This window comes from Ipomoea nil, unplaced genomic scaffold, assembly GCF_001879475.1.
Source record: "Ipomoea nil cultivar Tokyo-kokei standard unplaced genomic scaffold, Asagao_1.1 scaffold2283, whole genome shotgun sequence".
Lineage (NCBI taxonomy): Eukaryota > Viridiplantae > Streptophyta > Magnoliopsida > Solanales > Convolvulaceae > Ipomoea > Ipomoea nil.
In genome coordinates, this window is record NW_017618711.1 from 3,320,895 (window position 1) to 3,465,073 (window position 144,179).

General features: G+C 34.9%; 1 protein-coding gene and 1 long non-coding RNA gene across 3 annotated transcripts in view; both read right to left on the minus strand.

The window, feature by feature from the left end:
- Positions 1 to 33,708: 33,708 nt before the first annotated feature.
- On the minus strand, positions 33,709 to 102,061 carry LOC109151115. Its single transcript, XR_002049259.1, has 3 exons — positions 101,993 to 102,061; positions 65,819 to 65,939; positions 33,709 to 33,919 (listed from the first exon to the last, which is right to left on the minus strand). It is a non-coding gene; the product is annotated as an uncharacterized LOC109151115 (long non-coding RNA).
- Positions 102,062 to 143,223: 41,162 nt separating this feature from the next.
- LOC109151073 (low affinity sulfate transporter 3-like) overlaps positions 143,224 to 144,179 on the minus strand; it is a 4,245-nt gene continuing 3,289 nt past the window's right edge. Inside the window, exons 10-12 of one of the 2 annotated variants that reach the window (XM_019298983.1) lie at positions 143,751 to 143,827; positions 143,546 to 143,622; positions 143,224 to 143,465 (exon numbers count right to left, since the gene is read on the minus strand). In XM_019298983.1, coding sequence (XP_019154528.1) covers positions 143,316 to 143,465; positions 143,546 to 143,622; positions 143,751 to 143,827 — 304 coding nt within the window. In that variant the 3' untranslated portion in view covers positions 143,224 to 143,315. The remainder of the gene's footprint in view (positions 143,466 to 143,545; positions 143,623 to 143,750; positions 143,828 to 144,179) is intronic. The other variant, XM_019298984.1, reaches the window with a different exon arrangement.

Below are 144,179 nucleotides of genomic sequence, written 5' to 3' on the forward strand. Positions count from 1 at the left end.
CACAAAACAACACTCACCGTATATATGGATCTATATAGAAATTATTCATTATTAATATATTAATACTAATAAAATTAATATTAATACTATTAATATTAATCCTGTGGTCTTTGGTATCGTGAATTATTCTCTGGAAATACTAATAATAGTTTAATAGTGTAACTTAGTTTTTTTTTTTTGTTTTTGTTTTTTTTTTTTTGTTTTGTTTTGTTTTGTTTTGTTTTTTTTTTTTTATCAAATGCTTAGTAGGATAATAATAATAATAAAAATTAAAAATTAAAAAATACACATGACATCCTAATAATAAAAAACTTGTTGGTAACCTGCTAAAATATTAATTGCACCTTTTTTGCACGTTCGTGGATCAATTTAGAGCTTATTCGAGTTCGGTGCTATCCCTAAATAGTAATGGCTTATTTGTACCTTTTATCAACAAAAAGAAGAAAAAAATAAATTGAAGTTGAAACAAAACAAAGTATAAGAAGAAAAATTTAGAATGTAATAGGTGCATGTAGCGACATACACCTGGTTTGTCCCTATAAGGACCTTATTCATACCATAACATAAATATTCAACAAAGTTTTAGAAAAAACAAACGAAATAGTACAAATCCAAACTAAATATGTTTCCTGACAAAGTAAATCGAGATATAAATTTGATTCAACAGGAAATTTTATTCTGCAATATCATGCTTCCTCATTGCTATCCTTTCCAAAAATACCCAAAATATTTCATGTTTGATGATCAATAATTATCCCTGATTCCGATTATTAGCTTGGCCTGCATTTTCATAATGATTTGATATCATGATATAAATAAAATCAAGTAAATTATATGTAAAAATATGTGAAAATTAAAAAATATATATACAAATAAAATTATTACCATTTAAGAAACTTGGATTTAACACCAAGGCTCTGAGGTAAGGATCGATAGGCAAGCCAAAATCCCTGTATCTGGGATCATATGGACCATTCATAACGGGCCTACACAAGGTAATTTTACAATTGTGAAATATAATTTACCAAATACCCCCTAATAAAAGACAAATTAAGCAAAAAAAAAAAAGAAAGAAAAAGGAAGTTATACTCCCTAATATAAGAAAATGATGATAAGAAATAGAATATATAAATAGATGTTGAACGTACAATGATTGACGAGGACGCCATGCAGGTGAAGCTGTGTTTGGAGTGTTGGGAGCTTCAATCTGGGACGACTGCATATTTCCTACTGCCCTATCCTCATTAGCAATAGTTTCAGCCTGTTTTTTTTTTTTTTTTTTGAAAAATATAATAAAATATTATAAGCTATTCGTATGGACAGTGCATGCTTGGTGCAAAAATAGTGCTAAAAAAAAAACAGTTACTTATCATGTGTATTTGCTTAAATTTATTCATGCATTTTGAAGCCATTCAGTTAAGGAGTTTACAAATAGGCAATATGCAAAAAGCTAGAGTTGTAATAATGTATCACAAGTTATATTATTTGAGAAGACAAAACTCTGTTACATATAATGCCATGTAAGAAAATTCCAAATCTTACCAAATTGATAAAAATGTCTCTTGATAACAAAATTTAATAATATTGGAAGAGTTAATTTAGAGGACATACCCCAGAGCGTGAGGATGAGCCAGCGAGTAATTGAGAGGATCTTCTCCCACGATTTCCACGACTGCGGCCCTGCAATTTTTTTTTGAAACACTCATAATTCTTTCTAAGATTGTATCTCTATGACAACTCATTTGAAAAGGTAACAAATGTGCCATCACATACATAGTAGTTGGCAATTATATACATAATTTATTTACAAACAATAGAGTAGAACACAACTACCCAAATCTAGAAATTTATATATATATCTTGATGAGTAAAGTTACCCTTATAGTGCGGTTTGCCCTTCTCCCTCCTCGAGATCCACGCCCTAATCCTCGAGATGTATGCAGATCATTAACTAGTCCAAAATCAAGCTCCTTCATAAAACAAAAAAAACAAACATGATTTAAACATTAGACTAAAATATATATCATCCAAAATTTATAACTTCAGATGTTTTTATTGACATTAATTGAAAAATATGTTTCATATATATTACATAAATATTTATAGGAAGTGTGAAATGAGTGTTATTTAACAGAATATACAATAGGAGACAAGCCTGGTGGAAAAATATACATACCCTCAGTGGAGGTCTTGGGTTTGTAGTAATATACTGTGATGGAGTTATTGGGTTTGGATTAATAGCATACTCTGAATCTTCATTCAAAATGAACAACGAAGCCCTAGAATTCAAAACAAAATCCAATATTTCCTGTTACCAACAATTTTATTAATAAAAGTTTGAGTTAACACCACTTGGGGTCCTTTGAGTATAGTGGCTGATTTTGTCGCGTTTAGTCCAAAATTTTTAAATTGATTACCCGTGATCCTTTGACTCTCAAATTGTTACTATTCGTGGTCCAAAATAACTATCAATGGTCCTTCAACTATTAAATTTTAACCAGCTATGGTCCTTTTAAGAGGAGTAGGGCTGGTTAAATTTTGAAAGTTGAAGAACCATAAGTGGTTACTTGGTCCACGGATAGTAACAATTTGAAATTCAAAGCATTACGGATGATCAATTTGAAAGTTTTGGACTAAACGTGACAAAACCATTATAACAACAACAAAAACAACAACAACAACAACAATAATAACAACAACAACAACAACAACAACAACAATAATAATAATAATAATAATAATAATAATAATAATAATAATAATAATAATAATAAGATAGAGTACCTTTGAGGGGGAACATATCCAGTCGTTGTAGAGTTAGGACCAAGGTACTCGAACATAAACGGTTGCATTGGGGTTGTGTTAATTTGCTGCCCCTACATATATTTCAGATGTGGAGTTTAAATATTTTTTTTAAAAAGAAATAAATTAAATCAGTAAATAAAATATATATCATCCAAAATTGATGACTTCAGATGTTTTTATTGACAATAATCGAAAAATCTATATCATATATTTTACATAAATATTTATTGGAAGTGTCAAATGAGTGTTATTTAACAGTCATATATACATACAATAGGAGACAAGCCTGGTTCACTATCTATTGGTGACATTGTTGAATGCTTAAAATATCAAAAATAAAAATAAAAACGGTTAAAAAATAATTTTATAAAACTAAGAACAAATAATAATATGAAGTAGGAAAAATATATACCGTCAGTGGAGGCGTTGCGTTTCTAGTAACGTTACTTGATTCTTCACTCAAAGAGCTCAACGAAGTCCTGGAATTCAAAACAAAATTCAATATTTCCTGTTACCTACAATTTTACTAAAAATTTGTACATAATAATAATAATAATAATAATAATAATAATAATAATAATAATAATAATAATAATAATATTAATAATAATAATAATAATAATAATAATAATAATAATAATAATAATAATAATAATAATAATAAGATAGAGTACCTTGCAGGAGGAACAGATCCAGTCATTATAGAGTAGCGATCAAGATACTGGAACATAAATGGTCGCATTGGGGTTGTGTTAATTTGCTGCCCCTACATATAATTCAGATGCAGAGTTTAAAAAATTTAATTTAAAAGGAATAAATCAATAAATAAATTTATTTAAGAAAAGCAAACAACCTGGGAAGTTATAGGCAACTGCAAAGGATTAGGGCTTCCAAATGCAGAGTTAGGCACAACCCTGACAACAAAAGACGAATGTTTCAAAATAATTTCTTTTAAAATAGTGATATACAGTATTAATTTCTATACATACATACATACCTTTACTTTTTGATATTTTAGTAATCTTAAAACTCATATAAAATTTTAGTTTTAAGAATTTTATAGTGTATTAAGTTAATATAAAATTTTCAAACTATAACTTCTTGAGAGGGTCATCATCATAATTATTAATTTTACATATATATAATATTATGAATATATGAAATTTCTCAAATGCATCTTGAGAGGGTCTAAATTGCATAAGTGTTTTATTTCAACTTGTATCTAATTAGACAAGAGGTTTAATAATAGATTTTTTTAAAAGAAAAATGGTTTAATAGATGTTGTTCACTATCCGAGACATTATAGTGAGGGAGTAAAATTTAAGAGTAAATTAGTAAAACTCAAAATGGTTTTGCCCATTTCTTGTCTTGAGTAATAATGGCACAGAGCAAGAGTTAAACCAACAACCTATTGGCCAAGGAATACTGTACACCCGTGTTTTTCTCCATCTCTCCATTTAGATATATCTAAATTTCCTTTCTCCAAAAATATACATGAAGTAGAAAAAATGGAGGAGTAAGCATTTAGAAGAAGAAATTTAGTAAACAACCTCTCCCATTTTTATTTTTTCTACTTCTCAATTTCTCCATTTTTCTGAAAAATCCTCCATTTTTCTAAGTTGGTAAACGACCCCTTAATTTCTACAAGGCCCTTAATTTGTCCTTCCATTTTCTTTGTCCATTTTTTTGGGTAGATAGTATGAGAACGTAATTATGTGTATTACTGATAATAGGAACATAAAAGATATAAAATACAAGAGGAGTCCTATACAAAATAGATAGAAATTACTAATTTATTATATATTGTCAAAACATATTATCTCAGTAGATAGAAAAGTATGTAGGTAGAAATCATATTTCAATTCACAAACACTCAATTTCTTTCTAATGATAACATAATTATATATGAAGGTTACCCATTTAGTTTTAAACCAAAATTCAAGTAATTATATCTAATTGAGTGAAATCTTTCAATTGATAAATTTTGCAACCATATCACAACTCATGTCCAATTTAATCATTTTTTAGTGATAGCACACCCCATGTTGAATCATGATAGCATTAAGCACAAAAAGATATATGAAAGATTTTGTGATTGAACAAAATGAGCATAAAATATCATATAAAAGAATGACCACAGATTAACTTCTTAGATGTGTTTTAAAAAAAATCATATAAAAAAAATGACCACAGATTAACCTCCTTAGATGCAGGTGTTAAAAAAAAAAAAAGAAAAACAAGAATACAAGTAGATCCAATTTTTTTTTTTTTTTTTTTTTAACATCAATCTTATCAATTATATAGTGTAAACCCTAACCACCTAATAACCCAAGTTACACAAAAGAAAATTATAGAAATTAATTTTACTTAGATATAACATAAATATTCTGAGCATAAACATATATTACAATTGAAATTAAACCACATCATCAAAAGATCAAGGATAAAAAATATTTATGTAAATAGAAAAAAAAAACATATATACCTTGATGATTCCGATTCGGATGTTGGATGTAAGTTGACAGCATTCAACTGATCAGACATTGGTAAAACTTGTTGAAATTGACGAGGCTCAAAGGAATGTGAATGCCAAACGCTCTACACAAATTTATCATTATCTTTTTTAAAAAGTATTAAGTAAACATAAAGCATCATAAATTCAAACAGCGAAAAAGTGAACAATTAATAAAAAAGTGAATAAAGATTAAAACAACATACTTGGAAAGATGAGGGCGGAGTTAATTGATGTCTATTTCCATTATCTTCATTATTAGACCCCAAACGTCCCCTGGCAACGAGTGATGATGGTAGAACAAGTAATTTTTTTTTTTCATTTAACAGAAAGAAATATATTCTATATGAATCAAAAATTTCATAGCGCACTTGGAGAAATCATACAAATTATTATTATTTTTTTATATATTTGTATAAAAACAAAAGGTATAACTTGACAAAGTAAAAAATTAAGCGCTATAAATATCGAAAAAAAATTTATGAAATTTTTGGACAAATGATTTTTATTCAAAAAACTAAGTCTATAAAAATCAGGTAAAGAGAAAAATATCAGATACCGTGAAGGTGTAGAAGATGACGCCATTAGAATGTCTAGTGATTTGAACAGAAAACGCGGAGCTTATTCTCGTACTTGTTTGATTGTAATGAAGTTGACATGGCCCCATTTATAGAATATCGCTTTGGAAAAAAATTAATTAGAAAGAATATTAGAATGTTATTATTTTAATGGGATAAATTTTCACACATTTTACATTTATGTCGTTACGTCAGAAAAGGAAATTTAGACAATTATGAATGAAATAATTTATAATATATATATTTTTTTGCATATTGCATTTAAGAAAGAATAATAACTCGATAAATCAATTTATGTAAAAAATGTAAAAAATATAAATAATAACGGGATTCAATTTTTTAGAAAATATCTCCGCAGGTCAATGGTACAAAATGTTGTGCGTTGGCTGTGTTGGTCGAGTTCAGCCCCTACTTGATTCGATACGTGACGCTGTGGCTTACCATTGAGGGATGTGTTAAATGGTTAATGCCCACCTATTTATCATCAATTGGTTTTAATTAAGTAGGATATGACAACCAGATAGCCAAAGAACTTTGTGGTTATGCGTGCTTGATTTACAGCAGTCACATGATGGGTGACCACTTGAGAAGTAAGTATAGTGCATTGCTGAGATCCATCAATTGGCACCAAAGCCGAGGTCATCGATGGTGAGGCGAAAACCGAGTCCAGTCCCATATGGGATGTGGGCGTAGGTCGGTCCAAGTCTAGTCTTAGCAAAAGGAATAGTGGGCGCGAAGGCTAAGGACCGAGTTAGGCATGCTGCACAACTAGGGTTGGTGTTTAAAGTTTGCGGCAGCTGCTGGGGGAAGAATTGTTGGGCGTCGGCCGAGCTCATCCCCTGCTCGATTCGATACGTGGCGTTGTGGCTTACCATTGAGGGATGTGGTTAAATGGTTAATGTCCACCTACTTATCACCAATTGGTTTTAAGCATGATATGAAAACCAGATAGCTAAAGAACTATGTGGTTAGGCCTGCTTGACTTATAGCAGTCACAAAACAAGGGAAATTCAAGTCGTATGTGTGTGTAACACACTTCTTTAAAATCGATTCATTACCTCCCGGGGGTGTTAGAAGCGTTGCAGCGTCAGTCTCCCAAGATAAAAGGGATCACAACACTATTTTTGAGGACTAAAAAATAATGCTCTGAACGAACAAGAACAATAGGTGAACACTTCGTAAATTTATACCAAAGTGTTGACAAAAAAATTTCAAGGAAGAGAGAAGGATTTTCTTGAGAGAGGAAAATCAAAGTTTTCACATTCTAAAATTAACACTCAAAAGAGTTTGCCAAAATCAAGGTATTTATAGGAGATGTTCAAATAATTAGCATTAAACCGTGGAATTAACATCTTATTCAAAATTAGATTTGTAACCTCTGTAACAAAAAAATATTTAATCGGGAAATTAACACATTAGTTAAAAATGTTAATTCTTAAATTTAAAATTGAAATTAATTCAAAATTAATTTCTATGGATCATAATTAACGTGTTCTAGAATGGTACGCCAAATGGTGAAACTTGAAGGTTACATAACGAGAAGTTCATAGAGGGAAGTCTGCACCGTTCAATCATGCACCAAGACGTTCTCACCGAAAAGTAAGGAACCGAAAAGGTGATTACCTTTCGATAAAGCACACCGTAATGCTTAAGAAAGTGCCACTGTTTGGTGCTTAACATAGCACCATTCGGTGCTTAACATACATAGCATCTTTTGGTGTTCAATTACATACCACCTTTTGGTCCTCAATTACATATCACCGTTCAGTACTTATTTATAAAGCGTCGTTTAGTGCTTAATTAAATCACTTGCTTACAATGCACCGCAAGGTACATTCGACTTATCAAATGATTCTACTTTGTGAATCAGTTTCTGATTCACTCATTATCTATTTTATTTATATCAACTTTTTCGTCTCACTTAGGAGAACTTGGATCCATTTTTACTCGACTCAAATCAAAAGTAGTCCCCACATATATTTGTATTACAAAATTGACACTTACAATGTCATTTTTGCTCAAAATTACCAAGAATCTCCCACAAGAATGGAAACTGAATTTTCGGGATTGAAAAACATTATGATTGTGTTCAATAGTTCATCCCTACATAGGATAGGTATGTGTCATCCTTTGAACTTTCCCTTGTAAAGATACATTTACTCTACTAGGTGCCCGCCTAGGCGCTCTAGGCACCCTAGGCGGTCCCCAAGCGCTTAGAGGGCGCTTAGCGATTTTTTCAACATTGCTACTAGCTGATCGGTAGAACACGATATTTTTGAACTGTACTACTGTTTGTGTAGACAATGATTTATTCACAGAGGAACATTCCAACTTTTGTCATGTTCTCATGGGTGTGTCCATTTTAGCCATGGAACATCATTCCTGGTTTTGCAAGAGTTTTTAAAGAATTGACTCCAATCAATTCTCCTCTGAAGCATTCCACTTCTCTCTCACATAGGTGATTCTTTTATGAGTATCCCGCATTCTCTCTCATGCCAACGGACACTTTAAATAATTAAAGCATTAAGTATGCTAGTCTCCTGCAGGAGTCATTGTTCAACAAGGAGTGGTTGGGAGTCCAAGACCCCTATGATGAAGCCTTTCGTCTCATTAAACCTAGGTACCAAATCAGTTGGGTATCAACTATAGAACTTTTATTCCAAGGGTTTTAGTCGTATTTCTCGTGTCAACTTCTCTCTAACATCTTTGCTTAACCCTTCGGTTAGCGGATCCACTAAATTATCATTTGACCTCACGTAGTCAACAGAGATAACACACGTTGTTAAAAGTCGTTTAATGGTATTATGTTTATAACGTATATGTTTAGACTAACCATTATACATGGTACTCTGTACCCTTCCAATTGCAGTTTGACTATTGCAATGCACACAAATTGGAGGTTTTGGTTTTTCTTAACTAGGAATATCCTTAAGAAAACGATGTATCCATTCAACCTCTTCGCAACACTTGTCCAAGATTATTGGACCATATTCCATTGTGGATTTAGCTATCAAATTTTTTTCGAGGATTTCTATGATATGGTTGCATTGGCTAACGTGAACACGTTACCACTCGTGAACTTGGAGTCCTTGATATATAATATACAATTAGTGTCGCTATACCCTTCTTGTACAATAGGATATGTTGTATAGTACCATGGTTACTCATATATCTACTGAGCTAGTTAATCGCAAAGGAAATATCTTGTCTAGTACAACTCATTAGATACATACATCAAATTTCTAACAATCCTAGCATTCTACTTGAGAAATACACTCCTCATCATTTTTGGATAGATGTACGTTAGTATCTAACAGTATCCAAGCCAATTGATTATCATCCTTGTTTGAATTTTGCAAGTATTTTAACAATATAATGATATTGGCTTAACAAGAGACCATATGGTCTTCTAATGATTTTAATCCCAATGATTAAATCTGCCAAACCCATATCCTTCATGTCAAATCTCAAATTTAACATATTTTTTTGTAAATTTGATCATTTGATCGTTACTACCAACGATGAGTATATCATCCACATATAAACAAAGAATGACATAACTATCTATCGTATTCTTTACGTAGACACATTTGTCACTTTTGTTTATACTAAACTCATTGGTCATCATTTCATGGTAAAAAATTTCGTGTCATTTCTTAGGCAGTTGTTTCAAACCATACAACGATTTCACCAATTTACATACTTTCTTCTCTTGGTTCGAAGCCACAAAACCCTCAGGTTGTTCCATATAGATTTTCTGATATAACTCTCTATTCAAGAAAGTTTTTTTCACATCCATTTGATCAACTTCCAAGTTACGCAACGCGGCTATGTCAAGTATCATTCTAATGGAGTTTATTCTCATCACAGGAGAATAAGTATTGAAGTAATCATAACCCTCACATTGCCTGTGTCAACCTTTAATTACGAGTTTGGCCTTATACATTTCAATCCAACCATCCGGTTTCATCTTTCATATAAAGACCCATTTGGATCGTAATGGTTTACTACCTAGAAGAAGATCAACCAATTCCCATGTATGATTTTGTAAGATAGAATCTACTCTACTTTTTATATCGTGTTTCAACATTGGTCCTTCCGTAGAAGTCACGAGTTCTAAATACGTGAGAGACTCATTTTCTAACAAACAAGTTAGAAAATCTTGTTCATTTTATAATAAACATGTTAGAATATTAGAATCGTATTCTAAAAAGTTATAAAATCTAGACCAAAAGGATTTTTCGATTCTAACTTGTTTGCTACGTCTAGGCTTAAGCTCGAGTTCCTTTTCAGACACTCCATTCGTATTATCCATAGTTTCGTCAAATGTTCGCTTTGGCGTATTAGATTTCTCATTGGAATTACACAGAAATACACATTCAATGAATGATGCATTTCTCGATTCAGTTATCGTTTTCTTATGTGCATCTAGAACGTGGGACTCATGTACTAAAAACCGATAAGCAATAATATTTTGTGCATAGTCAATAAAAATATTGTTTACCATCTTAAACCCTATTTTTATTTTCATAGGTATAGGCACCAACACTTTAGCAAGACACCCCCACAATTTCCTACCTTTCCACAACTTGTAAGGAGTCTTATAAAATTTCTTGCGAGGAACCCTATTTAAAAGGTAATTGCTTTTCAAGACTGTCTCACGGTACATATTTTGAAGTAAGTCTGAATCTATCAACATCGCATTCATCATATCTTTTAATGTGCAATTTTTACGTTCGACAACATCGTTCGATTGAGGTGAATACGCTATCATTCGCTTGTGCAGTTGATAAGGATTATTTCACAAGTATACCTCCCTATACGTTCTTGGCATCTGCTCGGTATTCGGGTCAGGGTCGAGTGTCCCATTGGGAAATATTTTATTTCTGAAGGCTTAGGGCCTTCACCTATATAAAGTCCCTAACCCTTCAACACAAAGGCAGCCATTCAAGACTCCACAACAGTTAGTGCAATAAAAAGACATTTTTCTCTCATCTTCTCTGGATTATTTAAAGATGATCATTTCATCTAATTTAATATTCAGAAGCTTTCAAGAACATTCAATTCGTACATACTTCGGATCTATATGTTCTATCAACAGTAATCACCAATAGTTGTTCAACATCGATCGCTTTTAACCACCTTAATTCTACGATTAAGTTGATTTTCCACTTCATTCTTGTATAGAATGAGTTTATCAATGGTTTCGTCTTTACTCTTAAGCAAATACACATAGCTGTGTAGTGTGTTATCATTGATGAAGGTGGAATAATATTTATTACTACCGCGTATTTTTATTGATCTAAAATCACATAAAATAGTATGGATTAATTTAAGTGGTTCCGTCTTTCTTTCAATCAATTTAAAAGGAATTTTTGTTAGTTTTGCCTCAACACAAATTTCATATTTGTGATTATTGTTAATTTAAAATGCAAGAATATGGTCCAAGTTAATTAATCTACATATATAATTAAAATTAACATTACATAGTCTACCATGCCACAAACATGAAGACTCAATCAAATAAGCAGAATTAATAACACTTTTAATAATTAAGGTTTTTACATCAATCTTAAAAAGTCCATCTAGTACATACCCTTGCCTAGATACATTATAGATTATAGATTATAGATTTAGATACATTATAGATTTAGACAAAAGAACCTTGTTTGACTAAAAAACCACCTGGAGCAGTTCTTGTTTATCAACGAACTAGAAACCAAGTTATTTCACAGCTCCGACACGTACAAAATGTTGTTCAATCCCAACTATATTTTCTAAAGGTGATCTTGATAGCCACCTTGCCCATGTCTTCCACAGCAAATTGAGTAGAATTCCTCATCAATGCATTCTCATCATTAGTCGTCTCGAAGGAAGTAGTAAATGGTTCACAGTTAAAACAAAGGTATCGGGTCGCACCCGTGTGAATGACCATTCTATTTGGTTCGAACCGACCAAGTTTACGTTGTTCAACATAGTTGAGAGGATGGGTTCAGATTCTGTTTGGTTGGCTTGAACCACATTAAATTAAGAATTATTATTATTCTTCTTCTTAGGTGCTTTGCAATCAGCCGACTTGTGACCTATCTTACCACAATTAAAGCATTTTCCATTAAATTGCTTAGGACCAATTAAGTTTTTATTGTCCTTTTTGGAGTTCTTGGAGCGTTTACCATGTTCCACAATATTGGCTATGACTCCACTAGTGACAAGAACATTCCCATCACTTTTCCTATTGTCCTCATCAATCCTGAGTCGGAGGATCAATTTCTCCATATTCATTTCCTTCCACTTATGCTTTAGGTAATTCTTGAAGTCCTTCCAGTCTGGAGGTAACAAGTAGATAACCGATGCCACTTGAAAGGCTTCACTCATGATCATTTCTTTGTCGAGCATATCATTGAAGATCATTTGGATCTCTTCTAACTGACTCAGGATGGTTTTGGGATCCACCATCTTGTAATCAATGAATCGGCTAATGACAAATTTCATTGCCCCAACATCTTCACTCTTATACTTTCGGTTTAAAGATTCTCATAGCTCTTTAGTTGTTTTCAATTTGCAGTACACATTGTATAGCGAGTCACACTAAACATTCAAAACGTAGTTTCAACATAGGAAATAAGAATGTTTTCAAGCCCCCATTGCGCTAACATTTTGCACGTTAGACTCATGATCCTTTTCACTAGGAACCATTTCTGTCAAGAACCGTGCCAAGGCGAGAGTCACTAGGTAGAACAACATTTTCTATTGCCACCTTTTGAAATTCCAATCCATTGAGTTTCCCAGGCCTTTCACCCGAACTAGATGGTATTGTTACATGCACCTATACATATACCATATATAGGTTTAACCCCTTGCGTGATGACAACTAGTGTACTGTCATTTGAATGTGCACCACTATCAGCATTCACATTTTCACTTTCAACATTAGTGGAAGCCATCGACTTATTCAGATTGATTGGTTTTAAGATTGTAGGAAAGAATAAGTCGATAAATCAATTAATATAAACAATATAAATAATAGTGGGATTCAATATTTTAGAAAACAATCCCTAAAGGTCACCTATACTAAACAAGGGAAATCCAAGTTGTGTGTAACACACCTTTTTCTTAAAATTGATTCGCTACCTCTCGAGTGTGCTAGAAGCGTTGTAGCGTCAGTTACACAGGATAAAATGAATCACAACATTATTTTTGGACACTCAAAAATAATGCTTTCGACGAATTAGAACAATATGTGAACACTTCGAAAATTTATATTGAAGTGTTGTCCAAAAATTTTCAAGGAAGAAAGTAGGATTTTCATAAGAAGCATGAAGTGGTGCAACATTATTTTCGACACCCTTGTCCAAGGTACACTTCATACTTGAGGAGAATAACAATACTATTGAGTAACAATAAAGGTGTCAAATAAGCGGGTTTGGGCTGGTGCAGTGTAGCCCATCAATGGCCTGCTTAGTCTTTAGACCTAACTGGCCTAACACAATTAAATTTTGTTAGCAAATTATTGTGTGGACCAGGTCCACACAATGTTGTGTGGACCATAACAAAAAGTACATTTTTAATATACTAAATGTACATTATTTTTGTACTAAATGTACATTATACAATATAATGTACACTCAGTACACAAATAATGTACATCCCCTGAATACAATGTACATTTTTAATATACTAAAAGTATATTATTGTCGTACCAAATGTACATTATTTTATAATATACAAAATATGATCCACACCGCTTGTGTGGACCATGGTCCACACAATAATGATTGAATTTTGTAACAATAGTTTGATTTGAACCAAAAAAAAAAAAGAAAAAAAAAGAGAGTCTAATCCAGTACATAACCCGAAACAAAAATAGAAGCATATTTTAAAAAATATATTTCAATATATAAATTATTATTTACGTAATTACATAATTTTTTTATTATAATTAACAATTTAAAATTATTCTTTTAAAAATTTATAGTTTACAAGTACATTTATAAAATAGTAGACAATCTTTTTTTTTTTTATTATTATTAATTTATGTTTATTTTTACTTTTATTTTTATTGTTATAACTTATACATATAATTTAGAAATTATTTATTGACATATTTTTGTTATAGTTTATTAACTATATAAATAAAATCCTCAATATAAAAAGTTCAAAAAATCTTTTAAAAAAGTTCGGAAGTATTAATGGGTCATTAATGAAGATTAAAAATCTCTATATATATTAAAGCAAAATGATATCCATCAAATTTCCCTCCAAAGTGTGAATGCATTTTGATAGAAACAAGAATAGCAAGTATGAATGCATTAATTGTGTGGTTAGATGTATTTATACATATTTTTTTAAAGTTATTATGTGTATTTATATTTTATAAATTATATTTTATTATATCTTTATCTCTATCTCTATCTCTATCTCTCTCTCTCTCTCTCTCTCTCTCTATATATATATATATATATATATATATATATATATATATATATATATATATATATATATTAAAGCAAAATGAAGTAGGGAAAAAGTTTATTCTGTTCAAATTTATTGGTAAAGTTTTATATTTAATATAATTCGTGTATATATTCATTTAAACTTCAATTATAATTAATTTGATTCAACATATATAAAAATGAGAAATTGGATATAAAATAAATATAGTTCTTACATAAATAATCTTTTTCAAATGAATAAATAATCTTTTTTGTGGAGATTTTCAACAAATATTGTCTTTTATTTTATTTACAAATTTTATTTAAATAGGTTAGTTATATCATTAAAGTAGTTATTTCAAATTCAAATAATAATACAAGTTAGAATAAACTTTAAAATCAACATAATAATAACATAATTAAACTTAAATATTAAATATTACATTATATAGTTATACTTGCATGTTTAATAAAACTAATTCTGAGCTGAAGAAACTCAAGTACGTTTTTTTGTTTCCACGATAACCAATTTAAGATGGTAAAAAAAAAATCAATATTTACGATTACATATTTACTCTGAAATTCCAAAAATTAAATAAGATAGAAATCTAATTTTAAGTATGTAGTTTCGGAAAATTTTAAATGAGTAAATTGAATAAAAAATATTTACACTATAGAATAAATAATTATGGTAATTGATATTATAGAAGAATATGGCAGAATATAAACTAATTAATTATGAAAATATTATTATAGTAATATTACATGGAATTGTTTGAACTATTTCATAAATGAGTCAATTGAATAAAAAAATGTTTTAAATATGGCAGATTATAGACTAATTAATTATGGAAATATTATTATGGTAATATTACACGGAATTGGTTGAACCAAATCATAAATGAGTCAATTGAATAAAAAATATTTTCAATATGTCAAAATATAGACTAATTAATTATGGCAGAATATAGACTAATTAATTATAAAAATATTATTATGGTAATATTACACAGAATTGGCTGAACTAAATCATAAATGAGTCAATTTAATAAAAAATATTTTAAATATGCCAAAATACAGACTAATTAATTATGAAAATATTATTATGGTAATATTACACGGAATTGTTTGAACCAATTCATAAATGAGTCAGTTAAATAAAAAATATTTTAAATTTGGTAAAATATAGAATAATTAATTATGAAAATATTATTATGGTAATCTTACACGGAATGAATGAATTAAGTATTAGCATGTACATTTTTTGACTAATTAATTAATATTACACGGAATATTATGAATATAGACTAATTAATGAATTAGGTATTATTGTGTACCTTTTTTGAATTAACGTGTATTCCTTATATGGTATTATGTAATATATATATATATATATATATATATATATATATATATATATATATATATGTATGTATGTAGACTAATTAATACACGGAATATTATGGATATAGACTAATATGAAAATATTCTTTATCAAATAAAAAAGATTAATCTTAATCTGTCCCCAAAATGTTTGTGTTGTTTTAGTTTTTAGCAGTTTGGAGCAAATTTGATAAAGAATATGTTTACTCAATTGCTGCAAATGGAAAATGACTTTCTCTAGGAAAAAAAAAAGAGGGGGGTGGGGGGGGGGGGGGGGGGGAAACACAGGAAATAATTTAGAGTTAATACCCAAAATCGTCCTCGACTATAGTGGTTTTTCTCAATTTCGTCCTAAACGACTTTGGTGACCTAATATCGTCCCAGACTTTTGTGTTTCGCTCAATTTAGTCCTCCATTTGTTATTCCGTCAAATTGGTGTTAATAAAGGGACAATTCAGTAACGTCAATATTGATCTCTCTTTACTTTCAACTTGTGAAGTGCGAAATTCCTCTTTCTTGTACGAATTACGCCCAGAATTACTCCCGGACCTGCAAATCAAATTTTATATTCGCAGTTTTAGGAGTAATTCTGGGAGTACTTCGTAAAAAAAAAGGGATTTCGCAGTTCACATGTCTATGAGTAAAGAGATGCCAATATTAAAATTACTGAATTGTCTATTTATTTAACACTAAATGGACATAATAACAAATGAGGGACTAAATTGAGCAAAAACACAAAAGTCTGGGACTAAATTGAGCGAAACACAAAAGTCTGGGACGATATTAGGTCACCAAAGTCGTTTAGGACGAAATTGAGAAAAACCACTATAGTCGAGGACGATTTTAGGTATTAACTCAAATAATTTATGATACCATTAGTATAATTGACTAATAGGTTATTATGATAACTAAGCTAAAAACCTATCTATACTTATTAGAGCAAATATCAATTTTGGTCCCACAAGTATTAGCAAAATGACAGTTTTAGTCCACATGTTCAATTTATATCAATTTTCATCCACGACTATTGTTTTAGTGCCAAAATTCATCACATAGGGTCACACATTTGTTTAAGACATGTCGAAATATGAAATTATTAAGGGTATTTTCGTCTTTTTAAATTAAGATCTCAATTTGAGCATGAATAAAAAGATTTAAGCCCCAAGATCTATCTCAATTCGCAATTTTTCGCCTCAAATTAAAGTAGGATGAGGAGGAGAACTGTGAATTGGGATTGATCTTAGGGCTTACATGCATCCCTTTATTCATGCTCAAATTAGGGTCTTAAGTTGAAAAGGACGAAAATGTCCTTAAAATTTTTAGATTTCGGCATGTCTTAAATGGAGGGGTGACTGGCGTGATGAATTTTGGTACTAAAAATAATAGTCGTGGATGAAAATTAGTACTAAAACAATAGTCGTGAATGAAAATTGGTAGAAATTAAACATGTGGACTAAAACCGTCATTTTGTTAATACTCGTGGGACCAAAATTGGTATTTTGCTCATACTTATTATTAAAAAAAAAAATCTTTCTTTCTCTCTTGCCCAAACACTTCTTCCCAAACAATAGAAAAGGAAAAATGAAAAAGGAAACCGAATTAACTTAATAATAATAATAAATAATAATTAAGACGCAGGGGAAAGAAGGTATTGTGGCTCTAAAGGTGGACATGAGTAAAGCATACCATGGGGTTGAATGGCGCTTCCTTGAAGCTATGTTGGTAAAGATGGGTTTTGGTCGACGATGGGTGGACACTCTCATGGAAACAGTCTCATCGGTTAAGTACCACATCTTGCATGATCAGAACCAATTGGGCTCGATTATACCTCAGCGTGGTCTACGACAAAGTGATGATCCTTTATCGCCTTATTTATTCCTGATTATAGCCGAGGGCCTTAGTGCTTTAATTGATAAGCAGATGTGAGCTGGCTTGTTGCATGGTGTGCGGGTCTCTAGGGGTGCACCTTCCATTTCTCATCTGTTGTTTGCAGATGACTGTTTTCTTTTCCTCAGAGCTAATGCGCAGGAATGTAGTTGCATGAAGTCAGTTCTGGATCAATATTCTATGGCCTCTGGGCAGAAAATTAACTATGAGAAATCAGCTATCTGCTTTAGTTCTAATGTTTTGCCGCAAGATAGAATTGATGTGGTGCAAATACTTCGTGTCATAGAAGGCAACACTGCGGGAAAGTACTTAGGCCTTCCATCAGTAGTTGGCAGACGAAAAAAAGAAATACTGGGTTTCTTGAAAGATCGCATTCATACAAAGGTTCGTAGCTGGAACGCTAAGTATCTCTCACGTGTGGGACGGGAAGTTTTTTTAAAAAATGTAATTCAGGCAATGCCCTCATACGCGATGATGGTCTTTTTGCTACCTGTTGGCCTTTGCAAAGAAATTGAAACTCGAATGATTATTGGTGGACAGGGTCTATTGGCAATGGGAAAGGAATAAAATGGCGATCTTGGAATGGTTTATGTATGCCCAAATCAAAAGGGGGTATGGGTTTTAGAAAATTACGTGAAATGAATATAGCCCTGCTGGGTAAACAAGCTTGGCGGCTAATTAAAAACCCATCTCCTCTTGTGGCCGGTGTGTATAAGGCTCGATACTTCCCGAACTGTACTTTCTTTGATGCGAAGGAGGGGGGCAAGGTTAAGACCTTATGGATCCTATTCTGGATGATAGGCCTTGGAATAAATTGTGGAAGATTCCAGTACGTGCCACCAAAGGTTAAGACCTTTTGTTGGCAGCTTATCTCATCTTATTTGCCCACCCGTGATGCTTTGTTATTGAAGCACATTAACTGTGATTTGATTTGCCATATGTGTAGGGCGGCAAATGAGAGTGCTCTTCACCTCTTTGCAACGTGTCCTGAAGTCCATAAAGCTTGGAGTATGTTGGGTCTAATAATTCCTTCTGCTAGGGGTAACATTACTGATTGGCTATTTGAATGCATTCTCAAATTGGATTGAGTTTTTATTCCCAAAAAATAATAATAATAATAATAATAATAATAATAAATAAATAATCTATATCTATACCTATACTATAATTATATATAAAAAAAAAATTCTATTTACTTGATTTCCAGTCTAAACAATAGTAAATAGTAAATTAAAAAATGAACGTAAATTTAAAAAGGAATATAAATATGTCACAATAATTTTCTACATCATCAATTAAAAATGGAACGAGAATTGTGTAAATTGAAAAAAGAAAAATGAATATTAATAATTGACTGAAAATTTAAAAATAGAAAAAGGAATGGAAATTAGGTTAATTGGGAAAAGAAATGAAAATATTAATAATTGACTGGAATTAAAAAAAAAAAAGATCTATAATTGACTAAAATGGAAAAAAAAATGGTCAAATTAATGCATTATAATTTGTCACAATAATATTACACACTATAATAAATCAAATCACAATTATAGGAGCGTTATGTTGTGCATCCGTATGCACCATGCATGGTGCATACGGATGCAAAAACGATGTCGTTTTGGCGTCTAACTTAAAAAAATAATAATTCAGAATTGCATAACTACACATTCATAATTTCACTACACATCCATAATTTCATAATTATACATCCAGAATTGCATAACTACACATCCAGAATTGCATAACTACACATCCAGAATTGCATAACTATAATTCCAGAATTGCATAACTACACATCCATAACTTCACTACACATCCAGAATTGCATAACTACACTTCCAGAATTGCATAACTACACTTCCACAATTTCATAACTAAAAAATCCAAAATGAATGAACTAAAAATGAATAACATAATGTTGTTGCTGGGAATCGAAACTGATTTTTTTTTTTTAAAGCAGGGCGCGTGTTTTATGCAAAACGACGTCGCTTTTGCATCCGTATGCACAGCATAATTTGCCACAATTATATCATAAATCTTTCACAATTTTAAAAAATGGAACGAACATATTTCAATAATAATATTCTACATCATCAAGTAAAGGAAAATTAAAAATGGAAAGAAAATATTTCAATAATAATATTCTACATCATCAATAGTAAAGATATATTTTTAAAAATAGTAAAGGTAAATAAAAATGGAACAAAAATTTAAAATGAAAAGAAAAGATTTCAATAATAATATTATACATCATAAAAAAAAATGGAACAAAAATATTTCAATAATAGTATCTACAATCTACATCATCAATAGTAACATAGTAAATGCATAAAAAAGGAATAATTGGCTGAAAATGAATTTGATATTACTAATTGACTAAAAATATAAAAGGATCACTGATTGAGTGATATTCTACCATTATATATTTTCACCCGAGTCGTCCGTCCTGATGGACTGAAGGTGTTAGCTCTAGATGAGGATGGACAAGATTGTGTTGCCACTACCAATGTCGTCTACAAAGAGTTTCAATAATGTGTAAATATAATCGGTGATATTATATTTTTTTAAAAAAAAATTAAATGGAAAAATTGCTATATATCTAGACAAAAAATATATCTCAATACAAATAAATTAGGATAACAATTCATTCTTATAATTATCTAAGTTGTTAGAGAACGAGCACATTTGCCTATTTATAAAAATACTAAACAATGAAAAATAATATCTTCAAAGTTATAGCAATGCATGCATACATCTAGACATTAGCTATTAATTTGAGCAATTATTTGAATAAAATCAAGCAATGATAACATCAAAATACATAAACGATCTAAACCATATCTTTAATTGCACTATATAATATTTGATGTTCTAATTTAAATAAGAGTGAATTCCATTTTTGGTCCTACTATTATAGGGGCTTTTCCAATTTTAATCCACCATAATTATTTTTGCCACATTGCGTCCACTATTATTAAAAGTGTTCTAATTTTAGTCCATTTTTAGATTTTTCGTGGACTAAAATTGGAACACTTTTAATTATAGTGGACGCAATATGGCAAGAATAATTATGGTTGACTAAAATTGGAACGATCTCTATAATAGTAGGACCAAAAATGGAATTCACTCTTTAAATAATTATATATCGATTCAAATATTCTTAATATATTACAACAAATGCATCCCGTGCATCGCACGGGTGAAAATACTAGTAATAAATATATTGTTTTATTTTTTAAAATTTCACAGCCAATTTGTTGAGGCAAATTATTGTGTGGATCAGGTTTACGATTTTGAACCGTCTTTATTTTAAAATTTTATTTTATTTTTAATTTTAAAATAGTCTAAATTCAACAATAAATGTATTTTTTTTTTCAGTTCGAAACATGGACCGACTGTTCCGGTTTGCGATTTTAATAAACTCTAAATATCGGGTTTCGATTCTAAATTTTAATTAGAATATTTCGTTTGGTTGCTATAGTGTCTGTTCGATTTGAACCAAATCGTGGTCATAATTTATTGGAGAAGAAAAATAAATGAAATATTTATTTTAAGGGTAGATATGTTCATTGGGGAAACAACCACTAGAATAATGTACTTTATGAGTTATAAAAATGTATGTTGGGTATGTTCTTAAGTGTTTATGAGTTGTCCATTATTTGTTTGAATAACGTACCTTTAGTAAGTTTTGCAATTGTCTATGGTTTATTATAAATTTATAATTTACTTTAGACTTTTTTTTTTTAATACTATAGACTCTGTTACAAGATAGAATCTATTCTATACTTTTTTTAATTAATGCAGTCCAAAGAGTCAATATTTCACCACTGGAGTTCGATCATGTGATCTTCCCTCAAGGGGAGCCACAGATGTGCCAGATGGCACAAGGTGCTTGACATGTACTTTAGACTTCAAAATAATGTACTTTATGAATGATAAAAATGTATCTTTAGTAAGTCCTCAAGTGTTGATGAATTGATTATCATGTGTTTAGATAATGGACATTATGAATTCGAATAATGTAGTTTGTTGGTTACAATAATGAACCTTATGAGTCAGAATAATATATTTTATGCTTTAGAATAATGTACTTTATGAATTATAAAAATGTATGTTGCAGCAATGGAGTTAAGGAAGAAGCAATGGAGAGCAAAATGCATGTTGCGTGAAAAAAATGATTAACTTGAGACAAATTACTGTCCACACAGCTGTGTTGACCACGGTTCAAAACGACGTCTTTGAATTTTATGAGTTAGAATAATGTACATCATGAGTTAGAATAATGTACATTATGTTTTAGAATAATGTAAATTATGAGTTATAAAAATGTATGTTACAATGAGTCGCGTAAAAAAATACACAGAATGTTATCATTTTTAAACCGTAATTCACACAATTATATGGACCGCGTTGACTTGATTTGTGGGCCAGAAATGATGGCTTGGCCTAATTTGTAATATAGTGGTAATTCAACTTGATGTTGGAACTTGGAATGAATGAATTATTCTAAAAGTCATGCTAAATGACCAATCAATGTCAAGTTGGCTCCACAATTCTATACCATCAATTGAAGTAACTCAAAGAATTATGTAAGGGCTGATTAAATAGCATTTATTAATTTTTTTTTTCCATTACACAAAAATTTAGGATGAAAAATATTACACAAAATGTTATCACCATATTTCAAAAATATGGAGTAATTTTTTTTTTTTTTAAATCTCTCTTTAATCTTTTCCTCGTAAATTTCATCATGATGTCGCTTATAATTATTATGTGCTCATAAATTAGCTTGCTCCATCAAATTATAATAAATGACTAAAATATTACATTAAATAGTGACATATCAGAAGAGAAAATTAAGAGAAATTCTTTTTAAACAGATGAGTAGTATTATTCTTTCCATCAAACGTGATGAGTAGCCATTTTAAAATCCAGGCAAGCATCGACGGCGTCGCCAATAATTAGAAAAAAACATCCTCGTCCAAGTTTATCTACAATTTTGACTTTCTTTAATTTTTCAATCATCTTTCACCTAGGCCCGGCAAAGCTAACCGCAATAATAAAAATTATTAATTTTTTTTTGAAGAAATAAAAATTATTAATTAGTTGCATTAATATGTAATAATATGTTATGTCCAACTGTCAATATGAGAGACTCACTTTGTTCTGTGAAGCCAATTTCTTATACAATTCTTTCAACACAACAATTCCGGATGTATCTGTATTTGTTACATCTGAACACATAAAGTTTACAATTATTAGCATATAATATTGTTAAACATTTGGAATTTTTAATAATAATAATAATAATAATAATAATAATAATAATAATAATAATAATAATAACAATTATAATTCATCGGAACCACAGGTCCGCTACGGAGGGGCTATATGTGCACCATTTTGATAATTGAGGGGCAACATTTACACCACTCATAATTCAGGGGTAACATTGATAATTGGCATATTATAGAGGGGCATTTTTTACAATTTCCCCTATAATCAATGTTGCCGAAGGCGCTAGGCGCTAGTCAGGCACCTAGGCGGCCTAGTAATCTGAGTATATATCGTCTCCATTTTTCCTACTCAGGGCTATGAGTTGTTAGACTGTTATATTCTCCAAACTAGTCAACTGCATATGTTAGATGGTTAGTTGATTACATGGCTAGAGAAATATATAAGAGGGGTAGCCGAGTAAGCCAAAAAACAAAACCACTCGGCTGAGTTAAGTGCCAACTCGCCAAGTCCAAGTTAGGCGCTCAACTCGTCCAAATCGGTGCCTAAGATGCCTAGTCGGCCGGTTAGTCAGTCAGAGTCGCCTAGGGTTAAAATCGCGGTATATAATGAAATAAAGTTGCGCATTCACTGTGAGGGCAAGCGTTTGGTTCTAATTAAGTGGTATTAGAGCTACGTATTACTTTTGGCGTAGTGCTAAGGACGTGCTTGATCCTAACCAATTAAGTTGAAAGGCAAGATTGGTGATTAATTACCGCGACTAGAAGGCCTATTTCGACAGAGCCAAACAGGACTCCAAGGAATGCGCCAATGCAGACTAGGAAATCTGCCTTGTCCACCTTCCAGATATGGTAAGCCCCTTGAAGATCAATCAATCCAGGAAGCGCGGATAAGATAATCGAGGCGAGGATAGCCATGGGAGTATAGTACAGAAGTTTGATTAGCAATTCCAGGGATATCAGCACTGTCACAGCCATGACTATGTTTGATACCACTGTTTCACACCCTGCACTAACATTCACAGCTGTTCTTGAAAATGAACCTGCAATGGTTTCCAAAATGGTCAGACTTGGAATAAGCTATGCCCATAGGATATACTGCATAGAATAAGCAATCCCCATGATTTACCATACTGCATAGAATAAGCTATCCCCACAGAATATACTGCATAGAATAAGCTATCCCCATGATTTACCATACGGCATAGAATAAGCTATCCCCAACACGTGGACTGCTGAACCGTAAACTATGAACCGAGCTCGGATTTAGGCCTCCTTTGAATTTCTTCACAATGTTAACGCCATATTTATCCGCTTGCGTTAGATAAACTATCAGAGTGGATAGGATTACTGATAAAAGAAGAGAAACAGCTGGGAGCCAGAATAGTTTCCTGTACCTTCTCCCCTACAGAAACCTTAATTAGGCCATACTGATAACAATTTTTTTTTTTTTATACAAGAACTTCATTCCACCACAAAAGAGGCGTAAAGCCTTACAAGAGACGCCATAGGTCCAAAAATGACCTATGGCTAGAGAAAAGAGGCAATTGCCTTAAACACAAGGGCAAAAAATGGCCTAAATGACAAAGGGCCAAATGGCCTTACAAAACACAAGGCTAAATCTACAAGGTACAAAGCCTAAGCTAACAAGGCCTAAGAAAGGCTAAACAAAACCACCACTAGGCCATTCGGCCTTTGATCTCATCAAAACACAAAGGTCCACCCATCAAGGTGAACCTTCCTTATTCCTCCATGGATTGCATCGCTTGCACAAACATCCTCCCTTATTCCACCAAAATCATGAGATCCACTTTGTAAATTTGCCATACACTAAAACTGCCAACTGCTGTCCAAATCTGCCTTTATTCACCATTCAAGGTCCACTTTGTAAATTTGTCTTACCAAAACCAGAGTCAAAGCCTCATGTTCAAGATGGATGCAACATCAACATTCCAGATTGCAGTTCAGCTGGACCTTCAAACCCTTATATTGCCATCCATAAACAAAATGGAGCATCAAAATGGCCTAGCTAAGCCTCTCTGCTACCACAAATTAAGCCAAACAAGCACCCAGAATTCCCAACTCGCATATCAGAACCTGCAGAGTTACTTTCCAAGCCAATCTGCTTTTACTTCCTGCAGATTTTAACTCAACAAACACACATGGTGCATCCTTTCTCATGGTGAGATCAGCACCATGGCAGCCATACCCTCCATTTCATGAAGCCTTGGGCATGGTTGCAACCACACAAAGGAACCTAGTTTTTGCTTCTGCTCAGAATCTGCAATTCCACCAGAATGGAGCTGCAATATCTCCATATCAGATTATAGCAAATCAAACCTGCACATATCTCACATCACTTCACTCCCTCATTCGTTTTTGATAAATCTGTTAGCTTTTCCAAGTATAAAGCCTTTGTTCTTTCCACTATTTCTCCTTTTCTTTTTTCAAACTCTTGCAGCCCCATTTCCTCTATTTTTGACAGGTGTCCCATTATCTCCTGCTTAGCTTCTTCCCATGCTTCCTTATTGACTACAAAAGATCTATGCTCAGCCACAAGCTTATCATTCAAATTAGGTTCCCCTATCCCAAACCCTGTTATAGATAGGGTGTTCTTAGTTGAACCATCAGTACTTTCACCTGAGTAGGAGTCAAATTTCCCCATCTTCTGTATTTCTGCCAAAGGAGGCCTCCGTATAAGCTTTACTGTTCTGTTGGCACTCAAGCCTCCAATGAGACCACACAAGTCCTTTATAGACATGTTAGTGAGATTCATCCCCTTCTTCTCAGCATTTGTGGCCTTAGACTCACTACCTGCTAAGCCAGAGCCTCTCTGCAGAGACGAAGGTTTCAACAGCACAACCCTATCACCTTTGGTATTTACTGTCTCAGCTCCCATCTCATCATTTTGTTGAACACCTTCCTTGCATCCAGCCTCCACTTCCACTACCGGAGTCTCCGGTTGCTTCCTCAATCCAGATTTCCCCAATTTCCAGCACTTGCTTATCAAATGCCCAAATTGATTACAGTTCACACAGAATCTAGGGACCTACTCATAGACAATATTCTGCCAGAATCCATCTAAATCACCCCTTCCAAAAGCAATCCAAATTTTGTCTATCAAAGGCCTACTCAGATCAATCTCAACTCTCACCCTTGCAACGCTCGGCCGAGACTTCCTCTCAGTTGCCGAATCCACAAACATAAACTTCCCAATCGCTCCACAGATTCTCTCTAACATGCAAGCATTGTATCAAACATTTCTATTTTGTAATAATTCTAATTTTTAATTTAAGTTTTCCCAATAACTAGTATAAAAAATTACTGCATAACATACTTTTTTCAAACACATAATAATTTATATAAAATCTGATTTATACAATTAAAAATTAAATATTTCAAAAAATTTTACATATATAAGGACCATTTTTTTTTTTTGGATGAAAAAACATATATAAGGACCTTATTCATACCATAACAGAAATATTCAACAATGTTTTAGAAAAAACAAAACGAAATAGCACAAATCCAAACTAAATATGTTTCCAGACAAAGTAAATCGAAATATAAATTTGATTCAACAGGAAATTTTATTCTGAAATATAACTTAGTTTTTTTTAAATTTTTTTTTTTAATTTTTTTTATCAAATGCTTAGTAGGATAATAATAAAAATAAAATAAAAAATAAAAAATACACATGACATTCTAATCATCAAAACTTGTTGGTAACCTGCTAAAAATGCTAATTGCACTTCTTTTGCACTTCTTTTACACGTTTATGGATTAATTTGGAGCTTATTCAAGTTCGGCGCTATCCCCCAAATAATTCAATGGCCTATTTGTACTTTTCCAAAAAAAAAAAAGGAGAGAAAAATAAATTGAAGTTGAAACAAAACAAAAAAAGTATAAGAAGAAAAATTTAGAATGTATTTGGTGCATGTAGCGACATGCACCTGGTTCGTCCTTATAAGGACCTTATTCATACCATAACAGAAATATTCAACAAAGTTTTAGAAAAAACAAACGAAATAGTACAAATCCAAACTAAATTTGATTCAACAAGAAATTTTATTCTGCAATGCTTCTCCATTGCCTCTCCTTTCCAAAATACCCAAAATATTTCATGTTTGATGATCAGTAATTATCCCTGATTTCGATTATTAGCTTGGCCTGCATTTTCATAATGATTTGATATCAAGATATAAATTAAATCAAGTAAATTATATGTAAAAATATGTGAAAATTAAAATATATATGCAAATAAAATTATTACCACTTAAGAAACTTGGATTTAACACCAAGGCTCTAAGGTAAGGATCGATAGGTAAGCCAAAATCCCTGTATCTGGGATCATATGGACCATTCATAACGGGCCTACACAAGGTAATTTTATAATTGTGAAATATATACACACACACTTTAAAAGATGTAATTAAAACACATTAAAGGCAACACCGGATAATAAAAAACTTGAATTAAAGAAATTGTAGTCATTGAAAGGATCGGAATATTGAATAATAATAATAATAATAATAATAATAATAATAATAATAATAATAATAACAAAAATATTCTAAAAAATCTGCGCTTTTACAAGCCAAACAAGACTAATATGAGATTTTGAACACATAACTTAAACCAAATGTTCCTTAATCTATTATCCCAATACACTTAAGAATAGGTCATGTCATATCTTAACATGCATTTATGTTGTGTTGAGACATATATAGCGCAAAATATCTCTTTGACATGAACATATCATGTTTAATAAACATGTTACAATCCATAAACTTATACAAAAATAATTTATTAAACAATTTTATGTTATAACATGCATATATATACATACATACATATATATATATATATATATATATATATATATATATATATATATATATATATATTGTACAAGTACCATTACCCTATTTGTTGGGGTGTTAGCCCAAGAAAAAGCCATTTTTCGAAATTAACTTAGGCCCTGTATGGTAAAATAGTTAGCCTATCAGCTAATTTTGATTTGGTTAAACAGGCGATATGAATGTTTGATTAATTAGTTTATTTTTTATTTTTTATTTTTTTTATATAATAGTTTATTGCTCCAAAACACTAAAATTAAAAAAAATAAAAATAAAAAAACTGCTCAAAGTAGCATTTTCGATCAACTTTTTGAGAAAGTCATATTGTATGTAATCAGGTATCAGCTAACAACTAATTTATCAAACATCTTTCTACAATCAGCTAATGATATCAACTAGTCAAACCCACTACATCAATCAGCTAACAACTATAATTTACCAAATACCCCCTAATAAAAAACAAATTAAGCAACAAAAAAAAATAGGAAGTTATACTCCCTAATATAAGAAAATGAAGATAATAAATAGAATATATAAATAGATGTTGAACGTACAATGATTGACCGGGACGCCATGCATGTGAAGTTCTGTTTGGAGCGTTGGGAGATTGAAGCTGCAGCTGGGACTGCATATTTCCTACTGGATGCCATGCAGGTGAAGCTATGTTTGGAGCGTTGGGAGCTTCTATCTGGGACGACTGCATATTTCTTACTTCCCTCTCCTCATTAGCAATAGTTTCGACCTTTTTTTTTTTTTTTTTTTTTTTTTTTTTTTTTTTTTTTTGAAAAATATAGTAAAATATTATAAGCTAGATACTCGTATGGACAGTGCATGTTTAGTGCAAAAATAGTGCTTAAAAAAAACAGTTACTTATCATGTGTATTTGCTTAAATTTATTCATGGATTTTGAAGCCATTCAGTTAAGGAGTTTACAAATAGGCAATATGCACAAAGCTAGAGTTGTAATAATGTATCACAAGTTATATTATTTGAGAAGACAAAGCTCTATTACAAATTCCAATTCTTACCAAATTGATAATAAAAATGTTTCTTGATAACAAAATTTAATAATATTGGAAGGGTTAATTTAGAGGACATACCCCAGAGCGTGAGGATGAGCCAGCAAATATTTGAGAGGATCTTCTCCCACGATTTCCACGACTGCGGCCCTGCAAATTTTTTATGAAGCGCTCATAATTCTTTCTAAGATTGTATCTCTATTACAACCAGGCCCAGCCCTGGGCAAGGGGGGCTAGGCCCTTGCCCAGGGCCCATGCCTAGAGGGGGGCCCACACAGCACCTATTCCTTTTATATATAGTTTATAATATAAGTAGTTGATATGCATTTAGCTCATACAAAGGTGAGGTTGTCTGTTTGGGTGGTGCCTATATTGAAGCGCAGTGAAACCAAAAGGACATGGGGTCAAATCCATCATCTTCTACTTTGTTCATAGAATGTTGAAAATTGAAATCCAAATGCCTCCTTCTCCGCTTTATTTTTTTTCTTTTTTGTTTTCTAGTTAATGCTAAAAGTATTCCTAAAAACATATAAATAAATAGTATTTCTAAAAACATATAAATAAATAACATTTGTCATTTATAATATGCTTTCTATTTAAATTATTTTACTCAAATAATCATAAGTTCATAACCATTCTAAATGCTATTTATTCAAAAAAAAAAAAAATTGTCAACAAAACCCCCTGATTTGTGAGACTATATAATAGAATGTTTTTTGAAAACAATATCAGAATGTTGAAAAGGGAGATTTTTTTTAATGAATATCTAGTTAATGGAAAAAAATTTATAAAAACATATAAATAAATAAGATTTGTGCCAACTATCATGTAGTGTGATGGCATCTCGATTATTATTTTAAATGGATGGCCAGTTCACTGCATCTGTGTGTTCAGAATGAATGAACTATATATTCAGAATTAATGAAATATAAATTCAGAATTAGTGAACTATATATTCAGAATTAATGAACTATATATCCAGAATTAGTGAACTATGTATCCAGAATTAATGAACTATATATCCAGAATTAGTGGACTATATGTCCACGCTGAAAATGGTGGAAATCCCGTCGATTGGAGTTAAAAAAATGATTGGTGGAGTTAAACGGTGCCACTAACGGCACCGTTACTCCACCATAGTGAAACGGCGTCGTTCGCAACCGTGTGCACCATGCACATCATAACGATTGGTTAACAACAGGTAGGGCCTATTTCTTTTGTTATGCCCCGGGCCTATAAAATAATAGGACCGGCCCTGATGACAACTCGATCATTTGGAATGATAACAGATGTGTCATCACACTATATAGTAGTTGACAATTATATACATAATTTATTTACAAACAATAGAGTAGAACACAACTACACAAGCTATTCAATATATAGTAGTGATACACAACTTAATATATAAGAATACGAGTATGTATAAAATATAAATAGATATTGTTATTTATTAAAAGAATTCTTACAGATGAAAAAGGAGAAAACATTTTAGTCATATCAATCTATAGGTATAGAAAAAACAAAACAGTAGGAAAAAGTAACAAATGACAAAAAAATTTCTTTTTTTATTTTCTTTTGTTTTTTGGTAAAAAAAAAATAGCAATGTAATAAAAAAACATTATAAAACTCTAGAAATTTATATATATCTTGATGAGTAAAGTTACTTTTATAGCGCGGTTTGCCCTTCCTCCTCCTCGAGATCCACGCCTAATCCTCGAGATGTACACAAATCATTAACTAGTCCAAAATCAAGCTCCTTCATAAAACCATAAATAAACATGATTTAAACATTAGACTAAAATATATGTCATCCAAAATTTATAACTTCAGATGTTTTTATTTACAATAATTGAAAAATCTGTTTCATATATATTACATAAATATTTATAGGAAGTGTGAAATGAGTGTTATTTAACAGAATATACAATAGGATACAAGCCTAGTGAAAAAATGTACCCTTAGTGGAGGTCTTGCGTTTGTAGTAATATACTGTGATGGAATTATTGGGTTTGGATTAATAACATACTCTGAATCTTCATTCAAAATGAACAACGAAGCCCTAGAATTCAAAACAAAATCCAATATTTTCTGTTACCAACAATTTTATTAATAAAAGTTTGAGTACACATCTCGTGAGATCCTCTGAGTATAGTGGTTGGTTTTGTCATGTTTAATCCAAAACTTTTAAATTGATTATCCATGATCCTCTCACTTTCAAATTGTTACTATTCGTGGTCCAAATTAACTATCAATGATCCTTCAACTATCAAATTTTAACCAGCTATGGTCCTTTTAAGAAGACTAGGGCTGGTTAAATTTTGAAAGTTGAAGAACCATAAGTGGTTACTTGGACCATGGATGGTAACAATTTGAAAGTCAAAGCACTACAGATGATCAATTTGAAAGTTTAAGACTAAATGTGACAAAACCATTATAACAACAACAACAATAACAACAACAACAACAACAACAACAACAACAACAACAACAACAACAACAATAATAATAATAATAATAATAATAATAATAATAATAATAATAATAATAATAAGATAGAGTACCTTTGAGGGGAAACAGATCCAGTCGTTGTAGAGTTAGGACCAAGGTACTAGAACATAAATGGTTGCATTGGGGCTGTGTTAATTTACTGCCCCTATATATATTTCAGATGTGGAGTTTAACTAATTAAAAAAAAAAAGAAATAAATCAGTAAATAAAATATATATCATCCAACATTGATGACTTCAGATGTTTTTATTGACAATAATTGAAAAATCTATATCATATATGTTACATAAATATTTATTGGAAGTGTCAAATGAGTTATTTAACAGTCATATATACATACAATAGGAGACAAGCTTGGTTGACTATCCATTGGTGGCATTGTTGAATGCTTAAAATATCAAAAATAAAAATAAAAACTGTTAAAAATAATTTTATAAAACTAAGAACAAATAATAATATGAGGTAGGAAAAAAATATACCGTTAGTGAAGGCGTTGCGTTTCTAGTAATGTTACTTGATTCTTCACTCAAAGAGCTCAAGGAAGTCCTGGAATTCAAAACAAAATCCAATATTTTGTGTTACCTACAATTTTACAAAAAAATTGTACATAATAATAATAATAATAAAATAATAATAATAATAATAATAATAAGAGTACCTTGGAGGGGGAACAGATTCAGTCATTATAGAGTAACGATCAAGGTACTGGAACATAAATGGTCGCATTGGGGTTGTGTTAATTTGCTACCCCTTCATATAATTTAGATGCAGAGTTTAAAAAAAATTAATTTAAAAGAAATAAATTAATAAATAAGTTTATTTAAGAAAAGTAAACAATCTTGGAAGTTATAGGCAACTGCAAATGATTAATGCCTCCAAATGCAGAGTTAGGCACAACCCTGACAACAAAAGACAAATGTTTCAAAATAATTTCTTTAAAAATAGTGATATATATACAATGTTAATTTCTATACATACATACATACCTTTACATTTTGATATTTTAGGAATTTTAAAACTCATATAACATTTTAGTTTTAAGAATTTTATAGTGTATTAAGTTAATATTAAGCATTCAAAAAAAAGTTAATATTAATTAAATTTTCAAACTATAACTTCTTGAGAGGGTCATCATCTTAATTATTAATTTTACATATATACAATATTATGAATATATGAACTTTCTCAAATTCATCTTGAGGGGGTCTAAATTGTATATGTGTTTTATTTCAACTTGTATCTAATTAGACAAGAGGTTTAATAACAGATTTTTTTTTAAAGAAAAAAGGTTTAATAGATGTTGTTCACTATCCAAGACATTATCGTTAATAAACCTAGGTGTTTTGCTGTAGATACTTGATTACTATATTAAATGGGTTCTATCATATATAATTGGAAAATTGCAGAATCCTAACTATCCATTCAGTCTCCATAGCCTATCATTGTCTGCTACATTAGAAAGTAAAAGTGAGCGAGTAAATTTAGGAGTACATTTAGTAAAACTCGAAATGTTTTTGTCCATTTTTTGAGTAATAAAGGAAAAGTTTAATTTCTACAAGGCCCTTAAATTGTCCTTCCATTTTTTTGTCCTTTTTTTCGGTATATAGGATGAGAACGTAATTCAGTGTATTACTGATAATAGGAACAGAAAAGATATAAAATACAAGATGAGTCCTATACAGAATAATAGATAGAAATTATTGATTCTAAGAAATTACTAATTTATTATTGTCAAGACCTATTACATCAGTAGATAGAAAAGTATGTGGATAGAAATCATATTTCAATTCACAAACCCTCAATTTCTGTCTAATGATAACATAATTATGAAGTTTACCCATTTAGTTTTAAACCAAAATTCAAGTAATTATATCTAATTGAGTGAAATCTTTCAATTGATAAATTTTGCAACCATATAATGCTTGATCAACACATGTCCAATTTAGTCATTTTTAGTGATTACACATCCCATGTTGAATCATGATAGCATCAAGCACAAAACGATATATGAAAGATTTTGTGATCGAACAACATGAGCATAAAATATCATATAAAAGAAGGATCACATATTAACCTTCTTAGATGTGTTTAAAAAAAATAAATCATATAAAAAAATGACCACAGATTAACCTCCTTTGATGCATGTGTTAAAAAAAGAAAAACAAGAATACAAGTATATCCAAATTTTTTTTTTAACATCAATCTTATCAATTATATATTGTAAACCCTAACCACCTAATAACCCAAGTTACACAAAAGAAAATTATAGAAATTAATTTTACTTAGATATAACAAAAATATTCTTAGCATAAGCATATATTACAATTGAAATCAAACCTCATCATCAAGAGATCAGGGATAAAAAAATATTTATATAAAGAGAAAAAAAACATATATACCTTGATGATTCCGATTCGGATGTTGGATGTAAGTTGATAGCATTCGACTGATCAGACATTGGTAAAGCTTGTTGAAATTGACGAGGCTCAAAGGAATGTGAATGCCAAACGCTCTACACAAATTTATCATTATTTTTTTTAAAAAGTATTAAATAAACATAAAGCATCATAAATTCAAATAGAGAAAAAGTGAACAATTAATATAAAAGTGAATAAAGATTAAAGCAACATACTTGGAAAGATGAGGGCGGAGTTAATTGATGTCTGTTCCCACTATCTTCATTATTAGACACCAAACGTCCCCTGGCAACAAGTGATGATGGTAGAACAAGTAATTTTTTTTTTCATTTAACAGAAAGAAATATATTCTATATGAATCAAAAATTTCATAGCGCTCTTGGAGAAATCATACAATTTTTTTTTTTTTTATATTTATGAAATTTTGGACAAATAACTTTTGTTTAAAAAACTAAGTCTATGAAAATCATGTAAAGAGAAAATTATCAAATACCATGAAGGTGTAGAAGACGACACCATTAGAATGTCCAGTGATTTGAACAGAAAGCGCGGAGCTAATTCTCGTACTTGTTTAATTGTAATGAAGTTGACATGACCCCATTTATAGAATATCGGTTTGAAAAAAAAATTAATTAGAAAGAATATTAGAATGTTATTATTTTAATGGGATAAATTTTCACACATTTTACATTTATGTCGTTGCGTCAGAAAATGAAATTTAGACAATTTTGAATGAAATAATTTATAATATATATATATATTTTGCATATTGCATTTAAGAAAGAATAATAACTCGATAAAACAATTTATGTAAAAAATGTAAAAAATATAAATAGTAACGGGATTTAATTTTTTAGAAAATATCTCCACAGGTCAACGGTACAAAATGTTGGGCGTTGGCTGGTTAGTCGAGTTCAGCCCCTACTTGATTCGATACATGATGATGTGGCTTAACATGGGAGGGATGTGGTTAAATGATTAATGTCCACCTACTTATCACCAATTGGTTTTAAGTAGGATATAGCAACTAGATAGCCAAAGAACTTTGTGGTTAAGCGTGTTTGACTTACAGCAGTCACATGATGGGTGACCTCCTGAGAAGTAAGTATAGTGCCAGTTTTAAAAAATCGAGGGGGAGAGGGGAGAATCAATGTTTTCATATTCTAAAATCAACACTCAAAACAGTTTGCCAAAACCAAGGTATTTAACATCTTATTCAAAATTAGATTTGTAACCTCCATAACAGACATATTTAATCTGGAAATTAACACATTAGTTACAAATGTTAATTCTTAAATTTAAAATTGAAATTAGCTCAAAATTGATTTCTATGGATCATAATTAACGTGTTCTAGAAATGGTACGCCAAATGGTGAAACTTGAAGGTTACATATCAAGAAGTTCAAAGAGGGGAAGTCCGCACCGTTCAATCATGCACCAAGACGTGCTCATCGAAATGGTGATTACCTTTCAATAAAGCACTTCGTAGTGCTTAAGAAAGTGCCACGGTTTGGTGCTTAACATAGCACCATTCAGTGCTTAATATACATAGCACATTTTGGTGTTTAATTACATACCACCTTTTGGTTCTCAATTACATATCACCGTTTGGTACTTATTTATAAAGCATCGTTTAGTGCTTAATTAAAGCACTTGCTTACAAAGCACCGCAAGGTACATTCGACTTATCAAATGGTTTTACTTTGTGAATCAATTTCTCATTCACTCATGATCTATTTTAAGCATACAATATATCAACTTTTTCGTCTCACTTAGCATAACTTGGATCCACTTTTATCCGTCCCAATAAAAAGTGGTTCCCACATATATTTGTACTACAAAATAGACACATACAATGCCATTTTTGCTAAAAATTACCAAGAATCTCCCACATGAATGGAAACTGATTTTTCGGGATTGAAAAACATTATGCCTATGTTTAATAGTTCATCCCTACATAGGAAAGGTATGTGTCATCCTTTGAACTTTTCCTTGTAAAGATACATTTACTCTACTAGCTGCTCGGTAGAACACGATATTTTTGAACTGTACTACTGTTTGTGTAGACGATGATATATTCACATAGGAACATTCCTGATGGATTTAATTCCCTGGGGTAGACCCGAATCACTAAACCCAATAAATAATAAATAGGAAAAGGCAATGAAAGTATATGCCGTGGGGACAACTGTTCTATTAATAATCTCTTGTAGGGGAATTACAAGGAGTGTAATAGTGAGATAAAGTGTAGATCCCCTAACAAGACAAGGAGATGTCTTTTTATACTAAATAATCCTCCCAACCGACCCCAAGAGAATAGGGCGGGCGGTTGGATCTTAGTTGACCGAGTCACGCGAGGATGCCCCGCGTGACCGCCTAACCTCAGCTGGCCGAGGCCAACCCCAACCGGGGTCGACCACGAGGTCGACCCCGGCCGAGGCTGACGCCGAGGTTGACTCTGACCTTGGCCGCCACAGAGGTCATCCCCAACTGGGGTTCACGGAGTAGACCTCAGCCGAGGTCTACGCCGGGGACCCAGTTGGAGTCTCCCAGGCCCATCGCATCACGCCGCGACCCCCGGGTCAATTTGCCTCTAGTCATTTCTCCTAATATATCAATCATGAGTCCCCCACTCTCTGAGTTGTGAGTCTTCTTCAACGAAAGAGAGTAGCTCGAGTGGAAGGTCGACCCCAAGCCCACGGGAAGACGTCCGCCCCGCCTCCTTCCTCTTTGGCCGACTTTGGTGTGATTCATCACGATCGGGACTCATTCTCTTCCGCAAGAACACTAACAAGTCTTGGACTCCTTCGCATCGTGTATGAGACAGTGATTTCTGAGTTCACTTTTGGGTGAGCTCAAGAGGTAGCGATCCTCTTCTTGGGCGAGCTCATGATGTAGCCCCCTTGATGCGTCCTCCTCTTGAGCGAGCTCATGAGGTAACCCCCTTGCTACGTCCTCTTCTTGGGCGAGCTCATGAGGTGGCCCCCATGATGCGTCCTCTTCTTGGACGAGCTCATGAGGTATCCTCCTTGTTAGAGAGAATCGGGCTCTAGACCACACTTAGCCGAGGCTACTGTAACACCCCGTGTTACGGCCTTCAATCCCGGATTAATTATTTAATTAATCCCGTGAATAATAATTAAATATGATTTAATTCGGTTAGGTTTCCCTTTAATTAATTAATGAGGTCCACCATGAACCGTGGACCCTTGCCTAAATGAGAATCTTATGCCTATTAGGAATAAAGGAAGTAGGCCTTTTACTATTCAGATTATGATTAGGATCCTCTTTAATTAATTAATATGGTCCACTATGGGCCATGGACCCTTATCCCTAAAACAAGTCCTTAGTCCTATAAGGAATAGAATTAGTAAACCCATACCATTCAGGCCCTAATTAGGAGTCTTAAATATATAAATAGGGATATAGAAGGCACCTAGATCTTTCACCACAATAATCTCTCACCACACAAGAAGTTCCAAGAATCCCCTTAGGAGAAATCAAGAAAGAAGAAAACTTAAAGGAAGACCCTTCATAGCCAAGGAATTAATTAAGGCTAAGAGGTAACCCATGTCTCAACAAAACCTATTTTCTTAGTTATGATTCCCCTCTTAGGATTTCCCCATATTATTGTGTATTGATGATTTGTGATACTATTATTGATGATTGGTGGGATGATTTCCATGGGTGATCTTGATGATGAAAGGTTCTTGATAATTATGGTGTTCTTGATGATTATATGACGTTCTTGATAATTACATGGTGTTCTTGATGTTCTTAATGATTATATGAGGTTCTTGATAGTTATATGATATTCCTACCGAATCTTGATTTTGGAAGATGAATTGTGTTCTTGTTGATTTAAAAATAATTAGAACCCTAGGTTATATCGTGGAATTCGTATGGTATTATTCTTGGTATATTGGGTGGGATTTCGCATGATTGGGTGTTTATTATGTTTAGAAAAGCATGATAGGTTATGTGCCGTTTGTTTCTTGATTTTGATCCGTTAATTGTCTACGTGTGTTATCAATTGCGTTTGAAAGTATCTAAGCATGGTTTCGGGTTCCACAAAGGTTCCCGGGGCGTTTTTTGGTGAAAAGAGTCAGTGGGGGGTAGGTGGGGGTAGGGGACCCGCCACCTACCCGCGGCCAAAAAGGGGAGCTCCGGCAGCGGGCAGCTGCCCACCGAGCACCCGCTACCCGGAACAGTAAATACCGGCGGGTGAACCCCCACCCACCGGCTACCCGCTGGAAATTCCCACACTTCGGGACCCCGGCTTCCCCGTTTGATGTTCCCCCGACCCCCGTGGTGTCCCAACGGACTCCGTCTATCGTGCCTATGTCTAGTTTGATTTTCGGGTACCGTTCGTAGGTCGTATGAGTCTTATATATTGCATGCTAGTTGAATTGGTATCCCGTTGACCTAGGTGAAAGAAGTATGAACCCCTTAGGACTATTCTTAAAATGTGAAGGGTCACGCATAGGTTTTGTTATACGTTTTCTCCCCCTTCCTAATGTGCTAATATGGGTTGCATGTGCTTGCTATGTGTTATGTGTGCATGTTACCCCGATTTGGTTGAGATCAATCGGGCTATACGGGCAGTCGGGTGGGCTGAGAACCATACCGGCTGTTAACCAGGCTGGTAGAGACCGGTCAGGTATATAAATATTATATAGGACTAAGGTCCACTATACGGGCAGTTGAATGGGTTGAGAACCATCCCAACTGTTAACCGGGCTGGTATAGACCGGTCAGGTATATAAATATTATATAGGACAAAGGTCCACAATACGGGCAGTTGAATGGGTTGAGAACCATCCCAACTGTTAACCAGGCTGGTAAAGACTGGTCAGGTATATAAATATTATATAGAGCTGCGGTTCATCGGTCGGTTGCGATCGACCCCTTCGTATTGTGAGACGGGGCAGGGTGCTGCGGGGCCGTGTCAGAGCTATATGCGCTGACCCTCATGTATGGACATGCGATTGGTCCTGTGGCGCCAACAAAGTGTGCTATGTGATGAGATGAGAAGAATTGATGATATGACTGTTATGGAAACGTGACCATAGGGCTCTTGCTAGTAATGCTTAATTGTGATTATTGGTTGTGCTTATCTATAACTGTGCCCTATGTGAGAATTGTATATGCTTGATTATGACTGTTGATTGTGTGTACCCCTATTTGTCGAGTCGGTTCCCTGATTTGAATGCTAGAGTCTCTTAGGGTATATCTTCATGCTTCGAAATGACTTTTCGTATATCTATGTATATAACTATATGTATTGTATTTCAACGCGTTGGAGTGGGTTACCAGCATCTCTCGCTGAACAGATATATTTGGCTTTCAGGCACAGAAGAATAAGTCACTGGAGCGTGCTAGAACTTGTAGCGTAGAAGTAGATAGTTTCCCTTTCGGCCTGCGTGCCATGCTTATGCATTTACATTATTGAGGATATTAGTTAGTTCGCCTGTGCACCTGAGCTCTCTAGCTCAGGTGTGGCATAGCACCCCGTACTCTTGTATTATGTTTTGGGGTTTAATGAGATTTCACCTTTATTTTATAAGTTTTAAATGTCTTGAAAATCTGGGGTGTTACAGTTGGTATCAGAGGCTAAGTTTGACCCTAGGATAAGACTCTTAAGACCGGACTTTAGGACATTAGGCTTGAACTCTAGGTATTAAGGAACATAGGATTCAGGAATCTTAGGACGCGCAGTGAGATTGTGAAACCTACACATAACCTCCCCTCACTTTATCCCTCTCTAAAGGAACTCCCCCTACGCTTACCACACCAGGGTAAGGGTGCAGCACACTGACTCATCATTACAATAAATATTGACCCTGAAAACCAGCAGCATGGCGCCAATAAGAAGACAATCAAGGATCCCACACTCCTCGAAGAATGAATCCGAACCTTCAACAAAATCCTCGGGTTAGGACAATGCCCAGAGGAACGCCACGTAGAGATAGCCTCGTTCTACTTCAAGACACGAGGTTGATCTTTGATAGGTCCACAAAGAACTTATGGGCAACAACCGGGGGTTCAACTAAGAGTACCTAGGGGCACGGCTACAAGGACGACTCCACCCCGCACCCGCCATACTCATGGACCTCACGAACCGAGTATTCCGACCCCACCTGGATGACTTCGTCATTGTATCCATTGACGACATCCTAGGCTACTCATGAAACAAGGAAGGACATGAAAGGCACCTCCGCATAACCTTACAAACTCTAAGAGAGCACCAGCTATGCGCTAAGTTCTCCAAATGCGAATTCTGGAAAGACAGCGTGACCTTCCTAGGCCACGTAATAACCAAAGAAGGAATTAAGGTGGACCCCACCAAAGCCCAGGCCGTTAAGGAATGGTCCACACCGAACTCACTTTCAGAGGTCCGAAGCTTCCTGGGCTTGGCTGGCTACTACAGGAGGTTTGTACCCGACTTTACCAAGATAGCCCAACCTCTCATTAAACTCATGAAAAAGGAGACCCCTTTCCGATGGGACGACAACTGCGTCGCAGCCTTTCAGGAATTGAAGGATAAGTTAACCATGGCACCCGTACTAGCTATCCCCTCCGGGGTGGAAGGGTTCGAGGTCTTCAGTGACGCGTCCAAAAAGGGGTTGGGGTGCGTGCTAATGCAAAAAGGCAAGGTAATAGCATACGCGTCTAGGCAACTCAAAACCCACGAAGAAAATACCCCACCCACGACCTCGAGCTAGCCGCCATCGTATTCGCACTGAAAATTTGGAGGCATTACCTATACGGAGTGCAATGCAAGATTTACACAGACGCATAGAAAGTATCATACAACTAGAGCCTCCCGGCAATAAGGGCCTTACCTTGGAACAAGGACCTTGATGGTTTTAAGGCACCGTAAGAAGTACATGTAACACACAAAATGGCCAAAACACCATGCGACGTCAAAGGGCAGTCAATCAAATGCATTCCAAGGAAGAGAAACACATCACCAAGCACTTGGTCACCAAAGGATTGAATAAAGAACGAGCGACAAGCCGAACTCCAAGAAAAACCAAGAAGGCTTGTCATCAATCAAGCAAGAAAAAGACAAAGTTGGCTTATAACCAACTTCCCGGTGAAGGTGACGAGGTTGCTAATTGGAAACCGGACCCGACCTACTGAACGGAAAGAACATGCGAGAGTCTTGACTCATCTATAACTCGTACTTAAGGATCAATAAAACTATAAGATGGGTCATCCTATGTATTCAAGTACCTTTTTATTGTGCACATGGGCATGGGGCTTGTCGGGACTTGAATCGGTGCATTCTTGGGATTTTTCCCGAAGAAATTCACTCTTCCTAGTCACCTTCCCGCGGGTCCCCAACGGGACCTTGATGGGACCCTAACGGGTCCTGGACGGGACCTTGACGGGTCCCTGACAGGAGCTTGGCAGGCGGACGACCGCCCACCTCGCGCCCACTGGTACAATGTGCTGATTTCTTAACCCCTCGTTTTATTGATTCGTAGTGCACTTGTGTGCCTCGATTGATGAACGCGAGTCTTGGGTAAGGAACCATGGGTCGCCCAAACATTGTGTCATCGGTAAAAGACCTTGACACGCAAGACACCGTCGGAAAAGCACAACCAATTGCATTACACGTGGAGTTGAAGTTGGATTCTACGATGCAACCGACTAGGGATGATTGGCATAAAGGATTGTGCAGACCAAGGAGACGAGTTGGGAACTCGTGCTAAGGACTCACAAAGGCCTTAAAAGTCAAAATTCTAAGGATGGATTGGGACTCCTCCAAACCATGGATATCATTCAAGCAAATCAGAGGACTCCTTACAAGTTGTATGGAATCAAGAACGACGTAGCCTGTGGTGCTAGGCAAAAAGTAAAGAGCACATTTGTGCCAAGATCTCAAGGGTCATTAAGGACCCACAAGGAAATGAGATGACTCGTAAACTCACCGAGTCATTCCACAACGAGATTAGGTAACCAACTGCGCTTCAAGAAGAAAAAGAGCATGCAAGGACACCTTCATCATTAAAAGTAACACAAAAGGGCACAACAAGCCGAACCTCGGAGAAGACATGAAGTCTTACTAAGAATTTCACTCACTAAAGAAGAGATGAAATTCAATAAGAAAAAGTCAACCCAAAGCTTATCGACTCCCAAGAGACTTTGGGAAGAATTTGGGAAGTGCGCCCTAAGAGATCGGCTTGGTTGACCAAACTTGGTCAAGACCTTGGACGCATTAACGAAGTAAGTGTTAAATCATCACGGGAGATTCCCTCAAGATAGGAGAGAAGGATGAAACTTTAGCCCGGGAAGCAAGGTCTAACAAGGATCTTAAAGTCAAGCAAGTGCCAACACCAAGGAAGAAGGATCATCAGTTCGTCAATACGTCGGGATCAAAGCATCAAACCAGAATAGTCACTTAAAATCGAGAACCCTTAACCCATCCTAGCCGAATTCCTTTCCCTCTCTCAGGAAATCGGCCCCCTCCTTATTTCAAAACCCTTTCTACCCTTCAAACCACATTCTTGATTCCCTATTTTAACGATTCCATACAAGGTGGCAACCTCACACCCTAAGTTGCGACCTTGAAAACTTTGATCCTAATTCCTAAATTCACTTTGTCCTTAGGTTTGAAACCCACTCTCTTAGCCCTTTAAACCTAATCGCTCCCAAAAACCCAGCACACAAAGACATACAATTATACAGTTTCCCTGCATAATACTTTCTCTATAGGACCACCGTACTACCTTTGACTCGCTACCCCCGCAATGATTTCTAAGCTTCGGGGACGAAGCTTCTCGTAAGGGGGGGGGGGGGGGGGGAGAGTGTAACACCTCGTGTTACGGCCTTCAATCCCGGATTAATTATTTAATTAATCCCGTGAATAATAATTAAATATGATTTAATTCGGTTAGGTTTCCCTTTAATTAATTAATGAGGTCCACCATGAACCGTGGACCCTTGCCTAAATGAGAATCTTAGGCCTATTAGGAATAAAGGAAGTAGGCCTTTTACTATTCAGATTATGATTAGGATCCTCTTTAATTAATTAATATGGTCCACTATGGGCCATGGACCCTTATCCCTAAAACAAGTCCTTAGTCCTATAAGGAATAGAATTAGTAAACCCATACCATTCAGGCTCTAATTAGGAGTCTTAAATATATAAATAGGGATATAGAAGGCACCTAGATCTTTCACCACAATAATCTCTCACCACACAAGAAGTTCCAAGAATCCCCTTAGGAGAAATCAAGAAAGAAGAAAGCTTAAAGGAAGACCCTTCATAGCCAAGGAATTAATTAAGGCTAAGAGGTAACCCATGTCTCAACAAAACCTATTTTCTTAGTTATGATTCCCCTCTTAGGATTTCCCCATATTATTGTGTATTGATGATTTGTGATATTATTATTGATGATTGGTGGGATGATTTCCATGGGTGATCTTGATGATGAAAGGTTCTTGATAATTATGGTGTTCTTGATGATTATATGACGTTCTTGATAATTACATGGTGTTCTTGATGTTCTTAATGATTATATGAGGTTCTTGATAGTTATATGATATTCCTACCGAATCTTGATTTTGGAAGATGAATTGTGTTCTTGTTGATTTAAAAATAATTAGAACCCTAGGTTATATCGTGGAATTCGTATGGTATTATTCTTGGTATATTGGGTGGGATTTCGCATGATTGGGTGTTTATTATGTTTAGAAAAGCATGATAGGTTATGTGCCGTTTGTTTCTTGATTTTGATCCGTTAATTGTCTACGTGTGTTATCAATTGCGTTTGAAAGTGTCTAAGCATGGTTTCAGGTTCCACAAAGGTTCCCGGGGCGTTTTTTGGTGAAAAGAGTCAGTAGGGGTTAGGTGGGGGTAGGGGACCCGCCACCTACCCGCGGCCAAAAAGGGAAGCTCCGGCAGCGGGTAGCTGCCCGGAACAGTAAATACCGGCGGGCAGCCGGCGGGTGAACCCCCACCCACCGGCTACCCGCTGGAAATTCCCACACTTCGGGACCCCGGCTTCCCCGTTTGATGTTCCCCCGACCCCCGTGGTGTCCCAACGGACTCCGTCTATCGTGCCTATGTCTAGTTTGATTTTCGGGTACCGTTCGTAGGTCGTATGAGTCTTATATATTGCATGCTAGTTGAATTGGTATCCCGTTGACCTAGGTGAAAGAAGTATGAACCCCTTAGGACTATTCTTAAAATGTGAAGGGTCACGCATAGGTTTTGTTATACGTTTCCTCCCCCTTCCCAATGTGCTAATATGGGTTGCATGTGCTTGCTATGTGTTATGTGTGCATGTTACCCCAATTTGGTTGAGATCAATCGGGCTATACGGGCAGTCGGGTGGGCTGAGAACCATACCGGCTGTTAACCAGGCTGGTAGAGACCGGTCAGGTATATAAATATTATATAGGACTAAGGTCCACTATACGGGCAGTTGAATTGGTTGAGAACCATCCCAACTGTTAACCAGGCTGGTAGAGACCGGTCAGGAATATAAATATTATATAGGACAAAGGTCCACTATACGGGCAGTTGAATGGGTTGAGAACCATCCCAACTGTTAACCAGGCTGGTAAAGACCGGTCAGGTATATAAATATTATATAGAGCTGCGGTTCATCGGTCGGTTGCGATCGACCCCTCCGTATTGTGAGACGGGGCAGGGTGCTGCGGGGCCGTGTCAGAGCTATATGCGCTGACCCTCATGTATGGGCATGCGATTGGTCCTGTGGCGCCAACAAAGTGTGCTATGTGATGAGATGAGAAGAATTGATGATATGACTGTTATGGAAACGTGACCATAGGGCTCTTGCTAGTAATGCTTAATTGTGATTATTGGTTGTGCTTATCTATAACTGTGCCCTATGTGAGAATTGTATATGCTTGATTATGACTGTTGATTGTGTGTACCCCTATTTGTCGAGTCGGTTCCCTGATTTGAAAGCTAGAGTCTCTTAGGGTATATCTTCATGCTTCGAAATGACTTTTCGTATATCTATGTATATAACTATATGTATTGTATTTCAACGCGTTGGAGTGGGTTACCAGCATATCTCGCTGAACAGATATATTTGGCTTTCAGGCACAGAAGAATAAGTCACTGGAGCGCGCTAGAACTTGGAGCGTAGAAGTAGATAGTTTCCCTTTTGGCCTGCGTGCCATGCTTATGCATTTACATTATTGAGGATATTAGTTAGTCAGCCTGTGCACCTGAGTTCTCTAGCTCAGGTGTGGCATAGCACCCCGTACTCTTGTATTATGTTTTGGGGTTTAATGAGATTTCACCTTTATTTTATAAGTTTTAAATGTCTTGAAAATCTGGGGTGTTACAGCTACCCCAGTCGAGGTCACCTCTAGGCGGGACAATCCCAGCTAAGGTCGCCTTAGGAGAGCTAAGCTCGAGTCCCCCTGCGCCCTCCTTGGCTGTGTTTGACTTCAGTTGATGAATATCCTCATTGCCTCGGCCCATACCCGGAGTTTGGGCTCTACTTAGAGGTTAGACCTCTTGCCATGGACTAGCTTTAGTAGTTTTTTTGGGTAGGTGTAGTTGCTTGGTTAAGGTACCCCCTTGGTCCAAGAACTCTTCCATTGGGTGGCGAACGAGGTCGGGCCTCGTGCCCACTTAGGGTAGCCCGTCGGCCCCAAGTCACCAGACTTGGTCCGTTAAGCTCTTCCGTCGGGGTTGGTACGCGAGGTCGGGCCTCGTGCCCCCTTAGGGAAAGCCCGTCGGCTCCAAGTCACCGGACTTGGGCTGTTAATCTCTTCCGTTGGGGTTGGTACGCGAGGTCGGGCCTCGTGCCCCATTTGGGTAAGCCCGTTGGCCCCAAGTCACCGGACTTGGGCCATTAAGCTCTTCCGTCGGGGTTGGTACGCGAGGTTAGGCCTCGTGCCCCCTTAGGGTAAGCCCGTCGGCCCCAAGTCACGGGACTTGGGCCGTTAAGCTCTTCCGTCGGGGTTGGTACGCGAGGTCGGGGCCTCGTGCCCCCTTAGGGTAAGCCCGTCGGCCCCAAGTCACCGTGCTTGGGCCGTTAAGCTCTTCCGTCGGGGTTGGTACGCGAGGTCGGGACTCGTGCCCCCTTAGGGTAGCCTGTCGGCCCCAAGTTGCCAGACTTGGGCCGTTAGGCCCTTCTGTCGGGTAGCCAACGAGGTCGGGCCTCGTGCCCCCTTAGGGTAGCTGAAGAGGTTGGATGGGTACCCTCCACCCCTAGTAGTGAAATTGAGTCTACGATGAATTTTTACTACTTTTATCAATGTTAAGGGGACGAACCACCTTAGAAGATAGAAATACTTGAAGTAATTGAGTGGGTGCTCGGAGTTCCGTACTCTATCTATCATCTCTCTTTTTGGCGTCTTGAGCTTGTAGCTGCCAATACGGACCACAGTCGCTACCACGTACGGGCCTTCACACCCTTTGCGAACTTGCCCCCCTCCTAGGGTTGGCTAGCCTCACGCCTTTAAGTGTGGTCGCCGACCTGGGAGTAACGAGGTCGGACACGTGTGTCGCGGTAGGCCTTAGCTTGGTGTTGGTAATTCTCGATGAGGAGGTTTGGTGGTTGCCCTTGTTGAGGTCGAGGTCGTATTCTTCTGTCAGGGGGGAAGGTACGGCTACCTCAGAAGCGGTTCGGGCTTCAAATTCGTAGGACGAGGAGAATGGGGTCTCCCTGGTGACCCTCTTTGGGGTATAGAAAGCGCAGTAGGGTGCCGCTGTAGGGTCTTCCGTGGAGTGTGTCCTCGAGGAGTAGGTAGGGAGGGAGCTCGAGCTTACACGGGGAGGACCGGGTAGGCCTCCGAAGTAGATTTCTTGAGTTCCTCCCCCCAAGTTATCCTGGAGATGTGTTCGGGGTCGATGTTGAGGGGCCAAGCCAAGTAGGTCCACCTCGTCTTGGGGAGGACGCCTGTCTTCTTATACTCCTTAAGGTAGTCTAGCCAGTAGGGAGCTCGAGCTTGCACGAGGAGGACCAGGTAAGTTTCTGAATTGGAATTCTTGAGGTCCTCCACCCGAGCATTCTTGGAGATTTCTTCGGGACCAAGGTTGAGGAGTTGGGCCGAGTAGGTTCCGTAGTAGTGAGTGGGGGCGTCCCCTCGATACTACAGTTAGGGAATGTCAAGAGCTCCTCATGAGCTCCTTCCTCTCCGCAGAGAGGTACCTCTCGCGTTGTTGCACTGGCTTAATTGTGGGGTCGACGACGAGCCTGTGGGTGATGACGTCCCTATTAAGGCTCGGCATGGGGGGGTCGGGGCAAGTTGGCCTACCCCTCAACCTGGGTGCCGGGCGCGCGAGGTGGTCATGTGCTTGGGCGCTACAGTCTCTCGTGAGAGGCGGAGGCGGGGTCGGCACCCTTCGGGTGGCCTTCGAGCCGACACAAGTACCTCCTTCGAGCCCCTCCGCGAGGCGGGCCAGTGTCACTGAGGCCTACTGAAGGGCAGCTACCCCCTCCCGGAAAAGAGCGAGATTTGGAGGAGAAGGGGGGCCAACGCACCATTGCGGTGGTTGGTGAGGTGATCTCTGAGGTCACCTGCCGACCTTAAAGAAAAGGTTCGTTGCTGACTGGTGATCCCGTTGAGGCCACCCCCGGTAGGGGAGGCACGGGTGTTATGGGAGCCGCGAGAGTTGGACGTCGACCTTGCCATAACTAGTGGAACATGGAGCACACTCGAGCTTGTACGTCAACTCTCAACAAGAGCACAAATGGTGGATTTAATTCCCCTGGGTAGACCCGAATCACTAAACCCGATAAATAATAAATAGGAAAAGGCAATGAATGTATATGCCGCGGGGACAACTATTGTATTAAAAATCTCTTGTATGGGAATTACAAGGAGTTTAATAGTGAGATAAAGTGTAGATCCCCTAACAAGACAAGGAGATGTCTTTTTATACTAAATAATCCTCCTAATCGAACCCAAGAGAATAGGGCGGGCGGTTGGATCTTAGTTGACTGAGTCACGCAGGGACGCCCCACGTGACCACCTAACCTCAGCTGGCCGAGGCCGACCCCAACCGGGGTCAACCACGAGGTCGACCCCGGCCGTGGCCGACGCCAAGGTTGACTCCAACCTTGGCTTACCCTGAGGTCGTCCCCAACTGGGGTCCACGTAGTAGACCTCAGTCGAGGTCTACGCCAGGGACCCAGTTGGGGTCTCCCAGGCCCTTCATATCACGCCGGGACCCCCGAGTCGGTTTGTCCCGAGTCCCTTCTCCTAATATATCGATCAATTCCAAGTTTTGTTATGTTTTCATGGGTGTGTCTATTTTGTCCATGGAACATCATTCCTGGTTTTGCAAGAGTTTTTAAAGAATTGAGCCTAATCAATTCTCATCTGAAGCATTCCACTTCTCTCTCACATAGGTAATTCTTTTATGAGTATCTCGCATACTCACTCATGCCAACTGACACTTCGAATAATTAAAGCATTAAGTATGCTAGTCTCCCGCGGGAGTCATTGTTCAACAAGGAGTGGTTGGGAGTCCAAGACCTCTACGGTGAAACACTTCGTCCGATTGAACCTAGGTACCAAGTTGGTTCGGTATCCACTATAGAACTTTTATTCTAAGGGCTTTAGTCGTATTCCTCGTGTCAACTTCTCTCGAACCTCTTTGCTTAACCCTTTGGTTAGCGGATCCACTATATTATCATTTGACCTCACGTAGTCAACAGAGATAACACTCGTTGTGAAAAGTTGTTTAATGGTATTATGTTTATAACGAACTCCCTCCGTCCCTAATTGATTGTCTTACTTGCTTTTTGCATGGGTTTTAATACAACAAAAGAAATGTTACTAACTTTCAAATTTTGTCCTTCAAAAGTAGGTGTTGTTTGTAAAATGTACAATTGTACTTACCTCTAGAAATTTGAAAAGTCAAAAGGTTAAATTGGGAAATCTAGAGTGATAGTTATGTTCAATTTTAGAAAGGTGACACTATTTTGGGACAAACTAAAAAGGAAAGTAAGACAGGTAAAATGGGATGGAGGGAGTATATATTTAGAGTTACCATTATACATGGTACTCTGTACCCTTCCAGTTGCAGTTTGACTATTGCAATGCACACAAATTGGAGGTATTGGTTTTTCTTAACTAGGAATGTCCTTAAGAAAATGGCGTAGCCATTCAACCTCTTCGCAACACTTGTCCAAGATTATTAGACCATATTCCATTGCTATCAAAAATTTTTTGAGGATTTCTATGATACGGTTGCATTGGCTAACGTGAACACGTTGCCACTCGTGAACTTGGAGTCCTTGATATTTAATATACGATTAGTGTCGTTATACCCTTCTTGTACAATAGGATATGTTGTATAGTACCAAGTTTACTCATATATCTACTGAGCTAGTTAACCGCAAAGACAATATCTGACCTAGTACAACTCTTTAGATACATACATCAAATTTCTAACAATCCTAGCACATTTTACTTGAGAAATACACTCATAGTCATTTTTGGATAGGTGTATGTTACTATCAAACGGTATCCTAGCCAATTGATTATCATCTTTGTTCGAATTTTGCAAGTATTTTAACAATATAATGATATTGGCTTAACACGAGACCATATGTTCTTCTAATGATTTTAATCCCAAGGATTAAATCTGCCAAACCCATATCCTTCATGTCAAATATCAAATTTCACATATTTTTTTGTAGATTTGATCATTTGATCGTTACTACCAACGATGAGTATATCATCCACATATAAACAAAGAATGACATAACTATCTATCGTATTCTTTACATAGACACATTTGTCACTTTTGTTTATACTAAACTCATTTGTCATCATTTCATGGTAAAAAAGTTCGTACCATTACTTAGGTAGTTGTTTCAAACCATACAACGATTACACTAATTTACAGACTTTCTTCTCTTGGTTCGAAGCCACAAAACCCTCAGGTTGTTCCATATAGATTTTCTCATATAACTCGCCATTCAAAAAAGCTGTCACATCCATTTAATGAACTTTCAAGTTACGCATCGGGGCTATGGCAAGTATCATTCTAATGGGTTTTATTCTCATCACAGGAGAAAAGTGTCAAAGTAATCATAACCCTCACATTGCATGTGTCGTCCTTTAATTACAGTTTTGGCCTTATACTTTTCAATCCAACCGTCCGGTTTCATCTTTCGTATAAAGACCCATTTGGATCGTAATGGTTTACTACCCAGAAGAAGATCAAGCAATTCCCAAGTATGATTTTGTAAGATAGAATCTACTCTACTTTTTTTATCGTGTTTCAACATTGGTCATTCCGTAGAAGTCACGAGTTCTAAATACGTGAGAGACTCGTTTTCTAACAAACAAATTAGAAAATCTAGACCAAAAGGGTTTTTCGATACTAACGTGTTTGCTACGTCTAGGCTTGATCTCGGGTTCCTTTTCAGACACTCCACTCTTATTATCCATAGTTTCGTCAAATGTTCACTTTGACGTATTAGATCCCTCATTGGAATTACACAGAAATACACCTTCAATTAATGATGCATTTCTCGATTCAGTTATCGTGTTCTTATGTACGTCTAGAACGTGGGACTCTTGTATTAAGAACCGATAAGCAATAATATTTTGTGCATAGTCAATAAAAATATTGTTTACCATCTTAAAACCTATTTTTTTTTTTAGTTATTGACACCAACACATTAGCAAGACACCCCCACATTTTCAAGTGTTGGTAGGACAATTTCAATTCCTACCTTTCCACAACTCGTAAGTAGTCTTATCAAATTTCTTGCGAGGAATCCTATTTAAAAGGTAATTGCTTGCCAAGACCGTCTCACGGTACATATTTTGAAGTAAGTCTGAACCTATCAACAGCGCATTCATCATATCTTTCAATGTGCAATTTTTACGTTCGACAACATCATTCAATTGAGGTGAATACGCTGTCATACGCTTGTGCAGTTGATAGAGATTATTCCGCAGGTTTACCTCCCTATACGTTCTTGGCATCTGCTCGGTATTCAGGTCAGGGTCAAGTGTCCCATTGGGAAATATTTTATTTATGAAGGGTTAGGGCCTTCACCTATATAAAGTCCCTAACCATTCAACGACAAAGGCAGCCATTCAAGACTCCACAACAGTTAGTGCAACAAAATGACATTTTTCTCTACTTTTCTCTAGATTATTTAGAGATTATGAATTCATCTAATTTAATATCCAGAAGCTTTCAAGAACATTCAATTCGTACATACTTCGGATCTATATATTTTATTAGAAGTAATCACCAATAGTTGTTTCAAATTCACCACATCGATCACTTCTAACCACCTTAATTCTATGATTATGTTGGTTTGTAAAGAATGAATTTATCAATGGCTTCGTCTTTACTCTTAAGTAAATACACATAGCAGTGTAGTGTGCTATCATTGATAAAGGTGGAATAATATTTATTACCACCGGCTTATTTGAATTGATCTAAAATCACATAGAACAGTATGGATTAATTCAAGTGGTTCCGTATTTCTTTCAATCAATTTAAAAGAAATTTTTGTTAGTTTTGCCTCAACACAAATTTCATATTTATGATTATTGTTTATTTAAAATGCAAGAGTATGGTCCAAGTTAATTAATCTACATATAAAATTAAAATTAACATTACATTGTCTATCATGCCACAACACGAAGACTCAATCAAATAAACAGAATTAATAACACTTTTAATAATTAAGGTTTTTACATCAATCTTAAAAAGTTCATCTAGTACATAACCCTTGCCTACATACATTCTAGATTTAGACAAAAGAACCTTGTTTGACTCAAAAACTACCTGGAGCCGTTCTTGTTTTGCAATGAACTAGAAACCAAGTTATTCCGCAACTCCGAAACGTACAAAATGTTGTTCAAAATCAACTATTTTCTAGAGGTGATCTTGATAGCCACATTGCCCATGCCTTCCACAGCAAATTGAGTAGAATTCCCCATCCATGCCTTTTCATCAATAGCCGTCTCGAAGAAAGTAGTAAACGGTTCACAGTTAAAACAAAGGTGTCGGGTCGCACCAGTGTCAATGGCCATTCTGTTTGGTTCGATCTGACCAAGTTTAACTTGTTCACCATAATTGAGAGGATGGTTTCAGATTCTTTTTGTTTGGTTTGCACCACATTAGATTAAGAATTATTATTCTTCTTCTTAGGTGCTTTGCAATCGGCCGACTTGTGACCTATCTTACCACAATTAAAGCATTTTCCGTTGAATGGCTCAAGACCAAGTTTTTTATTGTCTTTCTTGGAGTTCTTGGAGCTTTTACCATGTTCCACAATATTGGCTTTGACTCCACTAGTGACAAAGAACATTCCCATCACTTTTCCTATTGTCCTCATCAATCCTGAGTCGGAGGATCAATTGTTCGATATTCATTTCCTTCCGCTTATGTTTTAGGTAATTCTTTAAGTCCTTCCAGTCTGGAGGTAACAAGTAGATATCCGATTCCACTTGAAAGGCTTCACTCATGATCATTTCTTCGTCGAGCATATCATTGAAGATCATTTGGATCTCTTCAACCTGACTCAGGACGATTTTGGGATCCACCATCTTCTAATCAAGGAATCGGCTAATGGCATATTTCTTTGTCCCAACATCTTCACTCTTATACTTTAAGTTCAAAGATTCCCATAGCTCTTTAGTTGTTTTCAATTTGCAGTACACATTGTATAGTGAGTCACACTAAACATTCAAAACGTAGTTTCGACATAGGAAATAAGAATGTTTTCAAGCTTCCATTGCGCTAACATTTTGCACGTTAGACTCATGATCCTTTTCACTAGGAACCATCTCAGTCAAGAACCGTGTCAAGCCGAGAGTCACTAGGTAGAACAACATTTTCTATTGCCACCTTTTGAATTTCCATTCCATTGAGTTTCCAAGGCCTTTCACCCGAACTAGATGGTATTATCACAGGAACCTATACCATAGGTTTAACCCCTTGCGTGATGACAACCAGTGTACTGTCATTCGAATGTGCACCACTATCAGCATTCACATTTCGACTTTCACATTAGTGGAAGCCATCGACTTATTCAGATTGATTGGTTTTAAGATTGGAGGAAAGAATAAGTTGATAAATCAATTAATATAAACAATATAAATAATAGTGGGATTCAATATTTTAGAAAACAATCCCTAAAGGTCACCTATACTAAACAAGGGAAATCCAAGTCATGTGTAACATACTCTTTTCTTAAAATCAATTCGATACCTCTCGAGTGTGCTAGAAGCTTTGTAGCGTCTGTCGCACAGGATAAAATGGATCACAATATTATTTTTTAGCACTAAAAAATAATGCTTTCGACTAATTAGAACAATATGTGAACATTTCGAAAATTTATATCAATGTGTTGTCCAAAATTTTTCAAAGGTAGAAAGAAGGATTTTCTTAAGAGAGAGGAAAATCAAAGTTTTGATATTCTAAAATCAGCACTCAAAACAAATTTTCAACACCAAGGTATTTATATGAGATGTTCAAATAATTAGCATTAAACAATGACATTAACATATGATTTAAAATCAGATTTGTAATCTCCATAATGGGCATATTTTAATCTGGAAATTAACACAGTGGTTACAAACCTTAATTCTTAACATTAAAATTGGAATTAATTTGAAACTAATTTCTACATATCGGAATTAATGCTTTCTAGAATATACATTGGATGGTGAAACCCAAAGGGTACATAACAAGAAGTTTGTGACCGAGAAGTCCGCACCATTCAGTCATGCAACAATAGGTGCTCGCCGAAAAGTCAAGCACCAAAAAGTGATACCTTTCGATAAAACACCTCTCGATGCTTAACAAAGCACCACCGTTCGGTGGTTAACATAGCACTGCTTAATGCATAACATACATACCACCTTTCAGTGCTTAATTACACTGCACCTTTTGGTGTTTAATTAGATAGCACCGTTCAGTTGCACCGAAATGTTCTTGTGTTTAAGTGAATTTAAACGATTTTGTTAATAAAGGATAAAAAATGGTCATGCCACAATAATACTAGAACTAAAAGACGTGTTCTGAAGAAAAAGCCTAAAAGTTGAATGACACTTATAAATTTAGGACCAAAAATAAAATTAACTCTATCTCATACACACTCTCTCTCTCTCTCTCTCTCTCTCTCTATATATATATATATATATATATATATATATATATATATATATATAATGCTCTCAGTTAAAAAGCGAGATGCAATGGTCCCTAATATGAGGGTTTGGTCCCCAAGAAGCATGAAGTGGTGCAACATTACTTTCAACACCCTTGTCCAAGGACCAAGGTACATTCCATACTTGAGGAGGGATCCTTATATCATAATCGATTATGCACCGCGTGTCAGACAGTACAATGTGTTTAAATCGACACTGCCTCATGTATTATTTTTATATTATCAAATGAAACTACAGTTATATCAAAATGATACTGTAGTTGTGGTGAAATGAAACTACAGTATATTGTACAATGAAGCTGTAATTATATTCAAATGATCATGTAGTTGTGTTTTAATGAAATTATAGTGTATATAAAATAAAATTAAAAAACATTTTCACATATTTGAGTGTATAAATATTGAATGAAACTGTAGTTATATCGAAATGAAACTGTAGTTGTGTTGAACTGAAACTACAGTGTATACAAAATGAAACTGAAGAACAGAGTTATTTTTTGCGAAGATTCTGTTTCTTTTAATTAAATAAAACGACGTTGTTTTGACAGTGTCGGTTTAGACACATTGTATTGTCTGACGCGCAGTGCATAATCGATTATGCACCGCGGTGCACGATATAATTTGCCCTTGAGGAGGACAACGAAACTATTGAGTAACAATAAAGGTGTCAAATAAGTGGGCTTGGGCTGGTGCAGTGTAGCCCATCAATGGCTTGCTTAGTCTTTAGACCAATCGTTATCTCGTGCACCAGGGCGCACAAAGCAATGTGCGCCCCGTGCCTCCCAAAATTTTGTTAATTTCAGGTATAAAATTTTGTGGATTCTATTATATAATTATGTACATTCGAAATATGGGAACTTTCAGTTATAAAATTATGTGTTTTCAGGTATAAAATTCTGTACATTCTATTATATAATTCTACATTCAAAACATGGATTTTTTTTTAAAGAGTTAAGAATTTATGTATATTATGTATTATGTTAGATTATGTGTATTATCCTTTTAAAAAAGATTATGTGTATTCAGTTATAAAATTATGTGTTTTCATGTGTACAATTGTGTGTATTCTATTATACAATTCTGTACATTCGAAACATGATTTTTTTTAAGGAGTTAACAACAGTCACGTGAAAAGGTACAACACGACGTTGTTTTGGGCCAAGGCGCACAATGCATTGTGCGCCCTAGTGCACGGTATAATTTTCCGTCTTTAGACCTAACTGGCCTAACACAATTAAATTTTGTAACACTAGTTTGATTTGAAAAAAAAAAAAAAAGTTTAATCCAGTACATAACTCGAAAAAAATTAGAACCATATTTTAAAAAATATATTTCAATATATAAATTATTAATTACATAATTACATAATTTTTTTATTATAAATAACAATTTAAAAATTATTCTTTTAAAATTTATAGTTTACAAGTACATTTATAAAATAGTAGACAATCTTTTATTTTTTTATTTTATTAATTTATGTTTTTTTTTATTATAACTTATACATATAATTTAGAAATTATTTATTGACATTTTTTTTTATAGTTTATTAACAATATAAATAAAATCCTAAATATAAAAAGTTCACAAAATCTTTTAAAAAATTTCGGAAGTATTAATGGGTCATAACTGAAGATTAAAAATAATAAATATATTATTTTATTTTTTAAAATTTTCGCAGCCAATTGTTGAGGAAAATTATTGCGTGGGTCGTGGTCCATACAACTATGAGTACGACGGTTCAAAACAATGTCATTTTGATGTTAAAAAAATTTTCATTAGTCAATATTTCAATAACGTTGTCTGCTCAGCGTTTATGTGGTAGAATAATGAACCTTCTGGAGTAAGATAATGTATTTATGAGTTAGAATAATTTATTTTATGTTTTAGAATAATGTACTTTATGAGTTATAAAAACGTATGTTGTGTAAGTTCTTAAGCGTTTGTGAGCTGTCCATTATTGGTTTGAATAATGTACCTTTAGTAAGTTTTGCAATTGTCCATGTTTATTATAAATTTATAATGTAATTTAGACTTTTCTTTTTAATACTATTGACTTTGTTACAAGTTAGAATCTATCTGTGACATTCTCTAAAGGGGAGGCACAGAGGTGTCATCTAAGCACAAGGTGCTTAGCATGTACTTTAGACTTTAAAACACAATGTACTTTATGAATGATAAAAATGTATCTTTAGTAAGTCCTCATGTGTTGATGAATTGATTATCATGTGTTTAGATAATGGACATTATGAATTCGAATAATGTAGTTTGTTGGTTAGAATAATGAACCTTATGAGTTAGAATAATATATTTTATACTTTAGAATAATGTACTTTATGATTATAAAAATGTATGTTGCAGCAATGGAGAGGAAAATGCATGTTGCGTGAAAAAAATGATTAACTTGAGACAAATATGGTCTACACAGTTGTGTTGACCACGGTTCAAAACGACGTTGTTGAATTTTATAAGTTAGAATAATGTACATTATATTTTAAAATAATGTAAATTATGAATTATAAAAATCTATGTTACAATGAGTCGCGTAAAAAGATACACAAAATATTATCATTTTTAAACCGTAATTCACACAATTATATGGACGGCGGTCCACGCACTTTATTTGTGGGCTAGAAATGATGGATTGGCCTAATTTGTAATATAGTCGTAATTCAACTTGATATTGGAACTTGGAATGAATGAATTATTCTAAAAGTCATGCTAAATGACCAATTAATGTCAAGTTGATCCCACAATTCTATACCATCAATTCAAGTAACTCAAGAATTACAATCGTTATGTTGTGCAACCGTGTGCACTCTGTGTGCACCATGCATGGTGCACACGGTTGCAAAACGGCGTCGTTTCATTTGAAAAAAATCTCGTTCGGATCGTCGTTAACGGCGTTAGGCAGTTTCCTTTCGTATTCAAACAGTAGGATATATCCATATATAATTTCATAACTATATATCCACAATTTCGTAACTATATATCCAAAATTACATAACTATATGTCCAGAATTACATAACTATATATTCATAATTTGACAACAGTACATTCAGAAATAATAACTACACATTCATAATTTCATATCCACATATTCATAATTTCACAACTAGACATTCATAATTACATAACTCCATATTCAGAATTTTAAAGTGCTTGTTCATAGAGAACCATATTCATAATTGCATAACTACACATCCATAATTTCAAAATTATATATCCGTAACTTCATAACTATATATCCATAACTTCATAACTATATATTCAGACTTGCATAACTATATATTCATAATTACACGTCGATTGGAGTTTTTGTAAAAAAAAAAAAAAAAAAAAATTGATTTGGTGGAGTTAAACGGTGCCACTAATGGCACCGTTAGTTACTCCATCATCGCATAATTTGCGCAAGAATGATGTAAGGGCTGACCAAATATCATTTATTATTATTATTATTATTATTATTATTATTATTATTATTATTATTATTATTATTATTACTAGTAATTCACCTGCGCGATGCACGGGAAAAAAATATTTTATTATAAATATAAATAAAAAATAGAAAAACTAAAATATTTTAAATTATTTAATATAATAATATTTTGAGCTTCCATTGGTCAATTATTTATTATTTTTATAGAATACAAAATTACAATTAAAATTTTGTATGGTTAATATAATCTCTAATTATGTGCATATTCAAATAAACTTATAGAGAGAATTTACATAATTACATTGATTTATTCTTAATTGTATTTCATCTATATTATAATTTTCACAATACGAATAATAACTAAGATAATTACATTTGGAAAGCAAATTTCAAATTTTGTATGTGTAAATTTAAACTCTAATTGAACACATTTTTTATATGATTATATAATATATAGCTATTTTATTTTTCAAAAGTATATTTTTTATATGATTATATAATATATAGTTATTTTATTTCTTAAATATTGTGTTTTTTTTTTTTATAATAAAAGATGTTGTGGCATTAATTGTAGCATTAATTATTTCCCAAACCATATAGCTTTATTATATAAAGGATTATTATTATTATCATTATTATTATTATTGTTATTATTATTATTATTATTATTATTATTATTATTATTATTATTATTATTATTATTATTATTATTATTATTATTAGGGAAAATTGTATTTTTCGTCCCTAAGTTATAGGGTAATTGTAGAATTCGTCTCTGAGTGTTGGTCATGCTTAATTTTCGTCCCTAAGTTATCATTGGTGTTGCACTTTTCGTCCCTGAGTTATAGAGTAATTGTAGAATTTGTCCCCGAGTGTTGTTTATGCTCACTTTGCGTCCCTAAGTTATCATTTGCGTTGCACTTTTCGTCCCTGAGTTATACTAAAATTGCAATTTTCGTCCCAAATCACTACTACATAAATGGTACACTACGTCACTTAATAGACGGGTGTTTTTTAAATAACCACCATCTTACATATTTTGTTATACTACGTCATTTAATAGACAACGAGTTTTTAAATAACCGCCGTATATAACTTAATTAATTTTTTTTTACGTCATACACTTTAAATAACCACCGGCGGTTTTTTTACACATACACAACAGTTTTCGAAGTGTCGCGCGTGTAAGTGACTGCCGTTGTAAATATGCACTTTCTACAACGGTTTTGGAAATCGTCGTGTATGTTAATTATATACGGTGGTTAAAAAACTGCCGTGTATGTCAACTATATAGGTAGTTATTTAAACAACCGTCGTCTATTAAGTGACGTAGTATAAGTGTATAACACAATATATTAGACAACGGTTATTTAAAAATTGACGTAGTATACCATTTATGTAGTAGTGATTATGGGCAAAATTTGCAATTTTAGTATAACTCAAGGACGAAAAGTGCGCAACGTCAATGATAACTTAGGGACGGAAAGTGAACAAGACCAACACTTAGGGATGAATCCTACAATTACCTTATAACTCAGGGCCGAAAAGTGCAACGCCATTGATAACTTGGGGACAAAAAGTGAGCATGACCAACACTTAGGGACAAATTCTACAATTACCCTATAACTTTGGGATGAAAAGTGTAATTTTCCCTTATTATTATTATTATTATTATTATTATTATTATTATTATTATTATTATTATTATTATTATTATTATTATTATTATTATTATTATTATTATTTAACATTACACGAAAATTTATGATGAGAAATATTACACAAAATGTTATCACCATATTTCAAAAATACGCAGTAATTTATTTTTTTTAATCTCTCTTTAATCTTTTCCTCGTAAATTTTATCATGACGTCGCTAATAATTATTATGTGCTCATAAATTAGCTTACTCCATCAAATTATAATAAATGACTAAAGTATTATTACATTAAATAGTGACATCAGAAGAGAAAATTAAGAATTTTCTTTTTTTAAGACACATAAGTAGTATTATTCTTTCCATCAATTATAAATTAGCTTACTCGGGGGACCTTGTTTACAAACTTTTCCACTTTTCGCACGAAAAATACATTGGGAAGTGAAACAAAAGAGGATAGAGGCTCCAGATTAATCCCACTTTTGCTGCTTCTCCAACATGTTAACGCCATGTTTATCCGCTTGCGTTAGGTAAACTATCAGAGTGAATAGGATTACTGATAAAAGAGGAGAAAGAGCTGCCAGCCAGAATAGTTTCCTGTACCTTTTCCCCTGCAGAAACCTTAGCTTAATTAGGCCATACTGATAACAAATTAATATAAAAAATTTCTATTTTGTAATAATTCTAATTTTTAATTTAAGAAAAAGTCTAAACTAACCCAATTTTATTAAGTTTTCCCAATAACTAGTATAAAAAATTACTGCATAACATACTTTTTTCAAACACATAATAATTTATATAAAATCTAATTTATACAATTAAAAATTAAATATTTCAAAAAAAAGTTCATATATAATGACTTTTTTTTTTTTTTTGAAAAAACATATATAAGGACCTTATTTATACCATAACAGAAATATTCAACAAAGTTTTAAAAAAACAAAACGAAATAGTACAAATCCAAACTAAATATGTTTCGTGACAAAGTAAATCGGAATATAAATTTGATTATTCAACAGGAAATTTTATTCTGGAATATAATGCTTCCTCATTGCTCTCCTTTACAAAATACCCAAAATATTTCATGTTTATTGATCAGTAATTATCCCTGATTCCGATTATTAGCTTGGCCTGCATTTTCATAATGATTTGATATCAAGATATAAATAAAAACAAGTAAATTATATGTAAAAATATGTGAAAATTTAAATATATATACAAATAATATTATTACCATTTAAGAAACTTGGATTTAACACCAAGGCTCTAAGGTAAGGATCAACGGGTAAGCCAAAATCCCTGTATCTGGGATCATACGGACCATTCATAACGGGCCTACACAAGGTAATTTTACAATTGTGAAATATATACACATGTACTTCAAAAGAGGTAAAACACATTAAAGACACCACCGGATATATATTGTACAGGTACCATTACCCTATGTGTTAGGGTGTTAGCCCAAGAAAAAGCCATTTTCCGAAATTAACTTAGGCCCTATATAGTAAAATAATTAGCTTAGCAGACAATTTTGGCTTGTTTGACCATTATTAGTTGTTTGACTTGGTTAAACAATCAATATGAGTGTTTGATTAATTAGCTTTTTTGTAACCGTTTATTGCTCCAAAACACAAAAATTCAAAAAAAGTTGCTCAAAGTAGCCTTTTCAATCAGTTCTTTAAGAAATTCATTTTGTATGTAATCAGCTATCAGCTAACAACCAATTTACCAAACATCTGTCTACAATAAGCTAATACTACCAACTCGTCAAACATACTAACTCAATCAGCTAACATCTATAATTTACCAAATACCCCCTAATAAAAGACAAATTAAGCAACAAAAAAAGGAAGTTATACTCCCTAATATAAGAAAATGAAGATAATAAATAGAATATATAAATAGATGTTAAACGCACAATGATTGACCGGGACGCCATGCAGGTGAAGCTGTGTTTGGAGCGTTGGGAGCTTCAATCTGGGACGACTGCATATTTCCTACTGCCCTATCCTCATTAGCAATAGTTTCAGCCTGTTTTTTTTTTGAAAAATATTATAAAATATTATAAGCTACTCGTATGGACAGTGCATGCTTAGTGCAAAAATAGTACTAAAAAAACAGGTACTTATCATGTGTATTTGCTTAAATTTATTCATGCATTTTGAAGCCATTCAGTTAAGGAGTTCACAAATAGGCAATATGCAAAAAGCTAGAGTTGTAATAATGTATCACAAGTTATATTATTTGAGAAGACAAAACTCTGTTACATATAATGCCATGTAAGAAAATTCCAAATCTTACCAAATTGATAAAAATGTCTCTTGATAATTAAATTTAATAATATTGGAAGGGTTAATTTAGAGGACATACCCCAGAGCGTGAGGATGAGCCAGCGAGTAATTGAGAGGATCTTCTCCCACGATTTCCACGACTGCGGCCCTGCAAATTGTTTTTGAAACACTCATAATTCTTTCTAAGATTGCATCTCTATGACAACTATTTTGAAAAGGTAACAGATGTGCCATCACAGTACATAGTAGTTGGCAATTATATACATAATTTATTTACAAACAATAGAGTAGAACACAACTACACAAATCTAAAAATTTATATATATATCTTGATGAGTAAGGTTACCCTTATAGTGCGGTTTGCCCTTCTTCCTCCTCGAGATCCACGCCCTAATCCTCGAGATGTACGCAGATCATTAACTAGTCCAAAATCAATCTCCTTCATAATGCCATAAATAAACATGATTTAAACATTAGACTAAAATATATATCATCCAAAATTTATAACTTCAGATGTTTTCATTGACAATAATTGAAAAATATGTTTCATATATATTACATAAATATTTATAGGAAGTGTGAAATGAGTGTTATTTAACAGAATATACAATAGGAGACAAGCCCGGTGGAAAAATATACATACCCTCAGTGGAGGTCTTGCGTTTGTAGTAATATACTGCGATGGAGTTATTTGGTTTGGATTAATAACATACTCTGAATCTTCATTCAAAATGAACAACGAAGCCCTAGAATTCAAAACAAAATCCAATATTTTCTGATACCAACAATTTTATTAATAAAAGTTTGAGTTAACACCACGTGGGGTCATCTAAGTATAGTGGCTGATTTTTTCGCGTTCAGTCCAAAATTGTTAAATTAATTACCCGTGATCCTTCGACTTTCAAATTGTTACTATTCGTGGTCCAAATTAACTATCAATGGTCCTTCAACTATTAAATTTTAACTAGCTATGGTCATTTTAAGAGGACTAGGGCTGGTTAAATTTTGAAAGTTGAAGAACCATAAGTGGTTACTTGGATCACAGATGGTAACAATTTGAAAGTCAAAGCATTACGGATGATCAATTTGAAAGTTTAGGACTAAACGTGACAAAACCATTATAACAACAACAACAACAATACTAATAATAATAATAATAATAATAATAATAATAATAATAATAATAATAATAATAATAACAATAATAACAATAATAACAATAATAACAATAATAATAATAATAATAATAATAATAATAATAATAATAATAATAATAATAATAATAATAATAATAATAATAATAATAATAATAATAAGAAGAAGAAGAAGAAGAAGAAGAAGAAGAAGAAGAAGAAGAAGAAGAAGAAGAAGAAGAAGAAGAAGAAGATAGAGTACCTTTGAGGGGGAACAGATCCGGTCGTTGTAGAGTTTGGACCAAGGTACTGGAACATAAATGGTTGCATTGGGGTTGTGTTAATTTGATGCCCCTACATATATTTCATATGTGGAGTTTAAATAATTTTTTTAAAAAGAAATAAATTAAATCAGTAAATAAATTATATATCATCCAAAATTGATAACTTCAGATGTTTTTATTGACAATAATCGAAAAATCTATATCATATATGTTACATAAATATTTATTGGAAGTGTCAAATGAGTGTTATTTAACAGTCATATATACAAACAATAGGAAACATGCCCGGTTGACTATCTATTGGTGGCATTATTGAATGCTTAAAATATCAAAAATAAAAATAAAAACTGTTAAAATAATTTTATAAAACTAAGAACAAATAATAATATGAAGCAGGAAAAATATATACCGTCAGTGGAGGCGTTGCGTTTCTAGTAACGTTACTTGGTTCTTCACTCAAAGAGCTCAACGAAGTCCTGGAATTCAAAACAAAATCCAATATTTTCTGTTACCTACAATTTTACTAAAAATTTGTACACAATAATAATAATAATAATAATAATAATAATAATAATAATAATAATAATAATAATAATAATAATAATAATAATAATAATAATAATAATAATAATAATAATAATAATAATAATAATAATAATAATAATAATAATAATAATAATAATAATAAGATAGAGTACATTGGAGGGGGAACAGATCCAGTCATTATAGAATAACGATCAAGATACTGGAACATAAATGGTCGCATTGGGGTTGTGTTAATTTGCTGCCCCTACATATAATTCAGACGCAGAGTTTAAAAAATTTAATTTAAAAGAAATAAATCAATAAATAAATTTATTTAAGAAAAGAAAACAACCTGGGAAGTTATAGGCAACTGCAAAGGATTAGGGCTTCCAAATGCAGAGTTAGGCACAACCCTGACAACAAAAGACAAATGTTTCAAAATAATTTCTTTGAAAATAGTGATATACAATATTAATTTCTATACATACATACATACCTTTACTTTTTGATATTTTAGTAATCTTAAAACTCATATAACATTTTAGTTTTAAGAATTTTATAATGTATTCAGTTAATATAAAATTTTCAAACTATAACTTCTTGAGAGGGTCATCATCTTAATTATTAATTTTACATATATACAATATTATGAATATATGAACTTTCTCAAATGCATCTTGAGAGGGTCTAAATTGCATAAGTGTATTATTTTAACTTGTATCTAATTAGACAAGAGGTTTAATAATAGATTTTTTTAAAGAAAAACGGTTTAATAGATGTTGTTCACTATCCGAGACATTATCATTAATAATAAACCTAGATGTTTTGTTGTTGATACTTGATTACTATATTAAATGGGTTCTATCATATATAATTGGAAAATTGCAAAATCCTAACTATCCATCCAGTCTCCATAGCCTGCTACATCATAAAGTAAAAGTGAGGGAGTAAAATTTAGGAGTATATTAGTAAAACTCAAAATGGTTTTGCCCATTTCTTGAGTAATAATGGCACAGAGCAAGATTTAAACCAACAACATCTTGGGCAAGGAACACTATACACCCGTGTTTTTCTCCATCTCTCCATTTAGAGATATTTAAATTTGCTTTCTCCAAAAATATACATGAAGTAGAAAAATGGAGAAGGAATAAGCATTTGGAAGAAGAAATTTAGTAAACAACCTCTCCCATTTTTATTTTTTCTATTCCTCAATTTCTCCATTTTTCTGAAAAATCCTCCATTTTTCCAAATTGGTAAACGACCCCTTAATTTCTACAAGGCCCTTAAATTGTCCTTCCATTTTCTTTGTCCATTTTTTGGGTAGATAGGATGAGAACATAATTATGTGTATTACTGATAATAGGAACAGAAAAGATATAAAATACAAGAGGAGTCCTATACAGAATATATATAAACTATTGCCTCTAAGAAATTACTAATTTATTATTGTCAAAACCTATTACATCAGTAGATCGAAAAGTATGTGGATAGAAATCATATTTCAATTTATAAACCCTCAATTTCTTTCTAATGATAGCATAATTATGAAGGTTACCCATTTAGTTTTAAACCAAAATTCAAGTAATTGTATCTAATTGAGTGAAATCTTTCAATTGATAAATTTTGCAACCATATCATGCTAGATCAACTCATGTCCAATTTAGTCATTTTTTAGTGATAACACACCCCATGTTGAATCATGATAGCATTAAGCACAAAAAGATATATGAAAGATTTTGTGATTGAACAACATGAGCATAAAATATCATATAAAAGAATGACCACAGATTAACGTTCTTAGATGTGTTTAAAAAAAAAAAATCATATAAAAGAATGACCATAGATTAACCTCCTTAGATGCATGTGTTAAAAAAAGAAAAACAAGAATACAAGTAGATCCAATTTTTTTTTTTTTTTAACATCAATCTTATCAATTATATATTGTAAACCCTAACCACCTAATAACCCAAGTTACAGAAAAGAAAATTATAGAAATTAATTTTACTTAGATATAACATAAATATTCTGAGCATAAACATATATTACAATTGAAATCAAACCTCATCATCAAAAGATCAAGGATAAAAAATATTTATGTAAATAGAAAAAAAACATATATACCTTGATGATTCCGATTCGGATGTTGGATGTAAGTTGACAGCGTTCAACTGATCAGACATTGGTAAAACTTGTTGAAATTGACGAGGCTCAAAGGAATGTGAATGCCAAACGCTCTACACAAATTTATCATTTTTTTAAAAAGTATTAAATAAACATAAAGCATCATAAATTCAAACAGAGAAAAAGGGAACAATTAATAAAAAAAAAGTGAATAAAGATTAAAACAACATACTTGGAAAGATGAGGGCGGAGTTAATTGATGTCTGTTTCCATTATCTTCATTATTAGACACCAAACGTCCCCTGGCAGCGAGTGATGATGGTAAAACAAGTAATTTTTTTTTTCATTTAACAAAAAGAAATATATTCTATATGAATCTTAAATTTCATAGCGCACTTGGAGAAATCATACAAGTTTTTTTTTTATATATATTTGTGTAAAAACAAAAGGTATAAACTTGACAAAGTAAAAAATTAAGCGCTATAAATATCGAAAAAAAATTTATGAAATTTTTGGACAAATGATTTTTGTTCAAAAAACTAAGTCTATAAAAATCAGGTAAACAAAAAAATATCAGATACCGTGAAGGTGTAGAAGACGACGCCATTAGAATGTCCAGTGATTTGAACAGAAAGTGCGGAGCTTATTCTCGTACTTGTTTGATTGTAATGAAGTTGACATGGCCCCATTTATAGAATATCGCTTTGGAAAAAAATTAATTAGAAAGAATATTAGAATGTTATTATTTTAATGGGATAAATTTTCACACCTTTTACATTTATGTCGTTGCGTCAGCAAAGGAAATTTAGACAATTTTGAATGAAATAATTTATAATATTTTTTTTTGCATATTGCATTTAAGAAAGAATAATAACTCGATAAATCAATTTATGTAAAAAAAAATGTAAAAAATATAAATAATAACGGGATTCAATTTTTTAGAAAATATCTCCGCAGGTCAACGGTACAAAATGTTGTGCGTTGGCTGGGTTGGTCGAGTTCAGCCCCTACTTGATTTGATACGTGACGCTGTGACTTACCATGGAGGGATGTGGTTAAATGGTTAATGTCCACCTACTTATCACCAATTGGTTTTAAGTAGGATATGGCAACCAGATAGCCAAAGAACTTTTTGGTTATGCGTGCTTGATTTACAGCAGTCACACGATGGATAACCTCTTGAGAAGTAAGTATAGTGCATTGCTGAGATCCATCAATTGGCATCATAGCCGAGGTTGTAACACCCCGTGTTACGACCCCTAAACCCAAATTAATTAATCAATTACTCAGCCCAAAAAGGGAGTTAAAATCCACTAATTAGCTAAAAAGGGGTCCACCATAGTCCATGGGCCCTTATCCCTAAAGTCAATCCCTTAGTCCTATAGGAAATAGAATTAGCAAAGCCACACCACTTAGACCCTAATTAGGACTCTTAGATATATATAAATAGGGACATAAGAGGCACCTAGAACTCACACCACAATAACTTTCATCACACAAGAATTCCCCAAGAATTCCCATAGGAGAAATCAAGAAAGAGGAAATCTTAAAGAAAGACCCTTCATAGCCAAGGAAATTAATTAAGGCTAAGAGGTAACCCATGTCTCAACAAAACCAATTTTCTTCGCTATAATCTCCTTCCTTGGCTTCCTTCTATATGCTTGTGTCTTGATTAATTCCTCTATGCTATTTGTGATATATTCTTGATGATTGATAAGATGATTTATGTGTATTCTTGATAATCTTGATGATCTTGATGTTGAAGAGGTTCTTGATATTGATATGATGATTCTTGAAAAATCTTGATATTTCTTGATGTTAAAGATAAATTGTGATTTTGATGATTTGGGAGGGATTAGAGCCCTAGGGTGCATTGGGAATTTGTGTTGTAATGTTCTTGATATATATTTGGGTGAGAATTCGCATGTTCGGGTGTTGATTATGTTTAGAAGTCATAATAGGATGAGTTATACGTGATTCTTGCTTTTGATCCATTAATTGCCTACGTGGTGTCGTTAATTGCATTTAAAAGTGTCTAACCATGGTTTCGGGTTCCACAAAGGATCCCGGGACGTAATTGTGATGAAAGAGTCAGTGGGGGGTAGGGGTACCCGCCACCAACCCGCTGTCCGAAAATCACCGCCAGGCAGCGGGCAGGCTCCGGGCAGGCGTTCTCCCGCCGGCAACCCGCTGCCCGGGCGATGATCTCCGGCGGGCAGCCGGCGGGTGACCCCCAACCATCGGCTACCCGCTGGTCCGTACCCACCCCGGGTCTTTGGCTTTCCCTTTGATGTTCCCCATTCCCACGTGGTGTCCCAACGGACCCCGTTTGTCGTACTTGAGTCTAGTTTGATGTTTTTGGTACCGTTCGTAGGATAAAAGAGTCTTAGGGATTGCATGCTAGTTAAATCGGTAACCCGTTGACCTAGGTGGAAGTCGTATGAACCCCTTAGGACTAATCTTAGTATGTGAATGATCACACGTAAGCTTATTTATGTGTCTTCCCCTTCCCAATGTGCTAATATGTGCTACTATGTGCTATTGTGTGTTATGTGATGCATGATTCCCCAATTTGGTTGCGATCAAATTGGCTATACAGGCAGTTGGATTGGTTGAGAACCATCCCAACTGTTAACCAGGCCGGTTGCGATCGGTCAGGTATATAAATATTATATAGGGCTGCGGTCCACTGTTGGTTACTTATGAGCTGCGGTTCATCCTCCTGGCTACGGTCAGTGATTCACTTCTTGGGCTGCGGTCCACATGGGCCTCGGGTACGATGATCCACCGAATTGGACGCGCCAGGCGGTGTGTAGGGCCAATAAACCCGAGGAAGGCTGTAGTCCACCGACCTGAGTAATCAGGCGGTGTGTAGGGCTACGGCTGGCTGCGATCCACCGAGTGATGGGCCAGCGGTGTGTGGGGTCGTAGCCTCCGAGGATCTTCGCCCACCGACTGAGTCTCTCAGCGGTGTGTAGGGCTTGATCCGCTACGGTCCACCGACTGTGCCCGTCAACGGTGTGTAGGGTCGTATGTCCCCACTTGTAAAGGGGATCACAGTCCACCGACTGGGCGCGTCAGCGGTGTGTAGGATTGTGGTCCGACGTTGAGTTCGTCAGCGGTCTTGAAAGGGTTGGTTGCGATCAACTCCCTTCATGCTGCGGTATGAGGTAGGGTGCTGCGAGGCCGTGTTAGTGCTATATGCGCTAACCCTCATGTTCGGGGCATGCGATTGGTCCCGTGGCGCCAGCTCAGTGTGATTGAGTGTCACAAATGATGATTGGATGATGATATAATTGATTTGGAAATAGACTATGACCTTAGTTGCGTATTCTTTATGACGATTCTACTTAACGGTTATCATTGATTATTGTGCTTACCCCTATTTGCTGAGTCCATTCCTGGTTTTAAAACTAGACTCTCTTAAGTATATATCTTCTTGCTTCAAAATGATTTTCATATATCTATATATATATCTATCTATAATGTATTTCAACGCGTTGGAGTGGGTTACTGGCATCATTCGCTGAACAGATATATTTGGCTTTCAGGCACAAATGATTATCTCCCAGAGCGTGCTAGAAGAACTTGGAGTAGATAGATAGTTTTCCTTTCGGCCTGCGTGCCATGATGATGTATTAAGGATATTTAGTTAGTTTAGCCTATGCATCTGAGTTCTCCAGCTCAGATGTGGCATAGCACCCCGCACTCGTATATTTGGTATTACTCTGTTTTGGGATTTAATGAGAATTGACCTTTGTTATATAAGTTTTAAAAGTTTCAAAATTTCGGGGTGTTACAGTTGGTATCAGAGCCTATGTTTGACCCTAGGATAAGACTCTTAAGACTAGACATTAGGACATTAGGCTTAGACTCTAGGAGTTCAGAAACATAAGATTTAGGAATCATAGGACGCGCGGTAAGATTGTGAGACCCCTAAACTTCCCCTCACTTTATTCCTCATTAATATAAAGAACTCCCCTTCGCTTATCACATCAAGGTAAGGGTACAACACTCTAACTCAAACGTTACTATAAACATTGGCTCTATAGATCAGCATCATGGGACCAACCAGAAGACAATCAAGGACTCCGGAACCCGCTACACAAGACCCCTGGCTCAAACCCTATAACAACTAACCCAAGTCGCCCAAGCACTAAGCGACGTAGCTCTCCGCAACAACCGACCACCACTATCTCCACCAAACACAAACTCAGAAGTTGCCCGGCAAGTTTCAAACCATAGACCACCCACTTTCTCGGGAGAAGAAGATCCCGCCATCCTTGAGGAATGGATTCGGACCTTCGACAAAATTCTGGGGTTAGTAGAATGCCCAGAAGAACGTCGTGTAGAGGTAGCCTCATTCTACTTCGGACAAGAGGCAGACCTTTAGTGGATCCACGAGGGACCCACTTACAGGCAAGAACCGGGATTCAACTGGGAAAGCCTAAAAACACGGTTGCGAGAACGATTCTACCTAGCCCACATAAGAGCATCTATGCACGAAGAGTTCCTTCACCTAAAACAAGGAGTGGCTACCGTCATGGAATACCATAAACGATTCCTCGAACTGGCACGCTTCGTGCCAGAACTAGTCCCCACAGAGACAACCAAAATAGAGAAATTTGTATCAGGCCTCAACTTCGAAGCCCGAAAAGCGCTAATAGTAAGCGGACCCCGGACCCTCAACGAGGCCTACTCCAGTGCCGCCAATCTCTATCGAATCCAACTACTACAACGTGGGGTTCAGGAACAGATTCGAAAAAGAAGCACAGTAGGTGGGGCACCACCTATGAAAAGAACAAGAAACGACACTAACGCAAGGCCGAGCTATCCAGCTGGACAAAGGCCACCCCCAGGAAACAACGAAGCTAATACAGGGAGCTACCCTTGCCCAAAATGCATCAAAAACCATAGGGTCAAGGACTGCATGGGGAACCCCTTACGATGCTTCAACTGTGGGAAGGAATGGCACAAGTCCTTCCACTGCACTCTACCCTCGAGCTCACGCCCTATGGCCATGGGCCAACGCGGGGGCACGAACAATCAAGGAAATTACGGTGCCCCCGGAAAAGTGTTCGTCATGAGCCGCACGCAAGACGAACTTGAGGACCAGGGCAACCTCGACGAAGAAAACAGGGTCCCAGGAGACGAGGATCATGCAAACCCGCCAGAAGAAAACCAAGAAAACGAGTTCTGTTTAGGATAACTGACAACCCCTTGTAACCACCGTCGTAGTAGAATTTCTTGTTTAGATTAATTACTTCGGAATTATTATAAATAAAGATCCAAGTCAAAATAATCTTAGCATAAAGGAAAGGAACTAGACTATCCACATCAACAACAAGGGGAACCAACCAAATCTCCTACCACTAGAAGAAGGAAAAAGACAAGGATTACACAACAAGGAAAACTAATATCATCAAGGGGAATTAAACTCTAGACTTCCCATTTGTATGTCCAAACTCCTAACCACTAAGCCAAGAGTGTTTCTTAAAACTTTAAGGGAACACTCCCTTCCTAAACCCCTACAAATCCCTAAAAACCCCAAAAACCCCCAAATCAAAAACCCTTCTTCTTCCCCTTCTCCCTCCACACACTTTCTCCCTCTCTTCCTTACACTCACCCCGCCGCCACACGACACCACTCCACCACCACACAAACCACCCCGTCAACCGCTGACACCAGCCGAGCCACCAGCGTCCGCCCAGTCAACGCTCGCCGTCGCCGCCCCGGGAGCAGCCCGCAACGCCACCGCCGGCCACCCGGATTCCCCCCGCTGCCACGCACCGCCACTGCCGCACAGCCCGAGCTCCACCTTGGTCCGTCGCCACCTCGCCAAGTCAAGCCACGCCAGAGAACGTCGCCACTGGAGAAGCCGCACCGCCAGAATCTCGCCGGAAAACCACTGGAAAACGCCACCTAGAAGAAAATGAAAAAAAAAATGCCGAAAAAGCCCCTCGGAATCCGCACCCTGGAATGGAGCAACGCCGACTACACCGTGATCGGAGGTAAAGCCCTCGAACCCGACCAATTCTCTCTGGAGTTGGTCGACATGCTTAACTTCCAAGGGCTCTTGGATACGTATCTCACCATTAAAGGAGATACATACCTCGAATTGGTGAAAGAGTTCTATCATCACTTGGTGGCCGTCAAGCGAGGTGATAAATTGGAAATCACCGCTAAGGTCCGAGACAAGGAAAACATACTTTCCGAGGGCCGCTTGGCCAAACTCTTAAAATTGACCACCACGGGTGTGTCGAACTACGACCGGAAGGGGTGGATTGGTACCCAAAACACGGGGTACAGGGACTACCTCGGGTACCTACTCGGGAAGGAAGAAGGCTTCACCTCGGCCACCCGGCCAAATCGGAAGTGGCTAACCGCTGAACAAAAGATACTAGTCATGATTGTGACTGACAACTTGTTGCCCACAAACAACAAAAGCAAGGACGTAGGAAGTTTGGAGTGCACTTTTGCCTATTTCCTAAAGTACAAGATCAAGTTTAACCTACCGGCCCTTATGTTGAAACATATGGAGTTTTGCAAGACTAGCAACCGGCTTAGTCTACCTTATGGGATGATCCTAAGTTAGATCATGGAGAAAAGGGGAGTGGACCTGAGCCACACAGAAATCAAACCCGTAAGTTGCATGGTTTTCAATGCCCAGAACCTCCGCCGCAATGACATCTACTACACCGAAGGGGGACAATACATCACCCTCGAGGAGGTTTGCCTTAAACCTGAAGGGGAACGAAGGGAGTTGGTTGATCAACTAGATATCTCCAACAAAAAGTTTAAACGGGCAATGCAAGAATGTGGGGGAACAGGGGAAATGAAGAACAAGAGGAGGATAGCGAGCCTGACCCACCGGCTCCCACACAAGCAAGGGGAAACCCGAGGGGCCAAAACGAAGAATCCACCAACGAGCGCATCCTCGCACAGCTCACTCGACAGAACCAAATTATGGACCCCGCACTCGTATATTTGGTATTACTTTGTTTTGGGATTTAATGAGAATTGACCTTTGTTATATAAGTTTTAAAAGTTTCAAAATTTCGGGCTGTTACAGAAGTCATCGATGGTGAGGCGAAAACCGAGTCCAGTCCCATATGGGATGTGGGCGTAGGTCGGTCCAAGTCTAGTCTTAGAAAAAGGAATAGTGGCCGCGAAGGCTAATGACCGAGTCAGGCATGCTGCACAACTAGGCTTGGTGTTTAAAGTTTGCGGCAGCTGCTGCGAGAAGAATTGTTGGGCATCGGTCGGGTTGGCAGAGCTCAACCCCTGCTCGATTCGATACGTGGCGTTGCGGCTTACCATTAAGGGATGTGGTTAAATGGTTAATGTCCACCTACTTATCACCAATTAGTTTTAATCATGATATGAAAACCAGATAGCCAAAGAACTATGTGGTTAGGCCTGCTTGACTTATAGCAGTCACAAAACAAGGGGAATTCAAGTCGTGTGTTTGTGTAACACACTTTCTTTAAAGCCGATTCATTACCTCCCGAGGGTGTTAGAAGCGTTGCAGCGTCAGTCTCCCAGGATAAAAGGGATCACAACACTATTTTTGAGGACTAAAAAGTAATACTCTAAACGAACAAGAACAACAGGTGAACACTTCGTAAATTTATACCAAAGTGTTGACAAAAAAAAATTCAAGGAAGAGAGAATGATTTTCTTGAGAGAGAGGAAACTCAAAGTTTTCACATTCTAAAATTAACACTCAAAACAGTTTGCCAAAATCAAGGTATTTATAAGAGATGTTCAAATAATTAGCATTAACATCTTATTCAAAATTAGATTTGTAACCTCCGAAACAAAAAAAAATTTAATCTGGAAATTAACAAATTAGTTACAAATGTTAATTCTTAAATTTAAAATTGAAATTAATTCAAAATTAATTTCTATGGATCATAATTAACGTGTTCTAGAATGGTACGCCAAATGGTGAAACTTGAAGGTTACATATCAAGAAGTTCATAGAGGGGAAGTCCGCACCGCTCAATCATGCACCAAGACGTGCTCACCGAAAGGTAAGGAACCGAAAAGGTGATTACCTTTCGATAAAGCACATCGTAATGCTTAAGAAAGTGCCACTGTTTGGTGCTTAACATAGCACCATTCGGTGCTTAACATACATAGCATCTTTTGGTGTTCAATTACATACCACCTTTTGGTGCTCAATTACATATCACCGTTCAGTACTTATTTATAAAGTGTCGTTTAGTGCTTAATTAAATCACTTGCTTACAATGCATTGCAAGGTACATTCGACTTATCAAATGAGTCTACTTTGTGAATCAATTTCTCATTCACTCATTATCTATTTTATTTATATCAACTTTTTTGTCTCACTTAGGAGAACTTGGATCCATTTTTACCCGACTCAAATCAAAAGAGGTCCCCACATATATTTGTACTACAAAATTTACACTTACAATGTCATTTTTGCTCAAAATTACCAAGAATCTTCCACATCAATGGAAACTGATTTTTCGGGATTGAAAAACATTATGATTGTGTTCAATAGTTCATCCCTACATAGGATAGGTATGTGTCATCCTTTGAACTTTCCCTTTTAAGGATACATTTACTCTACTATCTGCTCGGTAGAACACGATATTTTTGAACTGTACTACTGTTTGTGTAGACAATGATATATTCACAGAGGAACATTCCAACTTTTGTCATGTTCTCATGGGTGTGTCCATTTTAGCCATGGAACATCATTCCTGGTTTTGCAAGAGTTTTTAAAGAATTGACCCCAATCAATTCTCCTCTAAAGCATTCCACTTCTCTCTCATATAGGTGATTCTTTTATGAGTATCCCGCATTCTCACTCATGCCAACTGACACTTTAAATAATTAAAGCATTAAGTATGCCAGTATCCTGCGGGAGTCATTATTCAACAAGGAGTGGTTGGGAGTCCAAGACCCCTACGGTGAAGCACTTCGTCTCATTGAACCTAGGTACCAAGTAGGTTGGGTATCCACTATAGAACTTTTATTCCAAGGGTTTTAGTCGTATTTCTCTTGTCAACTTCTCTCCAACATCTTTGCTTAACCCTTTGGTTAGCGGATCCACTATATTATCATTTGACCTCACGTAGTCAACAGAGATAACACACGTTGTGAAAAGTCGTTTAATGGTATTATGTTTATAACATATATGTTTAGACTTACCATTATACATGGTACTCTGTACCCTTCCAATTGCAGTTTGACTATTGCAATGCACACAAATTGGAGGTTTTGGTTTTTCTTAACTAGGAATATCCTTAAGAAAATGGTGTAGCCCTTCAACCTCTTCGCAACACTTGTCCAAGATTATTGGACCATATTCCATTGTGGATTTAGCTATCAAAATTTTTTCGAGGATTTCTATGATATGGTTGCATTGGCTAACGTGAACACGTTGCCACTCGTGAACTTGGAGTCCTTGATATATAATATACAATTAGTGTCGCTATACCCTTCTTGTACAATAGGATATGTTGTATAGTACCAGGGTTACTCATATATCTACTGAGCTAGTTAATCGCAAAGGCAATATATTGTCTAGTACAACTCATTAGATACATACATCAAATTTCTAACAATCCTAGCATTCTACTTGAGAAATACACTCCTCATCATTTTTGGATAGATGTACGTTAGTATCTAACGGTATCCTAGCCAATTGATTATCATCCTTGTTTGAATTTTGCAAGTATTTTAACAATATAATGATATTGGCTTAACAAGAGACCATATGGTCTTCTAATGATTTTAATCCCAATGATTAAATCTGCCAAACCCATATCCTTCATGTCAAATCTCAAATTTAACATATTTTTTGTAAATTTGATCATTTGATCGTTACTACCAACGATGAGTATATCATCCACATATAAACAAAGAATGACATAACTATCTATCGTATTTTTTATGTAGACACATTTGTCACTTTTGTTTATACTAAACTCATTGGTCATCATTTCATGGTAAAAAATTTCGTGTCATTTCTTAGGCAGTTGTTTCAAACCATACAACGATTTCACCAATTTACATACTTTCTTCTCTTGGTTCGAAGCCACAAAACCCTCAGGTTGTTCCATATAGATTTTCTCATATAACTCTCTATTCAAGAAAGTTTTTTTCACATCCATTTGATGAACTTCCAAGTTACGCAACGCGGCTATGTCAAGTATCATTATAATGGAGTTTATTCTCATCACAGGAGAATAAATGTTGAAGTAATCATAACCCTCACATTGCTTGTGTCTACCTTTAATTACCAGTTTGGCCTTATACATTTCAATCCAACCGTCCGGTTTCATCTTTCGTATAAAGACCGATTTGGATCGTAATGGTTTACTACCTAGAAGAAGATCAACCAATTCCCATGTACGATTTTGTAAGATAGAATCTACTATACTTTTTATATCGTGTTTCAAGATTGGTCTTTCCGTAGAAGTCACGAGTTCTAAATACGTGAGAGACTCATTTTCTAACAAACAAGTTAGAAAATCTTGTTCATTTTCTAATAAACATGTTAGAATATTAGAATCGTATTCTAACAAGTTAAAAAATCTAGACCAAAAGGATTTTTCGATCCTAACTTGTTTGCGACGTCTAGGCTTAAGCTCGGGTTCCTTTTCAGACACTCCATTCGTATTATCCATAGTTTCGTCAAATGTTCGCTTTGACGTATTAGATTCCTCATTGGAATTACACAGAAATACACATTCAATGAATGATGCATTTCTCGATTCAGTTATCGTTTTCTTATGTGCATCTAGAACGTGGGACTCGTGTACTAAGAACCGATAAGCAATAATATTTTGTGCATAGTCAATTAAAATATTGTATACCATCTTAAACCCTATTTTTATTTTCATAGGTATAGGCACCAACACTTTAGCAAGACACCCCCACATTTTCAAGTGTTGGTAGGACAATTTCCTACCTTTCCACAACTCGTAAAGAGTCTTATAAAATTTCTTGCGAGGAACCCTATTTAAAAGGTAATTGCTTTTCAAGACCGTCTCACGGTACATATTTTGAAGTAAGTCTGAATCTATCAACATCGCATTCATCATATCTTCCAATGTGCAATTTTTACGTTCGACAACATCGTTCGATTGAGGTGAATACGCTTGTGCAGTTGATAAGGATTATTTCACAGGTATACCTCCCTATACGTTATTGGCATCTGCTCGGTATTCGGGTCAGGGTCAAGTGTCCCATTGGGAAATATTTTATTTCCGAAGGGTTAGGGCCTTCACCTATATAAAGTCCCTAACCCTTCAACACAAAGGCAGCCATTCATGACTCCACAACACTTAGTGCAATAAAAAGACATTTTTCTCTCCTCTTCTCTGGATTATTTAGAGATTATCAATTCATCTAATTTAATATTCAGAAGCTTTCAAGAACATTCAATTTGTACATACTTTGGATCTATATGTTCTATCAGCAGTAATCACCAATAGTTGTTTCAAATTCACAACATCGATCGCTTTTAACCAGCTTAATTCTACGATTAAGTTGATTTTCCACTTCATTCTTGTATAGAATGAATTTATCAATGGTTTCATCTTTACTCTTAAGCAAATACACATAGCGGTGTAGTGTGTTATCATTGATAAAGGTGGAATAATATTTATTACTACCGCATATTTGTATTGATCTAAAATCACATAAAATAGTATGGATTAATTCAAGTGGTTCCGTCTTTCTTTCAATCAATTTAAAAGGAATTTTTGTTAGTTTTGCCTCAACACAAATTTCATATTTGTGATTATTGTTAATTTAAAATGCAAGAGTATGGTCCAAGTTAATTAATCTACATATATAATTAAAATTAACATTACATAGTCTACCATGCCACAAACACGAAGACTCAATCAAATAAGCAGAATTAATAACACTTTTAATAATTAAGGTTTTTACATCAATCTTAAAAAGTCCATCTAGTACATACCCTTGCCTACATACATTATAGATTTAGACAAAAGAACCTTGTTTGACTCAAAAACCACCTGGAGCCGTTCTTGTTTATCGACGAACTAGAAACCAAGTTATTTCACAGCTCCGACACGTACAAAATGTTGTTCAATCTCAACTATATTTTCTAGAGGTGATCTTGATAGCCACCTTGCCAATGTCTTCCATAGCAAATTGAGTAGAATTCCTCATCCATGCATTCTCATCATTAGTCGTCTCGAAGGAAGTAGTAAATGGTTCACTGTTAAAACAAAGGTGTCGGGTCGCACCCGTGTGAATGACCATTCTATTTGGTTCGAACCGACCAAGTTTACCTTGTTCAACATAGTTGAGAGGATGGGTTCAGATTCTGTTTGGTTGGCTTGCACCACATTAAATTAAGAATTATTATTATTCTTCTTCTTAGGTGCTTTGCAATCAGCCGACTTGTGACCTATCTTACCACAATTAAAGCATTTTCCATTGAATTGCTTACGACCAATTAAGTTTTTATTGTCCTTCTTGGAGTTCTTGGAGCGTTTACCATGTTCCACAATATTGGCTATGACTCCACTAGTGACAAGAACATTCCCATCACTTTTCCTATTGTCCTCATCAATCCTGAGTCGGAGGATCAATTTCTCCATATTCATTTCCTCCCACTTATGCTTCAGGTAATTCTTGAAGTCCTTCCAGTCTGGAGGTAACAAGTAGATAATCGATGCCACTTGAAAGGCTTCACTCATGATCATTTCTTCGTCGAGCATATCATTGAAGATCATTTGGATCTCTTCTAACCGACTCAGGACGGTTTTGGGATCCACCATCTTGTAATCAAGGAATCGGCTAATGACAAATTTCATTGCCCAAACATCTTCACTATTATACTTTCGGTTCAAAGATTCTCATAGCTCTTTAGTTGTTTTCAATTTGCAGTACACATTGTATAGCGAGTCATACTAAACATTCAAAATGTAGTTTCAACATAGGAAATAAGAATGTTTTCAAGCCCCCATTGCGCTAACATTTTGCACGTTAGACTCATGATCCTTTTCACTAGGAACCATTTCAGTCAAGAACCGTGCCAAGGCGAGAGTCACTAGGTAGAACAACATTTTCTATTGCCACCTTTTGAAATTCCAATCCATTGAGTTTCCCTGGCCTTTCACCCGAACTAGATGGTATTGCCACATGCACCTATACCTATACCTATACCATATATAGGTTTAACCCCTTGCGTGATGACAACTAGTGTACTGTCATTTGAATGTGCACCACTATCAGCATTCACATTTCCACTTTCAACATTAGTGGAAGCCATCGACTTATTCAGATGATTGGTTTTAAGATTGTAGGAAAGAATAAGTCGATAAATCAATTAATATAAACAATATAAATAATAGTGGGATTCAATATTTTAGAAAACAATCCCTAAAGATCACCTATACTAAACAAGGGAAATCCAAGTTGTGTGTAACACACCCTTTTCTTAAAATCGATTCGCTACCTCTCGAGTGTGCTAGAAGCGTTGTAGCGTCAGTCACACAGGATAAAATGAATCACAACATTATTTTTGGACACTCAAAAATAATGCTTTCAACGAATTAGAACAATATGTGAACACTTCGAAAATTTATATCGAAGTGTTGTCCAAAAATTTGCAAGGAAGAAAGAAGGATTTTCATAAGAAGCATGAAGTGGTGCAACATTATTTTCGACACCCTTGTCCAAGGTACATTTCATACTTGAGGAGAATAACAATACTATTGAGTAACAATAAATGTGTCAAATAAGCGGGCTTGGGCTGGTGCAGTGTAGCCCATCAATGGCCTGCTTAGTCTTTAGACCTAACTGGCCTAACACAATTAAATTTTGTTAGCAAATTATTGTGTGGACCAGGTCCATACAATGCTGTGTGGAACATAACAAAAAATACATTTTTAATATACTAAATGTACATTATTTTTGTACTGAATATACATTACACAATATAATGTACACTCAGTACACAAATAATGTACATCCCCTGAATACAATGTACATTTTTAATATACTAAAAGTATATTATTGTTGTATTGAATGTACATTATTTTACAGTATACAAAATATGGTCCACACCGCTTGTGTGGACCATGGACCACACAATAATGATTGAATTTTGTAACAATAGTTTGATAGTTTGATTTGAACCAAAAAAAAAAAAAAAAAAAAAAAAAAAAGAGAGTCTAATCCAGTACATAACCCCCAAAAAAAAAAAATAGAAGCATATTTTAAAAAATATATTTCAATATATAAATTATTATTTACATAATTACATAATTTTTTTTATTATAATTAACAATTTAAAATTATTCTTTTAAAAATTTTATAATTTACAAGTACATTTATAAAATAGTAGACAATCTTTTTTTTTTAATTATTAATTTATGTTTATTTTTACTTTTATTTTTATTGTTATAACTTATACATATAATTTAGAAATTATTTATTGACATATTTTTGTTATAGTTTATTAACTATATAAATAAAATCCTAAATATAAAAAGTTCAAAAAATCTTTTAAAAAAGTTCGGAAGTATTAATGGGTCATTAATGAAGATTAAAAATCTCTATCTCTATATATATTAAAGCAAAATGATATCCATCTAATTTTTCCTCTAAAGTGTGAATGCATTTTGATAGAAACAAGAATAGCAAGTATGAATGCATTAATTGTGTGGGTAGATGTATTTATACATATTTTTTGAAGTTATTATGTGTATTTATATTTTATAAATTATATTTTATTATATCTCTATCTCTATCTCTATCTCTATCTCTATCTCTATCTCTATATATATATTAATGCAAAATGAAGTAGGAAAAAAGTTTATTCTGTTCAAATTTATTGGTAAAATTTTATATTTAATATAATTTGTGTATATATTCATTTAAACTTCAATTATAATTAATTTGACTCAACATATATAAAAATGAGAAATTAGATATAAAATAAATGTAGTTCTTACATTTTTTTTTGAATATTACTGGCCCTATTACATTGTAAGTATCTGTTCATATACTTTCTCAACCAATTGAAACACAAAGAACCAATAACGCCTCCACTAAGACTCGAACTCATAACCTTCCAAATGGAAGTCCAACCCGAATACCATTAGACCACATAGTCTTGGTAATGTAGTTCTTACATAAATAATCTTTTTCAAATGAATAAATTTTTTGTGGAGATTTTCAACAAATATTGTCCTTTATTTTATTTACAAATTTTCAACAAATATTGTCCTTTATTTTATTTACAAATTTTATTTAAATAGGTTAGTTATGTCATTAAAGTAGTTATTTCAAATTCAAATAATAATACAAATTACAATAAACTTTAAAATCAACATAATAATAACATAATTAAACTTTTAAAAATATTAAATATTACATTATATAGTTATACTTGCATTTTTAATAAAACTAATTCTAAGGTGAAGAACTCAAGTACGTTTTTTTTTGTTTCCACAATAACCAATTTAAGATGGTAGAAAAAAATCAATATTAACGATTACATATTTACTCTGAAATTCCAAAAATTAAGTAAGTTAGAAATCTAATTTTAAGTACGTAGTTTTGGATAATTTGAAATGAGTAAATTGAATAAAAAATATTTACACTATAGAATAGATTATTATGGTAATTGAAATTATAGAAGAATATGGCAGAATATAAACTAATTAATTATGAAAATATTATTATAGTAATATTACATGGAATTGTTTGAACCATTTCGTAAATGGGTCAATTGAATAAAAAATGTTTTAAATATGACAGATTATAGACTAATTAATTCTGGAAATATTATTATGGTGATATTACACGGAATTGGTTGAACCAAATCATAAATGAGTCAATTGAATAAAAAATATTTTAAATATGTCAAAATATAGATTAATTAATTATGGCAGAATATAGACTAATTAATTATAAAAATATTATTATGGTAATATTACACAAAATTGGTTGAACCAAATCATAAATGAGTCAATTTAATAAAAAATATTTTAAATATGCCAAAATACAGACTAATTAATTATGAAAATATTATTATGGTAATATTACACGGAATTGAACCAATTCATAAATGAGTCAGTTAAATAAAAAATATTTTAAATTTGGTAAAATATAGAGTAATTAATTATGAAAATATTATTATTGTAATCTTACACGGAATGAATGAATTAAGTATTAGCATGTACCTTTTTTGACTAATTAATTAACATTACACGGAATATTATGAATATAGACTAGTTAATGAATTAGGTATTATTGTGTACCTTTTTTGAATTAACGTGTATTCCTTATATGGTATTATGTATATATATATATATATATATATATATATATATATATATATATATATATATATATATGTGTGTGTGTGTGTGTGTGTGTGTGTGTGTACATATATATATATGTGTGTATATACCTATATATATATATATATATATATATATATATATATATATATATATGTGTGTGTGTGTGTGTGTGTGTGTGTGTGTGTGTGTGTGTGTGTACATATATATATATATGTATACATACACACACACACACACACACACACACACACACACACATATATATATATATATATATATATATATATATATATATATATATATATATATATATATATATGTACACATATATAATGTGTGTGTGTGTGTGTATACATATATATATATATATATATATATATATATATATATATATATATATGTATGTATGTACATACACACACACACACACACACACACACACATATATATATATATATATATATATATATATATGTATGTAGACTAATTAATACACGGAATATTATGAATATAGACTAATTAATGAAAATAATCTTTATCAAATAAAAATGATTAATCTTAATCTGTTCCCAAAATGTTTATGTGTTGTTTTAGTTGTTTTAGTTTTTAGGAGTTTGGAGCAAATTTGATAAAGAATATGTTTACTCCATTACTGCAAATGGAAAATGACTTTCTCTAGAAAAAAAAAAAAAAGGGAGGGGGGGGGGGTGTGGGAAGTCATTTTCCAGAAAATTTCTCTCTCAAGCCAAACACTTAAAACACAGGAAATAATTTATGGAATCATTTCTCGAGTTTTCAAACGCACCATTAGAGCCCATACCCATATCTTTAAGCCAAGTTAGAGCTTCTCGAACACATAGGGCCTCGGCCTTTTTTACATCATAAGCCGCGTCCACTCTTAGAGTCTTGGCTGCAAGAAAACGCCCATCATCATCCCTCAATATCCACCCAAGCCCCGTCCGACCATTCTGCCTATCAATAGAAGCATCCGTATTCAGCTTTAACCTGCCTCTTCTTGGCCTTCTCCACCTCTCCGTTACCCTCTCTCCTTGCTGCACCCCATCACCTTCCTGAGCCGCAGACCAATTTTCCCAGTAGACCATTGTCCGGCGCAACACCAACTCCATATCCCATGGTTTTGCATTCCACACTGAATCATTCCTGCTAGTCCACAAACCCCAACACAACATCATAAACTTACACAGTTGGTCCCCATGCATAATAGAAGCGCACTTGAAGAACCACTCACTTACATCACCGGCAGCCACATTACTTATTGGAAGTCCTAGCTTCCTCCATGCCAACCTCGTCTCACGGCAAGCAGCAAAAAGATGAAAAGAACTTTCATACTCGTTCCTGCACATATGGCACATCAAATTACAATTAACATGCCTCATTGTCAAAGCATCCCGTGTAGGCAAGTAGGACGAAGCCAACTGCCAAACAAACGTTTTCACCTTAGGTGATACCCTGAGGTTCCAAATAGCTGCCCATGGCCTATCATCATCAACATGTCTAGCAAGGCGTTTATAGCAAGACCTCACAGTGAAGGTGCCTTTAGAATCCCACCGCCACACCCACGTATCCGGCGGTTTCCGGATGCTAATCGGAATTTGCAAAATTAGACTAGCATCCCTTATGTCAAACAAGTCCATAACACACCCCACATCCCCGTACGTACCTTGTTCATTCAATAAAGTCATAACGGGGGCGCTTGACACTGATTCATGCAAAACCGTCTGTACATATGGGAACTCATCATCCGGCAGCCATGCATCACTTCCTATCACTGTACTTCGGCCATCTCCCACACACCGCCGGCAACCCTCTCTTAGCAACTGTTGTACCGCCATCATTCCTCGCCAAATATACGAAGGGTTAGACCCCTCTCCTGCTTCGAAATATGATCCATGAGGATAATACCGTGCCTTGTACACACGGGCAACCAGAGAACTCGGTTCCGTTACCAAACGCCATGCCTGCTTAGCAAGCAATGCTAAGTTCATTTCGCGCAAGGTTCTAAACCCCAGCCCTCCCTTACTCTTAGGTACACACAGCCCCTTCCCATGCCCGCCACCGCACCCCCCTTCCATTTACTGCCGCCCCAGTCCACCAAAAAGAATTCATAATTGTCTCCACCTCCTTTCATAAGGTACTGGGCAACAGGAACACCATCATCGCGTACGCCGGCATAGCCTGAATAACATTTTTAAGCATCACCTCCCGGACTGCCCTCGACAAGAACCTCGCATTCCAGCTCCTTATCTTCGTTAAATCTTGTACTTAATGAACCCCAGGACCTCCTTCTTCCGCCTGCCAACTAGTGATGGGAGTCCTAGATACCGGCCAGTAGTATCACCTTCATGAACCCCCAAAACTCTCACCACATCATCCCTGGACAGCTGATTAGTATTGGTGCTGAAACCTATCTATACTTATTAGAGCAAATATCAATTTTGGTCCCACAAGTATTAGCAAAATGACAGTTTTAGTCCACATGTTCAATTTCTACCAATTTTCATCCACGACTATCACTTCAGTACCAATTTTCATCCACGACTATTGTTTTAGTGCCAAAATTCATCACATAGGGTCACACATTTTTTAAAGACATGTCGAAATATGAAATTATTAAGGGTATTTTCGCCTTTTTAAATTAAGATCTCAATTTGAGCATGAATAAAAAGATTTAAGCCCTAAGATCTATCTCAATTCGCAGTTTTTCTCCTCAAATTAAAATAGGATGAGGAGGAGAACTATGAATTGGGATTGATCTTAGGGCTTACATGCATCCCTTTATTCATGCTCAAATTAGAGTCTTAAGTTGAAAAGGACGAAAATGCCCTTAAAATTTTTAGATTTCAGCATGTCTTAAATGGAGGGGTGACCGGCATGATGAATTTTGGTACTAAAAATAATAGTCGTAGATGAAAATTGGTACTAAAACAACAGTCGTGGATGAAAATTGATAGAAATTAAACATGTTGACTAAAACCGTCATTTTGCTAATACTCGTGGGACCAAAATTGGTATTTGCTCATACTTATTATTAAAACAAAATATTTCTTTCGCTCTTGCCCAAACACTTCTTCCCAAACAATAGAAAAGGAAAAATGAAAAAGGAAACCCAAAATTAACTTAATAATAATAATAAATAATAATTAAGACGCAGGGGAAAAAAGGTATTGTGGCTCTAAAGGTGGACATGAGTAAAGCTTACGATCGGGTTGAATGGCGCCTCCTTGAAGCTATGTTGGTAAAGATGGGTTTGGTCGACGATGGGTGGACACTCTCATGGAAACAGTCTCATCAGTTAAGTACCACATCTTGCATGATCAGAACCAACTGGGCCCGATTATACCTCAGCGTGGTCTACGACAAGGTGATCCTTTATCGCCTTATTTATTCCTGATTATAGCCGAGGGCCTTAGTGCTTTAATTGATAAGCAGATACGAGCTGGCTTGTTGCATGGTGTGCGGGTCTATAGGGGTGCACCTTCCATTTCTCATCTGTTGTTTGCAGATGACTGTTTTATTTTCTTCAGAGCTAATGCGCAGGAATGTAGTTGCATGAAGTCAGTTCTGGATCAATATTCTATGGCCTCTGGGCAGAAAATTAACTATGAGAAATCAGCTATCTGCTTTAGTTCTAATGTTTTGCCGCAAGATAGAATTGATGTGGTGCAAATACTTGGTGTCATAGAAGGCAACACTGCAGGAAAATACTTAGGCCTTCCATCAGTAGTTGGCAGACGAAAAAAACAAATACTGGGTTTCTTGAAAGATTGCATTCTTACAAAGGTTCGTAGCTGGAACGCTAAGTATCTCTCACGTGTGGGATGGGAAGTTCTTTTAAAAAATGTAATTCAGGCAATGCGCAGGAATGTAAGCTTAAGAAATCCATATACGGTTTAAAGCAAGCCTCCCGTCAATGGTATATCAAATTCGATGGGGTAATTTCTTCATTTGGTTTTGTTGAAAATCCCTCAGATAACTGTATATACCAAAATGTGAGTGGGAGTAAAATTTGCTTTCTTGTTTTATATGTGGATGACATCTTACTTGCCACCAATGATAAGGGGATGCTTCGTGATGTGAAACAATTTCTTTCTAAGAACTTTGATGTGAAGGATATGGGTGATGCCTCTTATGTTATTGGCATTAAAATTCAGAGAGATAGGTCCCGGGGTATACTGGGTTTATCTCAAGAAACCTATATAAACAAAGTTTTAGAGAGATTTCATATGCAAAATTGTTCACCAAACGCTGCTCCCATATCTAAGGGGGATAGATTCAGTTTGGACCAATGTCCGAAAAATGATTTGGAGAAGGAATCCATGGAGAACATCCCTTATGCTGCAGCAGTTGGATGTCTTGGATATATTCAAGTCTATACGAGGCCGGATATTGCTTTTGCGGTTGGAATGCTAGGGCGTTACCAACATAATCCGGGGTTAGACCATTGGGGAGCTGTAAAGAAGGTTCTAAGGTATCTCAAAGGAACCAAAGGTTACAAGCTTGGGTTTAGGCAGACAGACAATTTAGATCTTGTCGGTTATTCAGACGCGGACTTTGCTGGCTGTGTTGATTCTCGAAAATCAACTTCTGGGTGCGTCTTCATTATGGCCGGTGGGGCTATCTCATGGAGAAGTGTTAAACAGTCCTTAATAGCTACTTCTACCATGGAAGCCGAGTTCGTTTCCTATTTCGAGGCTACTTCACAGGGTGTTTGGCTAAAGAATTTTATCTCTGGGCTTAGAATTATGGATTCTATATCTAAGCCATTGAAAGTCTACTGTGACAACTCAGCTGCAGTCTTCCTAGCTAAGAACGACAAAAGTGGAAGTCGAACTAAGCACATCGATATCAAGTTCTTAGCAATTAGGGAGCGTGTCAAAAATAAAGTTGTATTTATTGAACACATTCATACTGAGTTGATGTTAGCAGATCCCTTGACTAAAGGCATGCCACCATTTAAGTTCAAGGATCTGATTCAGAAAATGGGACTTTCGCCCAATTTGTAATTTGTATATATACATTTAGTTTTAATAAAATTCTTTGGGATTCGGACATTTTCTCAATTAAGTGTGTACACCTTCGTTTACTTTATATTGATGAGAAAATGTACTTCAGGGACTTGGAATAAACATAGGGTTTATTTCGTTGGGTTTTGTTTCCTAATTAAGTGCTCAATGACAGTTTGCATTTGATCATAATGGATACTACTCGTGCTAATGAGAACATATCATTATGGTTGGTGTATTTCTGTTATTGAGTGGTAGTGCTTGCACCAAGTGGGAGAATGTAACGTTTATCCGTTACTATTATTATAACATTAGGATAAGTTATGATAATATTCAGTATTTGATATGTGGTGCAACACTAATAACCTAATAACTAGACTACCATTATGATTAGTAGTCTGGTTAGGGTTTAGGAGACCTAAAGACAATCAAGCACAATGATGGTCAGTGGCTATATAAGGTCACTGGTCCTCTCACTGCTCACATTACATACCTCATACACCATCTAGAGAGAGCTGAGTAAAGTGAGAGACAAAATACTTGTTATCTCTGCAGCAGTCCGGATCGCTCAACCGTACCAAGAACCATGGCTGGAGGTTAGTCGATCCTGTTATCACATATTATATGATGCATGTGATATTTTAGTCTAACAATTGAAACTCTCTCATGAATGATTATTGGTGGACAGGGTCTGTTGGCAATGGGAAAGGAATAAAATGGCGATCTTGGAATGGTTTATGTATGCCCAAATCAAAAGGGGGTATGGGTTTCAGAAAATTACGTGAAATGAATATATAGCCCTGCGGGGTAAACAAGCTTGGCGGCTAATTAAAAACCCATCTTCTCTTGTGGCCCGTGTGTATAAGGCTCGATACTTCCCGAACTGTACTTTGTTTGATGCGAAGGAGGAGGGCAATCCTTCATTTATTTGGAGGAGTTTATTGGAAGCTCAGAATGTCCTACGAGATGGTTGTCGCCGTAGTATTGGCAATGGTATTGACACTTTTATTGGGAAGGATGCATGGTTACCGGTTGATGATGTCCCGTATATTCAGACTATCATGCCTGAGTCTATATTTAAATCCCCGGTTGCATCTCTTATGAACACACAAGGTACGTTCTAGGACATAGAATGCATTCATGATATTTTTGATGCCCGAGACGCTAATCTCATTTTAGAAATTCCTATAAGTCTTCGTAAACCCCCTGATTCATGGGTTTGGGTCTAATAATTCCTTCTGCTAGGGGTAACATTACTGATTGGCTATTTGAATGCATTCTCAAATTGGATTGAGTTTTTATTCCCAAAAAAAAATAATAATAATAATAAATAATAATAATAAATAAATAATCTATATCTATACCTATACTATAATTATATATATATATATATATATATATATATATATATATATATATATATATAATCCTATTTACTTGATTTCCAGTCTAAACAATAGTAAATAGTAAATTAAAAAATGAACGTAAATTAAAAAAGGAATATAAATATGTCACAATAATTTTCTACATCATCAATTAAAAATGGAACGAGAATTGTGTAAATTGAAAAAAGAAAATGAAGATTAATAATTGACTGAAAATTAAAAATAGAAAAAGGAATGGAAATTAGGTTAATTGGGAAAAGAAATGAAAATATTAATAATTGACTGGAAATAAAAAAAAGATCTATAATTGACTAAAATGGAAAAAGAAATGGTCAAATTAATGCATTATAATTTGTCACAATAATATTACACAGTATAATAAATCAAATCACAATTATAGGAGCGTTATGTTGTGCATCCGTATGCACCATGCATGCAAAAACGACGTCGTTTTGGCGTCTAACTTAAAAAAATAATAATTCAGAATTGCATAACTACACATCCATAATTTCATAATTATACATCCAGAATTGCATAACTACACTTCCAGAATTGCATAACTACATTTCCAGAATTGCATAACTACACATCCAGAATTGCATAACTACACTTCCAGAATTGCATAACTATAATTCCAGAATTGCATAACTACACATCCATAACTTCACAACTACACATCCAGAATTGCATAACTACACTTCCAGAATTTCATAACTACAAAATCCAAAATGAATGAACTAAAAATGAATAACATAATGTTGTTGCTGGGAATCGAAACTAATTTTTTTTTTAAAGTAGGGCGCGTGTTTTATGCAAAACGACGTCATTTTTGCATCCGTATGCACCATGCGGATGCACAGCATAATTTGCCACAATTATGTCATAAATTTTTCACAATTTTTAAAAATGGAATGAACATATTTCAATAATAATATTCTACATCATCAAGTAAAGGAAAATTAAAAATGGAAAGAAAATATTTCAATAATAATATTCTACATCATCAATAGTAAAGATATATTTTTAAAAATAGTAAAGGTAAATAAAAAATGGAACAAAAATTTAAAATGAAAAGAAAAGATTTCAATAATAATATTATACATCATCAAATAAAAATGGAACAAAAATATTTCAATAATAGTATCTACAATCTACATCATCAATAGTAACATAGTAAATGCATAAAAAAGGAATAATTGGCTGAAAATGAATCTGATATTACTTATTGACTGAAAATATAAAAGGATCACTGATTGAGTGACATTCTACCATTATATATTTTCACCTGAGTCGTCCGTCCTGATGGACTGAAGGTGTTAGCTCTAGATGAGGATGGACAAGATTGTGTTGTCACTACCAATGTCGTCTACAAAGAGGTTTCAATAATGTGTAAATAGAGAAAATTTCAATTTTGGTCCACTGACTTTTGGGGTTGTGTTAATTGCAACACTTGACTTTCAAAAATGATAATTTAGTACCTTGACTATGCAATTTTTATCAATTTTGGTCACTCCGGCCAAATTGCCGGCCAAATCACACCGGAAAATTTTAACAGGTCAAATAATGAGGGTTTTTTGGTCATTTTACTTTTTTACTTTCTTCTCCCGCAAAGCAACCCCATTTCCGGCAAGGTACTTCGCGGTGATGGCGGACTAAAAATAAAGAACAAAAAAGCGTTACTCCAGCCGTATTTAGAGCAACTCCATTGATAATCAATGAAGAACAAAAACAAACAGAGATGAAATATATTGAACACTAAAAATAAAGAGAAATTTAAAGTTGTGATTTTTTTTAACCTGAACGACGCCCAAGAAAGAGTTACTCCAGCCGTATTTAGCAGCCAAGGGAACGACGGCGACGGACATCACAACCCTGTCAGCATTGCACAAGGACATCACACAGGCCATCAGAGCCACCACCTTGAACCTCTCCGGGACCATGAAACCCTCCTCTTGGGCAGCGGCGGCTCTCCCGCCAACGCCCAGCAACCCCGTTTCTAACCCCTCCGCAGTACACCTCACCTCACGTCCTCTCCACTTGACTTTCAACTCCCCGGTGATGGTGGAACCGGGAAGGTACTTCGCGGAGAAGTCGTTCACGCTCGCCGGAAATGGGGTTGCTTCGCCGGAGAAGAAAGGAAAAAAGTAAAATGACCAAAAAACCCTCATTATTTGACCTATTAAAATTTTCCGGTGAGATTTGGCCGGCAATTTGACCGGAGTGACCAAAATTGATAAAAATTGCATAGTCAAGGTACTAAATTATCATTTTTGAAAGTCAAGTGTTGCAATTAACACAACCCCAATAGTCAGTGGACCAAAATTGAAATTTTCTCTGTGTAAATATAATCGGTGATATTATGTTTTTTTTTTTAAAAAAAATTAAATGGAAAAATTGCTATATATCTAGACAAAAAATATATCTCAATACAAATAAATTAGGATAACAATTCATTCTTATAATTATCTAAGTTGTTAGAGAACGAGCACATTTGCCTAATTTATAAAAATACTAAACAATGATAAATAAAATCTTCAAAGTTATAGCACCGCATGCGTACATCTAGACATTAGCTATTAATTTGAGCAATTATTTGCATAAAATCAAGCAATGATAACATCAAAATACATAAACGATCTAAACCATATCTTTAATTGCACTATATAATATTTGATGTTCTAATTTAAATAAGAGTGAATTCCATTTTTGGTCCTACTATTATAGGGGCTTTTCCAATTTTAATCCACCATAATTATTTTTGACACATTGCGTCCACTATTATTAAAAGTGTTCTAATTTTAGTCCATTTTTAGATTTTCCGTGGACTAAAATTGGAACACTTTTAATTATAGTGGACGCAATATGACAAGAATAATTATGGTGGACTAAAATTGGAATGATCCCTATAATAGTAGGACCAAAAATGGAATTCACTCTTTAAATAATTATATATCGATTCAAATATTCTTAATATATTACAACAAATGCATCCCGTGCATCGCACAAGTGAAAATATTAGTAATAAATATATCGTTTTATTTTTTAAAATTTCACAGCCAATTTGTTGAGGCAAATTATTGTGTGGGTCATGGTCCACACAACTATGAGGACGACGGTTCAAAACGATGTTATTTTGATGTTAAAAAAATTTTCATTAGTCAATAATGGCGTCTACTCAGCCGTTTATGTGGTAGAATAATTAAGCTTCTGGAGTACGATAATGTATTTATGAGTTAGAATAATGTATATTAGGGAAAATGACATTTTTTCTCCCTGAATTATATGTTAATAGCACATTTTCCCCCTCAATTATTCATGTAAGCACATTAGCCCCATCAAATATTCTAAAAGTGATTGTTTTCCCCCTTGATATATTAAATTGACACTTCTGCCCTTAAAGTAAACATTTTATTTATTTTTCATCTCCAACAAATTATTGCTTATACGTAGGGATGACCATGGTTCAGTTCGAACTGAACCGGACACTATAGCAATCAAATTGAAAGTTTCCGGTTATGATTCAGATCTAGAACCCAATATTAGATTTCAGTTTATTAAAATTATGAATCGAAAAAACTGGATCATGAACCGTGAACCAACAGTTCTGGATCAGGTTTACAATTTTGAACCGTCTTTATTTTAAAATTTTATTTTATTTTTAATTTTAAAATAGTCTAAATTCAACAATAAATGTATTTTTTTTTCAGTTCGAAACATGGACCGACTGTTCCGGTTTGTGATTTTAATAAACTCTAAATATCGGGTTTCGATTCTAAATTTTAATTAGAATATTTTGTTTGGTTGCTATAGTGTCTGTTCGATTTGAACCAAATCGTGGTCATAATTTATTGGAGAAGAAAAATAAATGAAATATTTATTTTAAGGGTAGATATGTTCATTGGGGAAACAACCACAAGAATAATGTACTCTATGAGTTATAAAAATGTATGTTGGGTATGTCCTTAAGTGTTTATGAGTTGTCCATTATTTGTTCGAATAATGTACCTTTAGTAAGTTTTGCAATTGTCCATGGTTTATTATAAATTTATAATTTACTTTAGACTTTTTTTTTTTTTGAATACTATAGACTTTGTTACAAGATAGAATCTATTCTATACTTTTTCTAATTAATGCAGTCCAAAGTGTCAATATTTCAACACTGGAGTTCGGTCATGTGATCTTCCCTCAAGGGGAGCCACAGATGTGCCATCTGAGCACAAGGTGCTTGACATGTACTTTAGACTTCAAAATAATGTACTGTATGAATGATAAAAATGTATCTTTAGTAAGTCCTCAAGTGTTGATGAATTGATTATCATGTGTTTAGATAATGGACATTATGAATTCGAATAATGTAGTTTGTTGGTTAAAATAATGAACCTTATGAGTTAGAATAATATATTTTATGCTTTAGAATAATGTACTTTATGAATTATAAAAATGTATGTTGCAGCAATGGAGTTAAGGAAGAAGCAATGGAGAGCAAAATGCATGTTGCGTGAAAAAAATGATTAACTTGAGACAAATTACTGTCCACACAGCTGTGTTGAGCACGGTTCAAAACGACGTCGTTGAATTTTATGAGTTAGAATAATGTACATCATGAGTTAGAATAATGTAAATTATGAGTTATAAAAATGTATGTTACAATGAGTCGCGTAAAAAAATACACAGAATGTTATCATTTTTAAACCGTAACTCACACAATTATATGGACCGCGTTTTATGCAATAACTATTGTTGACTTGATTTGTGGGCCAGAAATGATGGCTTGGCCTAATTTGTAATATAGTGGTAATTCAACTTGATGTTGGAACTTGGAATGAATGAATTATTCTAAAAGTCATGCTAAATGACCAATCAATGTCAAGTTGGCTCCACAATTCTATACCATCAATTCAAGTAACTCAAAGAATTATGTAAGGGCTGACTAAATAGCATTTATTAATTTTTTTTTCCATTACATAAAAATTTAGGATGAAAAATATTACACAAAATGTTATCACCATATTTCAAAAATACGGAGTAATTTTTTTTTTTTTTTTAAATCTCTCTTTAATCTTTTCCTCGTAAATTTCATCATGATGTCGCTTATAATTATTATGTGTTCATAAATTAGCTTGCTCCATCAAATTATAATAAATGACTAAAATATTACATTAAATAGTGACATATCAGAAGAGAAAATTAAGAGAAATTCTTTTTAAACAGATGAGTAGTATTATTCTTTCCATCAAACGTGATGAGTAGCCATTTTAAAATCCAGGCAAGCATCAACGGCGTCGCCAATAGTTAGAAAAAAAACATCTTCGTCCAAGTTTATCTACAATTTTGGCTTTCTTTAATTTTTCAATCATCTTTCACCTAGGCCCGGCAAAGCTAACTGCAATAATAAAAATTATTAATTTTTTTTTGAAGAAATAAAAATTATTAATTAGTTGCATTAATATGTAATAATATGTTATGTCCAACTGCCAATATGAGAGACTCACTTGTGTGTTCTGTGAAGCCAATTTCTTATACAATTCTTTCAACACAACAATTCCGGATGTATCTGTATTTGTTACATCTGAACACATAAAGTTTACAATTATTAGCATATAATATTGTTAAACATTTGGAATTTTTAATAATAATAATAATAATAATAATAATAATAATAATAATAATAATAATAATTATTATTATTATTATTATTATTATTATTATTATTATTATTATTATTATTATTATTATTATTATTATTATTATTATTATTCATCGGAACCACAGGTCCGCTACGGGAGGGGCTATATGTGCACCATTTTGATAATTGAGGGACAACATTTACACCACTCATAATTCAGGGGTGACATTGATAATTGACATATTATAGAGGGGCATTTTTTACAATTTTCCCCATAATCAATGTTGCAGAAGGCGCTAGGCACTAGTCGGGCGCCTAGGCGGCCTAGTAATCTGAGTATATATCGTCTCCATTTTTCCTACTCAGCTATGAGTTGTTAGACTGTTATATTCCCCAAATTAGTCAACTGCATATGTTAGATGGTTAGTTGATTACATGGCTAGAGAAATATATAAGAGGGGTAGCCGAGTAAGCCAAAAAACAAAACCACTCGGCTGAGTTAAGTGCCAACTCGCCAAGTTAGGCGCTCAACTCGTCCGAATCGGTGCCTAAGATGCCTAGTCGGCCGGTTAGTCAGTCAGAGTCGCCTAGGGTTAAAATCGCGGTATATAATGAAATAAAGTTGCGCATTCACTGTGAGGGCAAGCGTTTGGTTCTAATTAAGTGGTATTAGAGCTACGTATTACTTTCGGCGTAGTGCTAAGGACGTGCTTGATCCTAACCAATTAAGTTGAAAGGCAAGATTGGTGATTAATTACCGCGACTAGAAGGCCTATTTCGACAGAGCCAAACAGGACTCCAAGGAATGCGCCAATGCAGACTAGGAAATCTGCCTTGTCCACCTTCCAGATATGGTAAGCCCCTTGAAGATCAATCAATCCAGGAAGCGCGGATAAGATAATTGAGGCGAGGATAGCCATGGGAGTATAGTACAGAAGTTTGGTTAACAATTCCAGGGATATCAGCACTGTCACAGCCATGACTATGTTTGATACCACTGTTTCACACCCTGCACTAACATTCACAACTGTTCTTGAAAATGAACCTGCAATGGTTTCCAAAATGGTCAGACTTGGAATAAGCTATGCCCATAGAATATACTGCATAGAATAAGCAATCCCCATGATTTACCATACTGCATAGAATAAGCTATCCCCACAGAATATACTGCATAGAATAAGCTATCCCCATGATTTACCATACGGCATAGAATATGCTATCCCCAACACGTGGACTGCTGAACCGTAAACTATGAAACGAGCTCGGATTTAGGCCTCCTTTGAATTTCTTCACAATGTTAACGCCATATTTATCCGCTTTCATTAGATAAACTATCAGAGTGGATAGGATTACTGATAAAAGAAGAGAAACAGCTGGGAGCCAGAATAGTTTCCTATACCTTCTCCCCTGCAGAAATCTTAATTAGGCCATACTGATAACAAATTAATATCAAACATTTTTATTTTGTAATAATTCTAATTTTTAATTTAAGAAAAAGTCTAATCTAACCTAATTTTATTAAGTTTTCCCAATAACTAGTATAAAAAATTACTGCATAACATACTTTTTTAAAACACATAATAATTTATATAAAATCTGATTTATACAATTAAAAATTAAATATTTCAAAAAAAAAATTACATATATAAGGACCCTTTTTTTTTTTTTTGATGAAAAAACATATATAAGGACCTTATTCATACCATAACAGAAATATTCAACAAAGTTTTAGAAAAAACAAAACGAAATAGTACAAATCCAAACTAAATATGTTTCCAGACAAAGTAAATCGAAATATAAATTTGATTCACTAGGAAATTTTATTCTGAAATATAACTTAGTTTTTTTATAAAAATTTTTTTTTTATCAAATGCTTAGTAGGATAATAATAAAAATAAAATAAAAAATAAAAAATACACATGACATTCTAATAATCAAAACTTGTTGGTAACCTGCTAAAAATGCTAATTGCACTTCTTTTGCACTTGTTTTGCACTTCTTTTGCACGTTTGTGGATCAATTTGGAGCTTATTCGAGTTCGGCGCTATCCCCCAAATAATTCAATGGCCTATTTGTACTTTTCCAAAAAAAAAAAAAAAAAAAAAAAAAGAGAGAGAGAAAAAAAATTGAAGTTGAAACAAATCAAAAAAAGTATAAGAAGAAAAATTTAGAATATATTTGGTGCATGTAGCGACATGCACCTGGTTCGTCCTTATAAGGACCTTATTCATACCATAACAGAAATATTCAATAAAGTTTTAGAAAAACAAACGAAATAGTACAAATCCAAACTAAATTTGATTCAACAAGAAATTTTATTCTGCAATGCTTCTCCATTGCTCTCCTTTCCAAAATACCCAAAATATTTCATGTTTGATGATCAGTAATTATCCCTGATTCCGATTATTAGCTTGGCCTGCATTTTCATAATGATTTGATATCAAGATATAAATAAAATCAAGTAAATTATATGTAAAAATATGTGAAAATTAAAATATATATGCAAATAAAATTATTACCACTTAAGAAACTTGGATTTAACACCAAGGCTCTGAGTAAGGATCGATAGGTAAGCCAAAATCCCGGTATCTGCGATCATATAGACCATTCATAACGGGCCTACACAAGGTAATTTTATAATTGTGAAATATATACACACGCACTTTAAAAGATGTAATTAAAACACATTAAAGATAACACCGGATAATAAAAAACTTGAATTAAAGAAATTGTAGTCATTGAAAGGATCAGAATATATATCAAAGAATGTGAATAATAATAATAATAATAATAATAATAATAATAATAATAATAATAATAATAATAATAATAATAATAATAATAACAAAAATATTCTAAAAAATCTGCGCTTTTACAAGCCAAACAAGACTAATATGAGATTTTGAACACATAACTTAAACCAAATGTTCCTTAATCTATTATCCCAATACACTTAGAATAGGTCATGTCATATCTTAACATGCATTTATGTTGTGTTGAGACATATATATCGCAAAATATCTCTTTGACATGAACATATCATGTTTAATAAACATGTTACAATCCATAAACTTATACAAAAACAATTTATTAAACAATTTTATGTTATAACATGCATATAATGTTGAAAACTGAAATCCAATTTATTAAACTCATACAAACCCACAAAGGTGAGGTTGTCTGTTTGGGTGGTGCCTATACTGAAACGCAGTGAAACCAAAAGGACATGAGGTCGAATCTGTCTTCTTTTACTTTGTTCATAGAATGTTGAAAACTGAAATCCAAATGCCTCCTTCTCCGCTTTATTTTTTTTTTCTTTTTTGTTTTCTAGTTAATGCTAAAAGTATTCCTAAAAACATATAAATAAATAGTATTTCTAAAAACATATAAATAAATAACATTTGTCATTTATAATATGCTTTCTATTTAAATTATTTTACTCAAATAATCATAAGTTCATAACCATTCTAAATGCTATTTATTCAAAAAAAAAAAAAAAATTAGTCAACAAAACCCCCTGATTTGTGAGACTAGATAATAGAATGTTTTTTGAAAACAATATCAGAGTGTTGAAAAGGGAGATTTTTTTTTTTTAATGAATATCTAGTTAATGGAAAAAAAATTTATAAAAACATATAAATAAATAAGATTTGTGCCAACTATCATGTAGTGTGATGGCATCCCGATTATTATTTTAAATGGATGACCAGTTCGCTGCATCTGTGTGTTCAAAATGAATGAACTATATATTCAGAATTAATGAAATATAAATTCAGAATTAGTGAACTATATATCCAGAATTAATGAACTATATATCCAGAATTAGTGAACTATATATCCACGCTGAACATGGTGGAAATCCCGCCGATTAGAGTTAAAAAAAAATGATTGGTGGAGTTAAATGGTGCCACTAACGGCACCGTTACTCCACCATAGTGAAACGGCGTCGTTCGCAACCTTGTGCACCATGCACATCATAACGATTGGTTAACAACAGGTAGGGCCTATTTCTTTTGTTATGCCCCGGGCCTATAAAATAATAGGACCGGCCCTGATGACAACTCGATCATTTGGAATGATAACAGATGTGTCATCACACTATATAGTAGTTGACAATTATATACATAATTTATTTACAAACAATAGAGTAGAACACAACTACACAAGCTATTCAATATATAGTAGTGATACATAACTTAATATATAAGAATACGAGTATGTATAAAATATAAATAGATATTGTTATTTATTAAAAGAATTCTTACAGATGAAAAAGGAGAAAACATTTTAGTCATATCAATCTATAGGTATAGAAAAAACAAAACAGTAGGAAAAAGTAACAAATGACAAAAAAATTTCTTTTTTTATTTTCTTTTGTTTTTTGGTAAAAAAAAAAATAGCAATGTAATAAAAAAAACATTATAAAACTCTAGAAATTTATATATATCTTGATGAGTAAAGTTACCCTTATAGCGCGGTTTGCCCTTCCTCCTCCTCGAGATCCACGCCTAATCCTCGAGATGTACACAAATCATTAACTAGTCCAAAATCAAGCTCCTTCATAAAACCATAAATAAACATGATTTAAACATTAGACTAAAATATATGTCATCCAAAATTTATAACTTCAGATGTTTTTATTTACAATAATTGAAAAATCTGTTTCATATATATTACATAAATATTTATAGGAAGTGTGAAATGAGTGTTATTTAACAGAATATACAATAGGATACAAGCCTAGTGAAAAAATGTACCCTTAGTGGAGGTCTTGCGTTTGTAGTAATATACTGTGATGGAATTATTGGGTTTGGATTAATAACATACTCTGAATCTTCATTCAAAATGAACAACGAAGCCCTAGAATTCAAAACAAAATCCAATATTTTCTGTTACCAACAATTTTATTAATAAAAGTTTGAGTACACATCTCGTGAGATCCTCTGAGTATAGTGGTTGGTTTTGTCATGTTTAATCCAAAACTTTTAAATTGATTATCCATGATCCTCTCACTTTCAAATTGTTACTATTCGTGGTCCAAATTAACTATCAATGATCCTTCAACTATCAAATTTTAACCAGCTATGGTCCTTTTAAGAGGACTAGGGCTGGTTAAATTTTGAAAGTTGAAGAACCATAAGTGGTTACTTGGACCATGGATGGTAACAATTTGAAAGTCAAAGCACTACAGATGATCAATTTGAAAGTTTAGGACTAAATGTGACAAAACCATTATAACAACAACAACAATAATAACAACAACAACAACAACACCAACAACAACAACAACAACAACAATAATAATAATAATAATAATAATAATAATAATAATAATAATAATAATAATAATAATAATAATAATAATAATAATAATAATAAGATAGAGTACCTTTGAGGGGAAACAGATCCAGTCGTTGTAGAGTTAGGACCAAGGTACTGGAACATAAATGGTTGCATTGGGGCTGTGTTAATTTACTGCCCCTATATATATTTCAGATGTGGAGTTTAAATAATTAAAAAAAAAAAAGAAATAAATCAGTAAATAAAATATATATCATCCAACATTGATGACTTCAGATGTTTTTATTGACAATAATTGAAAAATCTATATCATATATGTTACATAAATATTTATTGGAAGTGTCAAATGAGTTATTTAACAGTCATATATACATACAATAGGAGACAAGCCTGGTTGACTATCCATTGGTGGCATTGTTGAATGCTTAAAATATCAAAAATAAAAATAAAAACTGTTAAAAATAATTTTATAAAACTAAGAACAAATAATAATATGAGGCAGGAAAAAAATATACCGTTAGTGAAGGCGTTGCGTTTCTAGTAATGTTACTTGATTCTTCACTCAAAGAGCTCAAGGAAGTCCTGGAATTCAAAACAAAATCCAATATTTTGTGTTACCTACAATTTTACAAAAAAATTGTACATAATAATAATAATAATAATAATAATAATAATAATAATAATAATAATAATAATAATAATAATAATAATAATAATAATAATAAAATAATAATAATAATAATAATAATAATAATAATAATAATAATAATAATAAGAGTACCTTGGAGGGGGAACAGATTCAGTCATTATAGAGTAACGATCAAGGTACTGGAACATAAATGGTCGCATTGGGGTTGTGTTAATTTGCTACCCCTTCATATAATTTAGATGCAGAGTTTAAAAAAAAAAATTAATTTAAAAGAAATAAATTAATAAATAAGTTTATTTAAGAAAAGTAAACAATCTTGGAAGTTATAGGCAACTGCAAAGGATTAATGCCTCCAAATGCAGAGTTAGGCACAACCTGACAACAAAAGACAAATGTTTCAAAATAATTTCTTTAAAAATAGTGATATATATACAATGTTAATTTCTATACATACATACATACCTTTACATTTTGATATTTTAGGAATTTTAAAACTCATATAACATTTTAGTTTTAAGAATTTTATAGTGTATTAAGTTAATATTAAGCATTCAAAAAAAAAGTTAATATTAAATTTTCAAACTATAACTTCTTGAGAGGGTCATCATCTTAATTATTAATTTTACATATATACAATATTATGAATATATGAACTTTCTCAAATTCATCTTGAGGGGGTCTAAATTGTATAAGTGTTTTATTTGAACTTGTATCTAATTAGACAATAGGCTTAATAATAGATTTTTTTTTTTAAAAGAAAAAAGGTTTAATAGATGTTGTTCACTATCCAAGACATTATCGTTAATAAACCTAGGTGTTTTGCTGTAGATACTTGATTACTATATTAAATGGGTTCTATCATATATAATTGGAAAATTGCAGAATCCTAACTATCCATTCAGTCTCCATAGCCTATCATTGTCTGCTACATTAGAAAGTAATAGCGAGCGAGTAAATTTAGGAGTACATTTAGTAAAACTCGAAATGTTTTTGTCTATTTTTTGAATAATAAAGGAAAGGATTAATTTCTACAACGCCCTTAAATTGTCCTTCCATTTTTTTTGTCCTTTTTTTCGGTAGATAGGATGAGAACGTAATTCAGTGTATTATTGATAATAGGAACAGAAAAGATATAAAATACAAGATGAGTCCTATACAGAATAATAGATAGAAACTATTGCCTCTAAGAAATTACTAATTTATTATTGTCAAGACCTATTACATCAGTAGATAGAAAAGTATGTGGATAGAAATCATATTTCAATTCACAAACCCTCAATTTCTTTCTAATGATAACATAATTATGAAGTTTACCCATTTAGTTTTAAACCAAAATTCAAGTAATTATATCTAATTGAGTGAAATCTTTCAATTGATAAATTTTGCAACCATATAATGCTTGATCAACACATGTCCAATTTAGTCATTTTTAGTGATTACACATCCCATGTTGAATCATGATAGCATCAAGCACAAAACGATATATGAAAGATTTTGTCATCATATAAAAGAATGATCGCAGATTAACCTTCTTAGATGTGTTTTAAAAAAAATAAATCATATAAAAAAAATGACTACAGATTAACCTCCTTAGATGCATGTGTCAAAAAAAGAAAAACAAGAATACAAGTAGATCCAAAAATTTTGTTTAACATCAATCTTATCAATTATATATTGTAAACCCTAACCACCTAATAACCCAAGTTACACAAAAGAAAATTATAGAAATTAATTTTACTTAGATATAACATAAATATTCTTAGCATAAGCATATATTACAATTGAAATCAAACCTCATCATCAAGAGATCAAGGATAAAAAAATATTTATATAAAGAGAAAAAAAAAAACATATATACCTTGATGATTCTGATTCGGATGTTGGATGTAAGTTGATAGCATTCGACTGATCAGACATTGGTAAAGCTTGTTGAAATTGACGAGGCTCAAAGGAATGTGAATGCCAAACGCTCTACACAAATTTATCATTATTTTTTTAAAAAAGTATTAAATAAACATAAAGCATCATAAATTCAAATAGAGAAAAGGTGAACAATTAATATAAAAGTGAATAAAGATTAAAGCAACATACTTGGAAAGATGAGGGCGGAGTTAATTGATGTCTGTCCCACTATCTTCATTATTAGACACCAAACGTCCCCTGGCAACAAGTGATGATGGTAGAACAAGTAATTTTTTTTTTCATTTAATAGAAAGAAATATATTCTATATGAATCGAAAATTTCATAGCGCTCTTGGAGAAATCATACAATTTTTTTTTTTATATTTGTATAAAAACAAAAGTTACAACTTGACAAAGTACAAAATTAAGCGCTATAAATATCAGAAAAAAAAAATTTATGAAATTTTGGACAAATAACTTTTGTTTAAAAAACTAAGTCTATGAAAATCAGGTAAAGAGAAAAATATCAGATACCATGAAGGTGTAGAAGACGACGCCATTAGAATGTCCAGTGATTTGAACAGAAAGCGCGGAGCTAATTCTCGTAATTATTTAATTATAATGAAGTTGACATGGCCCCATTTATAGAATATCGCTTTGGAAAAAAATTAATTAGAAAGAATATTAGAATGTTATTATTTTAATGGGATAAATTTTCACACATTTTACATTTATGTCGTTGCGTTAGAAATGGAAATTTAGACAATTTTGAATGAAATAATTTATAATATTTTTTTTTTGCATATTGCATTTAAGAAAGAATAATAACTCGATAAAGCAATTTATGTAAAAAATGTAAAAAAATATAAATAATAACGGGATTCAATTTTTTAGAAAATATCTCTGCAGGTCCACGGTACAAAATGTTGTGCGTTGGCTGGTTAGTCGAGTTCAGCCCCTACTTGATTCGATACGTGATGATGTGGCTTACCATGGAGGGATGTGGTTAAATGGTTAATGTCTACCTATTTATCACCAATTGGTTTTAAGTAGGATATAGCAACTAGATAGCCAAAGAACTTTGTGGTTAAGCGTGCTTGACTTACAGCGGTCACATGATGGGTGACCTCCTGAGAAGTAAGTATAGTGCTGTCCCATATGGGATATGGGTGTTGGTCGGTCCAAGTCCAGTCCTAGAAAGGGGAATAGTGGGTGCGAAGGCTAAAGACCGAGTCAGGCATGCTGGACAACTGGGCTTGGTGTTCAAAGTTTGCGGCAGGTGCTGGGAGGAGAATTGTTGGGCGTCAGCCGGGTTGGTCGAGTTCAACCCATACTCGATTCGATACGTGGCGTTGTTGCTTACCATTAAGGGATGTGATTAAATGGTTAATGTCCACCTACTTATCACCAATTGGTTTTAATTAGGATATGACAACCACTGAGATCCATCACAAAATAAGGGAAATTCAAGTCGTGTGTGTAGTAACACACTTTTTTAAAAAACCGATTCAATACCTCCCGAGGGTGTTAGAAGCGATGTAGCGTCAGTCTCCCAGGATAAAATGCATCACAACACTATTTTTGAGGACTAAAAAATAATACTATGAACGAACATGAACAACAGGTGTACACTTCGTAAATTTATTCCAAAGTGTTGACAAAAACATTTCAAGGAAGAGAGAAGGATTTTCTTGAGAGAGGGAGAGGGAGAGGGAGAGAGAGAGAGAGAGAGAGAGGAGAATCAAAGTTTTCATATTCTAAAATCAACACTCAAAACAGTTTGCCAAAACCAAGGTATTTAACATCTTATTCAAAATTAGATTTGTAACCTCCATAACAGACATATTTAATCTGGAAATTAACACATTAGTTACAAATGTTAATTCTTAAATTTAAAATTGAAATTAACTCAAAATTGATTTCTATGGATCATAATTAACGTGTTCTAGAATGGTATGCCAAAAGGTGAAACTTGAAGATTACATATCGAGAAGTTCATAGAGGGGAAGTCCGCACCGTTCAATCATGCACCAAGACGTGCTCACCGAAATGGTGATTACTTTTCAATAAAGCACCTCGTAGTGCTTAAGAAAGTGCTACTGTTTGGTGCTTAACATAGCACCATTTAGTGCTTAACATACATAGCACATTTTGGTGTTCAATTACATACCACCTTTTGGTTCTCAATTACATATCACCGTTCGGTACTTATTTATAAAGCATCGTTTAGTGCTTAATTAAAGCACTTGCTTACAAAGCACCGCAATGTACATTCGACTTATCAAATGGTTCTACTTTGTGAATCAATTTCGAATTCTCATTCACTCATGATCTATTTTAAGCATACAATATATCAACTTTTTCGTCTCACTTAGGAGAACTTGGATCCACTTTTATCCGTCCAAAATAAAAAGTGGTTCCCACATATATTTATACTACAAAATAGACACATACAATGCCATTTTTGCTAAAAATTACCAAGAATCTCTCACATGAATGGAAACTGATTTTTCGGGATTGAAAAACATTACGCCTATGTTTAATAATTCATCCCTACATAGGAAAGGTACGTGTCATCCTTTGAACTTTCCCTTGTAAAGATACATTTACTCTACTAGCTGCTCAGTAGAACACGATATTTTTGAACTGTACTACTGTTTGTGTAGACGATGATATATTCACATAGGAACATTCCTGATGGATTTAATTCCCTAGGGTAGACCCGAATCACTAAACCCAATAAATAATAAATAGGAAAAAGGCAATGAATGTATATGCCGTGGGGACAACTGTTGTATTAATAATCTCTTGTAGGGGAATTACAAGGAGTGTAATAGTGAGATAAAGTGTAGATCCCCTAACAAGACAAGGAGATGTCTTTTTATACTAAATAATCCTCCCAACCGACCCCAAGAAAATAGGGCGGGCGGTTGGATCTTAGTTGACCGAGTCACGCGACGACGCCCCGCGTGACCGCCTAATCTCAGCTGGCCGAGGCCAACCCCAACCGGGGTCGACCACGAGGTCGACCCCGGCCGAGGTTGACTCTGACCTTGGCCGCCACTGAGGTCATCCCCAACTGGGGTCCACGGAGTAGACCTCAGCCGAGGTTTACGCCGGGGACCCAGTTGGAGTCTCCCAGGCCCTTCGCATCACGCCGCGACCCCCGGGTCGATTTGCCCAAGTCCCTTCTCCTAATATATCCATCATGAGTCCCCCACTCTCTGAGTTGCGAGTCTTCTTCAACGAAAGAGAGTAGCTCGAGTGGAAGGTTGACCCCAAGCCCACGGGAAGACGTCCGCCCCGCCTCCTTCCTCTTTGGCCGACTTTGGTGTGATTCCATCGCGGTAGGGACTCATTCTCTTCCGCAAGAACACTAACAAGTCTTGGACTCCTTCGCATCGTGTACGAGACATTGATTTCTGAGTTCACTTTTGGGCGAGCTCAAGAGGTAGCCATCATCCTCTTGGGCGAGCTCATGATGTAGCCCCCTTGATGCGTCCTCCTCTTAGGCGTCCTCCTCTTGGGCGAGCTCATGAGGTAGCCGTCCTCCTCTTTGGCGTACTCCTCTTGGGCGTCCTCCTCTTGGGCGAGCTCATGAGGTAGCCCCCTTGCTGCGTCCTCCTCTTGGGCGAGCTCATGAGGTGGCCCCCATGATGCGTCCTCTTCTTGGGCGAGCTCATGAGCTATCCTCCTTGTTAGAATGAATCGGGCTCTAGGCCACACTTAGCCGAGGCTAACCCAGTCGAGGTCACCTCTAGGCGGGACAATCCCAGCTAAGGTCGCCTTAGGAGGGCTAAGCTCGAGTCCCCATGCGCCCTCCTTGGCCGTGTTTGACTTCAGTTGATGAATATCCTCATTGCCTCGGCCCATACCCGGAGTTTGGGCTCTACTTAGAGGTTAGACCTCTTGCCATGGACTAGCTTTAGTAGTTTTTTTGGGTAGGTGTAGTTGTTTGGTTAAGGTACCCCCTTGGTCCAAAAACTCTTCCATCGGGTGGCGAACGAGGTCGGGCCTCGTGCCCACTTAGGGTAGCCCGTCGGCCCCAAGTCACCGGACTTGGTCCGTTAAGCTCTTCCGTCGGAGTGGGTACGCGAGGTCGGGCCTCGTGCCCCCTTAGGGTAAGCCCGTCGGGTCCAAGTCACCGGACTTGGCCTGTTAATCTCTTCCGTTGGGGTTGGTACGCGAGGTCGGGCCTCGTGCCTCCTTAGGGTAAGCCCGTCGGCCCCAAGTCACCGGACTTGGGTCGTTAAGCTCTTCCGTCGGGGTTGGTACGCGAGGTTAGGCTTCATGCCCCCTTAGGGTAAGCTCGTCGGCCCCAAGTCATGGGACTTGGGCCGTTAAGCTCTTCCGTCGGGGTTGGTACGCGAGGTCAGGGCCTCGTGCCCCCTTAGGGTAAGCCCGTCGACCCCAAGTCACCGGACTTGGGTCGTTAAGCTCTTCCGTCTGGGTTGGTACGCGAGGTCGGGCCTCGTGCCCCCTTAGGGTAGCCTGTCGGCCCTAAGTTTCCAGACTTGGGCCGTTAGGCCCTTCCGTCAGGTAGCCAACGAATTTTTACTGCTTTTAGGGTAGTTGAAGAGGTTGGATGGGTACCCTCCACCCCTAGTAGTGAAATTGAGTCTGCGACGAATTTTTACTGCTTTTATCAATGTTAAGGGGACGAACCACCTTACAAGATAGAAATACTTGAAGTAATCGAGCGGGTGCTCGGAGTTCCGTACTCTATCTATCATCTCTCTTTTTGGCGTCTTGAGCTTGTAGCTGCCAATACGGACCACAACTGCTACCACGTACGGGCCTTCCCACCTCTTTGCAAACGTGCCCCCCTCCTGGGGCTGGCTAGCCTCACGCCTTCAAGCGTGGTCGCCGACCTGGGAGTAACGAGGTCGGACACGTGTGTCGCGGTAGGCCTTAGCTTGGTGTTGGTAATTCTCGATGAGGAGGTCTGGTTGACTATCTATTGGTGGCATGGTTGAATGCTTAAAATATCAAAAATAAAAATAAAAACTGTTAAAAATAATTTTATAAAACTAAGAACAAATAATAATATGAAGCAGGAAAAATATATACCGTCAGTGGAGGCGTTGCATTTCTAGTAACGTTACTTGATTCTTCACTCAAAGAGGTCAACGAAGTCCTGGAATTCAAAACAAAATCCAATATTTTCTGTTACCTACAATTTTACTAAAAATTTGTACATAATAATAATAATAATAATAATAATAATAATAATAATAATAATAATAATAATAATAATAATAATAATAATAATAATAGTAATAACAACAACAACAACAACAACAACAATAATAATAATAATAATAATAATAATAATAATAATAATAATAATAATAATAATAATAATAATAATAATAATAATAATAATAATAATAATAAGATAGAGTACCTTGGAGGGGGAACAGATCCCGTCATTATAGAGTAACGATCAGGATACTGGAACATAAATGGTCGCATTGGGGTTGTGTTAATTTGCTGCCCCTACATATAATTCAGATGCAGAGTTTAAAAAATTTAATTTAAAAGAAATAAATCAATAAATAAATTTATTTAAGAAAAGCAAACAACCTGGGAAGTTATAGGCAACTGCAAAGGATTAGGGCTTCCAAATGCAGAGTTAGGCACAACCCTGACAACAAAAGACAAATGTTTCAAAATAATTTCTTTTAAAATAATGATATACAATATTAATTTCTATACACAAATACATACCTTTACTTTTTGATATTTTAGTAATCTTAAAACTCATATAACATTTTAGTTTTAAGAATTTTATAGTGTATTAAGTTAATATAAAATTTTCAAATTATAACTTCTTGAGAGGGTCATCATCTTAATTATTAATTTTACATATATACAATATTATGAATATATGAACTTTCTCAAATGCATCTTGAGAGGGTCTAAATTGCATAATTATTTTATTTCAACTTGTATCTAATAAGACAAGAGGTTTAATAATAGATTTTTTTTTTTTAAGAAAAATGGATTAATAGATGTTGTTCACTATCCGAGACATTATCGTTAATAAACCTAGATGTTTTGTTGTTGATACTTGATTACTATATTAAATGGGTTCTATCATATATAATTGGAAAATTGCAGAATCCTAACTATCCATCCAGTCTCCATAGCCTGCTACATCATAAAGTAAAAATGAGGAAGTAAAATTTAGGAGTACATTAGTAAAACTCAAATTGGTTTTGCCCATTTCTTGAGTAATATTGGCACAGAGCAAGATTTGTACCAACAACCTCTTGGCCAAGGAACACTATACACTCATGTTTTTCTCCATCTCTCCATTTAGAGATATCTAAATTTGCTTTCTCCAAAAATATACATGAAGTAGAAAAATGGAGAAGGAATAAGCATTTGGAAGAAGAAATTTGGTAAACAACCTCTCTCATTTTTATTTTTTCTACTCCTCAATTTCTCCATTTATCTGAAAAATCCTCTATTTTTCCAAATTGGTAAACGACCCCTTAATTTCTACAAGGCCCTTAAATTGTCCTTCCATTTTTTGGGTAGATAGGATGAGAACGTAATTATGTGTATTACTGATAATAGGAACAGAAAAGATATAAAATACATGAGGAGTCCTATATAGAATAGAAAGAAATTATTGCCTCTAAGAAATTACTAATTTATTATTGTCAAAACCTATTACATCAGTAAATAGAAAAGTATGTGGATAGAAATCATATTTCAATTCACAAACCCTCAATTTCTTTCTAATGATAACATAATTATGAAGGTTACCCATTTAGTTTTAAACCAAAATTCAAGTAATTATATCTAATTGAATGAAATCTTTCAATTGATAAATTTTGCAAACATATCATGCTAGATCAACTCAGGTCCAATTTAGTCATTTTTTTAGTGATAACACACCCCATGTTGAATCATGATAGCATTAAGCACAAAAAGATATATGAAAGATTTTGTGATTGAACAACATGAGCATAAAATATCATAAAAAAGAATGACCACCGATTAACGTTCTTAGATGTGTTTTAAAAAAAATCATATAAAAGAATGACCATAGATTAACCTCCTTAATTAGATGCATGTGTTAAAAAAAAAAAAAACAATAATACAAGTAGATCCATTTTTTTTTTTTAACATCAATCTTATCAATTATATATTACAAACCCTAACCACCTAATAACCCAAGTTACACAAAAGAAAATTATAGAAATTAATTTTACTTAGATATAACATAAATATTCTGAGCATAAACATATATTACAATTGAAATCAAACCTCATCATCAAAAGATCAAGGATAAAAAGTATTTATGTAAAGAGAAAAAAAAAACATATATACCTTGATTCCGATTCGGATGTTGGATGTAAGTTGACAGTATTCAACTGATCAGACATTGGTAAAACTTGTTGAAATTGACGAGGCTCAAAGGAATGTGAATGCCAAACGCTCTACACAAATTTATCATTATTTTTTTAAAAAAGTATTAAATAAACATAAAGCATCATAATTTCAAACAGAGAAAAAGGGAACAATTAATAAAAAAAGTGAATAAAGATTAAAACAACATACTTGGAAAGATGAGGGCGGAGTTAATTGATGTCTGTTTCCATTATCTTCATTATTAGACATCAAACGTCCCCTAGCAATGAGCGATTATGGTAGAACAAGTATTTTTTTTTTTCATTTAATAGAAAGAAATATATGCTATATGAATCGAAAATTTCATAGCGCACTTGGAGAAATCATACAATTTTTTTTTTATATATTTGTATAAAAACAAAAGGTATAACTTGACAAAGTAAAAAATTAAGCACTATAAATATCGAAAAAAAATTTATGAAATTTTTGGACAAATGATTTTTGTTCAAAAAACTAAGTCTATGAAAATCAGGTAAAGAGAAAAATATCATATACCATGAAGGTGTAGAAGACGGCGCCATTAGAATGTCCAGTGATTTGAACAGAAAGCGCGGAGCTTATTCTCGTACTTGTTTGATTGTAATGAAGTTGACATGGCCCCATTTATAGAATATCGCTTTGGAAAAAAATTAATTAGAAAGAATATTAGAATGTAATTATTTTAATGGGATAAATTTTCACACATTTTACATTTATGTCGTTGCGTCAGAAAAGGAAATTTAGACAATTTTGAATGAAATAATTTATAATATATTTTTTTTTGCATATTGCATTTAAGAAAGAATAATAACTCGATAAATCAATTTATGTAAAAAAATGTAAAAAATATAAATAATAACGGGATTCAATTTTTTAGAAAATATCTCCGCAGGTCAACGGTACAAAATATTGTGCGTTGGCTGGGTTGGTCGAGTTCAGCCCCTATTTGATTCGATACGTGACGTTGTGGCTTACCATGGAGGGATGTGGTTAAATGTTTAATGTCCACCTACTTATCACCAATTGGTTTTAAGTAGGATATGGCAACCAGATAGCCAAAGAACTTTGTGGTTATGCGTGTTTAATTTACAGCAGTCACATGATGGGTGACCTCTTGAGAAATAAGTATAGTGCATTGCTGAGATCCATCAATTGGCATCAGAGTCGAGGTCATCGATGGTGAGGCGAAAACCGAGTCCAGTCCCATATGGGATGTGGGCGTGTAGGTCGGTCTAAGTCCAGTCTTAGAAAAAGGAATAGTGGGCGCTAAGGCTAATGACCGAGTCAGGTATGCTGCACAACTAGGCTTAGTGTTTAATGTTTGCGGCAGCTGCTGCGATAAGAATTGTTGGGAGTCGGTCGGGTTGGCCGAGATCAACCCCTGCTCGATCCGATACGTGGCGTTGTGGCTTACCATTGAGGGATGTGGTTAAATGGTTAATGTCCACCTATTTATCACCAATTGGTTTTAATCATGATATGAAAACCAGATAGCCAAAGAACTATGTGGTTTGGCCTGCTTGACTTATAGCAGTCACAAAACAAGGGAAATTCAAGTCGTGTGTGATTAACACACTTTCTTTAAAGCCGATTCATTACCTCCCGAGGGTGTTAGAAGCGTTGCAGCGTCAGTCTCCCAGGATAAAAGGTATCACAACACTATTTTTGAGGACTAAAAAATAATGCTCTAAACGAACATGTGAACACTTCGTAAATAATGCTCTAAATAATGCTCTAAACACACTTTCACAAGAACAACATGTGAACACTTCGTAAATTTATACCAAAGTGTTGACAAAAAAATTTCAAGGAAGAGAGAATGATTTTCTTGAGAGAGAGGAAAATCAAAGTTTTCACATTCTAAAATTAACACTCAAAATAGTTTGCCAAAATCAAGGTATTTATAGGAGATGTTCAAATAATTAGCATTAAACAATGGCATTACCATCTTATTCAAAATTAGATTTGTAACCTCCGTAAAAAAAAATATTTAATCTGGAAATTAACACATTAGTTACAAATGTTAATTCTTAAATTTAAAATTGAAATTAATTCAAAATTAATTTCTATGGATCATAATTAACGTGTTCTAGAATGATACGCCAAATGGTGAAACTTGAAGGTTACATATCAAGAAGTTCATAGAGGGGAAGTCCGCACCGTTCTATCATACACCAAGACGTGCTCACCGAAAGGTAAGGAACCGAAAAGGTGATTACCTTTCGATAAAGCACATCGTAATGCTTAAGAAAGTGCCACTGTTTGGTGCTTAACATAGCACCATTCGGCTTCTTAACATACATAGCATCTTTTGGTGTTCAATTACATACCACCTTTTGGTGCTCAATTACATATCACCGTTCAGTACTTATTTATAAAGCGTCATTTAGTGCTTAATTAAATCACTTGCTTACAATGCACCGCAAGGTACATTCGACTTATCAAATGATTCTACTTTGTGAATCAATTTCTCATTCACTCATTATCTATTTTATTTATATCAACTTTTTCGTCTCACTTAGGAGAACTTGGATCCATTTTTACCCGACTCAAAACGTGATTCCGCTCTGACAGAAGTGCACGCGCAATTCAGCTCTAGCTCATAGAGAGATGAAATTGATCAAAAGTGGTCCCCACATATATTTGTACTACAAAATTGACACTTACAATGTCATTTTTGCTCAAAATTACCAAGAATCTACCACATGAATGGAAACTAATTTTTCGAGATTGAAAAACATTATGATTGTGTTCAATAGTTCATCCCTACATATGATAGGTATGTGTCATCCTTTGAACTTTCCCTTGTAAAGATACATTTACTCTACTAGCTGCTCGGTAGAACACGATATTTTTGAACTGTACTACTGTTTGTGTAGACAATGATATATTCACAGAGGAACATTCCAACTTTTGTCATGTTCTCATGGGTGTGTCCATTTTAGCCATGGAACATCATTCCTGGTTTTGCAAGAGTTTTTAAAGAATTGACCCCAATCAATTCTCCTCTGAAGCATTCCACTTCTCTCTCACATAAGTGATTCTTTTATGAGTATCCTGCATTCTCACTCATGCCAACTGACACTTTAAATAATTAAAGCATTAAGTATGCTAGTCTCCTGCGGGAGTCATTGTTCAACAATGAGTGGTTGGGAGTCCAAGACCCCTACGATGAAGCACTTCGTCCCATTGAACCTAGGTACCAAGTAGGTTGGGTATCCACTATAGAACTTTTATTCCAAGGGTTTTAGTCGTATTCCTCGTGTCAACTTCTCTCTAACATCTTTGCTTAACCCTTTGGTTAGCGGATCCACTATATTATCATTTGACCTCACGTAGTCAACAGAGATAACACCCTTTGTGAAAAGTCGTTTAATGGTATTATGTTTATAACGTATATGTTTAGACTTACCATTATACCTGGTACTCTGTACCCTTCCAGTTGCAGTTTGACTATATCAATGCACACAAATTGGAGGTTTTGGTTTTTCTTAACTAGGAATATCCTTAAGAAAATGGTGTAGCCATTCAACCTCTTCGCAACACTTGTCCAAGATTATTGGACCATATTCCATTGTGGATTTAGCTATGAAATTTTTTTCGAGGATTTCTATGATATGATTGCATTGGGTAACGTGAACACGTTGCCACTCGTGAACTTGAAGTCCTTGATATATAATATATAATTAGTGTCGCTATATCCTTCTTGTACAATAGGATATGTTGTATAGTACCAGGGTTACTCATATATCCTCTGAGCTAGTTAATCGCAAAGACAATAACTTGTCTAGTACAACTCATTAGATACATACATCAAATTTCTAACAATCCTAGCATTCTACTTGAGAAATACACTCCTCATCATCATGGCCGGTTTTTAGTTTTGTGTGGCCCTGTTCTTAAAATAAATGAGGCCCTACCAAAAGCGTAAATTTTTTTCTAATAATAATAAAAGGATTTTTGAAAAAATGAAAATTGTGCACAAGCTAGAATCGAACCTTTGACCTCCCAAAGAAAACACAATTATCACATGTTTCTACCATTCCTCCATGCAATCTTTTAAAACTAATTATAATTTTTATTTATTTTAATATCTTAACTAGCTAAGTAAAAATTAAATATTGGGCCCTCTAAAATTTGGGGCCCTGTGTTGTTGGGCTGCTTGCACATCCCAAAATCCGGCCCTGCTCATCATTTTGGATAGATGTACGTTAGTATCTAACGGTATCCTAGCCAATTGATTATCATCCTTGTTTGAATTTTGCAAGTATTTTAATAATATAATGATATTGGCTTAACAAGAGACCATATGGTCTTCTAATGATTTTAATCCCAATGATTAAATCTGCCAAACCCAATGATCATTACTACCAACGATGAGTATATCATCCACATATAAACAAAGAATGACATAACTATCTATCGTATTCTTTACGTAGACACATTTCTCACTTTTGTTTATACTAAACTCATTGGTCATCATTTCATGGTAAAAAATTTCGTGTCATTTCTTAGGCAGTTGTTTCAAACCATACAACGATTTTGCCAATTTACAGACTTTCTTCTCTTGGTTCGAAGCCACAAAACCCTCAGGTTGTTCCATATAGATTTTCTCATATAACTCTCCATTCAAGAAAGTTTTTTTCACATCCATTTGATGAACTTTCAAGTTACGCAACGCGGCTATGTCAAGTATCATTCTAATGGAGTTTATTCTCATCACAGTAGAATAAGTGTTGAAGTAATCATAACCCTCACATTGCCTGTGTCAACCTTTAATTACGATTTTGGCCTTATACATTTCAATCCAACCGTCCGGTTTCATCTTTCGTATAAAGACCCATTTGGATCGTAATGGTTTACGACCTAGAAGAAGATCAACCAATTCCCATGTACGATTTTGTAAGATAGAATCTACTCTACTTTTTATATCGTGTTTCAACATTGGTCCTTCCGTAGAAGTCATGAGTTCTAAATACGTGAGAGACTCATTTTCTAACAAACAAGTTAGAAAATCTTGTTCATTTTCTAATAAACATGATAGAATATTAGAATCGTATTCTAACAAGTTATAAAATCTAGACCAAAAGGATTTTTCGATCCTAACTTGTTTGCTACGTCTAGGCTTAAGCTCGGGTTCCTTTTCAGACACCCCATTCATATTATCCATAGTTTCGTCAAATGTTTGCTTTGATGTATTAGATTCCTCATTGGAATTACACAGAAATACACATTCAATTAATGATGCATTTCTCGATTCAGTTATCGTTTTCTTATATACATCTAGAACGTGGGACTCGTGTACTAAGAACCGATAAGCAATAATATTTTGTGCATAGTCAATAAAAATATTGTCTACCATCTTAAACCCTATTTTTATTTTCATAGGTATAGGCACCAACACTTTAGCAAGACACCCCCACATTTTCAAGTGTTGGTAGGATAATTTCCTACCTTTCCACAACTCGTAAGGAGTCTTATAAAATTTCTTGCGAGGAACCCTATTTAAAAGGTAATTGCTTGTCAAGACCGTCTCACGGTACATATTTTGAAGTAAGTCTGAATCTATCAATATCGCATTCATCATATCCTCCAATGTGCAATTTTTACGTTCGACAACATCGTTCGATTGAGGTGAATACGCTATCATACGCTTGTGCAGTTGATAAGGATTATTTCACAGGTATACCTCCCTATACGTTCTTGGCATCTGCTCGGTATTCGGGTCAGGGTCGAGTGTCCCATTGGGAAATATTTTATTTCTGAAGGGTTAGGGCCTTCACCTATATAAAGTCCCTAACCCTTCAACACAAAGGCAGCCATTCAAGACTCCACAACACTTAGTGCAATAAAAAGACATTTTTCTCTCCTCTTCTCTGGATTATTTAGAGATTATCAATTCATCTAATTTAATATTCAGAAGCTTTCATGAACATTCAATTCGTACATACTTCGGATCTATATGTTATATCAGTAGTAATCACCAATAGTTGTTTCAAATTTACAACACCGATCGCTTCTAACCACCTTAATTCTATGATTAAGTTGATTTTCCACTTCATTCTTGTATAGAATGAATTTATCAATGGCTTCGTCTTTACTCGTAAGCAAATACACATAGCTGTGTAGTGTGTTATCATTGATAAAGGTGGAATAATATTTATTACTACCGCGTATTTGTATTGATCTAAAATCACATAAAATAGTATGGATTAATTCAAGTGGTTCCGTCGTTCTTTCAATCAATTTAAAAGGAGTTTTTGTTAGTTTTGTCTCAACACAAATTTCATATTTGTGATTATTGTTAATTTAAAGTGCAAGAGTATGTCCAAGTTAATTAATTTACATATATAATTAAAACTAACATTACATAGTCTACCATGCCACAAACACGAAGACTCAATCAAATAAGCAGAATTAATAACACTTTTAATAATTAAGGGTTTTACATCAATCTTAAAAAGTCCATCTAGTACATAACCCTTGCCTATATACATTCTAGATTTAGACAAAAGAACCTTGTTTGACTCAAAAACCACCTGGAGCCGTTCTTGTTTAGCAGCAAACTAGAAACCAAGTTATTTCACAGCTGCGACACGTACAAAATGTTGTTCAATCTCAACTATATTTTCTAGAAGTGATCTTGATAGCCACCTTGCCCATGTCTTCCACAGCAAATTGAGTAGAATTCCTCATCCATGCATTCTCATCATTAGTCGTCTCGAAGGAAGTAGTAAATGGTTCACAGTTAAAACAAAGGAGTCGGGTCGCACCCGTGTGAATGACCATTCTGTTTGGTTCGAACCGACCAAGTTTACCTTGTTCAACATAGTTGAGAGGATGGGTTCAGATTCTGTTTGGTTGGCTTGCACCGCATTAGATTAAGAATTATTATTATTCTTCTTCTTAGGTGCTTTGCAATCAGTCGACTTGTGACCTATCTTACCAGAATTAAAACATTTTCCATTGAATTGCTTAGGACCAAGTTTTTATTGTCCTTCTTGGAGTTCTTGGAGCGTTTACCATATTCCACAATATTGGCTATGACTCCACTAGTGACAAGAACATTCCCATCACTTTTCCTATTGTCCTCATCAATCCTGAGTCGGAGGATCAATTGTTCCATATTCATTTCCTTCCACTTATGCTTTAGGTAATTCTTGAAGTCCTTCCAGTCTGGAGGTAATAAGTAGATAACCGATGCCACTTGAAGGGCTTCACTCATGATCATTTCTTCGTCGAGCATATTGTAGACACTGAAAATTTGAACCCGATAAATGGACCGACTAAAGTGTTATTGGGCCAATGTTGAGATTGACGATTGGGCCAATTTAATTAATCGGGTCATAGAAATTAATTTAATTTGATTAGCCCAATTAGATTTGATTTGGGCCATTGAACTAATTAATTAATTGGTTCGAGCCCATTTGATATTTGAATTTGAATTATAGTTATAATTTAAATATAATATCAATTTTATTATATTTGAATTAAGTAATTATAATTTAATTTGAATTTGAATTTGAATTTAATTATACAATAATGAACCTGGACTTGATCTTGAACAAGGTTCATTTTCCTAATTAATTAATTAATTAATTAAAATGGGGAGTTTGTTGAGGAATGTTGGTTAGGCTTCAGCTATAAATAGAGCCTTCATTCTCATTCCAAAACACACTAAAAGGCTTGAAGAACTCAAAGGCTTAGAGCTTGAGGGCATTTAACAACTTGAAGACTTAAGGAGTTGAGGGCATTTGAAGAACGCTTGAAGGCGTGGAGGCATCTTTTGAATATTTTGCAGGTACTTTGGAGCTCCACATAATTGATTGTCTCGAAGATCTTGAGGCCTTTTGAATGCATTTGAGGATCTTCAGGCGGCTTGAGTCCATTGCATGTGTTTTTGAGATTTTGCAGGATTGATTACTTCTAGATTCTTAACGCTCGTTGTTGGAAGTCACGCCAATTAAATTCCGGAAGCTACGCCAATTAAATCCCGGAGGCTACGCTATTTGAATCCCGGAGGCACTTCAATAGATAACGTCAGTGAAGAATCAGAGGACTAGACAGAGATTTTGTACCTGCATTGAATTATACACACGCTGTACACGGAATTTTGTGAATATATACAAAGTTTGCTTTTTTGTGTTTACAGATTTTGGCACGCCCAGTGGGACCACTCTGCCTCTCATCTCTTCACTGTTGATTCGCGGGCTCTATACGGAAGGAATCCAAAAATGGCATCGAGAAATCCCTCCTCCAAGATGACCTACGCTCAAGCTACCCGCTCCAAGGCATCATCCGTGACCAGTTCCGGTGACAGCCAAAACGTGGAAGGAGCAATGACTCGGAGCCGAGTGAGGAACCTGGGCGTGCAGCTGCACGGGGCCCAGGACATCGCTCGCCATATCGTTCGAAGGATTGACAGAAGCTCCACCATGCCACGCAGAGCTATACGTAACAAAGGGTCATCCACTACAATGGAGGTTGTTGCCAACAACAATCCTACAAGTGAAGGAGCTCCCCGAATAATACTCCAAGCAGTGGAAGCTCATCACAGTCATCACTTCCGCAGAGAACCTCACCGGAATGGAATCATATATACACGATCATGCCCGCCATGACAACGAACGCGGCCTCGGTGGAGGAACAACTAGCCAACATCGCCAAAGCTCTTGAGGGGATAACTGCGTTCATGCATAACCAAGAAACGAGAATCAATGAGCTCAGTGAAAAGGTTGAAAGCGGGCGAAACGGCGAAACAAGTCGAGCTTCTGGGAAGCAGCCTCAAACTCAAGAAGATGAGATTGATGTCGAGTCACCGCGTCATCAAAGTAGGCCAAGAATAGAAGAGACGATCTCTCGTCCACCACCGGCCGAGAAAAGTATTCCAATTTCTGAGGGCATGATACATGTCGAGCAGTTGAACGACTACATCATGGGAGCAATTAAAGGGAAGCTCGAGGGAACACAATCTTCATATACTTACACTAAGCCATACACACAGAGAATTGAAGAAATGAAAATGTCGCTGGGCTATCAACCTCCCAAGTTCCAGCAGTTTGATGGAAAAGGCAACCCGAGGCAGCACATCGCCCACTTCGTTGAAACCTGTAATGATGCAGGAACATACGGAGATCTCCTCGTCAAGCAGTTCGTCCGCTCTCTGAAGGGCACTGCCTTTGATTGGTACACTGACCTGGAGCATGGTTGCATTGATAGTTGGAATGATATGGAGCGCGAGTTTTTGACCCGCTTCTACAGCACCAGGAGGACTGTCAGCTTCTTGGAACTCACCACTACCCACCAATGGAAGGGTGAGCGGGCAGGCGCTTACATCGAAAGATGGAGGGAGTTATGTCTTAACTGTAAAGAGAGGATATCACAAAGCTCCGCAATTGAAATGTGCATCCAAGGGATGCACTTCGAGCTCTCTTATATCTTGCAGGGAATCAAGCCTAGAACATTTGAAGAACTATCCAGTCGTGCTCACGACATGGAGTTGAGTATTGAAGCCAATGGAGGGCTCGGCATGTCAAGTATCCCTAGCTCATCTAAGGCACCTGTAAAACAAGAATTCAAGAAAGGGGGCAAGCCCTTCCCGAAGCAAGAAAAGAAGGAGGCCATGAACGTGAGAGCATCGCCAATGCGGGTTTTCGCTAAAGTGACTGAAAATCCAAGGCCGAGGTCATTTTCCCGCCCATCTCGGGGTACTAGAATCATTGAAGAGATGCAGCAAAAACAATATCCATTCCTGGATTCTGATGTTTCACCCATGTTTGATGAGTTGTTTAAACTCAAGTTAATTGAATTACCGGAGATGAAGCGTCCCGAAGAAGCTTCTAAGGTGGACGACCCCAACTATTGCAAGTATCATCGTCTCCTCGGACATCCAATTGAAAAATGTTTTGTCTTTAAAGATAAGGTGATGGGGCTTGCTCGTGATGGAAAGATTGAGCTGGCTGATGCAACTGCCAGCACCAACCAAATTTCATACGGAAGGTTCGCTCCGTTGGTTGCAGAGAGTGATGAAGAAGATGGGGGCAAGCAATACAAACGCCCGCTTCCATTCATTGTGAAACATGCTACTAGGCAACCGCCAGAGTCACCACAGGCTAATCCGGTATGCGAGAAGGATTGGGTAGTTGTTACCCGCAAAAAGCAAAGGAACGATGCTGGACACGTTAGATCTTTGAAGAGAATAACAAAGCGATGGGTTGAGAGAAACCCAGCAAGGGACCCCGCCTATGACACAAAGACGAAAGGACGTCCCGGCGAGCCTCGACCACCAGTTGCCTTGGCTCAATACATGCCGAAGGCGCTTCCTCCGCATGGTACAAATATTCCTAGAACCCGCTTGAATATTAAAGGGAGACATGTTGAAGAGGGGGAATGTTCATTCCCCGTGAATGAAGGAGGTGACGAGGTTCAAGTCCACAAAGCCGCGTCTTATACCGCCGAGATAACTTTTAAAGATGAGGATCTATTGCTTGGTGGTACACCACATAATCGTCCGTTGTTCGTTGAAGGGTATGCCCGCGAGCAAAAGATTAAAAGGATTTTGATTGATCAAGGGTCGGCGGTGAACATTCTGTCACTCCGAGCTATGAAAGAACTTGGCATCTCCACCGATGAGCTCTCTCAAAGCCGCTTAATGATTCAAGGGTTTAATCAAGGCGGACAAAGAGCACTCGGTACCATCAGACTCGACCTCAGGATCGGGACACTAAACTCGAGTACACTATGTTATGTGATAGATGCAAGGACGTCTTACAACTTGCTGCTGGGCCGGCCTTGGATACATGAGAATGGAGTAGTTCCTTCGTCCTGGCACCAATGCCTCATGTTTGAAAAAGGCGGGGTGATAGAAAAGGTAGTCGCTGATGAAACTCCCTTCATCGAAGCAGAATCATACTTTGCGGATGCAAAGTTTTACTTGAAGAAACAAGTTGTTGAGGAGGCTGAGCAAAGCAATGTTGACACGCCTCTTGATACAAAGTGGAAAGGCAAGCAGGTTGTAAACCAAGCTCATTGCGACAAGGAACTTGTGTTCCCACTTGCGAGGATTGAAACATTAAAAGCAGGTCCAGTTAAACCGCTTAAAGATGAAGTTCAAGTTGAGACAAGTCAAACAGTACCCGCTAAGCGCACTGGCGGCTTTGACCCTAATGCTTATAAACTTCTCTTCAAAGCTGGATATAATCCCAAAGAGCCAGAGAAGCTGGGGAAACTCATCCCAGAAGCTGGTGGGAAGGGCAAGTCAAATCAGCAGGAACCGCATGAACGGAAAGGGTTGGGTTATGTTCCCCCTAAACCAGTGCGAATATTCATAAACAGAGCCACAAGTAATTGCATCACTTCTACAGATGAGGAAGAAAGTGACAAGAAGCAGTCTGTTTTTGATAGAATCGGAGATGTAGAATCACGACAATCAGTCTTCCGTAGACTTGGGCCGAATCCCAAACCGACTAAGAGAAAATCAGTACATGACAGAATCGGGCCTATTCAGAGTTCAAAAGAGCAGACCAACCCTCCTACTGAAATAGAACCCTCAAAAAGGCTCAGGAGTGCCGTCCCGTCTCGCATGAGAAGAGAAGTTAATATCCATGTCTCGTGTGGTGAAGTGTTAAAAATCCAGCCAAGAACCATTGTACACACTCGAGTGCAAGGAAGGAATCAAGAAAACATTGATTCAAGTTGTGAGGCAACACCAAGTCAAGATGAGATGGCATCGTCATTTCATATAACATTATACGACGAGACTCCAGTCGAGGGTGAAGACGCAGAGGATGCGCCTCAAGAGTTAGAAGAAGGGGTACAAGCCGCAGTGGATGAACTAAAAGAGGTGGATCTAGGAACCCCTGAATGTCCTCGACCCATCTTCATTAGTTCACTCCTTTCCAACGAAGATGAAGAAATATATGTCACACTTTTGAAAGAATATATTGATGTATTTGCATGGACATACAAAGAGATGCCAGGGTTGGACCCAAAGGTAGCCGTGCACCGCTTGGCAGTGAAAAAGGGGTGTCGCCCTATTAAGCAAGCTCAACGGCGCTTTCGCCCCGAGCTCATCCCCTCAATCGAAGCAGAAGTCAACAAGCTTATAGAGGCTGGTTTCATTCGCGAAGTTAAATACCCAACTTGGATATCCAGCATTGTGCCTGTGCGCAAGAAGAATGGCCAGATCCGCGTGTGTGTAGACTTCCGAGATCTTAACGTTGCATGCCCAAAAGATGATTTCCCGCTCCCTATCACAGAGTTAATGATAGATGCCGTAACTGGACACGAGATCATGTCATTCATGGACGGCTCATCCGGTTACAATCAAATCCGCATGGCGCCAGAAGATGAGGAGTTTACAGCATTTCGTACACCAAAAGGTATCTACTGCTACAAAGTGATGCCCTTTGGTCTGAAAAATGCTGGTGCTACATACCAAAGGGCCATGCAGACTATATTTGACGACATGCTGCATAAAATGGTGGAATGTTACGTAGACGACTTGGTTGTGAAGTCGAAACTTCGCACAGATCACATGATGCATCTAAGACAAGTCTTTGACCGCTTACGGAAGTTTCAGCTCAAAATGAACCCCCTGAAGTGTGCTTTCGGGGTTGCTGCCGGAAAATTCCTTGGGTTTACCGTCCGACATAGGGGCATTGAGATTGAACAAGCAAAGATTGACGCTATAATGAAGATGCCTGAGCCACGGAACCTTCATGAGCTTAAAAGCTTGCAAGGGAAGTTGGCTTATATAAGAAGATTCATATCAAACCTAGCAGGAAGATGTCAGCCCTTTAGCCGATTAATGAAGAAGGGTGTCCCGTTTGTATGGGATGAGGCCTGTAAGAACGCATTCCAAAGCATCAAGTCCTATTTAATGAAGCCGCCCGTGCTGACGGCTCCAATTCCAGGACGCTCGTTGATCCTTTACATCTCCGCCCAAGAAAGCTCTGTGGGTGCTTTACTTGCACAAGAAAATGATAATGGGAAAGAAAATGCCCTCTATTATTTAAGTAGAATGATGACGCCAAATGAGCTCAAATATCTGCCAATTGAGAAGTTGTGTCTGGCCCTTGTATTCGCCATCAGGAAGCTCAAGCATTATTTTGAAGCGCATACAATTCGGCTAGTTTCCAAAGCAAACCCAGTGAAGTATGTCATGTCAAAGGTTGTTCTTTCCGATCGACTTGCTAGGTGGTACTTATTATTTCAACAGTTTGAGATCACTTATGTGCCACAGAAGTCCATCAAGGGGCAAGCCTTAGCAGATTTCCTAGCTGATCATCCAATTCCTGCCGAATGGGAGCTGTCCAGTGACCTACCTGATGAGGATGTGCTTGTGGTTGAAGTTTTACCTCCATGGAAGATGTACTTTGATGGAGCGGCACACAAAGAGGGGGCAGGCACTGGAGTTGTCTTTGTTGCACCGGAAGGGGAAGTGCTTCCTTATTCATTTACCTTGACGGAACGCTGCTCGAACAATGTTGCCGAGTATCAAGCACTCATTTTGGGACTTGAAATTGCAGCTGATATGAAGCAGCTAAGGGTTAATATATATGGGGACTCCAAGCTGATTGTCAACCAAGTACTTGGGGTTTATGAAGTAAAGAAACCAGAGTTGATTCCATACAACAGTTACGCAAAAATGCTCCTACATTGGCTGGGAGATGCTACAATTGAACACATCCCGAGGAAACAGAATAAGCAAGCCGATGCCCTAGCTGCTTTAGCTTCAACTGTATCACATCCTATAGATGAGGCTCGGTTACGCGTGTGCCAAAAATGGGTGGTCCCTCCAATCTTCGAAGACGATGACTCTCTTGACGACATTGTTGACCTCCCGACTACCTCTGTCTATGAGGTAGATAAAGAGGATTGGAGGCAATCATTGATTGACTACCTTGCTGATGGGAAGTTACCTCAAGACCCTCGTAGGAGGGTAGATGTAAGACGTCGGGCTCCTCGCTTCATATATTTCAAGGATGCGTTATATCGGCGCTCGTTTGATGGTGTATTTCTTCGATGTTTAGGTGAGGAGGAAGCTTTACAAGCGATGGAGGAGGCTCACTCTGGAGTGTGCGGTGCTCATCAATCCGGTCCTAAGTTACATTTTCACATCAAAAGGATGGGTTACTACTGGCCTACGATGGTGAAGGATTGCATAGACTATGCGCGTAGATGTCAGGCGTGTCAATTCCATGCGAACTTTATCCATCAACCTCCTGAACCGCTGCATCCAACGATAGCATCATGGCCATTTGATGCGTGGGGGCTCGATGTGGTTGGTCCTATCACACCCAAATCATCAGCAGGACATTCGTATATATTAGCAGCCACCGATTATTTCTCAAAGTGGGCTGAAGCAGTGGCTTTAAAGGAAGTGAAGAAGGAAAATGTGGCAGATTTCATCCGAGTTCACATCATCTATCGTTTTGGCATCCCTCGGTACATCTTAACCGACAACGGGAAACCATTTGATAATAAATTGATGGATAAAATCTGCAAACTTTTTGAGTTCGAGCAAAGAAATTCGTCAGCTTATTATGCAGCTGCAAATGGACTTGCCGAGGCTTTTAATAAAACTCTATGCAATCTACTGAAAAAGGTGGTGTCAAAGTCAAAACGTGATTGGCAAGAGAGGATGGAAGAAGCACTATGGGCGTACAGAACTACATACCGTACACCAACACAAAGCACTCCATACTCACTGGTATATGGGGTTGAAGCAGTTTTGCCTCTTGAACGCCAAATACCTTCTCTAAGGTTAGCTATCCAAGAAGGCCTTACAGACGAGGATAATGTAAAGTTACGGTTGGCAGAGTTAGAAGCTCTCGACGAGAAGAGGCTGCAGGCTCAACAAAGTTTAGAATGCTATCAAGCTCGAATTTCTAGAGCTTTCAACAAGAGGGTGAGGATTCGCTCATTTCAGGTGGGTGACAAGGTGTTGGCGGTTCGTAGGCCTATCATTATTACAAGGAAAACTGGACACAAGTTTACTCCAAAATGGGATGGACCTTACGTGGTACAAGAAGCATACTCAGGAGGCGCTTACAAGCTAATTGATGAAAATGGTGTGCGAGTTGGCCCTATTAACGGGAAATTCTTAAAGGTCTATCACCCTTAAGCACACGAGACTAGTCGATGAATGATATCCACCAGAAATGTAGTACGTGGTTAAACTGCTAAAACATCTCGCCTGTCTATGGGTGGGCCCAAGTCATAGACGCTCCTGGCCCGCACGAGCTTAAACTGTGTACGGTAAACTCCTGGCCCGCATGAGTTTAAACTGTGAACGGCCCTACCTATTCAAATGGTCCTTTGAACTACGTTTGACTTGATCCCCTTTACAGGAGTACGTAGGCAGCTTAGAAACACTACTTCTAAGTTCAGTCATAACTAAAATAAACCCCTTTGTGTTACGTTTGTTCAAAATAATGTGGATGTATGAGAGTTTAGTCCTCTCTATTCATGTTGTAATTAAGAGTAAATTCTTTGGGCAGGTTTCTACTTAAAGTGACTCGTTTGGGTGTAGACTTAGTTGTTTTTGTTCACGGTTGTGTTCAAGTTGCTTTCTTCCAAGTACACTCTTTTGCACTTGTAACCGAGAAAATAGTTTGCAAGTGTTGTTGAAACAAAAAAAAAATATAAAAGAAAAATAAAAATAAATAAATAAATAAAATAAATTCAAGTCATATTCAAGCCTCGTTTCCGAGTGAACTCATACAAAGTAGCCGAAATATGAAAACAAGTAAACAAATGGAAAATCAGAGAGCTAAGCAAAAAAAAAAGAAATCTAAAGTATTCTAAAGCTCATGAGATCTTCCTTATACGCTTCCAGCTCTCTTTTGATTGAAGTAAGTCTTTCTTCGTCTTCATCCGTCAACGTGGGGCAGTCTCGAATACGTTTAAGTTCCTCCTCAGCGGTGGTCACGGCCTCTTGCGATGCGTTATGCTGTTCTTGAGCCTTTGCCACACGGTCTTGGAGTTTCGGATCTTCGGCTTCAATCGCTTTCAACTCTTCCTGCGCATCCTTTATCGTTTTTTTCAGGATGGTTTTTCGATCGGCTGCGTCGCTAATGGTTTTCTGTTCGGCAAGAAAAAGCGCTTCGGTTTGAGAAAACTTCTGTTGAGCTTCTATAAGGACACCCTGCGTTAGAACTAGCTTCGCGGCTTGAGTTTCAACGGGCAGTGCATTCGAAAGCCGCGACCGCGCTTGATCGTAATCTTTGGCTTTATTAAAGAACTCGGCCACTCGTAGCTTCAATGTTGATAGGTCCACACCGTCCCGTCCCATTTCTTGAACTCGTCTTTCAACGCTTCCTTGGTAAGAGGAGATTTTTTCAGCTGGAACCTCGTTAAGTTTCCTGCAGATACTACTCCAAACTCCTGCAATGAAAGCCGTGTATTGCGATATAAATGACTCCTCGCCCGGGAAGATAGAGGCTTGGGACGGCTCTGGCTGCATCTCCTGGGGAGTTGTGTTTAAGGGCGGCGTTGACTGGTGGGATGCTACCTCGAGGTCGAGAGTATTAGACCGTCCGTCACTTTGACCCATTGAAGATTGATGATTCGATGACGGTGGCTCGACAGGATCCTGTAAGAAGTAGTGCATGTACGTTAGCAAATGCTAAAGTTCAGCGACATACGGAACGGAAGAACTTTGGGAGACAGCTTAACCTGGCTCAATCGTCTCCCTCTGGGCCGTTTCCAACAGCGATCTTGATCACTACCAGCATCCTCGTCCGAGCTTCGTTGCCTCGCTTGCTCCTCCCTGCTCCTTCGAACGGCATGTCCTGAGGCTTCATCCCGAGGTGACATGTCCTCTTGTGCAGGTGTTGTTTTATTCCTCGAGGTGGTCAATTGGTCTCTTTGTTCCTCAATTCTTTCCCCCCCAACAGGTACATTTGGGTTTCCGTTAACAGCTATATCTGTGGAACGATTCTCGAGAAGGTTTGCATTCACATCGATCAACCAGGCCTTGTACTCGTTTGAAACATGCTTCTTTGGAGCAATCGGGTTCATGGGAAAGGTCGCCCTGGATTGGGAGTTGATATGTTCATATTGGCGATGGAGTCGGAATCCTTCGGTGAGTGAAACATAGCGGACATCATTTGCCAATAGGCCGGGGGCATATGCTTGATAGAATCCAAATTGACGACTGAAGCGATGCGGCATGTAAGGCTCAGCTTTGCATTGAGACCCTCGGCGCAAAACGAGGAAGCTAGGACGCAAACATATGAAGTACTCAAAGTCTTCCCTATTCCCTTTGCGGTCGTCATAAAAGATGAAATCTCTATTACCCTTGTGGGAGGTACAGAGCCAAGAAACGTCCCCTTTAAATATCTTCTTGCGGGCATCCATCTCGTTGTAATACCTTGCACCACCTTCTCCAGAATAAGTGACCATTTTTGGATTTGCTAACGTGAGGTTAGGAGTCTTAAAGTGGGTTTGGTAGTAAGTCGCTAGCCATCCGTACACGTAATGGATTGGAAAAGGATCCCCTATTTGACCAGGAGAGTGGGATTCCGAGATTGAATTTAAACCAGAATAGATACTAGAAAGTACTGGAGCCGCAAGACATATCTTCTCCCCTCTAGCCATCATGCATGCTATCTTGAAAGTCTCTGGGCGAATGGTTCTTGTTGGTGTACCTGGAAGGACAAACACGCAAAGCCAACAAGATAAGAACGCGGCTAAGTAAGCTTCCTTTTCAAAATGCCGGGAGATGCCTAGTTCGATAAAGGGCGTCCTGCTCACATCTAACCACCTGATGGATTTGTTAAGTTTTCCGCTTGGGTTGTGGGTATTCTTTGGCCGGGATTTCCTGTCCTTTTGAGATGGAGGTTGAGGAGCTTGATGCGTTCGCGGTTTTCTGCACCAGAAGTCAATCCATCGCGATGCTTGAACGTAGGAGGTGTCACTTTCTTGCTGGTTTAAGAGATAAAAGGCCTCGAATAAGCTCGCGCAACACCTGTTTTGGCCCCTTTTTAGGTCCAGGGCACTCGGGATGTGTTCGTCATAAATACCGCCGGACAGTGATAGTCCCCCAAGAACGTACAAATCCCGAGGCGATATGCTCACCTCGCCAGACGAGGTGATCAGGGTATTAGTGCGCGGGCACCATGCTTCGCAGAAGGCTTTGACAATGTTGATGTTGTTGTCATACGTAAACAAAGATGCAAACACGGCATCATATATCTTCGCATCCTTTAAGATGTCGTGGGAGAAGTGAAGTGTTTCTTCAACCCACTCCCAATATCCTTTCAGAAAAGTGAATTCGCCCTCGAAGTCTATGTCCTGGCCCCACGAGACCTCAGCATTAAGTATACGATGCCCCAGTGTAGGAAGGGTGTCTCTGGAAGGTTGATGCTGCATCCCGGGTAGCAAGGTCCACACCTTGGATGGTGGGCATTCATACTCGGGGGTCCAGTTGCTCTCGTGATACGACACCGTGAGCTTCGGCGGGTCACGTATTGCAACGGGTGGGTTAACCGTCAGTGTGACTTGATGATCGCTATTTTTGCTCGATATCACCATGACCTCTTGCCCGTTACGTCGTTGATCTTGAAAGTACGCCATCTTGAATGTGTCAAAGTCGAAAAGTCGCTGCAAAAAAAAAAAAAAAAAAAAACAAAAAATAACTGTGATATTATGCACAGATATATAGCATATACATAACACAAAATTAAATTGACAAATTATATATGTATAGCAAATTTTTGGACTATGGTCCACACAATTTTATGGACCATGGTCTATGCAATAATGATTGTATACTTATACTACATATGGACTACATAGGTTAATACATTCTATACATATAAATACACAATATTATATAATTATTATCGTTATTATTATTATTAGTACTATCATTATTATTAGTAATGTTACTACTATTATTATATTATTGTATTATAATGTTACTATTAAAATATTAGCAAAAAAAAAAAAAAAAAAAAAAAAAAAAAAAAGAAAAAAAAAAAACAACGAAAGACAAAGTAAAGAAACAAAACAAAAAAAGACAAAATGAAAAGAAAAACAATAAAAAAAAAAGCGTAAACAGAAAGAAGGATAAAAGAAAGAAAAGAAGAAGAAAACGAAAACAAAAAACGGTTAGGTGGCTGTGTTGCAGGTTGCGCCAGAGGGTGTGTTGTCACCATCAAGTTACCATCAGATTAAAGCTCCTTCCAGCTCACAAATACAAAAGCGTGTTCACCATGTTTCATCTTGTAGTCCTCTATCGTTTCTTCTCTCCAAGTACGCGGCAACTCCGGCGGGCAGCAGTGTATGGTTCCTGGGTATTAACAGTGAAAGAAAAACGTCCGGCAAAGTCCACGGTGGAAAAACAGAGGTGACCGGCGACTTGTTCCGAGAAACCTCCGGCAGCGGCAACGGTCGGATTCCGGCAGTGGCAGAGATCAACGTCCATGGTTTCTGGTCTCGCAGCGTCAGGTCCCGGTGGCATGGAAGAAAAAAAAAGGGCTCCGGTGATAAGCTAACTCCGGTGGTGAGCTCCAAGAGCATAGCTTGATGGTGATTTAAAGACGTTTTCCGCGAGGAACTCCAGCGAAGGCAGCACGGCCTTCGGCGACTTCTGGACGGGGCGGGGGCTGAGTATCGTCCGGCGGCGGCGGTATAAATATCGTCTATGAAGAAGAATCATTTCCTGAAGAATAAATATCGTCTATGAAGAAGATTCACTTCCTGAAGAATCATTTGTAGATGGATCCACCACAAGATATTCACTTCCTGAAGAATCATTTGCAGATGGATCCACTACAAGTTCAGTCCATAGACACCTCCATCGCTAAAAACTTCCCTCCACCTCAAGATGAACAAGACAAAGCCAGCGAGCAACGAGCCTCCTATGACAGTAAAAGAAACAAAGAGGAAAAGCCAGTCCAGCGGTCTTCATCAACTCCGGCGACTTCAAAAAAAAAAGAAGAAGAAACAAACACAAAAACAAAAATTCCACCGGGCAGCTCCGGCAGTTCCCGGTGATCATTCTATGTCTTGGCAACTTTCACGTCGCATGTTGTTCCGTGCGTGTGATCAGCAAAAGTCTGAGGTTGATGATGGCAGACGAAAATTGATCAAGTGGGTTCGTCAGTCTTCTGTCTTCCATTGCTGCACCTTTTTTAGACTTAATGTTGCGGTTGTATTACTTCTTCCCTGTAAATAAAAGAATGCATATAGGGAAGATGGGGATGATGGTAAGGATAATTTACCTCGCAAAGGAAAGTCAGGGCTCTGTCCTATGCTTTTCTTCCTCAGTTTTCTGCTTCGTTGGATGTGAAGCTGATGGATTATACTCCTATTTATAGTGCATTGTCAAGAGGTGTTATAGTTAGAATTGAATTGAAGCTCAACAGTGTTGTTGCTAGAATCTCGTAGGGGATAAACTGGACGGTTATTTCATTGAAGATTTATCATCACTTTGAATTTGAGCGACCTAATCCTACTCTCAGGCAAATAGAACTTGTTACGCAGCCAGGATTTATTTTACTATATTATCATTTGGGCTCATAAAAATCCAGGCAGATGTTATTAAAATGACTTGGGCTCATTTTGTGACTATTTAATCTTTTGGTTTGGGTTTGCAAAATATCCAGACATCATTCGGGCCCATGGAGATAGATGCACCACGATGAAGTTAAAGGATCGTTTTGTTAAGTTTCGAGACTTTCTCACTCCAAGCACATTAAGCGACATGTCCCGGCAAGTCTCGAGGGGGCAATTTGTAGACACTGAAAATTTGAACCCGATAAATGGACCGACTAAAGTGTTATTGGGCCAATGTTGAGATTGACGATTGGGCCAATTTAATTAATCGGGTCATAGAAATTAATTTAATTTGATTAGCCCAATTAGATTTGATTTGGGCCATTGAACTAATTAATTAATTGGTTCGAGCCCATTTGATATTTGAATTTGAATTATAGTTATAATTTAAATATAATATCAATTTTATTATATTTGAATTAAGTAATTATAATTTAATTTGAATTTGAATTTGAATTTAATTATACAATAATGAACCTGGACTTGATCTTGAACAAGGTTCATTTTCCTAATTAATTAATTAATTAATTAATTAATTAATTAAAATGGGGAGTTTGTTGAGGAATGTTGGTTAGGCTTCAGCTATAAATAGAGCCTTCATTCTCATTCCAAAACACACTAAAAGGCTTGAAGAACTCAAAGGCTTAGAGCTTGAGGGCATTTAACAACTTGAAGACTTAAGGAGTTGAGGGCATTTGAAGAACGCTTGAAGGCGTGGAGGCATCTTTTGAATATTTTGCAGGTACTTTGGAGCTCCACATAATTGATTGTCTCGAAGATCTTGAGGCCTTTTGAATGCATTTGAGGATCTTCAGGCGGCTTGAGTCCATTGCATGTGTTTTTGAGATTTTGCAGGATTGATTACTTCTAGATTCTTAACGCTCGTTGTTGGAAGTCACGCCAATTAAATTCCGGAAGCTACGCCAATTAAATCCCGGAGGCTACGCTATTTGAATCCCGGAGGCACTTCAATAGATAACGTCAGTGAAGAATCAGAGGACTAGACAGAGATTTTGTACCTGCATTGAATTATACACACGCTGTACACGGAATTTTGTGAATATATACAAAGTTTGCTTTTTTGTGTTTACACATATCATTGAAGATCATTTGGATCTCTTCTAACTGACTCAGGACGGTTTTGGGATCCACCATCTTGTAATCAAGGAATCGGCTAATGACAAATTTCATTGCCCCAACATCTTCACTCTTATACTTTCGGTTCAAAGATTCTCATAGCTCTTTAATTGTTTTCAATTTGCAGTACACATTGTATAACGAGTCACACTAAACATTCAAAACGTAGTTTCGACATAGGAAATAAGAATGTTTTCAAGCCCCCATTGCGCTAACATTTTGCACGTTAGACTCATGATCCTTTTCACTAAGAACCATTTCAGTCAAGAACCGTGCCAACGCGAGAGTCACTAGGTAGAACAACATTTTCTATTGCCACCTTTTGAAATTCCAATCCATTGAGTTTCTCCGGCCTTTCACCCAAACTAGATGGTATTGTCACATGCACCTATACCTATACCATATATAGGTTTAACCCCTTGCATGATGACAACTAGTGTACTGTCATTTGAATGTGCACCACTATCAGCATTCACATTTCCACTTTCAACATTAGTGGAAGCCATCGACTTATTCAGATTGATTGGTTTTTAGATTGTAGGAAAGAATAAGTCGATAAATCAATTAATATAAACAATATAAATAATAGTGGGATTCAATATTTTAGAAAACAATCCCTAAAGGTCACCCTATACTAAACAAGGGAAATCCAAGTTGTGTGTAGCACACCCTTTTCTTAAAATCGATTCGCTACCTCTCGAGTGTGCTAGAAGCGTTGTAGCGTCAATCACACAGGATAAAATGAATCACAACATTATTTTTGGACACTCAAAAATAATGCTTTCGACGAATTAGAACAATATGTGAACACTTCGAAAATTTATATTGAAGTGTTGTCCAAAAATTTTCAAGGAAGAAAGAAGGATTTTCATAAGAAGCATGAAGTGGTGCAACATTATTTTCGACACCCTTGTCCAAGGTACATTTCATACTTGAGGAGAATAACAATACTATTGAGTAACAATAAAGGTGTCAAATAAGTGGGTTGGGGTTGGTGCAGTGTAGACCATCAATGGCCTGCTTAGTCTTTAGACCTAACTGGCCTAACACAATTAAATTTTGTTAGCAAATTATTGTGTGGACCAGGTCCACACAATGCTGTGTGGACCATAACAAAAAGTACATTTTTAATATACTAAATGTACATTATTCTGTACTAAATGTACATTATACAATATAATGTACACTCAGTACACAAATTATGTAAATCCCCTGAATACAATGTACATTTTTAATATACTAAAAGTATATTATTGTTGTACTGAATGTACATTATTTTAAAGTATACAAAATATGGTCCACACCGCTTGATTTGTAACAATAGTTTGATTTGAACAAAAAAAAAAAAAAAAAAAAAAAAAAAAAAAGTCTAATCCAGTACATAACCCGAAAAAAAAAATAAAATAGAAGCATATTTTAAAAAATATATTTCAATATATAAATTATTATTTACATAATTACATAATTTTTTTATTATAATTAACAATTTAAAAATTATGCTTTTAAAAATTTATAGTTTACAAGTACATTTATAAAATAGTAGACAATCTTTTTTTTTAATTATTAATTTATGTTTATTTTTACTTTTATTTTTATTGTTATAACTTATACATATAATTTAAAAATTATTTATTGACATGTTTTTGTTATAGTTTATTAACTATATAAATAAAATCCTAAATACAAAAAGTTCAAAAAATCTTTTAAAAAAGTTCGGAAGTATTAATGAGTCATTAATGAAGATTAAAAATCTCTATCTCTATATATATTAAAGCAAAATGATATCCATCAAATTTTTCCTCTAAAGTGTGAATACATTTTGATAGAAACAAGAATAGCAAGTATGAATGCTTTAATTGTGTGGGTAGATGTATTTATACATATTTTTTGAAGTTATTATGTATATTTATATTTTATAAATTATATTTTATTATACCTCTATCTCTATCTCTATCTATCTATCTATCTATATATATATATATATATATATATATATATATATATATATATATATATATATATATATTAAAGAAAAATGAAGTAGGGAAAAAGTTTATTCTGTTCAAATTTATAGGTAAAGTTTTATATTTAATATAATTCGTGTATATATTCATTTAAACTTCAATTATAATTAATTTAACTCAACATATATAAAAATGAGAAATTAGATATAAAATAAATATAGTTCTTACATAATTAATCTTTTTCAAATGAATTATTTTTTTGTGGAGATTTTCAACAAATATTGTCTTTTATTTTATTTACAAATTTTATTTAAATAGGTTAGTTATATCATTAAAGTATTTATTTCAAATTAAAATAATAATACAAGTTACAATAAACATTAAAATCAACATAATGATAACATAATTAAACTTTTAAAAATATTAAATATTACATTATATAGTTATACTTACATTTTTAATAAAATTAATTCTGAGCTGAAGAACTCAAGTATGTTTTTCTATTTCCAAAATAACCAATTTAAGATGGTAAAAAAAAAAATCAATATTTACGATTACATTTTTTTTGAATGCAATATTTACGATTACATATTTACTCTGAAATTTCAAAAATTAAATAAGTTAGAAATCTAATTTTAATTATGCAGTTTAGGATAATTTTAAATGAGTAAATTGAATAAAAATATTTACACTATAGAATAAATAATTATGGTAATTGAAATTATAGAAGAATATGGCATAATATAAACTAATTAATTATGGAAATATTATTATGGTTATATTACACGGAATTGGTTGAACCAAATCATAAATGAGTCAATTGAATAAAAAATATTTTTTTTTAAAAAAAAGAATAAAAAATATTTTAAATATGTCAAAATATAGACTAATTAATTATGGCAGAATATAGACTAATTAATTATAAAAATATTATTATTGTAATATTACACAGAATTGGTTGAACCAAATCATAAATGAGTCAATTGAATAAAAAAATGTTTTAAATATGCCAAAATACAGACTAATTAATTAGGAAAATATTATTATGGTAATATTACACGGAATTGTTTGAACCAATTCATAAATGACTCAGTTAAATAAAAAATATTTTAAATTTGATAAAATATAGAGTAATTAATTATGAAAATATTATTATGGTAATCTTACACGGAATGAATGAATTAAGTATTAGCATGTACACCAAGACTATGTGGTCTAATGGTATCTGAGTTAGATTTTCATTTGGAAGGTTATGAGTTCGAGCCTCAGTGGATGTGTTATTGGTACTTTGTGTTTCAGTCGATTGAGAAAGTATATGAACAGATACTACAATGTAATAGGGCCAGTAACATTCAAAAAAAAAAAAAAGTATTAGCATGTACCTTTTTCGACTAATTAATTAACATTACACGGAATATTATGAATATAGACTAATTAATGAATTAGGTATTATTGTGTACCTTTTTTAAATTAACGTGTATTCCTTATATGGTATTATGTAATATATATATATATATATATATATATATATATATATATATATATATATATATATATATCTGTGTGTGTGTGTGTGTGTGGACTAATTAATACACGGAATATTATGAATATAGACTAATTAATGAAAATAATCTTTATCAAATAAAAAAGATTAATTTTAATCTGTCCCCAAAATGTTTATGTGTTGTTTTAGTTTTTAGCAGTTTGGAGCAAATTAGATAAAGAATATGTTTACTCCATTGCTGCAAATGGAAAATGACTTTCTCTAGAAAAAAAAAAAAAAAAAGGGGGGGGGGGGGGGGGGGGGGTCATATTTCAGAAAATTTCTCTCTCAAGCCAAACACTTAAAAACAAAGGAAATAATTTATGGAATCATTTCTTGAGTTTTCAAACGCACCATTAGTATAATTGACTAATAGGTTATTATGATAACTAAGCTAAAAACCTATCTATACTTATTAGAGCAAATATCAATTTTGGTCCCACAAGTATTAGCAAAATGACAGTTTTAGTCCTCATGTTCAATTTCTACCAATTTTCATCCACGACTATCACTTCAGTACCAATTTTCATCCACGACTATTGTTTTAGTGCCAAAATTCATCACATAGGGTCACACATTTGTTTAAGACATGTCGAAATATGAAATTATTAAGGGTATTTTTGCCTTTTTAAATTAAGATCTCAATTTGAGCATGAATAAAAAGATTTAAGCCCTAAGATATATCTCAATTCGCAGTTTTTCTCCTCAAATTAAAGTAGGATGAGGAGGAGAACTGTGAATTGGAATTGATCTTAGGGCTTACATGCATCCCTTTGTTCATGCTCAAATTAGAGTCTTAAGTTGAAAAGGACGAAAATGCCTTTAAAATTTTTAGATTTCGGCATGTCTTAAATGGAGGGGTGACCGGCGTGATGAATTTTGGTACTAAAAATAATAGTCGTGGATAAAAATTGGTAGGAATTAAACATGTGGATTAAAACCGTCATTTTGCTAATATTCGTGGGACCAAAATTGATATTTGCTCATACTTATTATTAAAAACAAAATCCTTCTTTCGCTCTTGCCCAAACAATAGAAAAGGAAAAATGAAAAAGGAAACCAAATTAACTTAATAATAATAATAAATAATAATAATAATAAATAAATAATCTATATCTATACCTATACTATAATTATAAAAAAAAAAATCCTATTTACTTGATTTCCAGCCCAAACAATAGTAAATAGTAAATTAAAAAATGAACGTAAATTAAAAAAGGAATATAAATATGTCACAATAAATTTCTACATCATCAATTAAAAATAGAACGGGATGTAAATTGGATAAAGAAAATGAATATTAATAATTGACTGAAAATTAAAAATAGAAAAGGGAATGGAAATTAGGTTAATTGGAAAAAGAAATGAAAATATTAATAATTGACTGGAAAAAAAAAAAGAGATCTATAATTGACTAAAATGGAAAAAGAAATGGTCAAATTATTGCATTATAATTTGTCACAATAATATTATACAGTATAATATATCAAATCACAATTATATCATAAATCTTTCACAATTTTAAAAAATGAAACAGACATATTTTAATAATAATATTCTACATCATCAAGTAAAGGAAAATTAAAAATGGAAAGAAAATATTTCAATAATAATATTCTACATCATCAATAGTAAAGATATATTTTTAAAAATAATAAAGGTAAATAAAAAATGGAACAAAAATTTAAAATGAAAAGAAAAGATTTCAATAATAATATTATACATCATCAAATAAAAGTGGAACGAAAATATTTCAATAATAGTATCTACAATCTACATTGTAATTTCTGTATTTGTGTTAAATATTGTGTCTAGATAATATTTCAGTATGATTCTGTTTGAGTGATTGACTTAGCACTGTCGTAGATCAGTCGGTAGATCAGTGAATAGTCTTGGTGCGGAAATCAAATCAAACAGAAGTAAAAGACACAAAATATTATTTACCCAGTTTGATACAGTGTGTATCTACGTCTGGGGGACCACTATCAGTGAGTCCAATCCACTATCTCAACAGCAAATCAAATAGACGGTAAGAGAAACCTTCTCACACACGGTAATATCCAATCTTTTGAAAGCTATAGAGGATTGTCGAGCTCGGAGATCCGTGCTGTTGCTGTCCGTCTCGCTGACCCACTCACCACTGTTCCCACAGTTGTATGGAATACGGTCCACTAATTTAAGCTCTGTAGAAATTCTTCCCAAGAGTATTGTTAAACTCAGATCATCAATGGTGTCTTGAGAAGATGATAACTCAAAGTATTTTCTTTGTAATTCGTGGAGAGAGATTTTTTGACATTCAAATCTTGAAAGATATTTCTTGTAAAGCTCCTCTCTATTTTTTTTCTCTCTCACCTTTTTCCCATGTAAACAACTAGTATATATAATACTTTGAGACTTGGATGACAAGTAATCTTCTAGGGTTTCCTTGTAGACCAAGATTACTTGCCATTTTTCCTTTTTGCCAATCCTGACTTCATCAAGAATGGTTTCTAAAATCATCAATATGGTAACTGCATTGCTGGTCATAAGGGCTGCAAAATCAACTGCTAATTTCCAAAACCCGACTGGCGTAGTGACTGTTCGGCAAGATCATCACTCAGTGACTGTAACAGACACAACTTGACCTAACTAGTTTTGCCATAATAATTTGCCAATTACAAGTTGGGGTTTACAAAATTTAAACACTAACAAACTCCCCCTTTGACTATTATTTGGCAAAACAACTCGATAAAGAATAATACAATTAAATAACCAAAAAACTTAAGCAAAAAGCAGTTACAATCGTAAAGGTAAAACCCCTTCAAAACCAACCAATTGTCTTTAACAAATTTATCAAACTCCCCCTCAATGTATACTACTCCCCCTTTTTGTCAGAATAATAGACAGTATATCACGTAGCAGGGGGTTCCTCCTCATTGACACAATCATCAATACCAACATCTGACTCATATATCAAGTAGATTTCTCAATCGTGTAGATTCAGCAAGTAGATTCCTCAATCAAAAACTTCTTATCAATACTCCCACAAATCAACCAAGAATATCACAAAATACAGAAATTTTAATTCCCTTACGGATCAAGTCACTATGTAGACTTAAAAGCTCTGATACCACATGTAATTTTGCATTTCCTCATTTTACGTAAAATATCAGAAATAGTTTGCTGACTTAGAATACTGATTGATTCAGTTAAGCATCTACTTAGTAATGATAGATCATGAAGAGAACATCAGAGAAAAATAAACAAACACACAGAACGAACACTCACAATGTTTACCCAGTTCGATACGGTGTGTATCTACGTCTGGGGGACGATCACATAGGCGTCCAATCCACTAAGTCATAATCCAATGTACAAAGGTAGATATACAATAACTTACCCAAGTGCCCCACACAAGGTACATACCCAGTCTACACAGGTTTAGTGTATTGTTGAAGATGGAGAGCCATGCATACAGAAGTCCAATGAAATCCCTTCACTTGGAGAGCCAGCTCTGATGCAGTCCACTTCAGTGACGCTCTATAAGGTTGTTCCCACAACAGTGTGATCTTAGTGTCCTTTCGTTTAAGCAGCAGTAACTCTTCTCAAGTTCATCATCTTAATCACCGTGAACATGTTATATTGAGAAGGTGCATGACCATCAAAGATCTAGACTCATCAAGCTGATATGGAGTGTTTCTTCTTCTTATTTGGCGTAACCCTAGTTCCCTCAAAGAACTGGTACTTATAGATCCTTCAATAAACACTCTCCATAAAATGTCTTTGATTGTAGAAGGTAGGACTATATAAGAGGAATGTAATCTCAGCAGATTAGGTCCATTACCTTCTTTGAAGATACGCTGATCGTCTTTCCATACTGGGCTGACAATACCGCGTAAGACTCTTAAGGAAACAGCTTTCCTAAATCAGATCTTCAGTGTCAGTTCTTCTGTCGTTGCTTCTGCTTGATCAGTAAAGTGTAGACCCAACCGGACAAACTCTAAACCTATCTTAGTATGCCATAATAATATTGCCAATTATAATATGGGGTTTTTGAACATAAAAACACTAACATACATCATCAATAGTAACATAGTAAATGCATAAAAAAGGAATAATTGGCTGAAAATGAATCTGATATTACGTACTAATTGACTGAAAATATAAAAGGAGCACTGATTGAGTGATATTCTACCATTATATATTTTCACCTGAGTCACCCGTCCTGATGGACTGAAGGTGTTAGCTCTAGATGAGGATGGACAAGATTGTGTTGCCACTACCAATGTCGTCTACAAAAAGGTTTCAATAATGTGTAAATATAATCGGTGATATTATGTTTTTTTTTTAAATTAAATGGAAAATTTGCTATATATCTAGACAAAAAATATATCTCAATACAAATAAATTATGATAAAAATTCATTCTTATAATTATCTAAGTTGTTAGAGAACGAGCACATTTGCCTAATTTATAAAAACAATAAACAATGATAAATAAGATCTTCAAAGTTATAGCACCGCATGCGTACATCTAGACATTAGCTATTAATTTGAGCAATTATTTGCATAAAATCAAGCAATGATAACATCAAAACACATAAACGATCCAAACCATATCTTTAATTGCACTATATAATATTTGATGTTCTAATTTAAATAAGAGTGAATTTCATTTTTGGTCTTACTATTATAAGTGTTTTTCCAATTTTAGTCTACCATAATTATTTTTGCCAAATTGCGTTCACTATTATTAAAAGTGCTCTAATTTTAGTCCATTTTTAGATTTTCCGTGGACTATAATTGGAACACTTTTAATAATAGTGGATGCAATATGGCAAGAATAATTATGGTGGACTAAAATTGGAATGATCCCTATAATAGGTGGACCAAAAATGGAATTCACTCTTTAAATAATTATATATCGATTCAAATATTCTTAATATATTACAACAAATGCATCCCGTGTGGGTGAAAATACTAGTAATAAATATATTATTTTATTTTTAAAAAATTTCACAGCCAATTTGTTGAGGCAAATTATTGTGTGGGTCATGGTCCACACAACTATGAGGACGACGGTTCAAAACGATGTTATTTTGATGTTAAAAAAATTTTCATTAGTCAATAACGGCGTCTACTCAGCCGTTTATGTGGTAGAATAATTAACCTTCTGGAGTATGATAATGTATTTATGAGTTAGAATAATGTATATTAGGGAAAATGACATTTTTTCTCCATGAATTATATGTTAATAGCACATTTTTTCCCTCAATTATTCATGTAAGCACATTAGCCCCCTCAATTATTCTAAAAGTGGTTGCTTTCCCCCTTGATATATTAAATTGACACTTCTACCCTTAAAGTAAACATTTTATTTATTTTTCATCTCCAACAAATTATTGCTTATACGTAGGGATGATCACGGTTCAGTTCGAACTGAACCGGACACTATAGCAATCGAATTGAAAGTTTCCGGTTATGATTCAGATCAAGAACCCAATATTTAGATTTCAGTTTATTAAAATTATGAATCGAAAAAACTGGATCCTGAACCGTGAACCAGCAGTTCTGGATCCAGTTTGCGATTTCGAACCGTCTTTATTTTAATTTTTTTTAATTTTATTTTAAAATAGTCTAAATTCAACAATAAATGTATTTTTTGCAGTTCGGAACATGGACCGACTGTTCCGGTTTGCGATTTTAATAAACTCTAAATATCGGGTTTCGATTCTAAATTTTAATTAGAATATTTCGTTTGGTTGATATAGTGTCTGTTCGATTTGAACCAAATCGTGGTCATAATTTATTGGAGAAGAAAAATAAATGAAATATTTATTTTAAGGGTAGATATGTTCATTGGGGAAACAACCACTAGAATAATGTACTTTATGAGTTATAAAAACGTATGTTGGGTATGTTCTTAAGTGTTTATGAGCTGTCCATTATTTGTTTGAATAACGTACCTTTAGTAAGTTTTGCAATTATCCATAGTTTATTATAAATTTATAATTTATATCAGAGCTAGGTACTACTTTTGACGTAGTACAGTGATCATAAACGTTTGATTCTAATAAGTGATATCAGAGTTAAGTACTACTTTTGACGTAGCGGTAAGCGCGTGCTTGATCCTAACAAATTACGTTGAAAAAAAAAGGTAAGATTAGTGATTAATTACCGCGACTAGAAGGCCTATTTCAACAGAGCCAAACAGGACTCCAAGGACTGCGCCAATGCAGACTATGAAATCTGCCTTGTCCACCTTCCAGATATGGTAAGCCCCTTGAAGATCAATCAATCCAGGAAGCGCGTATAAGATAATCGAGGCGAGGATATCCATGGGAGTATAGTACAGAAGTTTGGTTAGCAATTCCAGGGATATCAGCACTGTCACAGCCATGACTATGTTTGATACCACTGTTTCACACTCTGCACTAACATTCACAGCTGTTCTTGAAAATGAGCCTGCAATGTACATTATTTTCGACACCCTTGTCCAAGGTACATTCCATAATCCATACTTGAGGAGGACAACAAAACTATTGAGTAACAATAAAGATGTCAAATACGCGGGCTTGGGCTGGTGCAGTGTAGCCCATCAAGGGGCTGTTTAGTCTTTAGACCAATCATTATTGTGTGGATCATATTTTGTATACTGTAAAATAATGTACATTCAATACAAACATAATGTATATTTAGTACAAAAATAATGTACAATGTATTCAGGAGTTATATATTATTTTTGTATTGAATGTACATTATATTCAGGAGTTATATATTATTTTTGTATTGAATATACATTATATTGTATAATGTACATTATATAGTATAATGTACATTAAGTACAAAAATAATGTACATTTAATATATTATACATATATTTTTTTATTGCGGTCCATATAACACTGTGTGGATCATGGTCCACACAATAATTTTCCGTCTTTAGAGATAGCTGGCCTAACACAATTAAATTTTGTAACACTAGTTTCGTTTGAAAAAAAAAAAAAAAAAAAAAAAAAAAAAAAAAAAAAAAAGTCTAATTCAGTACATAACCCGAAAAAAACAAAAATAAAAAATAGAAGCATATTTTAAAAAATATATTTCAATATATAAATTATTATTTACAAATTACATAATTTTTTTATTATAATTAACAATTTAAAAATTAATTCTTTTAAAAATTTATAGTTTACAAGTACATTTATAAAATAGTAGACAATCTTTTTATTTTATTTTATTAATTTATGTTTATTTTTATTGTTATAAGTTATAACTTAGACATATAATTTAGAAATTATTTATTGACATATTTTTGTTATATTTTATTAACTATATAAATGGTTTTCCAAAAAAAAAAAAAAAAAAAAACTATATAAATAAAATCCTAAATATAAAAAGTTCGGAAGTATTAATGGGCCATTAATGAAGATTAAAAATAATAAATATATTATTTTATTTTTTAAAAATTTCACAGTCAATTTGTTGAGACAAATTATTGTGTGAGCCGTGGTCCACAACTATGAGGACGCCGGTTCAAAACAAGGTAATTTTGATGTTAAATTTTTTTTATTTTAGTCAATAATGGCGTCTGCTAAGCCGTTTATATAGTAGAATAATGAGCCTTCTGAGTAAGATAATGTATTTATGAGATAGAATAATGTATTTTATGTTTTAGAATAATGTACTTTTATGAGTTATAAAAACGTATGTTGGATAAGTTCTTAAGTGTTCACAAGTTGTCCATTATTGGTTTGAATAATATACCTTTAGTAAGTTTTGCAATTGTCCATGGTTTATTATAAATTTACAATGTACTTTAGACTTTAAATAATGTACTTTATGAATGATAAAAATGTATCTTTAGTAAGTCCTCAGGTGTTGATGAATTGAGTGTTTAGATAATGGACATTATGAATTCGAATAATGTAGTTTGTTGGTTAGAATAATGAACCTTATGAGTTAGAATAATATATTTTATGCTTTAGAAAATAATGTATTTTATGAATTATAAAAATGTATGTTGCATCAATGGAGTTAAGGAAGAAGCAATGGAGAGGAAAATGCATGTTGCGTGAAAAAAATGATTAACTTGAGACAAATTACGGTCCACACAGCTGTGTGGACCACGGTTCAAAACGACGTCGTTGAATTTTATGAGTTAGAATAATGTACATTATGAGTTAGAATAATGTAAATTATGTTTTAGAATAATGTAAATTATGAGTTATAAAAATGTATATTATAATGAGTCGCGTAAAAAAATACACAAAATGTTATCATTTTTAAACCGTAATTCACACAATTATATGGGCGGCGTTCAACACAAGGCAAATTATGTTGTGCATCCGTATGCATGCATGGTGCATACGGATGCAAAAACGACGTCGTTTTAATAAAACGCGCGTCTCCCTTTAAAAAAAAAAAATCGGGTTCGATTCCCAGCAACAACATATGAACTAAAATTCCATAATCGATGAACTATAATTCCATAATCTAATCTATGAACTAAAAATTTCAGAATGAATGAACTAAAATTCCATAATCTATAAACTAAAATTTCAGAATCGATGAACTACAATTCCATAATCAATGAACTATAATTCCATAATCAATGAACTATAATTCCATAATCTATGAACTAAAATTCCAGAATGAATGAACAATATAATATTGTTGCTAGGAATCGAACCTGAATTTTTTTTAAAAGGGAGACGCGCGTTTTTTAATAAAACGACGTCGTTTTGGCATCCGTATGCACCATGCATGGTGCATACGATGGTGCATACGGATGCACAGCATAACTATTGTCAACACAATAACTATTGTTAACTTGATTTGTGGACCAGAAATGATGGCTTGGCCTAATTTGTAATATAGTTGTAATCAATGTCAAGTTGGCCCCACAATTCTATACCATCAATTCAAGTAACTCAAGAATTATGTAAGGGCGGACCAAATATCATTTATTATTATTATTATTATTTTTTACATTACACAAAAAATTAGGATGAAAGATATTACACAAAATGTTATCACCATATTTCAAGAATACGGAGTAATTCTTTTTTCTTTTTTTAATCTCTCTTTAGTCTTTTCCTCGTAAATTTTATCGTGATGTGGCTTATAATTATTGTATGCTCATAAATTAGCTTACTCCATCAAATTATAATAAATGACTAAAGTATTATTACATTAAATAGTGACATAACAGAAGAGAAAATTAAGAATTTTTTTTTAGACAAATGCGTAGTATTATTCTTTCATCAAACGTGATGAGTAGCCATTTTAAAATCTAGGCAAGCATCGACGGCGTCGCCAATAGTTAGAAAAAAACATCCTCGTCCAAGTTTATCTACAATTTTGGCTTTCTTTAATTTTTCAATCACCTTCCACCTAGGCCCGGCAATAGCTAACTGCAATAATAAAAATTATTAATTAGTTGCATTAATATGTAATAATATCTCATGTCAAATTGTCTATATGAGAAACTCACTTGTGTGTTCTGTGAAGCCAATTTCTTATACAATTCTTCCAACACAACAATTCCGGATGTATCTGTATTTGTTACATCTGAACACATAATAAAGTTTACAATTATTAGCATATAATATTGTTAAACATTTTGAATTTTTAATAATAATAATAATAATAATAATAATAATAATAATAATAATAATAGTTAGTGAAAGCAAACTTACTAGACATGTCTAAGATCAATACCCTTACAGTCTGGGCATTCTCTGAGGCATTAGCTTTTTCAACCCACTTCAATAACCTACATCAAAAGAACAAAATTTGACCTTATTATTATTATTATTATTATTATTATTATTATTATTATTATTATTGTTTTTTGTTTTTCACCTTGAACTTCATTTTTTATATGAGAAATAATATTTGCAATAAAATTGAATGCCATAAATCTATTACTTGACTATTATATATGTTCCTCAATTACTACTAGTTTACTACTTTCTTCCCCCAAAAAGTTGAATCCCTAACCCTAAATCGTCAGAGCAATTGAGATGTTGTAAATCACGACAAATCAGCAAACAAGACCAAGTGTCGGTACGCACAATAGATCTGCCCACTCACTTTAGACAAAATCCCCATATTGTCGCTGCCGA